Genomic DNA, 144,179 nt, shown 5'->3' on the forward strand with positions numbered 1-144,179 from the left:
CATATTAGTATGTCTGACTGGTCAGCGTTACATGGTTGCTTCATCAAAGATCTTCCTGCTGAAAGAAATGTGCAGTATTCACAAGGGAATATTATTAGGGTAACTACAGGGCAGCTGAACTCTAAACTCCCACTTTGGGGTTTTCTATCAGAAATATAACTTGGCAGAAGTATAGTTTAGTGCATTAAACAGAAGAAGCTTGAACAAATTAGCCATCAGCACACATACTGCTGCACCAAAATGATCTCTCTCTCCCCATTCTCAACATGCCCTCTCACTCACAATGCAGTGTGAATAAAACATCAGTGACCCTTTTGAAGGCCTTAGTATTTGTTTCTGTTCTGAATGGGTTGGGTATCAAAACTGTGACACAATTCACAGTCAGTTTTCTGATGAATATGAAATGGCTGCTCTCCTGGGCTGGGAAAGGATGTTACTTAAAGGGCTCCATTAGTCATCAACACTTTTTTCCCTTTAAACTGCGCAAGTTATTTTTACCTTGGGGGTCAGCAATAGACTGTGCATCTGTTGTTGGTTGGTCTTCCTGAGGACTCACATCTAAATGCGTGGGCTGACATTGCCCTAATCGCATTTCCTTTTTTGAACAATTTACCACGGTCCCATTAAAGAAGGCGCTCACTCAAACTGGAATTGTTTTTTAAGGAACCCAGAGACAAAGCCTGCTCCATTATTTCTGTCTGGGACAGACCTGTTAAGCAGAGCAGTCACAGTGGGATCTTCTGTAGGGTACCTGCTTTAGCAGGGGGTTGGACTTGATGGTCTCTAATGGTCCCTTCCAAACCCTACAATACTGTGATTCTGTGATCTTTATATCCCCATAAAACTAACCAAGGGGATCCATTCAGAGCAAAAGAAATAATAATAATATGCAACCAAATCAGTCATTCCACAACACGGCCTAGTTGACATGTGCTGTGCCACAAGCCTACCACTTCTCTCTTTGTTTCCTCTTGACTATAGGCAAGAACATTTGATAACTTAGCTTATGAACAAGGCTATACAAAAAGGAATGACAAAGATTCCTACCAAAGTCAACAAAACTACAAGAAAGAAAAAGAGAAAATTACTTACTAAATCATTCAGCAGAGTAAAACAACAACAAAAAATTCTCTCTCCTCACTAAAGAGCAATAAATACATCAGAGCAGGAAGCAAGCGGTGTGACGCAGAGTTATTGATGGTAAGTGTTCTTGTTTCCAGCAACTATTTTGACCTTAAATATATGTTTCAGATGGCTTAAATAGTAAAAGAAAAGGGGGGAAAAAAAGATAAAATAAAAAACTGCCAAATACAAACAAGCAATAGTTTTTCCTTGCTTTTCTTCCCATGATACTTGAGTCATTCTTGTTGCGTGTGTGTGTTTTAAAGTAACTATCTTCAAGACTCAATTGCATTCACCCAGGCTGTGAAGCACAAGAAAGGCAAAACAGTGAATGCTCTGTATATTTGCTCTGCCTGTAAGACTTAATGATTTGCAGTGGCTGCAGTGCACAGCTCTGCAAAGTAATGGCATCAGGCTGTGATGGAGAAACTCAGTTTCTGTTTAACCCACCAACTGAGCATTCCATTAGTAGTCAAGACAGTGTCTGAAGTTGGCGATTTTAAAGCCAGTCCCTCTAGGAACAGAAAATCCCCACAGATCACCAAACGGATGGTGGATCCAACATCTGGGCTTACATTTCAAATCGAATCTGAATTTTAAAACTTCCTTTTCATCGGCAAAAAGCAAGCAAGAAAACAAATAAATAAATCCAGCTTTCTTTGATTTCCTGTTGTCATATCCTTAAACCCTGGCAGTGAAATTGCCATGCAGGACCAGCATAATAAACACGTGCTGTTCTTGGGCAAGTCCAAGAGTACTCGGCCTCATACACCAGGTGGCACTGTTAGTCCGTCCTTCATTTGCTAACGAAATCAAAGCCCAGCGGTATTCACTTGTGTGTCTGAAGAGCTCTGTTATGTTTTCAAGTCTTCTCTATGGGATCTTCTGGGTTTTAACTTGGCGTGTGTGAATAAAAACCACAAAACGCAGCATCTATCTTATATTTATAGCGACTTGGATGGTGATAGAACCACATAAAGATCTAGCGAGGCAGGGAGAAGCAACTAATCTGTATCGGAGGATTGACTTCAAAGAATTACACTTTACTCAAGCGTCCTGCATAGAGAATATTGAGAGGGGGTGGGGAAAGGGGAGGGAGAATAGAGAGAAGAGATAAAAATGAGAAAAAAATAAAAATAAAAACAAAGAAAAATGAAAGAGTGAAAAAGGGAAATAAAAAAAATAAAAAGGAAAATGTAATAAAAGGAGGGGGGAGGGGAGGAAGGAGAAAGGAATAAACAGGATAAATGGAGAAAAGGAAACGAGAAAGAAAGAAGGGGGGGGGGGGGGAAGGGTTGAAGAAGAAGAAAAAAATGTAAAAAAAAAAAAGAAAGAAAAAACATCTGAGTCAACAAAAAGTAAATTAAAATTTCATCCACTTCTAAGTGCTCATTTGTGCTGTGGATAATGGGTTGTGCTAATGATACATGATAGTTACTTTATTTCTAGCCATTTAGTTCTTGATTACTAGAACATAAAGCAGTAGATGAAGTAACAGAGGTTTCTTCATCAAGAAAACAATGTGAAAATCAAGGTACCTGAAACTTAAGAGCCAGCTTTATCTGCAAAGCTAATAATGCAGGACTAAAGCACCCAGTGCTTTCTACTAAGAACTATAAACCAGTGCACATGGCAGCTGTGTCAGCCAAAGTTTTTTCACATGAAGGAGTGTAGCAGTCCTAAACGTGTGGTAAAACATCCTGAAACCCAGCTATGTCCTCCTGTGTTGGCTGGGTTGGTACTCAACAATTTGGAAGGCTGATTCGAAAATGGAAGGTGGAAAGAAAAAGCTGCATTTGCTAGATGACAAAGAAAAGCAGCAGCTCGTTTTTAGACTCTGATGCATGCCCGTAATGTTTCTTGGATACTCTTGGTAGATTACTTTTCCTTGAGATCTCCTCAGCTTGTCCCTGGGCCACGGGCATGGTGGGCACAGCCAAGAGACAGCATGGTCTGTCCTCAGCTCCTCAGCATCAGACTGTTGTAAAGGAAAAAGTGAATATGAGCCAAAATAAGAAATGTCGTAGTGCTTCTCACTGCAAACAGACCTGATGGCTGCTCCTGTGAGAGCAGTGCCCATTCCCTGTGGGAGACAGCTGCCCACCCTCAGGCAAGTCTCTAAGATCATTGAATGAGGGCATGTCTGTCAGCTTCCTGCAAGGTGCAGCTGTCCCTGCATCACACCCTTCAGGGAGATGGCAGAGGAGGAGTGGCTGAAGAAGAGGGACCTGGTAGTTAGATGTGAGAAGTCTTGCTTACAAGGTGTATGCACAAAGAGAAGTTCTTAGAAGGTAGTCTGTGACCTTGCCACAAAGAGAGCTACCATCTAGGGCAGCTGTACATCAGTCCTGATGAGTGTAGAGCAGGCCTGACCCATGTCCCATACATAGGGAAGAGCACCTGGAAATGCTTGTGAAGGCCACAGTTCCTGTCTAATTGGAGTGCCGCAGAAAGAAAAGAAGCTCCATTCACACATTTATCTCAGACTTCCCAGAGGACAAACTCCATCCTTGCTCCAACCACGCACCAGGTTTCCAAGTGACCAAGAAGTTTTTGGAGGCATTTATCAATTACTTCTGAAAATCTGGATCTCAGGTGATGAAATAGGAGTTGGGATAAATCTGTCTTTGAGAAGGCATCTGAGTTTTAAATACTTGAGATGAAAAACTCTGTTGACTCATCCCTTATTCCTTCTAGTGGTTTCAAGGAGCATCATTTCTTATTGAGTCAGATATTAAGACTTACAGGAACGGGTGCTTTTAAAAGTATTTATGTGAATAATTTTTTTTCTTCTTCCAGTTTGTCACTTGCATATCAGAAGTTTAGAAAGAGACACAAAGCACCACTGTACTCACAAGCAGCCCTCTGAATAGTCCCTCTGCAGATGTAACTCAGCAGGAAAGCTAAGCTGCTTGGATGTGTTAATTAGTTGGCAGCTTACCTCAAATTTTCAGCAGCAGTGTTTAGTTCTATAGGGCTGTCTCCAGGCGTACACTTTCATTTTGTTTTTTCACCAAGCGAATCCTGTAAGAAGGAGAACAAACCTTAAGTTTAATAGGAGTTAATGCATTACTTCACAGCCTTTTCATGGTTGAGTCTAAAGTCTTCCCTTCAGTGATATAATTGAGACAGCTGCAAAAAGCCAGTAATGACCTCAGCTAAATGAATCAGTCGGTTCAGTAGAGCTCCCAGTAGATAAATAATGACAGATATATCTACCCATCAGCTATTTTACCCAGCTTTGGGAAGGAAATGCTGCATATGAGCCTCATCCTCTTGTGGCTGCGCATGACCAGCTGTACCAGAGTGAGCAAGAGTGAGTTTAACCTCGCAACCAAAACCCTACAGCCACAGAGCAGCTGGGTGCCACTGACATACAGCCATGAGGAAACATGGACAGCATCCGGCATGACACTCAGCTCCATAAATGTGGAAACAGCTCTCTACTATGTTTCATTTTTGTTTTAGTGGCTCATTACATTACCTCAGCCAAATGCACGAATAAATTGTAAGATGGACTTTTAATTGATATTTTCTGCTTGTCGGTTAATATAAATGGAATTGCTATCTGCAACAAACAATTGTCTCAAGTGATTCTAATCATGGTCTCTTTCAAATAGAGATGTTTAAGTACTATTTTATACTGTTGCTGATCTGGTTTAAACACATTTTAGAGTACCATGCTTGATCTCCAGAACACTGACTGTACCAAACAGCACAAATGCAATTTGGAAAGTGGGGAAGGGACTGGACACTGCCACCTGTGCACATGGTGAAGGCACTCATCAAGGAGTGCTCTCCATCTGCAGGGTCCCAGTCAGGCATATTTGAAAACATTCTCTCCAGAATGATTCTACTCTAGTCTATTTACAACAGATCTGTAGCCTCACTTACTCCCACTGATACATATGTGCCTTTAAAAAGAGGTATCTGTGGTAAGAAGGAAACGTGGCAGTGCTTGCTCCACTACAGAAATACTTGACAAGCTGATCACTGACATGATTCAGTTCTGATGGTGATGATTCTGATTTATAAAGTCACCTTGGATTATGCGTGATTCTGTCATTTAGAGCTGGCTGTGGCTGCAACCGTATCAACTGTAAATTTATACCTTTGACATCGAGGCATTATCACAGTGCTTTAAACAGTGTTTGCTGGATACATTTCCAGCCAAGATCAGGAATTAAACAGGAATTCTGAAAACAAAGTGTTACTGGAAATCATCCACATTGCTCAACACTGCATTGGCTAAGAGTTAATATAATGAAATTAAACATGGATCGCTGGGCTTTTTCTACTTCACACTCAAAGCACTACTCCTCTTATTAATATTTTTTTGATTTTAAGAAGCCAAAGAAAGTCTTACCCAGGTCTTTAAGCCAGTTTAAGTTTATCTTTAAATGATTTGTTCTAAATGCTCTTGGCATTGTGGGAGTTTCAAGGGAACACTGAGCTGACACTGATGCTGAGCATCCAAGCACTGCACACAAAGGTCTGCCCATGGCACCCTCCTGGGGTACCAGGCCTCATCACAGCGAGGACATTCAGGCACGCAGTCAGCTAGCACGCACCTCAAAGGCAGACATCAATACTGGCTTCCAATTACTCAGATCTGCTAATGAAATCCCAATTGCAACGTTATCTCGTCCACCCAACTGCAGTTCAGAGCCTGCCCAGGCAGTGGCAATCTTGTCTCACGTTTGTTTCCACCGGAACTCTCGCAGCTGACGCGCAGGCTGTGAACCCGCGGGATGAATAAAGAACCACAAAAACAAGTAGATTTTAAGCTGGCAGCTACAGGCTTGTTATAGGCACAGAATCAAAAGAAAAGAAAAAAGAAACCCTCCTCATTTCTAAAGACAAAGATACTTTAAAGTTCAGCCTTTTGACTGAAAACTATTATTAAAATTGTTCCTGGTTGGTATAATTGTTTTGTAACCGTTACTTTGTAGGACAGAAAAGCTGATAGACCTATTTTCACAGGCTGGGTGTTTTAAGTATGAGTAATGAAAAGTCTTTGTTTCTTTACCAAAGATTGAATTTGCCTACCTCAACAAATGAGTACAAAGCTGCTTTGTATGGGATTTGGTCCATGCATTTTACTTCCTGGAAGATCCTAGGGGTAGTACAATAGCAATAGGTGTCTGAGCACACATGAAGTTGTTTAGATAGGCATTTGTAAACAGAGCACTCCACAAAGCAGAGCAGTCCCAGTTTGCAGTCTCATGATTGAAGACAAAGAACTGTTTCTTGTATCCGGTCTTGTATGCACTGCTCTGAGGAAAAACCTCAGCAAGGTAAATGGGAGGTTTATCATAGCAAAGCCTGTGATCCCTGCTGGACTGGCAGTAACACAATTCCATGATGGTACTCCATTTATTAGCCCTGCCCCACTCCCACAGCCTCCCTGTGTGTCTCAGGACACTTAAACCGTCCTGTCCTTCTGAAGTTTGGGCAGAGACACACCAGGCTCCCAGGCGCATAACTGTGTCACAGAAAAGGCTTGCACTGAGATCTTTCATACCAGTCACAGCTGCAGGCCTGGTTAAAAGTTTATGTCAATCTGCAGACAGATTACACATTTAATTCTTGACATAATTTGGTATTTTGCATCCCAGAAGCCCTCTCCAAACTGAGGACCTCTTGTTAAAAGAAATCCCTTTTGCAATTTGCTTATGAAAATGAAATCAGTCTCTGTAAATGTCTAATTGAGGAGTGATAAATAATTCAAGGTTTTACAGATTTAGACCTTTTACATTAAATCATCTACAAACAGCACCAGAAGTGGGGGTTTCTCAGGGGCACTCAGCAACATGCTCACAACCAGGGCTGCTCAGGGCTGTCCCTCAGAAGCCAGGCCTCAGTGTGTAGCTGCACTTCAGTAACCACAGGGACAGTAAAATGGGCTGTTTTCCCCAAGATCCAGTAGTGCTTTGTGACAGAAGAGTTGTCATCATCACAAGCATTTTTTTCAGAGACCCTCCTGATACTATAAATAGTCATATTCTAAAAGAAATAAGAACGTACTACAGTAAGCTAAAAATATATTTGGTTCTCTAAAGCATCAATTACTCAAGTCAAGCTGTGACTGCTGAATCAGAGAAGTTTGCACTGCCTAGTTGTGGAAATACTGGGTTAAGTGTTTGTGCTGATATCATCATCTGTGTTCTCTATGAGGGGCAGCGGGCATTGGTACAGCACAGTAACTGTAATGGATGGAAAGCAAGAATGAGGCCAAAAAGCCTGTGTGCCAAAGCACAGCCATCATTATGTTGTGCACAGGCATTTAGTTATCTTAATGATAAGAGAGTGAAGGCCCTGAGAAGTGTGGAAGCTTTCGGTCTCCTGCAGACCTGCAGCAGCAGCAATCACCCATCTCCACATAAGTCTAAAATAAATCACTGAGATAAGAGAAGATCTCTCCAAGAGAATGAAAAATACTGGAACACCTGGACAAAAATAAATAAATAAGTAAGTAAATGAAAAATAAAGAAAGTTGAATGTGTGTTTTGGATGCTTTGTAGGAAAAATATCTGCAAGAGGTCTGTCTTGTCTTTAAGCACTGAACGCTGAGACCCAGGACATTTCCTGAGCATTAATAACTACCAAGGAGAGTTAATGGCCCAGAGAAAAGCTGAGGGTCATTAAAACCAGTCAATCATCAGCTTGTCAGGAAATGCCCTCTGCTGAGGTTTGATATGGTTGCTGCTAGAACCCCTCCCTCACAGTAAACGCAATATGTCCTGTATTGCCAGAAAGCTCTGCAGATATAGCTCTGCAAAGGGAAATGTTTGGGTGCACTATCACTGTGCTGTGCTTTCCAAAAAAGCAAACAAAAATTCTTCCCTTGCATTTAGATTACATCACTTAGAAATTTAAAGCAAATAAGGAAACATTTTCTTTAGAATCATTCAACTAACAAGGCACCTGATGAGCTACTGAGGGTCAGTGCCAGTAAGTGCAGTGTGTTGACATGGAACAGAAGCTGTGCTGCTCCTGGCTATTGGAAAAGCACCACAACATGGGCAGTGGGGAAAAAGGAGGTAAAAATGTTCTTCCAGGCTTCTGTGAATCCCCAGGAACAAACACATTCTGATTGACATTACAGAGCAGTTTAAAGCTCAACCACTGAAATGTTTCTAAACCTGAAAATGATTCCTCACTTTTGTACTTCTGCTCAGGGCACTTCCTGCAGTGGACCCAACCCCAGTCTGGCCCTTTGAAAAGTAGCAAGAAAGAAGAGTAAAAGCCTGACAAAGCATGGGGTGGCAGTGTACATTTCTTACAAAGTTTTGTGAAAATATCACTTCTTGGTGATACTCTCGTAAGTCTAGGGCGTGGAGGTGCAGAAGGAGATCAAATACACCAAAGTAAGCAGCCATACGAATATTTACCAAACCGTATTTCATCTATAAAATAAGATGTGTATGATAAGTCATACACACATGTATCAAGACATTTCACAAGCTTATTGTTTGGGAACATGTAGTATATGTGTTTCTGATATAAAAAATAGTATTATTTTATCATATTCCAAAGGTTTTAGATTAGGTAAAGTTGTGTCTGGAAAGCCCTGGACCTCTTTCCAGTAAATGCTAAGTATCCATTAGTTGAAGTATTACTTATTTAAAAGGTCTTTTACATTAAATATTAAGTTATTAATAAGTGCACTTGAGGTTATTAATAGCATTTTTATCAAACAAGAAGAGAACAGGTTTCTGCCTAAAGGGACCTGAACATTACCAATTATCTGAACTCCCTGGTTTTGCAATGAGCACTAGGATATGTTCAGTGATCTGAACATTTCACTTGCCCGACAGTTCACCCATTACAAAGGCAGGTACAAGACAGTCAGCAACCACAGCCACACCTTTCTTACCTCTCTTATACACTGTAGACTGCTTCCAGAACTGGTAGATAAAAGCATTGTCAAGATGGCTCTGGAAAAGCAGCTCTTGCAGTGAAACTCACATGTGAGCGCCTCTAAGTAAGGATGGGCAACCATGAACACTTGAGGTAGCAAAGTTCCTTTTAACATGCAGAAGATTTGGTAATCATAGAATCATTAAGATTGGAGAAGACCAGTAAGATCAAGACCATGCCCACTATCCTATGTCCCAAATTTCTACATCTACATCTACGTGTTTCTTGACCTCCAGGGACAGTGACTCCACCACGTCAGGAGGCAGCCTGTTCCTATCACCACAACATGCCCTGAACATAAACAGTAACCATGTGGGAGAAGAAATGGCACTGTAAGTATTTCAGCCTCGTAGTTAAGGCGGTGGCCATGTATTTAATAGTGCAAATGAGAGAGAAAACTTTTCCCACAGAAAGGGTCCTTTCTCAGTCTCCTACAGCTGTCAACAGAAGGAGACACAGTACTTGCAGTCACAGATCTGCCTGAGAAATGGCCTTGTATCCCTCCTCATCCATGCCTTTGTATGTTCAATCATTACTCCTCGGCACAGCTGTATCAAATGTTCAGTTACCAGCTGGTGACCCACTATAAGTGGTGCCCCCCCAGGGGTCACTGGATAGGCTGAATTGCTGGGCTGAGATTAATGGGATGAGGTTCAACAAGGCCAAGTGCCAGGTCCTGCACTTTGGCCACAATAACCCCATGCAGTGCTATAGGCCTGGGGTTGTGTGGCTGAATGACTATGAAGAGAAAAGGGACCTGGGCGTGTTGGTTGATACGTGGCTGAACATGAGCCAACAATGTGCCCAGGTGGCCAAGAAAGCCAATGGCATCCTGGCCTGTATAAGAATAGTGTGGCCAGCAGGAGCAGAGAGGTGATCATCCTCCTGTACTCAGCACTGGTGAAGCCACACCTTGAGTATTGTGTTCAGGTTTGGGCTCCACAGTACAAGACATCGAAGCCCTGGAACATGTCCAGAGAAGAGCAGCAAAACTGGCAAGGTGTCTGGAGCACAAGTCTTATGAGGAGCAGCTCAGGGAGCTGGGATCATTTAGTCTGGAGGAGGCTCAGGAGAGACTCTACAACTTCCTGAAGAGAGGCTGTGATGAGGAAGGGCTCGGCTTCTTCTCCCAGGCAACAAGCAGGAAATGGCTGAAAGTTGTAGCAGAGGAGGTTTAGACTAGACATAAGAAAGAACTTTTTCTCTCAGGGAGTGGTCAGGCACTGGATTGGATGCCCAGGGAGGTGGTGGAGTCAATGTCCCTGGCAGTGTTCAAGAGACATCTGGATGAGGAGTTACGAGATACAGTTAGGGGCTTCTGGTCACAACAGTAGAGGGAGGACGGTTGGACCAGATGATCTTGTGGGTCCTTTCCAACCTTGTGATTCTGCAGTTCTATGAATGTGTAAAATCAACTCTAGTCTAGATGTCATTGAAGCATAAAAACGCCTTTTTATGAAACAAGAAGAGTAACACTGTGACTCTTAACTGGCTTTTGCAGAGGATCTTTCACAAAGATTGCTTGAACAAACAGTGACTATCAGCTGCTGCCATCAAAAGACCTTAAATGTGGATTGTAAATCAGGCATGCAGTAAGATCCATCCAGGAGAGCACTGACAGTCAAGGCAAGGCAGCAGCCCCAGCACGGCAGACATGGGCTTTCCATCTGCCATCAGGCTAGGCAGTGGGCAACAGCTGCCCAGGGCTGCCCTATCCACTCACTTCAACAGACACCTGGGATAACTTTGCAGCTCTGAGAAGTTCTTCTGTGTTGACCTCCATCACACTGGGGTAGGCAGCAGAACTGCATGTGAGTGATTTAAGAAACACAAGGCAGGAGTTGTTCATGTCAGGCAGGAAAAAAAAAAAAGTCATATAGACACTGCAGTGTCTGTGTAGTAGGAACATTCCGTAACAGAGAGGCAATTCTTTCTCAAGTCTCATTTCATTGATTTATTTGGGTAAATTATTCAGAAGTAAAAGAATAAATGCCTATTTTCTTCTGTACAGAATCCTTCTGCACTTTCAGCCGTGAAACTTCCTTGCTTCTCTTGACTGTAGGAGTTTGGCTCCTCTCAAGAGAAACATTACACTAAATCTCTCTTCCTCCACTTCTTGCACAGGAAGAGGATGCCCTGTTCCTCATGACAAACTGTATTTGGAGTTACCCATCATCAATTTTCAAGATGTGATGGGGGTGAAATACTAAGGACAGCAACTTCTTTTATTGAAGGGAAAAGGCGTATTATTAATTGGTTCTACTTTTCAACTGAATGAGGCTGTTTTATTTTATTTTAATACTTAGTAAAATCAAAGTTCATTGGAGGCATGATCTCTTTCAACAGTGCTAATTAGGCAAGTGCATTTCCCCAGTGTTTAGTTTCCTTCCAATCTGTTGTTTTTCAACCCCCCTGTTTCAGTGTGACAATATCAGCATCCTTTATAAGACAAACAGAAGGGAAATGCAGCTGTCTTCACAGATGAATCCTTCCATGTTAGAGTTCTACCAACATTGACCTGTTGTCACCAATATGCTGTCAAGTGCAATAACTATTTACTGTAACAGCCTGGCAATAACTCTTAGAAGGGATGGGGTTTGTTGGAAGGGTTGAAATGAACACAAAGGTGAGGCAAGGAAGAAGAAAGGCTTCCAGGATCTCCAATATTTGCTCCAGTGTTTTATGCAAACTGTTCACTCTTGAGTTAGCTGAGAATCTTTCAAGATAGAGCCCTATCATGTGAAATTTTTTGACTCAGAATAGGGGAAATTAGAACAAAATATAAGTAAATATGGCAAATAAATAAACTATAAACCTAGGAGTTCTACTGTGGCAAACCTGCAAGACTAGGAAATAGGAAGAGGTGCATATGGAGATTTAGAACTGAGAAGGTTCTGATTTCAGTATCATGGTGTTGTCATATATCAAATACTTCACTAAGCACAAAGCAGATGTCAGCACAAGAGCCTTGCCAGGTGGTAGAGGGATGTGTCACACTGGGGTGCAGGAAAGCAGCACCAGGACACTTACCAGCAGCAGCCACCCTGTACCAACACCCCACACCCTGCTGGAAGAAACATGTGCTGTATATAGAAAAGAAGAACTAAGAGGAGTATGAGGAAGTAGAGCTGGGAGAAATCCTTGAAAACCTCTCCTGCAAATCAAAATGAGCATGTGGTTCTTTTTAATAAAAGAATAATCTGGCAGTGGTGGCCTTGCAGACTTTGTTACACCATCATTTTTCCTGCCACCATTAATGTTTCTACAGGTTTGGGGAACTATAAAATGATGCACTGTGAAAGCAGCTACAGCATGAGAGTAGAAGAATGATAATAGCCTAAGTTAAAAATATGATCTTTGTGACAGCACTCTGAAGAGATAAGATTGCACTTGTCAAAGCCAGCAGAAAAAGCAAGCCACAATAACCTCTATGATGATAGCCTTGATGTGAACTAAGGTTCAAACTTGGAGCAGTAACTGGCTGTGACAGGACTGACTTTTCTAAAAATTCCTCTTTAGACATCATGTGTAAGCAGAGACCAATGACAAATCAGAATCTGAAGACTAAATGTCTGTTTCTCTTCAAATATCAGTCCCGCATACACCGAGTACATGCAGCGTGAGAGGAACATTTTAATACATCCAGCTCTAGCACAGCAGGAGCTTTTACAGGCAGAGGGAATCAAGAAAGAGATAAAGAAGAGCAAGAGTGAACAACTCACTGCATTTAAATAGGACACTGAGTCATTATTATTGCCAACGAGGCAATTGTTTTGGGAATGGCCAAAGGGTTCCTAGAGCTTGCCTTTCCTACAGCCACCATGACCTGGCAGGACTGACAGCTCAGCCACAGCTTCCAGCACAGAATTTGCCTTTCCCACCTACAAGATCCTGCGCCTGACACCATCAGCAACCAACAAAGTGCACTGCCCAGATTTCCTTTTGAATTTAATGTTTTTCAAGGAAAATGTTTTCCCGTGAACTCGTGTGTACAAAAATAAACAAACAAATCAAATCTCCTCAGTTCAGGATCCATTTTCAGAAATGTGTTTTCAATCTGATTTACTACTCAGACAACTGCTAATGTTCAGTCTGTGAATCATCTTATGGGAAGTATGAAAAGGTAAACAAGATAATTTAATACAGGGAATATAATACTGTACAGAATAGTGAACTAGCAATAGTGATGCTGAACAGTGAGCTTGTAGGGATGGAAAGACTCTGAGCTAACAGGTTTCTGCTGTACTCAGAGCTGATCATTTAGATTAGCTTCAGTAGAAGAAATTAACAGCCTATTTGACAATACACACCACCACATACCAAATCTGGCACTTCTAGAAATTCACAGAGCTGACAGAAGAAATGAAACATTTGTTCAGGGAGAACTGAGCTGGGCAATTTTCTTCTTTCTTGACCTGGAACGCCCAAATCCTCTCTGAGGGAGCACTAGAGATAACACTTGCTTCTGTATCTTGCAAATTCATCATCTTCCCGTCTGACTGTTAACTGTGCCAGACAGCCATGCATCTTATTTTTGAAGATAGCTCTTACAGGGAGGAAGGATTAAGCTATCATAGCCTGAAGCCCAAGAAATTAAATTTGCTACTTCTCTGGACGTCACCTAGGGACTGCCTTAAACTTTTCTGGGGCACAGGGGTGGGGAAGTTGGATTTCTCCAAAGCTAGTGCTTTTTGTGTGCCTGCACGCGGGAGGGAAAGAGAATGAAGCACTGGCATGTGACGTGCTCACAGCGTGGCTGCCAGGCACCCTGCCCTGCTGCAAATACCATTAGAAACAGTTTGCTCAAAAAACTAACTGAAATCAACATCAGCATTGTAATTATTGTAAAGCTGCTGAATGGACCACTCTGTTACCAAAAGTCTGTTTTAATCCCTGAACAACATAGTTAGGATGGGAAAGACTTTTTAAAGGAATTTGAAATACGCATACCCCATTTCAGGTCCCAAGAATCAAATTACCAGCCCATAAGGGAGATGAGGCAGCAATAGTACTGAGATCCACCCGTCTCCAGGCCTGGCAATTTGCTCGGCTCGGTCCTCAGCCCTGCTAAGCCCCACTAACAGCAGCTGGAACGTATGCGGCACGGCCCCAGACAGCTGGGAGGAGGAAAGGCCAGCCACAAATTAAATTAGGAGGTGTAATATGCTGTGAGAAGAAAAACAAATTGAGATTGTGAAAACAGGTGCCAACTGACATTTACTCAGTACTCAGTCACACTTTCCTTTCTCTATATGTGATTAGCAGCTAAGCTGAATTAGGATAGATTTCATGCTTCTGTGACCTTCCAGAATCCCCATACAGAAAAAGAAAAACACCTGTAGCTAGAAGGGTTTTTTTTTGCAAGAGGGTAAAAGTGTCCAAATACTACTAAGCTGATAAATTAAGGGTAAAATCTGCCAACTGCCCTTCCCTAAGGAGTCATTACTAAATCTTTGCATAAGGTGAAAAGTCAAAGGCTTGAGATAAAAAAGATAAATGACATATATCAAACTTCAGATGGAATGGGAGGTTGGCAAATATTTAGAAGTAGAATCTAATAGTCCAAGCATAGTGAGGATAAAATCTCTCAGCATTGCCTTCCCACAGGACCTCAGAAATGGCAAAGGACCTGCAGGCAAACCGCCGTTCTCTGCTGACCTGGTTCAGGTGTCACGGATGTCCTCAGCATGGCAAACCCTTCTGGGACAGCAGTGCTATGGAGATGTGCCAGGTCCACCTGCTACAGCTGGGCCAAGCTCCTTGCATACCTCAGCCACAATAATTTCAGAAAAAAACCCTCTGAAACAAAGGGTTTTACAGGTCTGTTAGGTAGGGTTTGTTGCCACAGAGCATTTGCAAAGCAGAAATTTCCCTCCTTCCCCAAACCACTCAAACTGTCAGAAAAAAATGTTGTCATCGCTGCTTTCCATCAGCAACATGAGGATTCACCACCCAGGTATCACTCCTGGCTGTCACCCCCACACAACCCCAAACATGCGGTGATCCCAGTTGCTTCAGGTAAAAATTCTTCAAGCTACTCCTTCCACTCCTTTTGAAGCTTTTACATGATAACATGTAAACATGAAATTTTGGGACTCTGAAATGCAGAAGTGTTCTAATCTCATCTTTGCCCCTACATTCCCCACGGCTGACCAGATGATGGCAAGCACATACCGTAAGACCTCTGGATAAAAATGTCAGGGGCCTTACAAATAGTTCACATTCTCTGGCCTTCAGTTTCATGATCATTATCATAATAAAATGTTTTTTGCTTATTCTCTGCACACCTGCTGCATGTCAGTTTCCCATTACTGCAGCCACAGCACCACATGCGCTGCTCAGACTGACACAATCACCTTCCTCACACAAAGCAGATCCTCAGCACTGCTTGCATCAACAGAAAATAAAGTACATAAAGTACTTTATAAAGAGAGAGGAATGTAGCCCAGGGATGTGTTTCAGGGTTAGATTAAATGAGAACAGAGTTCTGGAACACACTGTCATTGAGTTTTGGATTAAAATTCCTATATATTTGAGGTGTTTGTTTTCATCTCTTACCACCAACTCTTCTTCTGAAGCATCATCAGCAAAACCAAGCCAATAGATGTGCTCTTTGAATTTTGAAGACATAAACCATAACTTTCTGCAGGATATGGAGAGGAGAGATGGGAGATACAGGATTACGGCCAGGCTTCTTTGTTATCCTCTCCCCATCTGACCTGGTCTTGAACACCCCCAGGAATGGGGCATACACTTCTCTGGGAAACTTATTATACTTGCAATATTTCAATCTTAGGTCTTGTGAATTAAGATGACCTAAAAGATGCATCAGACTATTAAAATTAAGCAATGGAATTTATTTTGCATATAGAAGTGCTGGTAGCAAAGGAGATTGTTTTGAATTAAATTATTCCAGGCCCAAAAGATGCAGGCCAAGACTCCTAAATGCAATTTCCTTCTCAGCTTAAAGAGGAACTGCTACCATGCAGGAGCAAAAAGCACACACGGTCAAATTACCTTCAAAGACAGTAAGCCAAATGATTTAGCATTTGCAGTGGCATTTTGTTACTAGCTTCTCTTAGTTCCATTAGCCAACATTTCATTCCATACCTCAGTGTGCAATGAAGTACAACTTTCAGCTTATTTTCATGCTTTCAAACATGTGCACATCCCACAACCAGCTAACATTTTGCTCACACCTTCCCTAGGGACACAAGCTCTCTGTCTTTACAGCCAATCCAATCATGTTGGAAAAATGGATGGATCCATGACAACACTTAATCATAAAGGTGTTTGCATTGTCCATTCTTCAAGGGCAACTTACTGGCATTTTTCTGTGTCTCTGAAAACTCAGCGTCACTAAAAAACATCTCATTTATGTCGTGTGTTTCCCCACTCTCCCTCCACCTTAAGGTTTGCTACTGCTGTGCAAAATGGCACTCAAATGTGGATTTCTCAATAACAATTTCTATGTGTACAAAATACAACTGTGTCTGCTTTCTCTAAGGACTACAATAACAAGCAGAAACTGCTCGCCACTACGTATATTACTTTCATTATTTTTCATACAAAAGCAAAATGATTTTTCATGCTCGTGCATGACTATGAAGATGCACAGTCAGCATTATTTCAAGAGTGGCAGGACCCAGGACAGATCCTGAACATTTACAGCAAGCAGCTCTCAACATAAGAACAGAATTGTTGTATGTTGTTTTTACAGCAAGCAACTTGGATTTTAAGTTTTGGTGGTAAAAGCCAGTGGATCAGTAAAAACACATTAAAAATCATTCCTCTCTTGTACTGTAGGCTGCAATCAAAGAAGGGCATACAATGGTGAAACTACAGTTCTATCCACATGTTGGGTATGTTTGCTGTGATATTTTACCTTTCTTTTCCATTAACAAACAAACAAACAAACAAGCCATTGCAAAAACCCACCCCTATAACTGCAGTTAAAAACCTATGGTTTAACAGGTTCTGTTTGTCTTACAGCGTCCCTTCTCACGCAGTGCTCTCAAATCATTGTTAAGCAGAATGGAGACAAGAACACGGCACATTCCAGGAACTTCTGGTTACAAATTTCCCAGACAGAGCATCACTGAAAGTCATCTTTGCCAACTGCCCATAAGGATTCCTTCAAATCTGTCATCTGATCACATATAACAAAACTACAAGGAGAGCCACTGAGAACAGTTTTATGTAAGAATTCTACCAATTGTAGTGATTTAGATTTTAACTTTTAAAAATGCTTATTCTAATTAGCTAGTGGATCTTGAAACATTCCAACCAGTGCCCAATCAACACTGGCAGCAACAGCACAGGAAATGTTTTTTGATACAAGTTTATGAATTCAAATTCTTGATAGCGACATCTCTTCACATACAAACATTTGGTTGAGTTTTGTTAGTTTTTTTTATGGTGTTATTTTTCTTTCCTTTTGGTGAGTTGCATAAAGATGCCGATTCTGTCCCCAATTATAATCAGAAAGCTTTTGAAAAATGTTTTCCTGTCCAGTATACACCTGCACTCGAGTACATACAAATCAGTTGCTGTTGCTGTAGGTCGCTGTGATCACTATGTGGTAGGTTCTGATCATAGAACACTCTCTCTGTCACAACAGAAACCTTAGCAATGTCAAATGACTGCTCAAGTCATTCTCTATATGTATTCTTACTTCAGTAAATTCCTGAATTTGTTGGAAAGACTATTTAACATTCTATATATCATCAAGCATGAATTTTACTAAACCCTATAGCTATCAGTTGAAAGATTGTCTATACAAAGACTCCTCTATACTGAACATCACTGCTTCTTACAGTTCAAGACAACACCTTCTATAGATGACATTCTTGCAGAGGGATATATCAAAAGGAGAAAAAATTCGCATGTATTCATAGAATCACCAAGGTTGAAAAAGACCTCCAAGATGACCTAGTCCAACTGTCCACCTACCACCAGTATTTCCCCACTAAACCATGTCCCTCAGTACAACATCTAAGAATTTCTTTAACACGTCCAGGGATGTTACTCAACCACCTCCCCTGTCAATCTATTCCAGCACCTGATCACTTGTTCAAATAAATTTTTCCTAATATCCAACCTGAATCTCCCCTGTTGCAACTTGAGGCCATTCCCTTTTGTCCTATTACTACCTATGTGGGAGATGAGGCCAACCCCCACCTCACCACAATCTCCTTTCAGGTAGCTATAGAGAGCTGCAAGATCTCCCCTGAACCTCCTCTTCTCCAGCTCCCTCAGTCACTCCTCATAACACTTGTACTCCGGACACCTCTCCAGCTTTGTTTCTCTTCTCTGGACACACTCCAGGGCCTTGATATCATTCTGGCAGTGAGGGCCCCAAAACTGAACACATTACTGGAGGTGTGGCCTCATCAGAGCTGATCATCTCCCTGCTCCTGCTGCCTGCACTATTTCTGATACAAACCAGGATGCCATTGGACTCCTTGGCTACTTGGGCACACTGCTGGCTCATGTTTAGCTGACCACTGACTAACACCTCCAGGTCAATTTTTTCCACACAGTCTTCCAGTCACTCTGTCCAAAGCCTGTAGTGTTGCCTGGGATTGTTGTGGCAAAAGTGCACGACCTGGCACCTGGTCTTGCTGAACTTCAACCCATCTAGACCAACTAAAAACGGTTAGCACAGATGTTACTGTATAGAACCAGTTTTAATTGCTCAGCTACTTCAGTAAGAATGCATGTGAAATATAGTAGAATCTCTGTCCTTTGCCTGGTGCTAAATGACATTCTAGTTTCACACTACACTGATGATCTCCCAGGACAGCACAATGCTGAATTAAACTCCTTTTTTCCACCAAAATATCACTTCTAGTTTTATATTAGTTTTAAGCATACCTCACTTGTTTGCAAAATAATAGGAACAAAACAATTTAAATCCAGTAATTTAAATCAGCATAGAAAACCAAAATTGTGTGGGTAAGAAATGAAGCTGACCTATTACTTAATTTATTTTGAAGACTTTCGATCAATATGCTGTATGAACTCCTTGAAAACACAACACAAAATATTGTCTTTCATAAAGTTGAACTTAATTTTCAAGCTGAAAAATAAGAAGCCTGTAGTTGGTAACATGAGGTGTCTTGTGCAAAGAGTGTTTTGCACCCACTCAAGTACTAGTTAAAGGAACAATAAGAAAGTTTCTTTCAATTTCTGGCTATTTTGTATATGTAATAACTGGATCACTCACACAATAATATTCTGCCTATTCTCAATGAACAGATGTTCTCAATTCCAACAGTTTTACCAGCAGCTCTTACTTAAGACTCCAGTAGCTGCCATTTGAGAATTCTGCACCTCTTAATTCAGAACAAACACATTTCTAGACTTCAAGCTTAGAAAAACACAGAATAGAAAGGTACAAAAGATTACTTGGAATTTGCTTTTAAACTGCTAAGTCAGTCTATTTTAAATAATCCATATTCCTCACCCCCAATAAATAGCTCTTAATCGCTAATAAATGTAGTCCAGTTCTGTATTTAAAGCTAATCTCAGAATCAACTTAGGTACCAGTTCAATTATGAAGTGTCAACTAAGAATTCCAGTAAGCCCTTTCTAATTAGATATCAAACAATTTAACTGATGCATGCACATTTTCCATATCCCAACCCCAACAACATGCCACAGGAATCTAAAGAACCACAGCATGGGAGAATTATTTGAGATCCAGAGTATGAGTGGCAGGGGAACTGCATAGGCATATATGTTTCAAATTGTTCATGAAAAGAAGACTTCCTTTTGCAATCCTTTAAAAGAATGAACTTATTTCATCCAGAAGATAGAACATGAAATCTGTAGTTAAATAAATCACATGCAGCATGATGCTGATTACAGAACACCAGAAAAACTTCAATAACCCTCACACATACACTAAACATCAAAGTTTAAACCAGGTAACGTGGGTAGACAGTTCAAAACAGGCACATATAAACTTCATTTAAGAAATGACAGATACTTATAAGAATTCATTAAAGAGAAATAATAATGCAGTGAACTTCCTGCCATAAAATTATTTTAGGATAACAGCTTCAACAAACAAGACTTCGGAGTCGGTAATGAAATTCCTGATGTGTCTATATCCTGCAGCAGAAGTGTGCAAGTTGGTGAGAACAGTAAACATTCCCCCTGGGTCAAAGAACTAACATCTCTGGAGCTCAGGACATCGTTTTGATGAATGGGAAACAGCTGGAATAAATATATGAAGGGTAACAATTGTGCTCCCATGGTAGATCCAGCTGCTGTGAAATGAACTCAAGGGAAAAAAAAAGTGAAGTAAAAAAAAACAAAAAAAACCCCAAACCAACAAAATCAAAACAATAAAAAGAGACATACAGTATATAATTACATAGTTTCTACATATATCTTTTTAGAGTATAGAACAATGAAAACACTGATTGAAAATCATTGTAGTGATGGCATTTGTTAAAAGCAAAACTAGTTCACAAAGCACTGAATATCAAGGAGTGACTTTTTCTGTTTTTAAAGTAGCACATAACACCAAGAGTCATCCTCAGCCACAGAAACATTCACGCCCGCTAGTGAGAAAGTTGTTTTAAAAATAAATGTTAGAGACTCATAACAATCCCGTTAATACTTTATTAGTGTAATTTTTTATTTAATTTTTTTTAACCTTTCTATTGGACAGAACATAAATGCAAACTCAAAAAAAAAAAAAAAAAAGAAAAAAAAAAAAAGAAAAAAACCCATTCAGAGTCCTCTGCCATCCAGTAGAAGTGACCCTGGCAGTCTGTTTCACATTCAGTCTTTGTTACGGAAAGGAGAGAATGGGGAAGGGAGGGAAAAAGCATCAACAGAACAATTAGGCACACAGCTGACACTTACTGTACAATGATATGCACAAGTAATTCATAACGGCTATATTCATGAGATGAAATCTTGAGATTTTCCCCTTGTGATGTATGAGCTATGCTCCCAGGAGCAAGGACCATTAAGAACAAGGGAATTAACAGCAGAGTAACAAATAAGACTTTTAAAACAAGTCCTTAAATAAACTAATGCAACAACAGAATGAATTGTTCAGCTGAGAAGACATTTTTAACCTAGACTTTAAAACATTAAAAATCCATTTATTTTACAGTTATTCAAATACACATGCATTAAATGAAAATATTGCACAAAATTAAAATTTAGATTGTGGATTTCATATATTTTTATTTTGGTACACATTCTGGTAGCACTTAAAATTTACTGTTTAGTTCTAGCAAACACCAGCAGCACAAGCTTGAGGATGAACCAAATGAAAAACTCAATTGCTCATTTTCTCTTAAAAATAATTAAGGCTAAAACAAGTGCATTTGTTGACAATGGCACAATCTTCAGTGGCCAGTCACAGCACCCAAAGGCCAGAAGATACACCCAGACACTTAAGTGCTGTATGTTAACATTCAGTTTCGGAGACTTCATAGGATAACAGGCTGCATGGTTGACGGGGCATGTATTTTGAACTGACAAAAGGAAAACCATTTTAAAGATAGGTACAAACTTTTAAACCAAAAGTATTAATTTCTGATCAATCTTGCCAGCCAACAGGCACAACTGAATTAGGAAGCCACATTCTGTAACTAAATACAGAAGACAAAACTTAGTACATATATATATATATGCACACCTGCATATAAGTGTGTGTATAAGTATATATGTATATGTAATAAATTTCATTAAGTAAAATGACTAACAAACGTTGTATTATGTTCAGTTCACATTCCTAGAGATATTATTATTTTATTTTTTACAGAAATGTACCAGATAATTAAGAAAATCCCAATTTGCACACAATCACCATTCTCTTGAATTTTTTCATGGTACCTGCAGATAGACAAGAGGTTCCACAGATCTGACAAAAACAGCATTTAAACTTCCCATTTTCATACTGCATAACAAATTCAATGATTTAAAAAGACATAAATTAGGTTTGATAGTAATAACGATGTAACTACTATGTCACCAAGAATAATTGCTGAACGATCTTTCATCAGCTAGATGTCAGGTATGCTAGAGTGTACACTGACATCAGAGGAAGATACAGGCATGTAAACAACAGCAGCTGGCTATGCTGACTACTCCACACAGGAACTCAAGAATTTTGTTAAATTCAACAGCACTTAATCACACTTCTACAAAATCTGCAGAGAAGAAGAGGGAAGGGTTGTTACATATTTTCCAACTTGTCTTCCTAGTAATTATAAAAGAAAGGGATTTAACTTACAGTATTTAATCCTGCAATAAAGGAAAAAAAAAAACAAAACAAGTGCACTTGAGCCCATGCATACTGTATGAAAACATTAACAGTACAATATGATCATTAAGTATCATTAAGTAATATGATAAAAGGCTACATTGCGTGAATAGAGTCCATAAGAAAAAATGATGTATATAGATGCTTCAGTCAAAATAACTAGGTCCTTTGAGAGCCTTCTATCTTCTCTTAGAACGCTTTAATAAAAGGTCTGTGTTCCTCTCTCACATAGAAGGATTTGTTCCCATTCGAACACAAATTGCTATAAGGATCCTGATCAACAGTTGTATCACATCCCGTTAAGCGTTCTGAAGAAATATGGACTCCACAAAATTACCTTCTATTCACTCAGATAGTAATGCTCATAAACAGTAGGGGACTATGAAAAAGAAAAGACAAGCTGAGGTATGCTGTGGCCTAAAAGAATTATTTGTTATTTTATTCTTAATTGGACATAAATTATTTGATGGAACTAAACAGATGGATGTGGGGCCTCGATGTCAAATTTCTATTAAAATTTTACACTATGCAAAAAATAAAAAAATTATTTAAAAAAATATTGTAATTTTATCTCCTTTTTATTTTCATATATACACTAAGATGCGTTCAGGAATTCCCAAATGTTTGCATATGACTAATGAAATATTTTATCCGTAAGGAACGAACTAATTCTAACATTTTTTTCCCATGAACCTTTCACGCTCAAAGGTAAAGGAATCTTTCAATTAGGTAGGACAGTCCTTTGCACCCCAAAATGTTTCAGATTTTAGTGGGAAACTGTGTGAGAATTGTTTCTTAGTGCAATTTCCTCATCACCTAGTATGATGTCTGTGCTCTTTGAAACATGTACTCCCCCCTTCCTTCTGCAACTATGACCTTGTCGTATGTTCAAATGCGCCAGTTGAACATAAGTACAACACCCCTTCTTCACTGAAGTTACATGCAAAATATATACCAGGTGCTATAAGAGCAGAAGATGGCCCTTAGAGCTACAGAATAATCAGAATAAAGGTTTTATTACTACTGCATCTTTACTAAAACCCCCAACAGATCTAATGTTCGTTTATTTTTCAAAACATAAAAGGTGAAGTTTGTGTGGCATAAAAATCATATTTCCTCAACTTTACTTTAATAAATACACTTTTATGATGGGGGTATAACTATTTCTCCCCTCCTCTATAAATCTGCTGTTCCAGAGATTGCTTTTCATGTTAGCTCAGCCTTTACAGGAATGTTAAATAAGCCCTACAGAGCCTCAACAGACATAATATAGAAAAAATCCACCTGATTCTCACACATTGCACCATCTCCCAGTGCCAAAACATTCTTTTCCTCCACCGCATCACCATAGTTGTTATGCTTCACTCAGTCTGGCACTTTTCATTGCTGGCAAACATCGCCTCAGGAACGGAAGGAATCAGCATTCTTATACAGTGGGCCAGTTTTCTTCTCAATGTTGCATGAAGACGCACCAAATCATTTAAGACACACGAACCCTTCTGGTAGTGGTTGAATTACAAGTGATGATGAGAAGATCCACAGGTCTTACAGATGCATTAATAATCTACTATGTGACACTAAAAGACTGGTGCAGAAATAACAGCATGTGAGTTTGAAGCCCCAGAGAATCTGCCCAAGTAATTAGTCCTGGACAAATGTACACCAGCTTAATAGGTTTACAGTGTCACCTTTTCTGCAAGGAAGGCGCTTGAGTAGAATGTAGTCTCTGTTTATACTTCTGCATCTGCTTTGACCGTGAATGCAGTTTGTTGAAGAGCTCATGGAACTTATTTTGTGGAAATAAGGTTTCTAGAAATCTCTCCAGAAAGACATATACCATTCTCTTATTCAGTTGAGTATGCTGGAACATCTCAAAGACCCGAAGAATACCTTTTCGTGTTGTCTCAGCGCCTATGATGTGCTTCAATTCATCTACAAAAATGAAAAGTATATGGAAGGTTAAACTTAATTCCACATCTCAGTTAATAACACATAGAATATTAAGTCTGTCAAGTAATTTGTCCAGACTTTCTTTCAAAAACTACGTAGCTTGAAATTTGGATGTAACAGTGCCTCTATTATAGATAGTATGATTAAGCTAAACGTTATCTCATAGTAGAAATTCTCTCTGAAAATTACATCCATTCTACACTGTATACAGAATCACAGAGTGGTTCGGGTTGGAAGGGACTTTAAGGACCATCTATTTCCAACCATCTGCCATGGACAGGGTTCCCAGGACTGCATCTAAACTGGCCTTGAATTCCTCCAGGGACGGGGCATCTACAGTGTTTCTGGGCAGCCTGTGCCAGCGCCATGACACCCTCTGAGAAAATGATTCCCTCCCTACGCCTTGTCTAATTCTCCTTTCTCTGAATTTAAAACTGTTCCCCCTTGCCATATCACTATCAGTCCATATACAAAGTTGGTTTCTTGTTTAAAAGTTCTTTTTAAATACTTGAAGGCCACAATTAGGTCCTTCTAGAGCAGCTTCTTCTTCCAGGCTGAACAAGTCCAGCTTCTCACTCCTCTGGACCAACTCCAAAGCTCCACATCTTCCTTGTGTATAGGGGCCCCAGACCTGACTGCAGTACTCCAGGTGGGGCCTCATGCTGTACTGGAATATATGAATTTCATGCACTCAACTAAAATCCTCTAGAGAAACTAAATACAGGATTGGTTCTAAGAACCAAAGGTCATGACATGTCAAAATTTTCAGTACTTTAATAATTAAAACCACTTTTATTCGAATACAGTTCAAAAGTCAGCATTTTTTTCATTTTTTCAACAAATCAACATTAACTCTAGCACCGATTCACAGCAAGGATTATTTAGCTTCAGTCTCAAATCCCCTTACCCGGCATTATCTCCAGTAATTTGGTCTTCCCTGCTACTCTTGTTCTCATTCTAATAGCTTTGTCTCTCCGCGGAACAGTCTCTGCTAAAATGCCATTGGGCCAAAAAGCATCTCTGTAACAAAAGCAAATCTGTCAAAATACATTAAAATTTTAATCAAATGGAAGGTTATATTTAATCTCTCCAAATTTTCTCATAAGATAAATACATGAAAGCAACTTGTACAGAACTTAACACATGCTTTAATTATTAGAGAAGGGAAAAGAAAGGGAAAAACAGCATAATCAGAAGTAACATCTATGATGCACTAAATCTATTCACAGTTACTTCATGCTACTTAGAATGAAATCAGTTGAAAGAAAAATTTAAGAATATATTACACAGCAAAACCATCCAAATATCACATATTGCATCAGTCTTTATTGTCACTGATGGATTTTGATCTGCTAATTGTTTCAATAGATCTTTGATGAAGGTTAAACTATTAATAAGCTAGAGGTGAGATGAAGACACTTCAGTCTATTGTAATGCCCAGTGCAAAACACAAATCTCAGCGTGATATGCTGTTCTTCATCAGTGTATGACACATTCTTTTTCTGAGTAAGACACACATACTCTTAACTCATTTTCTTAACGAATAACAGCTTATCTCTGAAGTACGATCCTTTGGCTAATCAGTTATACTACTTTATATCTTTCCCTCCATTCAAATAAAAAGTCATGAGGGGGTGTTTTGTTCAACAAATACTGCTGAAACCATTGAGCATCTTAGGAAAAAGAATGATGAAAAACAAGGTCTGACAATTTCAAATACAGAATTCAGTTCAATTGTTCGACCTCGTATAGAAGATGTATTAGCACGGAGCTAGGATTTTTAGTAATAGCAACTGTTTGCTTTTTAAGATTGGATGCGCACATGCCTTCATCAAGGTAAACAAGACACTTCATCCAGTAACATGATGAATCCTAAATACCACAGCTCTTCAGGACCAGTTAAAAAAGAACAATTTAAGGAAGACGAAAAAACTCCCAAATATTTTTCTTTATGTGACAGATACTTTCTCTCACTTAAAACAACTAGAATGCTGGGCCTGGTCAAACTGGATTTCTGTACCATAAGAATTTCCTCACACAGAAAGAACAGGAAAGATGCACATATATTAGACATCAATTGACAAGTACTCTGCATTTAACATGTATCTTGAAACATATACCTGAAGCGTTTCACAGCATCTGCTACTTGTTCAGGAGATGTCATCCAGTCAACATGATCAACTATTTTCCTAAAATCAAAGCAAACAAGTCTCTTGTGTTGTTGTTTCAACAAAGGAAAGGAAAAACAAGTAAACCATTTTAAAGATCATTCTAGTGCAAATTGCAACTTCAGTTCTTCTCTTCTGAAAATGGCACACTATGAAAACAAAGACTGATTCTCAAGATTAAAATTTGAAGTTCACTATCACTCTCTGAGCACAGCTGAAGCTAAAGCTAAAGCCTTTTTTCTACTACAGTAAATATATGATGACCAAGCAGGTAGTACAAATGACATTACATCTCCTTCCAACATGATATCAATGTTGTGCTTGCACAGCTCTCCTCTTCATGAAGCACTGTTCAAATTCTGTTTATATAAGCAAAGAACCTACTTAAAACTTACTGTACTTATTTATGAAGTTACCTTGTAAACATGATGTCATTAAACCTTAAGAATCTGCTGTGTCCAAATTCATCTAGTTATACTACAAAATGAAAATAGTAACAGTGTTCACAGAGCTATTCAATAGGCCAACACGTGTTTGGAAGCACAAGTTTCAAGATAATTCTCATCTGGCCATTAGGAATAATTTCAAAAGGACCCGGTGTTATTCCTATTTTACAGCAGTACCATTACTGATACCACAGGAACCACCTATATCTGACCACTGGTGATGAAAACATAAGTATACTCATGAAGGTTAAAAAGTACAGTGAGGAAATTCCCAGAAGAATAATAGTGAGCTACTTCTCATCTGGCAGAAATAAAGTCTCTGATCCAAGCACTATGCCAAATTGACAATTAAGGAACTAATCATAATTACAGTTCACCTAATTTGATAGCATTCATGTATCATTTGTGATGAAACCAGAAATTGGGCAGAAAAAATACTATTAACAGCAAAAAATACAATGTAAAACATAGGTCAAAAAGCATATATAATATCAGTATTAAGTTACATTCATGAAAGCATGAACACTTCTGGCTCAGTGAAAGCAGTTCTCTGTCACATAAACAGTACCAGAATTTGTCTCTCAGCAAAATTCAACATCAAATTTTACAACAAATTCGCACTTGATTTCTTCATTCCCTTTAAAGGGGAAAGCATGTAGCAATTTAGCAATGTCAACATAAATTCATTCACACAATAGCTCTATATAAGAAACGCAGTACCTATTAATTGTGTCGCCATAAGTTGCTCTAATAAGCTGTTGCAGTAGATTCTTTATGTTTCTTCTTAACCATTGATTTCTTTCCTTTAAATCAAAGACTTCATCCATAAGGAGGAGCATTACTCGAAGTGGAATATTGTCATCCACCTGATCAAGTGTGTAAAGATAGGATCAGTAAGCATATTTCAGTTCATGGGCCAAATACTTCTGTATAAACACAATAGAGTCAGAACACTTCAATCTGTTATTTATTATAATAAGAAATCTTCCATAACATTATAATATTACCATCAACAGCATTGAAAGATTGAAAAATAAGGATAAAGTCTTACACCTTTTTTTTTGTTTTGTTTTTTGTTTTTTAACATAAGAAAAAAGGAAATTGTTACTGTACTCAAGTGGAGCAAACTTAATACAAATATGCATGAACTGGAGAGAACTTGTCCCCTTGCTTTTTCTTAGGTAGACAAATTCAGAACCACTGAGAAGTATTAAATTTGAGGAAGAGTTTACTACATTTTATTGAGTATTCATTTTTCATCTTTTTTTACCCTATAGAAATAAGAATAGCTACTCACGGCTTGCTTTTTGGCATATGCCAAAATTTAAGCCTATAAATTCTTAAGCTATTGCATAAAAGATAGTACTTGGAGTTACAGTTGTATTAGACAAGAGAACGCAGTTATTTACCATAAATGCAATAAATGCATTTTTTGACTGAGCTGTTGCCTAGATATTAAATTCATTATTAATACTTCATAAAATAGCAAGCTAAAATTATCTTAGAAGCAACCAAGAATTGTAGCTGCTATTCATTTTACAGAAGAACAATGAAATATTTGCAGAAGCTGCTCATACATTTGAACTATATAATTTAGTTTTGCGTGTGCAAAAATAGTAGCCTCAAGGGTGATAGAAGATACATGTTTGTAATTACAAATTTGCAGATACAGTCTGATAAAATTAAAAACAATGAAGGCAAAGGAAAACCCAGAAGGGCTCAAGTCTGTTATTTGAGTAAAAACATATCTACCAAGCCATCACTGCTATTATGCACAAGAAGACAAATAGGAATGCTTTGATGTGTTCTAAAACCTAAAATGTGAAAGGCAAAACAGGTGCAGACTTATGACCGTGGTAAACTGCATATAATCACTGATAATCTTATGGCATTTCTGTCCTACTTAAACATGAAAGTAGTTTCTTTCATTTGTTGTTGTTGTTTTATTTCCATGTATATGATCAATTAAAACAACATCAAAAAACCATGCATCAACCATCAACTTCAACTTCACTGCCAAGTTTCTTATTATTACTACTTCATTTATTTTTGGTATTCACATACTGATAGTTTATTATTCAGAACTATATGAACTTTTTCTTCTTAGTCTAAAAGAAAAAAATTAAATACCCCAAACACCAAAATACTACCACAAGAACTTGAATGCACTGCCAAGTCTTCTTAGTAATAAGAAAGAAGTTAATTTTAGAAGGAAACATCATTTTTTAAAAAAAGAAATTTAAGCGCCTTAAACACCTGCTTCTAAGTGCCTCGTTTATTTATCAGTGTCAGACTCACACTGTCATCAATTGTTGCTGCAACACGGCAATGGTCAGGATCTGAATAGGTTTTCTGGATCAAAGGAGGCACCTGCAATTCAAGAAAAGGTACTCTTTTTGAAGGACAATACTGTAGAACACCAGTAAATTAGATTCATTTTCATACCCAAGATGACTAGGAAAACAAAAATCAAACACCTGGCCAACAATCAGTTGCATACTACAGCAGATTTTCATATTCCAGCAAATCAGTCATACTATCTAGTATGATCACACACATTTTCTCAAGCGCTCTGTACTTTAGCTGAAAAAACATAAGCCCGTATGGGACTGATACTTCTCATGTTATTTCCCCTTTATCTCAACTTCTGCTTCATCACAGTCTTCCCAGTGAGTATAACTGCATATATTTTGCTAGTCACACACCAGGGAAGCTGCCAGCAAGGAGAAAATTCAGAGTCAGTAATTCTTACCAAAAAATTATATACAGAATAAGAACAAAAGAATATATATAAAAATCACACTCCTTACAATGACCAAAAAAATCCCACAACATAGATTTATTATTCCCTTTTATGTTTAATTCATCTGGGTTACTGTTTCTACAGCTACTATAAACAACTCTTTTGTTAGTATAAAATGGAATAATCTCTGACCAAAGGACTTTACAGTAAGACACAAAAGTAGAAATGCAAGGGAAAGGAAGGTAAGGCAGACACACTAGAAAGATTTCTAGTACGTAGGAATTCCAGATAGCATGCTTTGCCATGACTCCACACCTTTAAGGCGGTGTATTTTAGGAATACATTAGATGAGAAAAGGTAACAGTAGTACATGGCAGGACACAGAGAAAGAAAAATTAATTAAAACCAGAATTCAACAAGGAATAAGCAGAGAAGACATTATTTCCTTAGTAAGTTTCAATACATGCATTGTTTGGCTAACAAATGCAATGATTGCAGCAACCTAGCTTTATGATAATGGAAGGTAAACAGATTACACCTCCACATTGTTCTCAAGTGGCTGCAGTGAACTGAAGATAGATCCCTGCACAGATTCCAACTTCCAGTGTGTTACATAACATCAAAAAGAGCTTCACATCTGCAGTATAATGACTGCTGAACCTTATAAAGAAGGGTATAGGTATAAAAACAGACAGCTCTCCTATCCAAGGACCTAACTCTTCGTAATAATATATAATGTAAGTTCAAATGACTTGACAGTCTCCTATTAATTCACCAGTACATATTAACTACCGAATTTTTTCTTACCTTGAAAAATGATTGCTTTATGTCTTGTCCCAGTCTCTCTGACATTTTACCCATGTTGTCTGACATTTTAGTCATTCCCTCTGCCAGGCTGTCAGGGAGAGACTTGACTGCATTTGACACATTTCTCATAGAGTTACGCAGGGGGTTTACAAATGTGTCCATCTAAAGGGGAAGATGTTGAACCAGAATTGTATGATCTGTGAGGACACTAGTAAATTAATGCACTATGAGAAGTATCACGTTATTCTGGAGAGCAATTATATGAAGGACAACTGTAATTGCTTAAGCTTGTTACATACTGCAGCAAACAGTTTTAATTTCATTTTCATTTATTTCTCAATCTTTACATCCCTGCTGCAAGCCTTCACATCTCTCAATTGAACTTTTTCCTGACTCATTTCCATTTAATATTCTTTCGCTTTTCTTTCCTTGTATCTGTTTCCTTTTCTTGTCCATTCAATGCCATTTCTTTGCTCTGAGACTCCTGCTTCCAGAAACTTCATTCTGCTTTCAACTGACCATCCCTGAAACATGGCTTTCACATATACCTTACATTCAATCCAGAGGTACAAATACAAATGTGATGCTCAAAAGATTATGGAAAATTTCTAAGTTAGAGCAAATCTTACTCAGTCATTACATAAATAATGATAAACTTACAAGAAGTGTTTTACCGTGTTCCGGTGTTAAGTACTTGAGAAATAAACAAGCTTCAACTTAAAATTTTAGATGCTTTTTAAACAAAAAGTTCACTAGAAGCTTAGAAATAGTTATATTTGCAAAGCAGGCACTCACAGACTGGTCAAGAGAACAAAGAATCATTTATCTGAAGAGTTCTGGTGCCTTAATAAAATAAATGCACAGTTGAGAGCTCTGAATTTGATCATTGGCACTGCTTAGAACAACTAAAACACAGCAGCTGCTTATGAAGGGTAATGCATTCCATTTTTGGGCTGAAGAGTGGACAGTATGTAACAACAGCAAATAACAGAGTAAAGAATTGAAAAAAGATATAAGAAATGAGAACAAAAATAATATCGGAGTTGTCTCTGACAAAGTAATTTACAACAAAGCACAACTTTAAGAAAATTCTTCTTAGTGCAGTCTATGGTTCTACATTCTCTCAGATTCTTTGTGTTTTGAAAGCATAGCTTAATATATTAAATATTTTATATATGGAATATTATATCTCACCTTAAAGTGAATATCACATATTCATACATAGTATATATGAAATAGCTGCTTTATGTCAGATCAATATCTTCATTTAATGCAGTCGTCACACTAACAAATGCTCTACTAAAGTTTCACTGATGTTATAAACCACTCTTACCTTCCGTGCAAAATCCCCCTTCCCTTTGCTGTAGGCCTTGTTCTCCAGGAAGTCGTACACATAGTGGGCTAGAGCTGGAGAAGCTTTCATCATTTCAGGATTTAACAGGAGCTGAGTAAAATATTTTTTGAAAGGCACTTTTTAATTAATTTTGAAAAGGGCCAATGCAGTTTAGTAAAGTCAGCATATTTTGCAGTGTATTTTTTCATGCATCCTCTAAATTTAATTCCAGCATAACACTGTTCTAAAGATAGAAGCAATCTGCAGACAGGTAATTTCTATAATTCTGAACTAATACATTAACTGTAGCATCTCATAGAGAAATACATTAAATGCATCTTCATTATTGTTAAAACACACATCAAGACAGTCAACAAACTTCATTGCTAAGTGACAGGGAAGTTCCTGTGAAATAAAACACAGTTCTCATCTGAATGGGGAAGCTGTGCTGTTGTGGTACTCAGCAGAGTGGGTGCCATGCCAACCCTTATGCAACAGCACAAGAGAAAGTAACCACAAAAATGAGTGTAATGGAAGAAAGTTAAATGGTGCAGTGCTCAAAAAAAAAAAAGAACAAAAAACCAAAAAACCAATACAACTGGAATCTCACCAGCTCAAAGAAGCAAGGGCAGAAATGGCAGAGAATAAAACAAAGCAGCGCAGAAAAGGCAAAATAACTTGACAATATAATGTTTAAAATTATGGCATAGTATTTGGATGAATTGTGTTTGCAGTTTGAGTAACATAATCTCAGAAAACAAGCACCTGCACTTCCTATCTTAACATCGGGAAGTACTGATGACAGACCTATGCCACTTCTACTTACATTATTGAAAATTAAACGTGGCACTTAGCTTCAGCTGGGACACTCACAACATGTTGTTTTGTTCTTCTTATAAAACATCAACCAAAGCTGCACCGTGGAAAAAAAAACCTCAAACAAAAGATGTAACAGCTTACCTGCAAATATGCATTTAAATCTTTTTTCCTCTTCTCCAAGAATTCTCTGTCCATATTGTTAAATGTCTTTTTGCCAGGAAGTTTCAGTATATTTGCCAGATTTTCAAACTAGAAGAAAAAGATATTTTTTGCTCTGTGTTCCATGGAGGTTCAAACCACTATGTAACCTCAGAAATGATATTTCTTCTATCATTATCATTATATCGTATATATTCATGTATATATATTATATTATATCATGTATCATTATATTCCCTTCTCATTTACCATATCGTGCCTGATAAACAATTTCTATGTGAAGACCAAAAGTCAGATAATCTGGAGAAGCCAAAAGGTAGGTTGTAAAGATTGAGTGCATGCCAACTCTTAGGAGATAGTCAAGAGCAAAATTTAAATTCAGAACACATTGAGTGACACTGAGTTTTGGAATACAGATTTATATTAGTATACTCTGCAAATACAAATTATTCATGTCCTCATGTCCGCTCAAAAAGCTTAGGTTTGAGATTTATCATTATTATTTCGGCAGAAGTCAGTAGGGTTAGGACTATACATCAAGAGAACTTGCACATCTCTCTAAAACATCTCCCCTTTCTTCTCATACTTCCTTATGAACTTACTAAAGAAGAAATTAAATTTTTAATCACTAGAATATATGGCAGCACCCTGCATACACAGGTTATCTTGATGATGGGCACCAGTTGACTTCTTCTATTGTTCCAGTTTTACATAAGGAACAGCTGTTTCAGTGAAACAGTTTACAAAGATGAGGCTCTAACGTATCAGAATGTTGAAAATTTTGTTACAGTTCACTAGAATGAATTGTAGTGAACTTGAAGTGAACTTGAAGATTCAATATTATTCATAGACAGAATCCAAATGCTTTCTCTAAAGCTTAAATAATTTTTTAAGGGGTAAAGACAGTACATAGTATCTGGTATCTAAAAGATTGTATACTCTCCTCACTAGAGAAGATTATAAAATTATAGATTTAATGAGAGTTTTGTTCCATTTCAGTCCCTGCACGTTGACTTTTTGTGAAGACATAATTAACCTTTGAAGGACACAAAGGTTGTATAACATTTATGGACTAAAGAAATCATTGCATGACACTTCTTACCCATATTAAAATCTCACTCGCAATGTGTCAGGGAAAGAATTGAACAGAATGCAGTCTATTTTTTATTTAGATAACTGCATCAAACAGAAGCACGTAAGCAAAGAATAGCTTCTATTTTATAGATATTTACTTTGAATAACTCTACTAACTAAAGAAACTGGATATGGATCAACACAGCAATTTTCTTTAAAGTCCATACAGATACTATAACATACCAAGTCCTTACCCCTCCTACTGATTTTAAATAAAAGATTCAAACCTTTACCCACAAGATGTCAATAAGAACATCAGACATGAACACAAAAAAGATTTCAGTGTACCAGTGACATTCTCATGCCTGTAAATTCAGTAGGAATGTTGATTTTATTTTCAAAGCAGAACAATATTGTTGAGCATTTGAGAAATCAAACTCTTGACTACCGAGGTTATGCAGTAAAAACTGACTTTTTTACTCTCTTAAGACCACTATTCTTGCAACCACTGACTTCTTGAGGTCAGGAGATTGTACAATTTACTTGAGTGAATTACAGGTGTCTCATTTTTTTTTTCTCTCTTTTTTTTTTTTTTTTTAGGAGGTTTAAGAGGCTGAGCATACAAGTATAGCAATAAAAGTGTGGTCTAGAAGTACATATCTTCTCATTACATGAATTACACAGACATTGTGTACTAAATAGTTGCACCTCTAAGCAGCCCAATACAAATTGTTACATTAATGGTGAAACAGTATCCATTAATGTAAAATGCAGTGCAATTACTCCACATCTTAACCCACTTTGAGAAAGCCAATGTTGTAAATAAAAAATCTGTTTCAAAGAAATCTTCAATGAGATGAATTACCTGCTCGGTGATCCTCATGTGAAAGTCATGGAAGTCACTGTAGCGCCGATATGTCTTCCATGTTTCCTCACTGTTTGCATTTCTCCGATGGACCGTGATAGCATACAGTGCATACGTCTTGCCATGGTCATTACACACTCCTGCCACAGCATATGGGTCATAGTCAGCATATACTAATAGTTTAAAAAGAGAAATAAAAAAAAGGAACAAACAGAAAGAAGGAAGACGAGAGGACACAAACGTGAAGTGAAGAAATGTCTGAAATGACAGACTTGAGAAACTAAAATGGACATGCAAGCAGAAGAGTAAGTCATCCCTTTATCCAAAACACTAGAAGTGTTCGAACTTAAATTTAATTCATAGAGATTAAGTAGCCTTAAAGACAGGCAAGTTTCACTCACATGCAAAACATACAAAAAATAAAATAGGAAAGGCTCCAACTTAAATAGATCTTTTAAAAAATAACTTCAACCTAAGGAACTCAAGATAGAGGTGAAAGACAACTGAACCCAGAAGTTCCAGTTTCCAAAGTACCTTCTAGTTGTATTTTAGAGAGCTTACAAATACAACAGAAAGCATAACATCATAAGCATTCACTTCTTTCTTTAGCATTAGGAGTTACTGGCTACAAGATAAAAAACAGCCCCCACACTATTTCTCAGTCAACAAAAATTATATACACACAGACATACATAAATGCATGTTTTCTGTTTGTGTGTACGCATATACATAATTCTATGTATGTATACACACATTTTCTGGAGAAGCCAATTTATAACTGAGAAGAACACAGATGGCTATCTTGAAAGGAAATTTCTAAATTTTTTCCATCCCTATAAGAAAACTGTTTCAAAAACTCCCATCTAAACTACAGAATATCATAAAACCAGCACTGTATACACTGCACGCATTTATACTGTTAACGTGTTCTAAACTCCAAATACAGCAAACGCTCTTGGCTAGATTAAAATACTTTAAGTTCTATGAGCTTCTTAATGTGTTCATACTCCCTGAAATAAATTTTCCTGCCAAATCATCAGCTCTAACCTCTTGATATCACATAAGAGCAAGGCTGATGTCTAAGCTGCAAAGCGAGCTCAAGGACAGGGGCTAACAAGGTGAGAATTCCCACTAGTAAAACACACTGTGGGAATGGACCATCACCAGTCTTCTCTGGCGTCAACCCTTTAGTAGAATGATGAGTGTTGAATCCAAGAATAAAGAGACAGGAAGCCATTGCCCATGGGTGTGCACAAAATGTATCCTCTAAACACACGCAGACCACTCTGCCACGCAGTCACTGTACCAAAACCCATGGGCTTCTAGGAGGACCACTGCCAGCCAGGAGTAGTCGAAAAAGAAAGAAGGAGCTCCCACCATGCCTTACATCATATCTTATTATAACAAACACTTATTTTGCAACACAAAGGAAGGTGAATCCTTAATGATTATAGAAAAGATCTTGTAACCTCCTCTGAGCACAGTAAAGGGCAACAGACAGAACAGGAAAGAAGCCTGCACACAGATGCACCATGTGCATGCTGCCTGAAGCACCCAGAAGGCAGGGAGACTTCCATGTCTTGCTCAAATACAAGGTAAAGAGAAAGGAGACATCTAGTTTAATCCTTACAGTATGAACCTGTGCCTATTTCATGGTTCATATGTGTCACGGGTTAACCATGACAGTATGAATTACTATGGAATGATGGAGTCAAGCTGATAGTAATCAGGACTTGCTGGCATCAGACTATAAATTTAACATAATTCACAAGAGTTTTATTTTCCTTGGAGATGAGAACAATGAAACTCCTAAATGTAATTCAGAAAGCAAGTAACACCTGCAATTTTTGCACAAGCAAAATTGTGATTCTTAACTTCTAAAATTATTTTTCCCCTTTTCTGAGGGCCAACTACATGACTATTGGATTGTACCATGCTGGGTTGCCATAAATTTGATTAAAACGTCAGCTAGCTGAGTTCTTGCTCACATCTTTCATCTGTGCTATATATAAATACATAGTTAAAATGTTATCATAGTTTAAAAAGTAAACACTGTCAAAGACTCACTGACAAAATCATTTTCCAGTGGAATCTTGTCTAACTACAGTATTTGGAAATAATACCTGAGCTTTATTATTTGCTGTTCTATTATATATATTTTTTTAGCTTATTAATAAACAGAAGTTTGCTAAAATAATCAAGAATTCCATCACTGTAAAAACTGAATTCACTACCTTAAATTGAGCTAAGCCAATCAGGAAGCACAGAAAATGGGGGATCATACTGTAGCAAGGGAAGTGAATGCTTAATAATCCAACTTGTGTGACTAGAATAAAAGCTGGCTTTCAGAAATTGTTCTTTAAATAGCTGTCAAAATAAATACTCAATATTAGACTTAATGAACAACAGTTCATCAGCTTTTTCCTGTCATCCATAGAAAGGAAAAATAATAATGCTATAAGCAGCAAGAATTATATTTCATTTTAGGTACATATATAGTCTGAAGCTATAGCAACAATTCTGCATGGAGTTCCATTACAAGAACTTCACGGGGAGTATGAATTCAATGTTTTATGATACTAAAAAAAAGGAAAGGATTAGGAATTCATGGGTCTGTAATATAAAAAACAAACAAACAAAAAAAAAACCACTCAAAAGTTGGAAAAATAAGTAAACAGCTGTTGCAACAAATTAACTTACCAGTATCTGAGATATATGCATGGAGTTGAACTGTCTCATCAGAAGGGACATTTGAAAGGTCATCTAAGGACTGCAGGGAGATGCAGAGGGCAGAAAGAAGAAATGAGCAACAGAGAATAAAATCAGAGACATGTCTCATTTGTGAGATACTTTTTGATTAATCTTGTTCATTTTCAAACTTCTAGTTCTCTTGTACTGTTAGAATAGCTTAATGCACTGTAACAACAAAATCATGTTTTTGTTACCTGGTTATGAAAGTAATCCCCCCACACCCAAACACACACAGTTTCACATACTTCTGTGACCACTCAAATGTATTTACCACTTTCATATGATATCTCAATTTAATAGAAGTACAGCTACAAACAGTCCTTCATCGAGTATTTGAAAAACAAGAATAGCAGTACAGCTATGGAGATACAGTTGAGGTGTAACTGAGGTTTTACTCACTATTACTTACATCTTTATACCATTTGTTTCTTTCAGCTGACTGCCAGCTAGACAAATGTAATTTTACACTCTATGTAATAAACAGTGAGCAATTTTCTCAGTCACATTCTCCTTTGTAAAATTTAAATGTGCATCATCAGGCTAATGTTCTGTCTCCCTGGTCAGTAATCGATTGGGATCAAAAGAGGCTTAACAGATGTTTTAAAAATGCTTTTTTATTAGTCAAGATTAATAAGAAGGGCCGAAGAACAAGCTACTGAAACAGAAATTATAGGCTTTGGGATCCTAGCTAATTTAGGCAACTCCAATACTTCCCATGCCATGAAATTCTGACATTAAACTACTGTTGTTTTTGTTTTCTTTTTTAAAAAAGCACCATTACTTATTGTTTCTCTGCCTCCCTACATCACCAACCTGACTTCATCCTTTTTCCTTATATCTGCACAAAGTTCAGACTAATATATATTAATGACATCCAGAAGATCAACTCAAGTATTTCTGCTGCTATTCAAGATCTTGGATATGTACTAGCTTTGTAACTTCCTCTATTTTCTCAATGCAAAAGGAATACAGAAAGTTCAGATCATGGAACCATTTAGATGATATCAGCAACAGCCTAAATATTCCACAATTGTTTTATACTGCAAAACGCACCCTACCAGTTTAGTGTAGTAGATGAGGGTGTCAAATTAGAGGCAAGAATTAAGAAGATAACTATTCCTTAAAAGTTTCAAATCATCTTAAAAGAGAGGAATACAAGTTAATTAAAACGCAAAACTATCATGCCTCAACCTCATCTTTCTTAATGCAGTGTGTCCTTAGCTAAAAGTACAGAAATTCCATGACCTTTAAAGTAACCTTACCAAGGTCTATTTTACTTCATGCAACAAAGTAGCACAAGGGAGCAATATTATTTGTACAGAAATGTACTCCTGCCATGGAATTCAGCCAGGAAAAACTAATCTGCCAGTACTCAAACACCTGTAAAAGCAACAAAAGCCCCAAACAGCCCTGGAAGAACAGGGAATACAGAAAGCAAATTTTCTTCTGCCTAAGAGTTTTATTAAATATTTCTGTTTAATTAAACATTCTGTATAAAGAATGTTTTTCATTCTTCATAAAAAGAATAGATGTTGAATTCTGCTAATATACTTTTCAGAACAGGAACAAAAACCAAGATTCAGAACAATCGCATACAAATATCTGTTTTGCAACAATGCCTAATAAAGGCTTTAAGATTTTCTAGCTTAGCTACAAAAAACCACATAGCATTATAGTAGCACATAAACGTCTACCAGATGATCTATAACAAACCCTATCCGTGAAGTGTAATTCTGATATGTCAGGTTATGTTTGCAAGTATACTTGCAATATTTGAAAGTTCTCTTTAAATAATCATCAGTTACAATAATCTCCTAAAACACTTTATCAGCATTGTTTGCAAATTGAAATATATTAAAAACTCCTAAGTTTTACTTCTGTATCTAACAGGCTTTTGCGCAAGTCTCACCTGCTGAAACTTCTCTTCATATTTCAAAATGTAAACAAGAAGAAAACAATAGAAATCACAACATCAACAAAATCAACATGGAAAGTTGTTAATATTTACTGTAAAAGTGTTCTTCTAAAAAGTAAATTCTATTCCTCTGTATGCTGGACGTGGTTTAACGCCCTGGAGCTCTTATAGAGGTATAGAGTTCTCCCAGAAAGAATTTGATGAGGTGTGAGTCACATAAGCCAGGAAGACGCATGCTGATTGCAACCCTTTCTAAAACTAGATATCGCAGAATACTCTTGAAGAACTACCGAGTCCTCTTATCTTGTTCAGTTAGATATAATTTGAAGAAATCAAGTAAGAGGGAGGGGAGGAAATGCATCAAAATTGCTCTGATTTTTACTTTTTGCAACTTTGTGATTCGGCGTTTTTGGTGGGGTATTTTTCTGTTTTTGTTTTTCACCCCATTGCATTAAAATTAAATGCTTTGTTTTACAGCTTATTTGAGACTTTAGTTTCAAAGCATCTGTCTTCACCTATTATTACTCAACTCGGAGTTTACGTCTGTTTTAACATAAGGAACAGGTATAAAGATGCATGTTTTTCATAAATTAACTGCAGTCTACTAATACACTCTTTTTGTGAGAAACCACACCAAGCAACTCATTAGACTCAGGCAAAGTACAAAAAAGAGTTTTATCTTACAGATTAATTGAGCCTTAATGTGTTTTTCAGTATCATTCAAGAGCATAGCAGACTTTTTCAGAAATTAAACTGCAATGAGTTAACCCCTCTGACATGTACATAATTGAAACTAATTTACAAATTAATAATCTACTGCTGGGGAGAGAGGAAAAAAGAGCACTTACCAGATTTATGCTACTAGTAGGAGATCCATTAAAAGATTCTGGTATCAGTGAGGATTGGAAAAAGAAAAAGAAAGTTAGATTTCCTCCAATGTAGGGCTGCATACAAGAAATAAAACTCCTCATAAGTAGTTGTAGTTTTATTTCTATGAAAAATTATTGTTGTGGTATTGTGAAACATTTGTACACAACACATAAATATTTCCAGTTCCAAAAATGACATCTAAATGAAAATGTATGGAAGTTTCCATGGCGATAGAAATACTCCAAAGAATGTGTTTTTATTTTAAGCTCATATCACATGAAATTACTTCACTAAGGAGTCAATTTAATGTTGAATAATTTCCACTAGATTTGAGTTAAAATTAAGGAGAACTATTCAGTTGCAAACTTCCATGGGGTTCCACTGTGTGAGAAATAAGATTTAAATGTTATGAAATATTTAAACACTTAAACACATATGTACATATATATATATATAATTAGAATATATTTATCATATATGTATGTGTTCATTCTGTATTAGAATATAAATACCAGTATGTATTCATATTCATACTGGATATTAAAATGTTCTAATTCAGCAGATTTTTTAAATAAAAAAATTACTGTACTCTTATCTCATTCAACAGAAGTGTAAGCAAAGTGTAAGCCAACCCTTTGACCCAAAAGCATTCGTAAGAAATAGCACTAAGACATGAGAATGCTCAAAGAAATTGAATTTTAAAAAAAGGGCAAGATACTACATCTACCTTAACTCTCACATCATACATAAACAATTTAAATTAACATAAGTTCAGTATATAATTTCCTCAAAAATAATTCATTTTGATGTCCCAACCAATACGTCTACCAAGAAGAGCAGGTATCATACTACTTCAGAAGACACAGCAACATTTCAGAAAATTCTGTAGACTGAGGAGACAATAAAAAACAGCAAACACTCTTCCCCCTCCATGAGAATGTGGATAGAAAGGAAAGCAACAGTAACATTCTCAAAGTGAAATAAAGCTAGTATTTTTATCATTCTCACACAAGCACAACAAACAATAGCTATTCATTGTAGCTCGAGTTTCCAGGGGTGCACTACAGCTTACTAGCAAACAACCAAATGCTGGTAAATAGCAAATGCTAACAGGAAATTACAGGAAATACCACCAGGCATCCTTCAGCATGAAATCTGCTTAATCTCCAAAATACTTAAACAAATAAATGTCCTTGCTCTCTGATGGACTCACTTTCATCCTTATTCAATCTAAGATTAAAATTTCCTCTTATTCAATTTACATAACTTCTAGTGGTAGGACTACATCCAACATGCTGATGGCTTTGTTACATTTAATAATTCAAATATGTTAATTAAGGAAGGATCTAAACTGTATCTGACCTAAAAGAAATATCCTCAGGATTCCCTTGGATTTGTTAAAGAATTTACAAGGCCATAATAAAATAAAATGAGAAAAAATGTTAAGCAAAGAAATTAGATGTTATAAAATGAAAATACGTGAAAATTATTTAGATCAACTTTTGTGAATATAACTAGTAATACAAAGGATAAAGCCACTGAACAAATAACAGGCAAAAAAACAAGTAGATAAGATTATCTTGGGAACACAAAAAAAAGGGCTGTAGAAATGTTATTAGGTAGTCTGTATAGTAATGTAAGATCTGCAGATAGTGGAGGCAGTTCTTAAGTGGGAAGAACAAAGCTGATCTTTTTAAGGTTCTTCAGACATTATCAAAACACATCACTAGAGGGTAGTAAAGAACACAGCTCTCATTCCAGCTTCAATTGCTCTTAATCTAAGTAAGTTCACATAAAATTGTACTTAAGGAGGTAAATGCAACATTTTATTTATAAAGAGAGCTGAGTTAAAATTCTTCTTTGTAGTAATATTGTGAGTAGAGAGTAAAGAAAAAGAGGAAAGTTACTGTAAACTAAAAGTTTGCAGGGAGCTGATTAAAAAATAGGATGAAAAATGTACAAAATGAAAATTGCAGAAATGGAAGCTCTCCTGCTCTGCATAAGAACAAGAGGAAAAAAAAAAACAAAACGGAACTTTCAAGGTCAAGTCATAGCTTTAAAAAAAATAAAAAAAAAAAACTAAAAAAAAACAGGCTTCCCAAATTTTCCAATGATAATATTTTAAGTTCTCAATACTCTTTAAAACCCCATATCTATGTACTTTTGTTTTCTATTACTATGTAAATAACATGGTTCTGTTTTAAACCCTACATGAAGCTAATAAAGTTACTACAGAAATCCTCTCTGCATCTCCAAACAATTTACAGGAAAGCACAAACAGAAAACACTAAATTTGAAATTTTAATTGATTTTAAAGAAGAAAAAGATTATTTCCAGAAAATCTCCCAAACACGTAAAGAGCTCACCCCCTTCGCCGTCATCTGATCCTCGGAAACTGGGATCCTTCAGCATATCTAGCTCAGCTAACATGCGGACATACAACACGTTCTGTTTGAAGGAAGGGTAGAATCTTTCATCTCGCAGCATCAATTCATACACCTTATTGAAATAAAAATACCAACATTAGAAATATTCATGTTAATGACTTTTTTTGTTAGACAAGCTTTCATAAACTCTATTTGACAACACGTATCATCATATTCTACGAGTATCTTTGAGTTGCCTTTAAAACTCTACTGCAAGTCTGAGCATAACAGTATTAACAGAAACTCTCTCACTTACTAATGATGTATGTACTTATAGGAAGAGAAGTAGTAAACTAACTGTAAATGTTTCCTTCCTCTTCTATTAACCATTCTAGCAGCACTCTAAATATATTTAGTCTTCATCGATTTCGTGAGAGGTTATTTCTCCATCTTAAACTCTAAGCATAAACTTGAAAACACTTATGGGAAGAGGTGCAAGACAAAGGAAAGGGAGGAAGACTCCACATACTACTTTTTTGAAGATTTTCAGTTCAGCCACAACAGTACCATCTTACATCACAGAGAATCAATCATACCATCTCAAATTTTTATCCATGCAGCCTGAACAATGACATATCATTTTCCTGTTATACTGACTCAGTGCCAACACATCCAAATCACCATCTACTCACCCCCAGTTATAAAAATTTTATCATAAAGGTAACTAGCAATCTAGAAGATATGGGTTTTAAAAGGAAGAACACACAATGTATGACATTTTAATCCCCTACAAAATTGCCTTAGGAGAGTAAGACTGTTACTCATTGTTTCTTTAAGCAGTACTTATTAGCAATCAATGTGCATATACATATATTTTTACGCAATGTGAAAGAATCTGTACAAGTGCTATCACCTGGTAAGAATGCCCCCCCAAAAGTCGTGCCATTCTGAGGAAGTCAATTTCTTTCCTAATACATGAGAATTTTATGTTGTCTTCAACAAGAACATAAGGCCCTTGTAACTGACTTAGGGTATTGCAGATTTTATAACATGCTTTCATTGGTTTTAAATGCAGTCCTCATGTACAACAGTGATTCTAAATTCTGCAGCTCGTGTCATTAATTTTTAGTACAAATGAGAACACTTGGTGACTGAAAACATAGAAACCTCTCAGACTGGATACGTAATTTACTGACTGAAAAATAAATCATCCATTTTTTTGAAAAAAAAAGAAAAGAAAATAGGCTTGAGTGAATAAGTTTAGTATTCAGGTACTGAAAAGATAGTTTCATCTTTGGTATTTGCTGCTTTCTGTGAAGTCCTACAGGAATAGAGCTGGCCAATTAATTTCCTGAAAGAGGTAAAATTTAATACAGTAACACATTTATACTTTACTCACTTCTGAAAACAGAGAGCTAATGACAGATGAAAATTGCAACATTTACACATTACTTGCATAGGCACATTTTCTGAGTTTGGTGCACAAAGAAATAATAATCATATAATTTTTATCCATGCTTCATAGTTAATTTCACTGAGGTCACCACCTCTTTCTGGCCATTACTTTGAAAATAGTGAGCTACGTATGACTAAGCAGAAGGTAACAATGTATAGTAAGATTTTTATAGAAAAGGAAATTATAGAAAAGGAAAATGGTGAAACAGGTTTTAGATTTTTATACTTGATTTTCTTCCTCTTCTGTCTGCAGTGAAGTTCAGTATCCCATAGTCTTAAAAATGCTAATGAAATACAGCACGAACAAAGTGTACCTTTCTTTGAATGTCATCAAAGATTTCAGGCGTTGGATCCTCATGGTTCAGTGTTTCTGCCAGTTTTGCTACCAAATTGTCATCAATATTAACTCTTGGAGATGCCTGTCACAGAGATCTAAATCAACTTGTGCAGCATAAAAATAAAAAACTTCTATTTTCACAAATAAAATCCAAAACAATTATGCCAAGTATCTAAGGAAAATATATGGCTTTGTGATTAGTGTTTCTAGATCTAAGACTGCCTTGGAAGAAAAAAAGGAAAAATATATATATATATGATGAAATTTAGAATATTAAAACTCAGAAATTTCAGAATACTAGAAAACAAAACACAATTTAAGCACATCAATCACATCAATATGAAGTAATACACCATCCAGACACAAGCATGGTTTTATTTATGAATAAAAAGACTCAGGTTCAGAAATAAAGAACATCTCATTAAAAACATAAAAAAGGGAATGGATAAAATTCTAAAGTGGTAAAGAAAAAACTAACAGCCTGTCAGTTTTACTAATTTCTGCAGGCTACCAGGGAGCTGTAAGCACAGCTTCTTACACAGACAGTATTAGAGCTACCAAAAGAGACAGCCATCAGATTCTCAGTACTTCCTTGTGATGACGTATTTCAAACTGCTGCCAGCTAAACATTCTTTTATATAGGCCCAAGCTCACATAATTTCCCATTTTCAGCAACAGACACAGGAACCAGCACTAAACCAGACCCAACACAGCTGCTCAACTGATCTATTTAGCACAGCTGACAGGCTGAGTTGGTTGGATTTGGAATAGCTCTGGGATTACACAGCTCCTGATTTCAAACTGGTGAGTGTTCAATAAGCAGAGCAAAATCTGGATAGCCTAAAGAAACCCTGCTGATATGGCTGATATGCTTTTGAGGTGAAAAAACAAAGTGAAAGAAATAATGCAGAAAACACTGCAATGGATTTGAGGGATAATTTACTGAGGGAAGCTTTTGAGTAAGTTGAAAAGTGATTTTTATGCATACACAAATTCAGAAACAAAGATGCTTTGTTCAATTCAAGATTGACAGAAGATCAATTTTTGTTTGTTCATTTACTTGCTATTTCTTTTTCAGTCAACATTAATACATGACCTGCAAATTTTCAAATAGAATGCATAGAGTTGCAATCAGAAATTCAACTTAAACATCGGAGCATGTCTCACTACTGGACTTTTATAAGCCCCATCTTAACACAGAGAGAAATACCCTTTGATTCACCATTATGCCTTATTCATGCCCTGGCTTTTTGTCAGCATGCACTTTTTTGAACAACTCTTTTCAAGAGTGAAGCACACAAAGAGTAAGATTTCAAAAATCTCAGAAGAAACCCTTGAGAACTCACTAACTGCAGCTACTTCCATCCATCCAGAGTGATGCACTGGTTTCACAAAAAATAAGGCCAAACAGCCCACTAATTTTGTTTTTTCCTTGTTCTCTTTTTCATGTTTTTATAAAAATAAACAAAAAAATAAGTTTTGCTACCTACATAGACTAACTGTAGTTTATCTTTTATAAGGGTCACTTTAAAAGCAATGCTTTCTATTTTATCACGTCAGCCCAAAAAGTCAGAGGTGGATGTTGGTGGTATGACTGTAGAGGTTGGACTTTCCCACCAATATCCCATTACGTTTTCCTTCTGTATGACAAATGGCAGCAGAGGGGCAGTCTGACAGAATCGTGTCTGACACGGATGTGCATATGAAGCAAAGGTATGCTACTGAATTCCTCCAAGCAGAAACAAAGGCATCCATTGACATTCATTGACACTTTCTGAATGCTTATGGAGACCAAACTGCAGATGTGAGCACAGTGATGCAGTGGGTGGTACATCTCAGCAACTGTGTGGATACAGAAGCTGCAGAATGGTGGGTTACCTCTGCAAGTGCAAATTTTTACAGGCGTGGCATTCAGACTCTTATTCATGGCTGGTGAAAATACACAGCTAATAGTAGTGACTATAACAGAAAAATAACGTTTTGTAGTTGAGAATTTGCAGAATAGTGTTATTGCGCTCTCTGTATGGGCATAGAAATAAATAGGAGGCATTATTATTATTATCATTATTTATTCTATGCCCATCCTATATAGATAGGAGCATCCATATACATAGCCTAAGACAACTCCTCTTCACTCAGAGCAGACCAGGGAAGCTGAAAGGCTGGGGACCCATGTAACAGAGGAAGTAATTTCTTACTATACTTAACATTTTCTCTAGTTTTTCTATATACTACTATAGAGAAAAAGCACCTGAATGTCACATATTTAATGTTTTTGGTGAGATAGCCAAAGAAACTGAAGAAATTTTCTTACTTCTTGACATAAGGAAAGAAGACATGCAGGTAGTACCCTAAATGTTAGCCTGCAAACAACTTGTGCTGTATCAACTTCATATTAAGGTAGTCATAACTACCAGACAACCATCTGTCAAAACAGCAAGTTTCAAACAATTCAGAATTACATTATTCTTACCTTTTCTGATAAATATTGCTCATAAACTCCAACTGCAGCTGCTCTTAATAGACCCTTGGTCTGATTAGTCTGATGTTTTCCATCTCTTTGCCGGCTTTGAAGTACCTCCAGCTGTTGCTGTGCTGTAACCCTGTATCCTTCCACTGTCATCCAGAAAAACAGATGTGCTTGGCCACCAGTCTGCTGCATGTAATCTATAAAAAACAAACAGATGCAAAACATCAAGCAAACGAGCATGGTTATTCTACACATTCAAGTAAGAATTCTCTAAAATGCTAGCTAAAATTTGAACTCCAGAACATGTTAAATATCTGGAACAATCCAGAGTGAAAAAAAATAAAGAAGGCTATTTGTGTATTGGTGATAATCAGTAAACAAAACTGACAGTAAGGAACTAGGCCACTAATCTTAAAATGCACATGTAAAAATTGAATCAATCATTACTATGGAAGCAACAGGGCTGTACTGCACGATAAAAGTAGACAGGAAGTTCAAACTGGAATTCTAATAAATCACATGCATGTACTGCATTAAAAAAAAAATATTAATAACAAAAAAAATTGATACTCTTATTGATGATCATCAGGTGCATTAGTTATTTACAGAACAGCAACAAGCACCAGAGAATAATAAATATGAGTTACTCAAGATTTAATCTATCAAATTCTTGATTACATAGTAAACCTAAAACAGTACATAGATTCCTGTTGTATTTTAAGTTCCCAGAGAACCTTCAGAAGTTCCATAATACTCTAAAGAGCAATCTAACATCTATAGTCATTAGCTCCACTAGCTTCAGTGAGTAGCAAAAGACAACCAAGAATGATTAAAAAGTTCAGAGATATTTCAATTACAAAATTCTAAGCAATTCTTTTCTAAACAGAACAGATTTCTTTGGTGACAAAGAAAGAAAGATCGCATCTTAATGAGAGATCAGAATTAAAGCAAGATTAATACAGGTACTTAGAAGCACTGAGCATGGTGTTCTGAACAGTTAAGTATGCATACATTTGCAAAGAAAGGTTCTGGTCACCTCTGGCAAGGACATATTTACCTCTCAGTAAATACTTACATTTAGGTACAACTATACAATGCTGTGAGTCAGTATACTGCTTCTAAATAGAAATATAAGATAAGCTGATACTTACCCATGAAAAACTGTAGTGCAACATTGTCTACCAGGATATGGTCCAGAGGGACTGTGCAAAGTTTTCCAAAGTTTGCTGCCAGTTTCACAGTATCTATTTCCTATAAGATACAGTTCAGTATTCATGTTTCTTAAATTTTTTAAGAATTTCCCCTTACCATAAAGTAGGCATCATAATAAAAACCAAAAACATATTATACACAATAAAGCAGCTTCTCTATGCATGATTATTTTTACAGTCACTAATAAGGCCAAGATAATAAGGTCATTTTCTGATAAATATTTGGCTTCAGCTATTTACTGCTATATGAGGGGCTGGCTTTTTGCTTTGCCATTCATGTGATGCTATACAAGTCAAGTAAACACTAAATCTCTCTTAACTGCTTAAAATAGCATGAAAATAAAGTAATGAGAATAACTAATTTCAGAATTTTATGGGGTGCAGATCACTACAACTAAAACTTATGTCTGTTCAACTGCATTCTCTTAAAATGACATTAATTGGTAATATTGCTGTGTTTCAGGATCCAGCCACAGAATATTTTAAACAGTTTAACAGTCAGTACGCACAACACTGTTATTACAGAGACACACCGAAGTCCAATTAAGAGAGTCATGAAACAAAGCAAACATACTATCACTGTATAAATATAAATCAAAACAAACAAGTCAACAGAACAACATTAGGTTCTCAAATTTAACATCCAGTCTGCCTCAAGCTTTTTATGAACTAAGGCAGCAAACATGTCTGACAAAATACAATAGAGTCCATAAGGCACCATAAAATAATCAAGTGGTAACTTTATTGATAAGATAAGGAGAATTTTGCTGAAGACTAAACTTAAAGTGCCAGAGGTATGTACTGTAGCACCAAAAATAAACAAAAACCTGACCTGAATCTAGGTGCATAAATACAAGGATGCTTCACGCATTACCTACACATCATTTCAGTTTAACTCCTATACTGAACCCATAGTTTGAGGTGTACTGACCTATCTAAACTACTAATGACCGATTCTAAAACTCTCTAAACATGCAAATTAAAGACTAAGTTGAATTTTATGTATCTCTGTAGTTGTACATTTCAAAATTGTTTCAAAAAGCAAGAATTAAGTTAGACTGAACTATTAAGTCTTTCACAACTTCACTCTCTCAGAATGAAAAATCATTCTAAAATACTTACTTTTCCTGACTGCAACCTCTGAATTCTTGAATCACATACTTTAATAACATATAATAAACTGTTTATTTGATTTTTTATAGTGTTGATATCTGAAAGTAAGAAAAAAAAAAAAAGAGGATTAACTAGTGCAGATGAATAAATAAACTCTTGTCCTGAAATACGAGACATACTTTAAGTACAAGTCAAACAAAGAAGTGAAATATCACATAGGAAACACGTCAGATTTGCAGAGGCTTACAGCTTAAATACTTCACTGATAGAAATCAATGAAAAGAATTTCTCCCTGTTTTCATACTGTTAGCTGACTACTTATTAATATCTAAAGTATTACTGAAATTCACAACTGCCTGCCAATTCTGTGGAAGTACACATATCTAATCAGTTTTCTAAACTAAAAAGAGAAGAAAAACAAACAAACAAAAAACACCCCCCACAAAAAAGAAAACAACAACAAAAACAAGCAAACAAACAAAAAGCACAGGTTCTAGGTAAGACACACACAAAGAAAATACAAGTGGTAAAAGTGAATTGTATTGAAACACACAAGAAGATCCAAGCTTTAACACTTTCGTTGTTGTTGTTAACAAGAAAATATTTTTATACTAAGTTATATCAGTTTCTGATTTTTTGGAATGTTTTTCAGAGATTGTGCTGGTAAATACATTTCATATTTTGTAAAATAACGCAGTACTAACCATCTCCTGCTGTATCTAGAGATCGAAGATATTGCAGTTCTTCGCTTGCTTTATCTTTGACTGCTTCCAACTCTCCTATATTATCACTTAATTTAATAATATTCATAAAGGCCTCGTAGTTACAGTTGGAATCACGAATCTGAAACAAAATTTTACAGCATGAATAATGTAAAACCGATAAAAGCAAGACCATTATGAATCATTATGAATTACTTTGATGCAAAGTGGCACTCTGAAAACATCTTTATACTTCCAGGTCTTCTTTTAATGCTAAAATTTTATACTGTGAGAGAAACACAAAATTTTCAGAAATCCAAATGATAAATGAAACTGGACATCTGTAAGTCATCTATACACCACAGAATCATAGAATGGCCTGGGTTGAAAAGGACCACAAAGATCATTTAGTTTCAACCCCCTTCTATGTGCAGACTAGGCTGCCCAAAGCCACATCCAGTTGGCCTTGAATGCCTTCAGGGATGGGGCATCCACAAACTACTTGGGCAACCTGTTCCAGTGCGTCACCACACTCTGAGTGAAAAACATCCTCCTAATATCTAACCTAAACCTTCATTTTCATAGCTTAAAACCATCCCCCTTGTCCCATCACTATCCACACTTGTAAACAGCCGTTCCCCCCTCCTGTTTATATGCTCCCTTCAAGTATTGGAAAGCCACAGTAAGGTCTCCCTGGAACCTTCTCTTCTCCAAGATGAACAAGCCCAGCTTCCTCTGCCTGTCTTCAAAGGGGAGGTGCTCCAGCCCTCTGATCATCTTGGTGGACCACCTCTGGACCTGCTCCAAGAGCTCCATGTCCTTCCTGTACTTGAGGCCCCAGGCCTGGACACGGTACTCCAGTTGGGGCCTCACACAAGAGCTGAGTAGAGGGGGACAATCACCTCCCTCTCCCTGCTGGCCACCCCTTTTTTAATGCAGCCCAGATCACAGTTGGCCTTCCAGGCTGTGAGCATGCACTGCCGGCTCATGTCCAGATTCTATTTGTACTTTCCATTTCTGTGGGTCAATGGTAACATTCCACCTGACTGCCTTGTCTGTCAAATATATCCAACCTGTCTCTAAGCTAGAACCAGCACTGCCAGATGGTTCCCTCCTGCACTACATACAATGATCTCAAATCTCATCAGTTTTAGCATATAATCTCCTAGACATCTGACTGTTTTTTCTCCAATACAAAACCCAGAGCTTTCCACAATATTATTAAAAAACAGTTTGAAGTTGTCTTTGTTGAACATCTAAGTCCTGCTCAAATCAGCATTCAGTTCATAATCTTCCCACTAAATAACATAAAAACTTGAATGCACTCTGACTCACTTCTTTTCCATGCAGAAACAGTAAAAACAAAATAATAAAAATAAAAGTCAACAATCTCACAGAGATTAGACACCACTATTCTGAACAAATACAGACTTAGAAGAAAGGCAGCTTTCTCTGCAAATAGAAGAACAAAATACTTAGTTTAGAACAACTATTAGTCTCACCCACAAAGCAGAGCAGTTCTATAGTACACCATACATTTAATACAAGCTCTCTCCTAAGCAAAACATGAACACTGACAAAGTTAAAGGTATAGAAGCTTGCACAACATAAACCTGCTCAGGCTTGTTCTCAATGCACTTTCCACACTGATCTCACTTTGCCCCATACCCTTACAACCAGTTGCACTAAGCCTTGAAAAGAGAAGGAATTTTTTCCAGGGATCTTATCTTCTTGTAATGCCCAGATTACACAGCAGAAAAGAAAGTAACCAGGTCAGAGAGACAGCACCAAATGACTGATGAAAGCCAGACCTACAAAGAACCAAGCAAGCACTACTGGTTTAGATTTAGATCTTACCTAAAACGTAGGTGGAAACTCTTGGGAGACCACTGAAAAGATTTAAACTTTGTCAAGGACCTCTACATATTCCCAAACTAATGGTGTCTTAAGGCACAGAATTAAGATAAGAAATAAAGCATTCTATAATGTAACCATGACCTAGTAGAATATGAACTAGGAAATGCCTGAAGTAATATTACCTGTGAAAATCTAATTCTTGATACTCCTATACTATTGAGCTGTTTCAGTATACACTATTACCCCATGGCTTGCTGTTCTAATATTGTCGTAAGATGACCACAGTCTCCTACAAGGGCTTGAAGGAATTTATCCAAGTAGTGGAAGCCTGCTACATTGTTGAGATCATTGGAAACTGTGTTATGAATGCAGCACCATCCCAGGAATGTTGGCAGCTTTACCGCATGTGCACGCAGGTGTAGACAGTTGAATCCTAATGCTGCCTTAATATCCAGGGCAAGGTTGGAGAGAAAACCACATCACTCATGCCTATCATAAACACTCACTATCACACGGAAATGTAGCAGTTGGACTGCACTGCCAAGGCACACTGACATGAGCTGCACAGAAAGGAGAATATGAAGTGTGGATACTTTTGACCAAAGTTGATTTTAAAACCTACATATTAAAAGTTGCTATCAGATGACCTTTCAGGTTCCTTCTAGCCCAAGCCATTCTGTGGTACTACCAGAAATTTTTTCCATACAACAATACAATAAATAGTTGAATTCTAAACACTTTTATTTAAAGTAAATAAATAAAAAAATAATGACAAAGATACAAGCTTTGATTAACTTCTAGTTTTAAAACAAAACAAAGCGTCGGTATAGAAGAATTAGTAACAGTCTATGAAATGCCTAGAAATGCAGCATTAAACTTCTCATTCACAACAGAATCAATTCTTTTTTTGTTTCAATCTGATTTGATTTTATGTCAAAGATTCCCGTAAAGAAAAATCAAAATTTGCTCTATCTTCTTTTAACCTTAATTTCTGCAAGAGTTTTCATTTTGTAAGACATGCATTACATTTTTGAAAGCGTTTACTGTTATATACCAGCCTTATTTTCCCCTAGAATCTTTACTTCTTTATCTCAAAGAAATTATGAAGTTAACAATTGGGACATCATCATAGCAGAAAGCTTTATAAAAGCCTCAGAATTCTATCTTTGGATGCAGCCGGGGGCAGCGCTCAGTAAATAAAGAGGCCAAGTTACTAAAAACAGAAGATGCGTAGGAGGAAAAGGGAAACAAAAATTGAAATACTTAGTATGCAGAAGCAGCACTAATTTTTCATTCTAAAACAAGGTTCCTTTAGAAGAGCATCCTGCAAACTTTTACATAAAATGGAGGTTGAAGGAAACAATATATCATGTACACCTGAAGCAATTTCATAGGTAAAAAAAAATTCAAGGGTGTTCTCAGCATAGTTCTGGAATGTGCACTCCATGATTAAAAATGCACAATTGAAACTAGAGAAAACTGGGAGAAGGAAAAGATAAAAATAAATGTGAGTCATGACCCACAAGGAAAAAACCAATAAACTTAAGTCTTAGCTTGGATTATCAGACAATAACATTAATTAAAATGAAAATGTTCTATGCATGAATTTTGTACATATTATTACTTTATGGAGGGTTTTTTTTTTTTTTTGCAGGTTACCCTTTCACTAGAGAGTAATCAAAGTAAAAGTTTTGTTTCTTCCCATTTGGTTAAATTATTAAGGATCACCACAAATATCCTTAAAACAAATCCTGAGACTGCTTAGCAGAAGCAAATGCACACACACACACAAAACCACCTTACCACTTGTCAATCTTTAGGTCTCTTAAACTTCAGAGTACACAGTGAAAAAGAGTTATGGAAAAAATAACTTTCAAGGTTACCACCATACCTCCTGAACAGCCAGCTAACTTTCGCCAAAGAACCACAACACAGGGTACAGCTAATAAAGACAGCATATACACGCATGCATAAACATAGACACGCATGTCAGCCAGTTATTTCTGACAGTGTTACCACTGGTTAACTTTTCTACTCAATGCCTTTTTGCCATGAAAACAAGGGAACACAAGCAAAGGCTTATAGAAAAACAGAATAATTATAAGTCTTACCATCCATATGACATACTGATTAATATAATCAGGATCACTGAGCTGGTTTATTAATGGAAGAAGAATTCCTCGGGAGAGGATTTCCTATAAAATAAGATACATCATTTTCAAGTAGTTATTCATAAAATTAATGTGATAATTCCAGTAACACTGCATACACGTTAAAGAAAAGATGTAAGAACAGGTATCGTTCCACAGACACCAGCATATTATCTTTCCAATTAACATCAGAAAACAGTGATATATCACAGCAAACAATATTCCTTTTATCACACTTTCCTAATACCGCTAGAGGTTAAAAAAAAAACAAAAACGCCCTTGAAGATTTCATATAAACCAACCTATTCTATTAAATACTTTTAAAGATTGCATTTCATTTAAAATAATTCAGTTCCAAGTTAGATATAAAACAAAATAAAATTAAAAACAAAAACAAAACAGTTCTAAATATTTATGAGGCATTAAACTAAGGAACTAGGATGACTTTCAGAATCTGCATTTACCCTGACAAAGTATCGCATGATCTTGTTCTGGAAGTCTCCAGGAGGTAGCAATATATACAGTAAGACCTCACACAGATCCCTTAGGAATCCTATGGAGAGAGAACAAAATGAAAAGAACCGTCAGCACAATTTTGTATTACTTTGTTTCTCATTTTACCTGATCTCATAAAAAACAATGGATAAATCCTTAAAATAAAATTAAAACAGAGTAATATGTATTCTTACAGTTTTGAGCACCATAGTAACGGCTTTCAGAATGAATATAAGCAGCACTGATATATAATCCAACTGAGTTAACTACAGTTCCAAAGCCAAGTCATAAGAAAGCCAAATTCCAAGAATCAAACAAGTAGCTCCAATTTATTTTCTTTAATATATACAATGTTTTTCCTCCTACATACTTTACCCAAACTGTGATTTCTTTTATTAAATGAAGGTTATTCAGTAGTGGTAAGGATAATAGATCTAATAAAAAACAATTATCATCTGCAAAGCCGCTCCCTCTGTGCCAGAAAACATTTCTAATTATTTTTTTTTCCCAGTGAAAAGAGGAATGGAGACATACATACACCTTCATAATATTAATAAGTACAAAATTAGAGGAAATATACACGTGTTGTAGATAATCATGCTTTGAAAGTCACACACTAAGGTTTCGGTATTTATCAACATTTTACAATCAGTTGGCAGCAATTTAATTTAGTCTGCTAAACTAAAATAGCTTCAGAAGAATATTGAGAGACCTTCTTCATCTTTGGGAGAAGTGCAGACTAGGTCACGACAGACTTCTTTTTCCATTTCAACTTCAACCTCAAAGAATGTATCTACAAGTTCCTCAGCTTGGTCTATACAAAAGAAAATAAAATCAAATATACTTTTCTGTAAAGATCAAAAACTTGAGAGTAAACTTGAATTATAAAGTTAACTATATTTCACACATGTAAAACACTTGCCAATTCAAGACTCAAAACAAAAAATGTTTCAGTCATTACATTACCTTTCATCTGATCACCTTTCTCTGCTATTCTTTGCTGAGCTTTTCTGAAAACTCGAAGATGAGTGCCGAAGTCATCAACAAGTCGTGTAGTGAAGTAAGGCTGCCAGTCTGTTTCCTTTGACCTATCAAAGTGACCCATGAAAATTAATTACTTTATCCTGAATACAAAGAGCAATTATAAATTTCTATTTCTCATTCCTGCCAAGAGTCAGTGATAGCAAGCATGGAGAGTGAAGAAATAAAAATGCCTCCTCGTCTCCTGTTCACCGAAACCAAAGTAAACATTGTAAAATATTGTTCTTATATCTTCATATTAATGTTTATGCTTGAATTACTTTCAAGTGAACAGCAATACCTAGAGTAGTGTTCTGATTCACAATACCTTTAAATATCTGCCAAAAAACTCTAATGCAAACCGTCTACAAGCACCTACAACTTAAAACTAAAATATTGCCCAAGTCTTTTTTTTTTCTTTTTCCTTTCCTCCTTTCTCATATTTCTCACATCCACAAATCTCACATCCCTGAATCTCTTGGTAGGAGATAAGGGAGCCAACTCCCCTGCAAAGTTGGCAGAGCAAGTCCAAGATCATCTCATAAGACTGAACATGTACACATCTATAGGTAGCCAGATGACATACAACCCAGTGTCCTAAGGGAGCTGGCTGATGCGGTTGCCAAGCCACTCTGCATCATACTTGAAAAGTTGTGGCTGCGGGAAGAAGTCCCTGGAAAACAGAAAATATCACTTCCATTTATAAGAATGGAAGGAAGGAAGGAAGACCCAGGAAACTAGAGCGGGTGAGCCTTAAATCTGAGCCTGAGAAGATCGTGGAACAGATCCTCCTGAAAGACATGCTAAGGCACATGAAGTCCTTGATCCATGACAGCCAGCACAAGGTAAGGTTATGTCTGACCAATCTAGTGGCCTTCTATGATGGAGCGATATCATTGGTGGACAAAGGGGATGCAACTAATGTCACCTACCTGGGCTTCTGAAAGGCTTCTGACGTGGTCCCTCACTACATCCTTATCTCTAAATTGGAGAGATATAGACTTAAAGGGTGGACTGTTTGGTGGATAAGGAATGGGTGAGAAGGTCAGAGCCAGAAGGTTGAGGTCAATAGCTCCATGACCAGGCAAAGGCCAGTGACAAGCAGCAGGAAGACCTCACACAGCCTTCCAAAAACTATAAGGAGATTATAAACAGGTGAGAAATCAACTGGTAGGTAATGACAGGACAAGGGGGGATGGTTTTAAACTAAAGGAGGAAAGATTTATATTACAGATGTCAGAGGAGACTTTCCACTGAGAGGGTGGTGGTAAGGTGCTGGAACTGGTTGCCCAGAGAGGTTGTGGATGCCCTGTCCCTGAAGGTGTTCAAGGCCAGGTTGGATGGGGCACTGGGCAGCCTGGTCGAGTATTGATCTAGTACTTGTCAACTTCAGTTGGCAACCCTGCCTGCAGCAGGGAAACCGAAGTGTTAGAAGACAGTCACCCATCAGCTTTGAATAAAACCACTTAAATACTGGTCTAAGAAAGATGCATCTGTACTGCGATGTCCATGCCTTCCTGATACAGCTAAAAAGGAACTTACATATTATAGGTTTAACAAGATGGGTGTCAGCAATGATTTTTAATCTGCACTAAATATTCCATTGTCTAAATTCTTATATAACTACTTTATTACAGCAGTATCCTTCTACTACACTTTCTTCTTTGTGTTTATTTTCTCTTTCCTCCTCAAAAAGAGAAAAAGAGATAAGGGACGCTGTTAGAGAAGAAAGCTCAATACAAAATCTAGACGTGGGATTCAGCAATGGAACTTTCTCAAAGGGCAGTTAATTAAAACCAGAGGTAATACAGATCCACCATCCATACAACCAAGTCATACAAAAACACTAGGTGGCAGCCTCGCAGCACTGTTCTGAAAGAGCAACTCCAAAAGAGATGGAAAAAAAAAGTCTACTGTACTCATTCTCTCCAGAAAATCATAATGTATATGAAATTAGAGATTATGGAACTAATCTAAGGCTGCTATGGCTATAACTGACTGCAGCCATTATAAATACACTAGATCATTTTCTCCTGATAATAATCAATTGCTGCAGCCCTAGGAAAATGATAGGATTTGTACAGGAAGAAGAAAATTGCACAGGAGTAGTGGCTACTTTTGAAGAAATGCAATACTATAGGAGGAAAAATTAAGGTAGTTACAGTTTGACCTGCTTTGACACTGAACCAGTGCTCAATACCGTTCAATAAAGTAACTTCATCCAATAGACAAAATCTTTGAGTTTGAGCAGTGAAATCCACTTCATATGTAAGAAAAGGATGTTTCCCATAAGATATTGTTCACTATTTCCATACTTATTTCCTAGATTTTCCATTATTTCATGATCAACATGATTTTATTATTATGAACCTTTCCTAGTATTAAACCTAGCTCTCCATCTTTGAACTTTCTTGCCAGACAGCACTCTGACCTATGTTTTCAAGGGAGAGAGGACAACAAAGCCTTTGAACTTGCTGAGAAGTTTATTACACTTAGGTGACCCACAAACTCTTCTTAAGGAGAAAACAGATCATTAATGAAGTGAGACAAATGCTTGAAATCATTACTTAATAAAGAAGCACTGAAGTTTACATGGCTATAAATATATGTGGCTTCTTTCAGACTGAAGATAAACAATTTCCTACTCATTCACTCCCTGATTTTCTGCTACTTAATTAAGCAACAACAGAAAAACAAGGGACAATTAACAAACCATCAGTTTGTTATGAACTAAGTAATAAGGAAGTACCTTTAAGACAAAATTACATCTGTATAAAGAAATGATACATTGCATTACTACCCTTTTGAAAATACTCATTGTTTATACATACTGAACAGGAAGACCCTGTTTTAAAAGATATCTGGGCTGATACAAGTATTTTAAATTAAGGTTTTCAGATAGACTCATTTTGGGAACAACCCTGCTTTTTATGTGAACCTGACTTGCATTCAAAAAGATGAGGATTCACACTGCTCAGTGTCTAAGTTGCAGAAAAATAGCTATTCAATAATTTTAGGCATTAATCAAAATGTGGAAAAGACCGTGACATTAAGCATCACTTCCTCTCATTGCCTAAGGGATCGGCAAGGCTGTACTTCTTTTAGATTATGATCTTAAAGCATGTGAATGTTCTTTCTGTATAATACAGTGAACTCTGCCAACAGATAAACTAAAAATAATTTATCTATTACCATATTATCAACAGAGATATTTGTCCAATTGCTTGATAAAATAATCTTACCTGGTAGAAAACTGAACAAGTGCATACTGAAGAGCTTGTCTGATTTCCAGGAGAAACGACTCATCATCACTTAGTGTGTAATACCAGTACTGCACATAGTCTCTCAGGGAAAACTGGATCACCTGAAATCCAAAAGGGAAAAAGAAAGATGAAATAATAAACAAAACAGGACAAAAAATACATGCCTGGTAATGCAATATCAATCTGTTCAAAAGGTTCATAAATTAACTTAGCTACCAATATAATACTGTGAGTGAAAAAGTAAATACTGAAAGCTCTCTTGTTGATTCACATACATTCCCACTGCTATGGTAAAAAAAATAAAAATAAAATCGCAATATACAGAAAACAGACAAAAAATATTGTTCAACATTCTGGCTCATCCTAGATGTTTTGTGGTTTTTTTCATTCATAAGTTTCAACTTCTATTTGCCTCACAACTACTTCAATATTACAGACTCAATACTTGGAAAGATTAAATTAAATAATACTGGTTAGAACTTACCTGTTGCAAAGGCTCATCAATTATATTTGCACCTGTCAGTCTTCTGTCAATCTTAATAGGTCTGGCTTCACGTTTCATTTCTTCTATGCACTTGAAAGAGATCAGGAAACTTAACTTCATACTTTTTAGTAAAGCTGTTTTTTAACAATAGCTATTCATGATATTTGTACATTTTTTCCAGTAGCAACTTTATGTAACTTTTTTTCTTACATTTATATCTAATGTTCTATATATTTAACATCCATACTTTTCACTATATACAACAGTGAGAAACCGATTTACATTATTTCTTGTTTACTGTAAAGAATTAAGTTCACTAAAATAACAGATCAGAAGGAAACAAAACTCAAACAGCAGTAAAAGGGTAAAGGAGAAAAGCAGCACAAGACAGTGTGCGGGTAAGGCTCCGTTTCTATGCTTGTCTATAGCCTCATGCAGGTGATAGTTTAGGTTCCCCTACACACTTCCTTTATCTTTTTCTGATTATTATGTATGCGCTGATAGAGAAATTACTCTTTTGTACCATCACTGCTTGACAGACAACCCTTTAAAACGTAACTGATGAGGTTGGTCAGTTGAGAAAAATGGCATATGTGCATCAGTAGTTCACTCTCACACCAGAAGTACAAAAACAGCAAGGATTACACTCAAAAAAACGTATTCATTTATAAAACAACTAGAATATAGATACATATGGAGACCAAAGAAGGAACATTAAAAAGTTTCATACACCTAGAGTAAGTTTAAAAGACAAAATACTTTTTCTAAGCCTGCTCTCCAAATAAAAAAATAAATGAGACATAGACAAAACTTCATAATCAACATAACATAAGCATTGAGAGCTATATAGCACCAAGAACCTTGGTCTCCTAAAATGAAGTTTCATTAAACAGAACAGAAAGTACAAACGTTAGTTTGCCTACCCCTTTATGAATAGTGGCAATAAAGCCTTAAACTTTTCATTTAGACCTACGAATTTGCACTCAGGTTAGAATATACTTGAGTTTTTTTCGTGTCTGAGATATATCTGGGACATAAGTGAAAAGGTAACTTACCAACTGAACTGTGAATGAGTCACAAAAAAACCCCACTGCAATTAGAATGCATACTGCTGAATTGCAAAGCACATTTCTTTAAATGTGCTATTGATAATAAAGTTGAAACCACCTCACCACAAACACTATAATGACTGACTATCTAATGGCTGAGGGATGTCTCGGGTGAAACATTTAGAAGATTAATCATCATAACATAACTAGCAATCTTTAGGTTTGTGCATTTTCTCTATTCTGAGGAGTTCAAACCAATTAGAGCAAGATATACCTGTCAAGACACAAGTTCATAAACCAGGAATTTATAGTAATTCCACATCTTAGTCAGCTATTAAGAACCTGTTCTAAACAGATGCATATTTATGCAATTAGGAAGCCTGAATTTAAAACTACAAACCAAGATGATTTGCCTGTTAACATTTTAGAAACAAAGTGGGAAAGGGGATCACATTGCTCCTCCACATTCATATATACATTTCCATTATTTTACTTTGGCCTTAAAGATAGTCAATAGATAAGTCACTTAACATTATGAAGCTAGAAACAATACTTGAAAGAAACTTCCCAAAACTGCTTAAAATGTTTTTATTTCTAGAAGGAAAAATTTGCATTGCACTTTCATAAATACTTCTACAGCTGACTGAAAACAAAAGAACACGATCATTTAATCTTGGAAAATGCATAACTTCTAGAACTAACTCAATTCTATCTTAGAACTCATAGTTTCAAAGCTATAAAATCTGATCTACAAGTTAAGGCCATTAAAGTTTCCTTACCTTAGGGATACCAACTGATGTACAAGGAAGAAATGAATGTTCACACTGCTCAAGATACTTTTCTGAGCTGTTTTTCCCAAATAAAAGCGTAACCACAAAACCCCTAAAATTGAAAAAGAAAGACCAAATTAAACAGTCTTTTGACTCTCCCCATTAGAAAACATCACTCAGCAAGTTATGAAATACCAATATATGGTGACTTTCGCTGCTGATTATCATAGGCAAGGCTCTTTCAGTGCATCTTGTTACACAAAATAACTAATACAATGCTAAACAAAAAGTTTCCCAGTCTTACCATAAAAGTACAGAATGGTTTAGGTTGGAAGGGCCCTCAAAGATCGTTTAGTTTCAAACCCCAGCCATGGGCAGGGCTGCCACCCACCTGACCAGGCTGCCCCCACTCCCATGCAACCTGGCCTTGAACTTCTCCAGGGATGGGGCACCTACAGCTTCGCAGAGCAACCTATTCCAGAGCCTTAAAGAACCACAAAATCACCAGCAAGAACACATATATCAAGTGTAGAAAGTATCAGAACTTACATTAAAATGAAAAGAAAAAATAAATAAATAAATAAATAATCAAGTAGTCTCATCAAAGCATGTAGGGACTGAGAGACAAGAAAAAATACTGTTTTGTTTAATTAAGTCAGCATATGAACTCTAAGACAAACATACTCCTGAACCACTTATTTTATTTTTTTAATTTTATATTAGAAATTCATTATCTTTCCACCCTCACAACTCCACAGTGACATTTAAATCACGTAGTAAAAAGTAAGTTAAGCAGGATAACAGCTATTTCTTATTACTTTTTTGTTTGTGATATAATGAACGCACAAGGGAAAATAACTATTACAAGAAATTCAATTTTGCTGGAATAGGAATAATTTATGGCTTATGACACCAGGACACAAAAACACAAAGCCTGTTTTAATAAGAAACACTTGCAAACATAAAGGCTGCGCCAATTATAGCACAACTGAAGTAAGTAGCCTTTGAAAAGTTAAGCAGCCTTTGAAAAGTTAAGCATGAAAAAAAGTGAGAAGTTACTGCTGCTCAGAACTAGCCTTGGGATGGCTAAGCATGCATAACTTTTTAACTATTCAATTTAAAGGCCAACTGAGTAACACTTGTGACCACATGATCGCACAAAGCTGTCCCAGCCTAAAAATATCCTGAAATAATGTTATCTTAGCATAGAATTTTCCTGTTATACAACATTCTTAGTGTATGATTAGATCGTAATTTCTAACCAACGTATCTAAAGCAGACAGAAATATACCATTTAAAGGTTTTAATCTGTAAACAGGGAGCCACTCTTTACAAGCTCTTTAGTGGTTAGTAATTCAGAAATAGGGAGGTGATCATTTGTACTCTAATATATTCAGGACCAAAGAAATAAATACATAAATAAATAGAAAGCTACACAAAATTATTATGGGTAACTTCATAAAGAAGGATATTCTGCTCAATTCTTTGATTCCCTTATGGCCTGCAGCACCTGCTTTATCTGCCAATCACAAACACTTTCTACATATGAATGAAGAATAATAAATAAAAAACAATAAAGAAAAGTTCTAATTGCTTTTCTGCTCTAGATGCTCCCAGGTAGCTTTGAAATCATAACACCGACAGCACTATTATCATCTCAATTCAGTTCAAGGACAAAAACTTGCTTAGAAACTTTCCCAGTACTTGCTTTATTATGCTAAAAATGTTAATCTATTTTTTCTTTTCCTCCACTCATCTGAATGTTTAGGTTTACTTTATTTGTAGTCTACCAATTTCCTACTAGAAATCTTTGCTTTGAAAGAAAAAAGTATTCTCTTTTAGGCTAAGAAATACCTTTAACTTCATACAAGTATCAGCAACTAGGAGGAGAAAGAAGGGGTGAGATAATTCTGTTAATTCAAAAGGACTGAAGCCTTGAAAGTAACAAGCTATAGATGATGAATCCTTTTTTCTCTCAAACATTTTGACACATTTCAAGTGTCAAAAATATTTTTGCACTCATTCAAAAAATATTCATATGCGACCAATACAGTTGAAATGTATGTCCATCATCCTATATGTATTTTCATTTTCAAGCTAAAAATGCTAAGAATTTCTGCCTTTAGAGCAGTAATTAATATATTTTCTTCTTCCGCTTAAAAATCTTGAATACTTTAGAGAAGTAGACATAGCCTGGCTATTTAGTATAACCGTTAGCTAATCAGAAGCTTCCAGCACAAATGCTAATCCAATTAAGCAAAAGGATATTAAATTCAGTAGATGCAAAATCATTTCGGTCTTTTCTAAAAATTATTGGAACAAGATTGTAGTTCCCAGTTTGAAGTTCTTCCAAAGATACTTCCAAAGTTCAGCTTCTCACAAGGACAGATTAACACCAGAACAATGGTGAAAGACAGAAAAAATGAAGGCTACAGATCTATCATTTTCCCATCAAATGTGAAAAGTAACAACCTCAGCTGAATGCTCTGTGGAAGTCAAAATGCAGCTTCACAATCATTCTCAATCTGGCCAGGAATTAAGTGTAGGCAGACAGACACATACATATGCATATAATTAAGTATCAATAATAATGCTTTTTACAACAGAGCAAATTGCTTTAAATGTCAGTGATTGCGGGTCTAAGAAATTTTAGTTCTGACAACATCAGAAGCTTAAGGCTGCTGGCAGAACTGCAAATAACATACTTTTTTATTTTACTACTTCGAGATTCAAAGACAGAAGGGGAGAGTAAGGTAAGGTAGGAAACACAGATGGTACAAAGAGAGGACAGGTAAAAGGCTCAGCACTAACGTTAATGAAATTGCAACAATACTTGAAGCAGAGACAAAAAAAATATGTTGCAAAGCTTAACACCTTGTAATAGTCTTGGCTGTAAAGGTTAAAGAAATAATCTCTCTTCTCCTTTGGTGAAAAGAGCTAAGTGAATTCCCTAAGAGATCAATTTTCAAATCCCGAATTGAAGGAAGTGGTTATTACAAAACACACAAACAACAAAACCTAATGTTTTGGAAATCAGTCCTGATTAAAAAATAATAGAATTAAACAAAGATGACTTTTGGTTTAAATCTTTTATTCATACACAAAATCAAGCAAGGGTTTCGCAAGAAGCTGGGAAAAAGGGGGTTATCCGAGTCACGGCAACATTCGTAACACACTTACTACAAGCTAGCTGTGCTTGCAGGAAGAACCGTACTTTTAAAAATAGATAAAAAACAGCTAAATAGCACAAAACCAAAGTAAAATGGTAGAAACAGATTATATTGATAGAGCTACAGCATCAGTGTTTTTCTTCACAACTCACTGGCATACACTACAAACATTCAGGTTGGTATTCAGGATGCAGTCAACTACAATTCAACATTTCCTTTCATTTGAACTGCAAAATGGGACAGAAGCGGACTTCCAGGTAGTCGAAATCCCAAACCATTGATACAAACCACCATTTACAAACAAGCGCAAGAAGCTAAAAAACTGGATGCCAAATTGGTTGACAATTTAGAATTTTAGCATAAAAAAAACCAAAACAAACAAACAAACAAAAAAACCCACCAGATCCAGATATGTTACTTTGCTCCAAAGTAATTATTAAAGGAGCTCTTACCAAGACCTTTCCATACATACAGAAAAACACCAGCTCACTTTCCTCATGAATGAAGTGTCTTATGCAGGAAAATGAGCTAGTGAGAAGGAAGGAGGACATAATTTCTTAGTAAGTACCTGGGATAAGAGCCAGTACAATATTAGGAAGTAATGAACTGAAGATAACATTGGTGTTCAATGAATATTCTTCCTCTATTTGCTATTAAAAATACTTAGATCTGTTTACTAAAAACCAGTAAGAACCAGTCATCTTTCCTTCTTGGCAAAGATAGTATAAGCACCATTTAACCAAAACACAAAACAAAAAACAAACAAACAAACAAAAACCAACAAAAAATGAAATATATCTTAACTTTAATAAATTTGAGATCTTAAGAAAAAATACTTAGGTTATAAGAAATTGCTTAAACACACACATAATTACACAGAAGTCACCTCGGAATTTCAGAGCAATTTGCTAACAGACATGTAAAAATTTTACCTCAACTATATACAAGTAGTAAGTAGCATACTTACCCACCCACAAAGCAGAGGATATAAAACGCAAAGTAAAATATAGCGAAGGGTCCAAAAGTTATTAGAAAAAGCACAACACCAAGACTTCCCCATCCCCATATGGAAAGACTGGTCTGCAAACAAGAACACATGGAAAAAGAGTCATTAATACATGTACAGCTTGGAAACCTCCAAAGCAGTATTTGTAGTTACTCAAAAGCTTGATACATTTTAACTTGTCATGAAATAGATGTTTCCTTGATGAAATAGAAACTTCATGAAATAAAAAATGCGTTTTGCTATCAATTTACACAGTGCGATAGCAGTTCACCTCTTTTAATTGTTGTTTCTCATTTCAGATGCAACTATCACCCATAAAAAGGACACTACTTTCTTCTTTTTTGTACACTTTTACTTCCTAAAACACATTCTCTCTACGAAGTTCTAAACTAAACAACAGAACAGGTAAAATAACATCTAAATACAACTCTGTTTTGAAATCCTGAAATTTAACATGAAAAAGATGTCAGAAATCCCATTCTCTCCATGACAGGGAGGAAGACAGACACTGTTATGAAAGTACTTCATGTAGCTGAAGTCAACTGCAAGAGCAGCCATGGGTTTGGTGGATTTGAGGGCTAATATGTCACATAACTCAGCCAATAATAAAGTCTGGAGGGAGATGCAGGTTACTGCGCTGCTACACATTGCAGTGCAAGTACCTTAACATAGACATATGTGTACACATATACGTGTGTGTGTATGCATGCATGTACATGTAACAAAAAAGCAACATAGTGACAACCTGACTGCACTGAGCTATTGCAGTTTTGGACCTTCACAATGCTGCAATGCAGCCAACAAAGATTATATAATGTTAATTCATTCTATTCTATAGTTCAATAAGGAAAGTGTGTTTCAGCCAAATCCCAAAAGTGTGAAACTGAAGCTGACAGGAATTTATAGGCCACGAAAACTGTTCCAGCTCCAAGGTTCTCAACTTTTCTATTTTTTTTGGTCTAATTTACGTCTTTCTTACCAGTGATCAAATGACACCCTGATGGAAACACAGACAACTGCAATGTCAACAAGTAACACTAAGAAAGCATTTAAATAAACTTGTCTTGCAGTTTGACATTTAGCAAACAAGCAAAGATCCAGCACCATACTTGCAGAAAGCTCTTTTTTAGTTTTTAATGTGAGGGATGGGGGGCACCTGCCTACATTTCTTATCCCTCTGAAGGGACTGTTTAAATTTCAGCTCTTCCTCTTAGACACAGAACTCGGAAAAAAAAAAACCTACAAAATGGCATAAAAAGTTTTAAGAATCCTATGAACAATGAAAAGTAATCTATTTCAGCTATACACAATAAGGAAGTGGCAGGAGCTCTCATTGTGTGTGTGCATCCTAATACATAAGATGAGCCCTCAAATTCAAGCCCTCAGAAATGAAACCTCTACAAAGTACTACACGCAACAACAAGATGTGCACACAGATCATTACGTTTAATCACTATCTTCTCATATCAAAATATCAGTACATTTAATAGCATGATTCAAAAAAAAAGCTGAAGTTCTAAATATGGGATAAGGACTCTAAATGACTTAACAAAACTTAATTAAACTAGATAGAGGGATGCATATTCAGAGATGGGTGAATGCATAATTAACAAAGAAAGTTCCATAACAGATAGATCAATGACCCTTTGTCCTACACTCTAGTTTTGCAATTTAGCATATGGCTACAGAGATTCAAATCTCATTTGGTATTTTAATAGGATTTCTTAAAACTCATACAACTCAGCACACTGCAGTAACTACAACAGATACTGGCCCAATTCTTATATACTCCTGGTTTATAATCTTAGGATTTTGAGAGAGACACTCAAAAGGATGGAATGATGGAGTGATCAGAACAGTTCAGTTCAGGCTGGCTGTAAATAAGACTTCCTGTAATTTCGTGCTTCTTAAAGGGCTTCATGCTTCTTAAAGTTTCCAGCAGTACAACTCCTGGACAAAGCTGAAAACTAAGTTTCCTCTGTCATATCAGAAAAAAAAGCAAAGAAAGTCCAACTACTACTTAAATATGACTGTGCAGCTAGTGCTAATTAGTACTTACTAGGAAGGAATGTGGAACTATCAAATCAAACCCCAGCACTTTAAACTTTTTGACAAATAGGCTGTATTTTTAAAACTAACAAATTTCAGTCTTTACTGAAATGAATTGTAGGGTAAATATTTCTCACACCTAGCAAAGTGCAAGCCAGTTATTCCATAGAGATGGCATAACAGCATTTAAGTAGCAGCTGCCCAAACCTTTTAAAAGACAAACTTCCAAACCGAACTGTCAAAGTATTGGTTACTGAATTTCAAGCAACTATGGTCAGTGACTCAGGACCAAAGAGGCCTCAATGCTGTAGGATGCACACATGTATATAATGTATACACACACTCACAGATGAAGGCTCTGCACTCCAGACAAGCAGTGGTTCCACCTCATTAGTTTTACCATCACTTCAGATGTCATATGTTCACCTTGCTGTTACTACAACCCATTTTTTCATGCCTCACGTCCTACAAATACACTGCATAAATTTTCCTTGGTAAGGCCATACACATGAAGAGCTAAGGCAGCACCACGTAAGATTCAGTAGCCTTCTTCCCATATTATGGAACTGCTTTAGCAAAGTATTAAATGCAGAATGGGGCTGTCAGTAAATTGAAACAGCACAGTGAAAAGCCTCATCAGCTACTAGCGGTGAACATTTACAGGCTTGACGCTGGTGACAGAATTAACAAGATATTACCTTGTGATAACACCCATTACTTTTTTTAGTAGGCTTTTTTGCGTTTCCCACTGCAGGTTGTTTTTCCTCTTCACAATACACAGACTCTAAAAGAAACACATTAAAAATCTGCTTTCTTACATTCCTCTGCCTTCCCTTTCTTTGGCTTTTGCCATCTAATTAACACCACATTCTGATGGTTCCTGTTGCACATTGCTGTTGGCTGATGCAGCAAAGCTGACTGATTCATCACCACTCACACAGGATCCTATGTAAATCCACAGAATTTACTACCTTGAAACTGTGTGCAGTTTATAAGCCAGACAGATGTCGTATTATAGCTTACTACTCATGAATTAGCAAGATTATTTTGCAGGCAAGTCAGCAGTAGCATAGCAAGGATTTAACGTAGCAGCCACAACAGCAATGAGGTACTCCAATAACTAACTACGCCTTACGGAAGTAGCTTCAGTAGGCTTCTCCTTCACATAATCCAGCAGACAAGCTGTCAGAGCTTTGCCTCTAACCCATCTTTAAGCAAAATCCTCAGCCCTGATACTGCTTTCACTGCAAACGTACACTGAGGAAAGTACAGCTGCGCTCTGCTTGGACTCAAACTGGTGCTGCCAATTCTTGTTTGCAGCATCAACTGACAGATACAGAAGAGTTTCTCCTTTCATGCAAAAACAGCCCCAGGTGTCCCCTCAGACAGCTGCTCCTCTTCTCCAGCACTTCCCTCACCCCCATGCAGCCACACTCCTATCCCCATAGGTGCACCCCTGCCCTCTAGCTCCTGCTGAACCCAAGCACCTGACTCCTTACACTTGGCCTCACAGACCCAGAATAAACTGTAAGCATGCTGCCAAGTCTGGGGACAGGGAAGGGAGAAAGAACAGAACAGCAAGATAGAAAGTGTGGGCTCAGGAATCATCTACTTTTGCATCTTAAGTTCCAGCAGAGAACTCTGAAATTTTACAGCTGCAGCACCCAAAGGGCCACTTCGGATGCCATATCACTGCTGCTGAGCACCCTTTGTGACTGCTTTCACACTGAAGTTCTACAACATAATACTGTGGATGCTGAAGAAAATCACACTTCCTCACCCATGGTTCTTTTACTGTGTAAATCCAAATGTATTTGTCTGGTAGCAATGTTTAAATGGCAGCAGCTGTTACGTCCCTAGTTAGACACTGATAAGCAAATCAGTCTTTGGGGCACTTTTAACATCTCTTTTTTTTTTTTTTTTCCTCAATATGATGCTTTGCTAAATGTATTCAATGTCATCTGTGGGCTCACATTAAAAAATTGTCAAGAGTAGATGTCAGGTTTAATTTTCTGTTAATTCTACACATCTGCGCTTTCACTTCAATTTTAAGTGTAAATGGAATGTGTTCACGTACAGACCTTTCTATAATTAAGGCAAGTGTCATTTTTGTCAAGTGATTAAAAACATTATTTTAGGATTCAAATTAACGTGCCCTCACTAGCATGACAAGTAGGATGGGAAAGCAGCATCAACTGGAGTACCAACCTCATATTTAACAAGTGCAAAATAAACCACTGATATCAAGGCAGTTACAGTCTTACCATATGCTTAAACTACAGCAGTCCAAGTGAAAGACATGGAGTCTTACATGGGAGTTTTGAAAAGACTTCTGCATATCACTAAACTTAACTTCTTCCACCCTATCTTTTTGCCCTTTGCCCACCTCAGCCCAACTGGATACATAAAGCAATACTCAACAATCCATCCTCTCTCAGATTATGTAAAAAAGAAATAATCATTGTGACATCTTTCTCTCTGCTGTAGTACTTACATGAAAACTCTTGGGAAAGGTTTTAAGAGAAGGATTTTCATGCAGTCTGTTTTGCTTTTATTGTTCTAAATTTAGTGAGCTTGTTTTTCTTTCCCAAAACAAGCCTAAAATATTAGAGGACATAAACATGAACAAATCACCTTGTAAATACAGAGCATTTTGCAACATTAAGTTTTCAAAAGTTAGGCCCATTAAGTTTCTCCTGGGTAACTGCAGAATTCTTGCTGATTCTTCCTGGTTAAGCAGCTGGAAATTCCTCTTTTCTACTAACCATGATCCTATTTGTCCCCTCTCCACCTCAGCTCAAGACATGCTTTGTATGTCAAATGGTTTAATTGGTTAACAGTTGGATGAATGCAAAAGCAATCATGCCTAACTCCATTTAGCTGAGATTTCCCTGCTGCTTCTCGCTCCACTCAAGACAGAAGAATTTTGGGTAACACTTTCCCCTGCTGTGCTCCATTACACACGCTGGTTTAACCAACTGCCTCAGAATGGGTGATAACTTTTGGGTTATACTCTGAATGCACAATTACTGCGCTGCCTATTCACTTGATTTATGAAGTTCACTTTTCCAAGTGCAAACCTTTAAATGTACATACATCCTGACGCTTTCTTAAAGTACACACTACAGTCAAATTTAATTACAGACTGTAATTAAAAAGTTTAAAACCTTTTATTAACATTGGAATTAACTGCAAGGGACAGAAAGTCACATTTCACAACCAGATTTTGAAAGTGGAATAGATACTTAACTAAGTAGGAAAAATGAGAGGCCAACTTCACAGACACATTTTCTGATCACGTGCTCGTATTGAAACCCCAGCTCTAAATCGTATTCTAATTAAAAGATCTGGGAATCATGCTCATGTTTAATGGAAGCACTTCAGCATGCTGGATACCGATGGGAAACAGAAGATCCTAGCCCATTTCCAGCTACCTCCTTATATCTAATAAGAAGTGACATCCTCAAACTCATTTTTAGCTTCCTTTAAAAAATAAAAAAAGTCACGTATGATAGAAAATGAAGTCACAGACAGAAAACAAGCAAGAAAGGACAAAGACGGACAGTCAAACAGACCTGTTATTGATTGACAGGTTCATTTTAGGTGATCCAAAGTAAGAAAATAAAGTAATCCATCTAACGCAAGCTTGATTTCAAGCCAATGAGATAATCTAGACTGTTCTATGTTCAGCTTCTGGATTAACAGATTACCTCTATTCCACGTGTTGCTAGTGCAAAACTCTGTGGAAGGAAGAGATAGAGAGTCTGAGGCCTTCTACAAGTAAAGATAAGCATTGTCCCACGTGGCTAAAGCAAGGAAGCGACACATCAAGCAACTATCTTACTGTATATTTCAGTTTTGATTACTGCTTAAGCAGCATTTACTTCTACTTTTTGCTTTCTTGTCTAAAATTGGAGCAAGGAGTTATTAGAATGTTCCCTTCTGTTTGCTGAAGAATTCTGATCCTACTAAATAAATTCAAAGAATCATCGACATTGCTTCAAGTACAATTTCTACCACTTATGATTCCCAATGTATATCTCGACAGAAAATATATCTCTTGACAGGCTGTCTCCTGATGTTTAAACTATTGTATTTATAATCATATATGTAAATACTGAATTTGTCTATATAGGGGAATATACACAATCCAGTTCTTTCTGTTTACTGTAGAACAATAGAGTTATTAGTACCCTGGGTATAGAATTAATCACCGGAGTTTTTTGTTTATCTGGTAATACTGTTCTGTACCTGCTATTAGCAACACAATTGTCAGAGTCTACCAAAATAGATTCATTTACAACACTTATTTTGAGATGAAGCTGTTTTGGACACAGTGTAGTACCGTACTATTGTATTTGATGTTTTGGGTTTTTTTTAATTATTATTTTTATTTTAAAATTATATGATGCAATCTAGTGCTCCAAAATAAGCAACTCTCCTTATCAAAATGAGAAAAGTTACTTTAAAACATTAAATTAGCAACATAACTTTACAGTATTATATCTGAGGCTGGGCTAAATATAATGAGATACTCTAATGGCCTTATTAGGTCAGGTTAAGGATGTGAAGGAACACAAGCAAAAGAAGATAATTCACATTATCTACTGTAATTGCCAGAAGGATTTTTCCAGAAATAGATACACACAATGAGACCAAGAATTAATTTCTATATTGTCACTGGTGTGCACGGCTGCTACCTCTACCATCATTCACATCTCATCTTTGTGGAACTTGTTTGCTTAAAGGAAACCATGTGATTAAAAGATCCACCACAACTCATAAATAAATAAATAAAATTTAAGAAGATATGAACCATAAACAGTAATGAATGGCTCGGATAGGGAAAACTTTGAGTTAGAGCTGTAATGCCAAATTGCACCTTGACTGCAGGAAATGTTGGAGTCAGAAATGCCAAAGCCCAACTGAAAGCCAGTACAGATGATTTCTCAAATTATACTGGCAGCAAACAGGCACCTTCAAGAAGAACAGTCAGGGCCAGGAAGGAAGATACAGGCCTTCAGCCTCATCTCAGTCTCTGGCTAGCCTGCAAGTAACCAGCACAGATTTAGCAAGGACAGATTGTGCCTGACCAGCCCCACTGCTTTCTATGGTGAGATTAGTGATGCAGAGGACAAGGGAATGCCTCACATGCTGTGTATCTTCCCTTATGGTGAAGCCTTTAACAGAATAGCCACACAGTCGTGTGCCCCCAGTGGCGCAGTGGTTTAAGCTGCTGCTTGCGGCACTGGAGGGCCCGGGTTCGAATCCCCCCTGTGGCGCAGGGGTAGAAGTGCCGCTTCACTACACAGGGGGCTCGAAACCCGGGAGTTGGACTCGATGATCTCTAAGGTCCCTTCCAACTCGCACGATACTATGATACTATGATACAGTCTTCTTATCACCAAACCAATCAGCTGCAGGCTGGTAAGTGGATGACACACTTGGTAAAAAACTGACTAGATTTTGGGACACAAAGATGTCATCAGTGGTGCAAAGTCCAGCACCAGTAAATAGGCAGGCAATCCAAACTAGGAGTGGACTTTCAGAGTTCAATATTAGGAGAGTGCTGTTTAATGTCGGTGTTTATGAGGAGCTATGAGATATGGTTTAGTGGCTTCTGGTAGCTATGGTACTGGGAGGACAGCTGGACTAGGTGATCTTGTAGGTCCTTTCCAACCTTGTGATTCCATGATTTACAACCTGGGTTGCAAGTTCTCCTCCAATGCCAAATGGAGGTAAGTGCACAAGACAGTTGAAGGCAGTGCTGTTGTTCAGAGGGACAGGCTACAGAAAACAGTGGTGGATGAAACCTCTGAACATTAAACATAAACTGTTTCTCAAAGATGAACTAATTTCCCCAACTTTTTTTGTTATGCTTTCACACTAGGATGATATTAGCTTAAACTGCAACATTGAACAGATGTACAAAGAGGAACTTCAAATAAACAGTGTCCAGACACAAATAACAAACAGCTGCAAATACAGTGCATTTTTAAACAGCAGCTTAAATCCACTGACTGGGCAATAGAACCTTCCCCTAAACATTTATTGTTACACCACTATTCCTTTCTTAAGTCTAAACTTACTGTAGTTCTTCAAATGCCCTACTTCTCTTCCCCAGTTACAAAAAAGAAACAGATACAAGCAGTATAATTTACCAATAGTCTCTGAGATTACATCTGGTCTCTTACAAGACCAAATTTCATATGAAGGACACTTATGGGATGAAGACAAAATAGCTGTGAAAAGCGATGCTTTATAGAACATATTACAAAGCCAGAGCAATTGTCCAAAATCTCAATTCCTTACAACTGTTTTTCTGGACAGGATATAATTCAGCTGCATAAAGAGAAAAAAAATCAGATTCGTGTGGCCAAATCACTCAGCATTCTTCAACATCAAAAGAAGACTGCAATTTCTTTAAGCAGCAATTGATGTCTGATTCTTTGCAGAACGGAAAGTGCCTGACCAAAGTGTGTGTGGGGGAGAAAGCAGCATTTCTAAGGTAAGGCAAAAATGTCCCTATTTCAGAGGGGAGAATAAAATAAAGTCTTTGAATATTATTGACTTTTTTTCTGTGGGATTAATGTAATGGAATTGCCGATTTGAAATATTCCCAATCTTTCTTCCCAACGTGTTCAACATCCTCTTTTCCAGTCCCTCCTTCAGTCCTTATGGTTTGTCGGCTTTACCTTCTTAATTCCAAGCAGCATTTGATTCACCAGCCCTTTTGGTAAACCATGGTCACTCTGATCATCTCTTTCCTGATATTCTGAGCACTTTTCACTTTTTCCTGAATGTCATAATTGGCAAAAACATTTTGCCTGCTGCATTCAAAATGTTCAAGCCTCACAAGGTTTATCCAAATGATGTGCTATGATTTGCTAGGTTAGCAGTCTGCAGTATATAGCTCATAAACAAATCTACATGCAAGCAGAGAAATGCCTCCAACAATTTCTTCCAATTTCTTTTGCCCCATACCCTCTGTCCACTTGGTCTTTGTATATGCAAACAGCTTGTTGTGCACCCTGATGAATATTTTAGCCTCAATCTCACCCTCCTTTCTCACACACAATGTAGGTCCAGAGTCACTGTGCCAGCTACATCCCGGATGGCTCCCTGGTGCACATACGGCAGTACTGTAGAGGACAGCAAATAACAATCTGCAGATAACAGAGGGATAATTCTGTGAACTTGCTGGAACATTTCATTCTCAAATAAGCATCAGGGCATGGAATATTTCCAGCACATGAAAAGGAGTTATTGGAGTATACAGATCTCAGTGCAAGTTTACGGAACACAGCTACAAACCTTAGCCACTGTCACTTGCTCAACAAGAACAAGAAAACATTAAGCAAAGTGGAACTAGCTAGTAACTACTTTAGATATACAGAACTTAAGGAACAGGGATGATCTCCATTTACAAAAAGACAGGAATTCTTTAGGGATTTAGTTCTATTTTAAATCTAAATAGAAGTAAATGCAGGCAGGCCCTGGGCAATTCCCTCCCTCTGGATCATGAAGTCACTAACAGAGGAACCTCTGTGTTCCCTCCTCTTCTCTCTCTAGAAGACCCCACTCCTCATGGGGATGCTTCTCAGCTGCCATACTCCATACAAGGAGCAGTGTCACACCATCAGAACTGGGGGAGTGGAACAGTCCCTTGAGCAGCAGCCTAGACCAGATCTAGTCAGTTCTAATGGGAAATGACACTCAGTATCTTACATTTCTATAAGCACGCAGCACATCTAGAGAAAAATATATGGAATACTCAGTGACACCTGCGAGAACACAAAGATAAATATATTAGGAAGAAAAATGAAGAAGAAACACATCAGTAACAAGTAATAAACAAATAAAGTGCCATGCAGCAAGATGGAAGCCTTTGGGGCATTGGACACAATGATCTATGGAGGTCCCTTCCAACCCCTACGATTCTGTGATTCATATGAAATAAAGACCAACTCATATTGCTCCATACAAGAGCAGTGTGGTTACTTTGGTCCCTGGAAAATACAGTTAGGGGTGAACCTTGAAAAGCCAAGAGAAAAATTAAGAAGAGTGCAAGCCAATGTTAACATGTTGAGATTATTAAAGCAAAACAATTTCAAATAGAAAAGAGAGTATCAGTAAAATAAAGCAAAATTAAAAGAAACAGCGACCAGCCAGAGCAAACCAACATTAATTGGACAATTCAATAAAGGAAAATACCCAGTAAAGTAAAAGAAGCACTTAGGGACATTTATTTAAACTAAGTTGGTCTTTGGTCTCTATTTCTAACTCCTAATCTTCTCAAGAATTCTTTAAGAAGTTGTAGTAGGCCAAGTGCCAACTGAAGACACAAGAGCAATGCTACCCAAACCCCAAACTTAAAAAATAGTGTAAAGGAACATATAAAGCTTTTGAAATAAATTTTATTCACACAAGCATGAAACACAGAAGAGGTAACGCAGTGTATATTGTCATAAAGCGGGGCACCACTACTCAATACTTGTACACTCACAGTGAGTACCTATTTAACACAACGACTGAATTCAGTTTAGAAAAATGAATCTTGATTGTAAAAGTGAAATAATTGACAGGAATAAAAATTTAAAATAGAGGCTTATTCTTCCAGCAGTGTGGCACTGTAAAGAAATACCTTCTTATTAAAACAATGAAAATCACACATGCATCCCAAAATGTTTATTTTCCCCAAGAAACTTAAAATCATAGATAAGCAATAAGTGAACCATAATAGATACATAACTCCATTTTGGTTGTTCTGCATGTACCATCAGATTAGATTTGTAATCGAGGTGTTGAATCACAAGACAGAACGTTACCATATTAAAAGTCAACATTTTACAGAAGATGAGGATGTTTCATTGTAAGTGATCAGAAATACGAACTGGAATACACAAAACATTACCCAGAGCATATTTCTTCAAATGATGCGAAATGAGGTTAGCCACCACAAGCAGATTTCAATACTGGGAGCTAAGCTATGCACCAGTGGCAAACATATGAACATACACTGGAAAAATTGTTCAGCATGGTATTCAGGGGAAAAAAATGCACGCAAAAATACAGGTGCAATTGCAGGTGGATAAGGAATGCACACCTGCTTGAAGAACTATTTCAGCATTATTGAACGTAATGTTTTCAAGACATCACAAAAATCATTATATAACATCTTCTCCTGAAGCATATGTAATATTATACTACAGCATGAAGCAAAACCCTGAAAATAAACAAGGTGAGAGGTTATTTTAATAGAATAGAAAGGTTTAAATGAAGAGGTGTCAGTCTCTCCAAGAAGAATGGATCCAGCACTAACCGCAGACACTGCTCCTCAGCCTGCAGCTGCAGTTCTTAGAATAGCAACGAGCAAGGTTTCATCACACCCTGAAGTCAAACAGTTCCAAGATCATTCTTACGATCAGCAAAGCTTTAAAGCAATCATTCTTTCTACAGCTCTACAAGACAGATACTTATTTCCTCAGGCCCATATGCCACCAGATTTTTAACTCATCCTCATGATCTAGAATGTCTGTTTCTAACTATAGGATGACCAGGAATATCAGGCACGTTCTTTCCAAGCTTTCAGCACTGATTAAGAGCTACGATAGACAGTATCCCAAATCCAAAGCACTACTTCATTATCAGTTAGCTGCAAGAAGGAATACTCTAGAAGTTGACTGTGTATTTTCTACTTTACTCCTGTCTGACAGTGTCAACAGGAAAAGTGGAAGTGCAGAACATCCTACAAGATATGTAGCAATGCAAACTTCCTGCTTGAGTCCAGTTGCTTGTATTGCTGAAGACAGCCTAAAACATACAGCCTTATAAAGCACCAGCACAAATGCTGAGTAGAGTTAATTCTTAGGATTGCAAACATTTATGGAAGAATAGAAATAAGTGATTTTAAAATGGCAGTGTTTATGGAATAATAGCGCTGTGACACAAACAGACTCAGACGAAACAGAATTCAGATCACCCTGTTCCTCCCAGAAACATGGGATTAAAGCAAGAAAGACATAGGAACAGGCATCAAAATAAATCACACTGCAAAAAGAATAGAACTGCATTCAAGCAGCTCATTCTCTGCTAAGTCAGAGATTCCAAATTCATGAACACTCTTAGAGAAAATGCATATAGTTCATCTTCTGACCCAAAGCTCTATCAGCAATAATGAACTAAATACTTTTGACACTAACGATACCAAAATCAGGTACCTGCCAAATTTTACTAGGCTGCACTGCCTCTCACTTGAATAAGTATTTCTCCCATCTGTGAAACAAAAATCAGGTTTTGATACTCCATAGTTCCATACACCAAAAATTCTTCCACTTGCATCAAGATGCAGCATGTGTACGATCCATGCTTCTTGATGTATGATGAGGCTTCAATAGGAAGTGAACAAGCAGAGGAGGCTTTCTCTTCTGCTGGCACCTGGTCTCCTGACTACCTGGTGAGGCTCAAATCGGTCTTAACAAATCTCATGCACACTGTGTGAGAAAATTCACAGAACTGCAAGACTTGGAATCAGTGCCCCTTAAGCTAACATATTATTAACCATTATGGTTAAATTCCATATTCTGCTGTAGGAAGTCCCCACATTTTCAGAAAATCCCCCTTGAATAAAACTAGTAAAAAAAAATAATTCATTAGGCTTTTAAAATGTTTATAGTATGTCAATTGATTAAATTCACAGATGAAGTAGGTTCATAGTGTTTGTTGAAGGGGATATTTTGCAGAGGAAACCAATCAACGCCAAAGTCATCAGAAATCTACCTCCTGTCTCCAAGGTTTTTATGGCTATTTCTGCTTTCGAATAAGAATAAAGGGCTTGACAGATATTTCCAGACTCCAAGAGGATATGACATATATCCAAAATAAATGACAGCAATAAAGGAATGCCCCAGCTGAGCATAACCACCACCTACACTTACTCACACTAGAAGTAAATGCATATAAATGCTCATAAATAAAATCATAATTACACAGTCATCATTTTAAGGTGAAACTACAGAACTTATGTAAACAAGGTTAGAGTGTTCCTGTCAAAACACTCTAATGTGTTTACATAATGAAATAATGCCTCATTTCTCCAATTCAGAAATCAAAAAGACTATTTATGGAACAATAATTTTAAAGGGAGAACAAGCAATTAAGTCCAAGATCATGATGTCTTGCACTTCCTGAAGTTTCTCTCTCATGTAACTGGAAGTGCCAATTACAATTGATTTTTCTATTATTTCAGCCTTGATGCTTTTAGCCAAGTGACAGTAAAAAGTGTTAATGGGACTTCGAAATATTAATTCGCAAGTGTTACCAATAACTTACACACTACAGCACCAGTTTCTCATTTCTAATAATAGCTATTCTCCTGATGTTAGTACAAATGAAAACATGCTTTGTCATCTTTGTAAGGGTGGAGATAAAGGAGCAAACGCATTTAAACCAGAGTTAATTCCCTGAGAGCACTACCAACGTTTAAGCTCTTCCAGCTATCTAACCAGACAAGCTGTTACTATTTTTACTGAACTAAGGAAATTTACACTTCTCCTTTATCACAGTGCTTTGGGGAATTGGACAGACTGACATTTTAGAACTGTTGCACAACTCTGCATTCAACCTAAGCAGTTTATGGACACCTAATATTTAAATTCTCGGGACTGTTATTCTTTATCTTCTACTAATAGTTAACAAAACATTTAAAAACAAATATTAGGAACACATACCACCCACTCTTTTTATAATGTTACCTCTCTCAGCTTTACCATTCCTGAACTAAATTTAACTGCGGCTCCACAGAACTCAGTTATCAAAACAGCTTTCATAACAACAATTAGGGACCCAAAGCAGAGCAGTGACAGGGAAGATTTCATTTACAGAATAAAAAGAAGGAGGAAGACAGGATTTTTACCTCCCAAAGGCTTGCAACTATCTGGAGGGTCAGATCTTGTGTCACAAACCACAGGCACTCCAACACAAAAGTTTCACAGAAGGACAGAAAACTAATTTAACTCTGTGTCCTGGTTAATTGCTTGCACGCTGCAAATTGTCCCTACTGGCAAATCACAGTTCAGCTACACAGAGCATCAGAGCAGCCTTCCACAGCTACTTATCAAAGAAGAACAACAAAATAACAATGTTATAGTATGGTTCACTGTGTCCTACTTCTTTCAGGGCCAAAGGAGCATATACATTACAATGTGCTACTGTTTCAATCAGTCTAATTCATTATTATTCTAAAGCAAGTTAAAACAAGCTGCTGGGTCAATCTTTACTGTTACAAGTCAGGCCACTTTGCTGCCTCCCTTGAAAACATCTCTCAGGGCTTAGTAGCTATCAAAGTTTAACACAAGTTCCCTATGCAACATCTACTTATAAAATACAGTTTAACAGGACGGAAACATACTACTTGTTGCTAGTGAGTTATCTGCAGCAACAAGAAATACCACCATCTCGGAGTTCATTTTGAATGGCTCATTTTCAGTTTCAGACAAGAAAAAAACACTAAGTTTTCCTACTCGGTCAAATTTCTGAAGCACCTCAACTGTCAATAGACAGTGACCACAACACACACCTCACTTGCTAAGAATTAAATGCTGACAAACTCAGAAGGATGCAATTGCCAGTTTAATAAGTAGTTGGAGAAGGAACACACTCCTCATTTTTTTTTCTAAACCTTGTGCGTCCAGAGGCAATACTGACAGCCGCTTGGTTGCAAGTTGCCACTTCTAATTTTAATATACCTTGTAAACTAAATATCACTGAAAGCCAATTTATTGTTTTCCCTGTTTGAATTTAAGGTAACATTAACTAGCGTTGTTGAACACCAGCTGCCACGCTGTGGTGATGGCAGTAAGGCTGTCACTGCACAGAAGTCAAGTTTGGTGAAGACAGCTGTGAAGACACAAGAGTTGGATGAGGGCAACTTGTCCATCACAGCTTCATCAGAGAAGAAAACCAGTACTGAAGTTGGAAATCACATGGAAACAAGATACAGCAGGTCTTGAAAAGCAAAGAAGACATCTGATGAACAAGCAAAAGGAAGCAAGTGAAAAGTCACAAGGTTCAACACTCCAGCCAACTGGAGAAGCAGCCACTGCAGAAGCACTCTGAATGCCACAGAAAACATATTCAATATGACTGCAGAATTGAGTTCCAGTAGCCAAGATGAAAAACTGAGAAGTGGTCTTCGGGTATGTAAACAAATACATTCGTCTAGCACCCAGCAGCGGGATCTCTGATGCAACTAAAATAGGATGTACATAAGGGGAAAAAAAAATGCAAACAAAAAATAAAACCCTGTACTTTTTCTGGACAGGAACTGCGATCTTCCCCTGAAATTACTGATTATATCCTAATTGTATCAGAACTGGACTGAACCTGCTGGAGTCTGCATATGTGGAAACAGTCCAAGGATGTAGGAAACTGATTCTGAGAAACTACGTTACATAAAAGTACACGTAGAACCAGATTCTGACTTTTCTTCAGGCTCAGCAATGCAGGCAATATTTTTCCTAAATATTTACTTTATGAAACTAGCAGTAACTGCAGGATTTTTTTTTTCCAAGTTTCTAGTGACTCAAAACAAGAAACGATCCTGGTCATTTTAGGCAGCAAATTATGCAAGTCCACAAACATCCAACAAATGAGGTTTTCTGATATTCTACTGTGCATTGCTTTTAAATAACTAGATACTTTGAGAGAGAAAATAATAAAAATTAAAAAGACTTAACGGTTGTCCATGTTCCTCCTCCCTAAAATTAGTCACATAGTCTCTAGATTTTAGGAGGCATTACATTCAGATATTCAGATTTATCCGGCCTCAACTCACACAATCCACACAGTTGTGCTACCTGTCAGCCTACCATCTACTCCACCTAATTTTTCCACTGATAAACTGATTAAGAAAGAGAGAGAGAAATTTAAGAATTTACAGAATACCGTACATGCATCAGTAGGCTTGAAACAATCTGCACCTCCTTGCAAAGTGTGAAACAGTTTGCAGGCATGTACACAGTTTTCACAAGATGATTTTGCTTCCAAGTCACAATTGGAACAGCCAAAAAAAGCACGATGAGAAGGACTCCCTCCAGTTCATATGTCAGAAGGTTTTTCTTGTTCATTTTTAAATTGCCAACATTACTGTTGCCATTGCACAGCTGTCTGGTTGTTTAAAGAACTCTTCCCCACAACTGTGGTTCTGGCCAATCAAAGCCAATCTGGCCTGCAATCTGGCTTGGCAGGTACCAAACCTGGAATGGTTCATCTCAAAGCATCATGTTTACAGTGAGTTTATATACAGAAGCAAGAAGGACACCAGAATCCAGTTCTCCAGATAGATACCAAGGCTATTTACCACTGGTTATTACATGCATAAGCTCAAGGTTTTATCTCCAAAAGCCAATGGATGAAATATCACCCATGCTGCTATACCAGTGCCATTTGACAAGGTGTACACAGCCATCACCAAACAGAATGAACAGTTGAATGAGGCAATGACCCAGAACATTCTATGCTACCCTTAAAATAATCTAAATTAGCACTGCTAATGGATGACTCCTATCAACACTTCAAGCAGATCATTAATGCTGACCACTCAATAAACATCCTGTGTGCAAAAATAAGTCCTGTATTTTTCACACGTTTAACTCACTTGGCAAATTTTATCCTGAAACTGAGAGCTCAGCACAATGCAGAATAACCAGTCTAATGCTCTGAAACTTTGATGCAAATTAAAGGTGTCAGTATACCTTTTTAGCTGTCATCAAGGAAAGCAAAGCTGAATTTCTCAGGTGTCAGAATGCAAGTCTTCATCCCTTAAGACTCTTAGGGCTTAAGAGAATTCAACTTTGGACAAATAACCTTCACTGCTGGATAAAATGATAAACTGAAAACACGTAATGCAGGTAACGTAATCACCATGTCTGAGAAGTGTCTGTATGCCAGACACCTTATTGACACATTAAAAATAGAAAATCAATCAGCCTGTGTAGACAAAACTAAGTACAAGGGAAAGTCCCATCTACCGCAGCTGACACCACATAAGCTTTCCCCAGACCATTTTCTGACAGTCAGCCTCTCTCAATCCACACAGACCCTCAGACACACAATTTGACTCATTCTCTCAGGTCTGTCCCACTGCTTTAGGACTGACAACCTTCAGGGAGACACAACTCACATCTATAAATGCCTACACCCAGCAGAGGCAAAACTGCTTTGCTTCAGCCCTTTAAGAGGAAAGAAAACACTAAGCAAAGCCACTGACGAGGGGGAGGTCAGAAGGGCTTTACAGCGCTTTGGCCCATGCTCTCTCGGCCGGGGGCTGAAGCAGGAGCCGGCAGCGGGGCACACCCTCCACTGCGAGGCCTAGGCAGGCCTCCTGCCCAGGTATCTCGCAGAACCGCCGCCCGCCGAGAAGGAGCGGCCCCGCGGCCTCTTACCGGGCCACCGCGCGGAGCGAGCACGGAGGGCCGGGTGCACTTCAAGAGCGCTCCCCCTCCCGCCCTGCCGGCTCCGGCTGAGGAAAGGCTCAGGCTGGGGAGGAGCAGGGCGATAACAGGAGCCCGGCGCTGCCCCTCGCACGGCTGCGAGGCGGGCTGCCTGCTACCGAAGCAGCTCGGAGGCCCCGGTTGAGGGCAGACCCTCCTCCCGTGGGGTCTCGGCCCAAGTCCGCTCGCATGGCCAAGCGGAGCGCCGCTCCCACCCCTCCGCAGCTCTCCGGCCTCAGCAGGGCTCTTACCTCTGCTAACATTATTACCCCGCTGCGGCGTCTCCGCGGCTCTAGCCCCGCAGCATGGTGAAGCCCGGCGGCCGCGCGGAAAGCTCCCCCTACTCGGCAGAGAGGGGAGGGGAGGCGAAGCGAGCTCCGCCGGCCCCCGGCCGCCTCCTTTAGCGGCCGCCCGCCGCCCCCAGCACCGCAGCCGCCCTGGCAGCTCGGTCCGGAGAGGCCGCCATCTTGGGAGAGCTACGTGCGCCGCCGCCGCTCCCCGCCCGCCCATTGGGGCCGCGGGCCCAGGGGCCGCCTCTACCGGGGCCGGATCCGTCCTCTCCCCGCCCCAGCTCGGCCCGGCCCTTCGCTACGCCTGGTGCTGTGCTGCCTACCTGGGCCGGGGCGGTCATGACCGCCTTCAGACTTTTGCCAAGGTCCGGCCCTGATGAACCCGGGTCGGGAGAGCTCGGGTACCAGAGCAAGGCCTTGGTTACAGCGGCCTGCACTACTGCGCATCCCGAAGGGAGAAGTTGAGGGCCACAGAACTTGGGGCGTTGTTTTTCAAAGCAGCTTTTGGCTTCGTCTCTGCCGAGACTTGGAGCTTTTTTTTCTTGCTTTCTCTCTCTCTATCTCTCTTTTCTTTTCCTCCTCTGAGCTCTGTACAACAGTTTTGTAAATGCTCATTTAAATGCTTTCTTACATTTCTGACTAAGCATCATGTCTGATGCACCAGTAAGGTGTACGGCATTGTACAACTTTTCCCACTCGAGCTGTTTAGAAAGAGACATCTGTATGTTTGCTACCTATGTCCTTTTTAAGACACAAATTGTGGAATACACCTCAGAAGCTGAGCCTGTGTGGTACTGGTCCATCCCCCTCTTGAGCCAGCACTCTCCAGAAGCTCAGTGCTAGAATGAATTTGCAGACTCCTGTCTGAAGTTTCTTCTCCTTTAAACATTGTTCTTTTGGTCTTCTTGTTTGCTTAACTGGGTTTCAGATTTACTAAGTTAAACTTAGGCACCTGACTTTGATAGGACTAGAACCAAGATACATTTTTTTTTTTGCCTGCATTACCAATACCAGAAAACGTACAAAAAAGGAAAAAAAAAAATATTGGTTAACATTGAAGATGAAATAAATGCAACAATACTACAATGATGTGGAAAAAAAAAAGCCAACAACTTTATATTCTCACCAAGCTGCTCTTTTGTTTCTTGTAAAGCTGCAAGGGGGGCAGGCGGAGGTTGACTGCTTTTGTGGCTGCTGGGCTTTGTAGACGTTCTCTCATTTCCCCAGGGATTTTTAAATACTTGGCAGTTCAAGGTTGCCCACTTCTTACTTTTATTCATGAGAATTACCAAGTTTCAGTTTTACTCATGCGACTGTTTTTCCCCCGTCGGAGACCCAGCTGTTAGTCATGTGAACTGCACTTTCCAAATAAAAAGTAGACTCTTGATATTCAATGTAGTTTATTTGCCTTTTCTAAAAGAATGAAAATATCAGGTGTTTTCTTTTTAATTATCTTGTGAGCTCAGTATTTTTGAACTACTTTTGCACATTTGAATGCTTTCTCTTAGCATTACAATTTTCTCCAAGTGTATTGCCAAGAGAAATTCCGAATTTCACAGCAAACACATTTTCAACAATAAGTTTAACAATAACAGAACCACGCCGTAACCTTCCATGTATTATTTCACCATCTTGGTAAATTCAAAGTTGTTTGGAAACGCTGATCAATGAGAACTGTGAAATACCTACTGTAATGCTTTGGGCCCCTAACATTTATTTACATACAAAAATAAAGCCTGCTGTGGATGCTTGTTTGGAAAGCACATGCATTTGCAACTATGGTTCTCTATGCGTGGCTTTCATCACACTGTAGTTCAGCCAAAAGGCACTGTGTACTCAGGTCTGTGGTAGAGGAAACCCTGAAGGAATCCATAATATAGCTCAGTAAACCATCAGTCGTGTAATTATGCAAAAGCACATACCTAGGCATGAGTAGAATCAAAATATAAAACATCTACCATTTGCCACGTCACTTAGTCTTAAATGCATTCTCTGGGCAAGGAAGAGCAGTAACATAAATTACCCAGCTTACAATATGAAAGAAGTAAGCAGGATGTGGAAGTCTCATGATTTTCATGAATATAAATTAATGTATCTTCTGTAGTTGAACTGAGATGATGGTACAGCTAAAGAAAATGTCACTAAGCATAGAATTTCTTTACTTTCAAGCACATCAGGTGAGGTATTCAAAAGGAACATAATCCCCTTTTAAAACTTACTTCAGAACTGGGTGTATCCCAAATATAATAGATGCAAGAAGAAGAGAATATTTGACGAACCACACAAAAATTTTGCTCTTACAGGAAAGTAGTTAAGGAAGCACATCTTATGTTTCTGGAATAAACTTACTAATGGTGGCACTGAAAACTGTTGCCTGATTTCACAGTTGTTGATATAATCTCAGTGTTGCTGCAAAATAGTTATAAATGATGTAATCTGTTATTTTAATTTGAGGTGAGAACCATTTATCTTGAAAAGTGAAAGGTGGTGTAACTGTAACAGCAGGAATAAAGTTGTGACATAAAGGACAGAGCCATGCACATTAGACTTGAGGCAGAAGAGAAGGCAGCGTTGTAAAGGAGAATTGACACGTGATGGCAGGTTGAAAAGAGGTTAAGGTGGACTTCTTGATGTGAAAGTCTGCTGCACAAATGAGCAAGGGAAAAGAAATTCTCTATTGCTGAGGAATTAAACAGTTACATTGTCTGTTCCCATTCTTGGAATAAACTGGTAAATGGTAGGTAGTAATTCTTTTCCTTCTGTTGGGGAGGATATTTCTGAATTAGTGTGAGCAGGTCTGGAAACAAGACTTCAGTGGTGATTGACAGGATTACCAATAGTACTTGGTAGGCCAGGGACATTTGAACATTGACTGTTTTCTTGAGCCTATCTTTAAGTGACAATAGTGCTATTAAAGCTGATGAGTCATCTATATGGAGCCATATTCCCTGTGTTTTATTCTTCTGCATTCTTTACAGATACATCATGGGAATGATCCTGTAATGAACCTGCATACCTACCGGAAGCTTTGTAGCCCCATTAGCACCGTGCTTATTCAGGCAGAGCATTATGCTCGTTATTTTTATTGTCACTTCCACAAACTTGCACACACACTGCAAAAAACTGTGTTACAGCAAATATCTCTAATCAAATACAAACCTGGCAGGAAGCTTTTGCAACCAGTCATTCCTTAAAGTACTTGGAGATTTATTTTTCTCATAGAGCTATAAGTGTTTAACTCAAGGAAGGAGTCATAGCACCTTAAGGCCAATGACTACAAGTAAGACAGCTCCTACCTGTTACCAAAATTCTTGGTGTTCTTTACAATGATTACACTGGCAGCCTCACCAGCTATAAGTTTGTTAAGTGCAACAGTGAGTACGCTAAGTTGAGAGGCAGGTTCAGAGACAACAATATAATGGTGAGGGGGTGGATGCAACACACAGAAGAAGCGGCACAGACAAGATTTAGCAGAAAAAGAGCAATTCTGCTGACTAGCAGAGAAACTCAAAAGAACACTGATTATTTTCTATTACTGAAAGGAGGGCAGTCCCAAACCTAAATAACTATTAGCTCAGCGGCTAATGAAAAGTGAAATCAATGACCTAATTGGCACTAAGATAACCTAAGATAACTAAGGCAACCTCCATTTGGAGGGAAAAGGAATATGTCCTCTTGGCTTGTACCAGGAGGCAAGTGAAGTCTAAGGAAGAAAGAAGCAACAGCCAGCAGTGGGGGAGGAACAGACTGAATGAACAGACCAATTTTGCTTTCCAATCAGGTTCTTTAGAATGGTTACGAGACTGTTTCCAAGTTCATCAGCAAGTCTAATGTTTCACATCTTTTGCTAGAGCCTGTAATATATCTTTATACCTTAGTTTCTGTATACTGTAAATTAGCTTTCATTGTCCACAGTCAACTGATGTAAACCAAATTTTAGCTTCTGTTCTCTTGTTTTAGCTGCTCATAGTTTAGCCTGGCAGTATGGTTGGAGTTTGCTTAGGGATTTTTTTTTGTTTGGAATTGTTTCTTGAGGGGTAAGAAAGTGGAATGGAAGAGATCTGAGGAAATATGTAGTCATTAAATGTTTCAGGTGTTCAGCTGCATTGTTTAAAAGCAATTCTGTGTCTTTGTAGTTGAATTCTATTGCATTTCAAGTAGTCTCAAATGACCCCAAAAGTCTGTGTGACAACATAATTGAAAGGGGAACTCGGTGGCTTTAATGCCTAACATTTGAATGTTCTGTTATTTTAGGACATTGCCTTTTCTATACTCTTTGATGTGAGCTGCCAGAAGGTTTGGTTCTGGTCAGAATCACAGTTCAGCAACATTCATTTAAAGGTCTCATTCACTTCCTAATTTCTCAGCTTAGTGTAGCACAGACAGAAAATGCAAAGGTATATGCAAAAGGGCCAATCTAAACAATATTATGTGAATAGTGGTCATTAGACAGACAATTACCAGAAAAGCATCACATCCAATTCCTGCTTTGTCCCTTGTGGTACCAATGCAATATCTACCTGTTGTTCAGGTTCTCAGAGTTATTTATGGGACCCTGAAATTTCTTTTAAAGCTTTTGCTAGCCTACATTTCTTCACTGTAGGGAACTTTCTGCTATTCAAAAAGCTGTCTTCAGCTGGATTAGGTGCTATTTGCCTTAGCATTTTAATTCTAATTGTCTAAGTAGTTGTTTGAATAAAGTATAGTTCTTAATACAGAAGAAACAGCCTCAAAATCATACTGGTGTCTCTTTCAGAAGTCTATAATGAGATGACTAGCGTCACTTCAGAATTGTAATATAGAAGTTAGTCATCAGCTTCTTAGCTTCTGGCCACTGATGTTCTGTGGAAATAGTGCACACAAATAGATGGCTTCCTATGCTGTTTACACACTGCCTCTATGGAGGGAAGCAAGAAACAGCACTTTTATAAAAGCCACCTTAATTCATAAAATTCTTTTGGAAGCAACCAATCCAAACTTCTGTCTGAATTATACACTAATTCAAGGATAAAACTGGTAACTGAATACTAATCATGCAATATGGTAAACAATCCCATTTCTTCCTTTCAGTTGGGTCAGAAGTCATGAGAACATATATCCATCCATGTGTTGAAGGTATTTCTGTTGCTCCTTGAAGGATTTGCTATTACTCCTGTTTGACCTGTGTCAGCATTTGCTATTATGAAAGGGTTTATTAAATGGTTTCTTTTTTGATGGTTGAACTCCTGAATGCATCTGACAAGTAAATCAGTTTAGATGAAGGGCCCTCAGCTCTGAAAAGTAGCTACTCTTGTTATCTTCTTAAGCTTACAATATAGACATTTTCAGAATATAATGCAAACAGAATTTGTATCCGTGAATTTTACCTTTTTTTCCCAGTGCTGAAGACCTGGTGGACTCAGTTTACACTTCTGTTAAGAGTAATTTGTTTTTATTATTGTATTATGCTTGTCTTTCCAGGCATTTATGTTCTTGCCACAATCAGTTGGAGTTTAGGCCTGAATGTTCAGGTAATGTACTGCTTTAAACATGATTAAAGTGGTACTGACTCTGTGATGTTGAACTTAGCCAGCCGTTCAAGGCCCAAATGAAGATACCCAGTGAAGATCACAAAATGAGCTGTGTCCATCATTTAGATGGATACTACCCACTTAATAAGATTGGCAACTACTGAATGAAAACCAAATAAGAAGCAAAACAATTCACCCTGCAGTACAAAAGTTAGCTCTGTATACTGTATTTTGTGTGTGTGTGTGTGCTGCAAAATTGGGGTTGACAGGTCTTCATCACATAAAACTAGATGAAGATCATCCTGATAAGTCTGAGAAATCTGACTATGTGCAGCTCATAGATGATGTGAGAAGTTCTTTAATTAGGAAATGTATTTAAAAATCAAAAGCTGGATGGAGGATAAATATTGTTGTAGTTCAATGCAGTATCTTAGGGATAGTGAATGGAATTAGAAGTGACCTTAAAACATTTTCCTTTTTTAAGTGCAAGTGATGTTTTACATTAATTCCTAAATGCCAAATCCATAATCAACTACTTTTCTAAAACAGATAATCTGCTTATGGGGGCATAGGGAGAAAATGAGAAGAATGAGCTGGCTATGAGTGAAATAAATATTCTGACTGTTGTACTCCAATCCTTAGATGTTCAGAGCCATTAGCCAGGCTGTAAGAATCTTGAAATTGGAAATGAAAATTGTTTACATTTTTTGTATTTCCTGAACACTTAAGAAGCAGGCAAACTCATACTTTTTGGCTTTTCTTTGCAATCATAAAGACTACAAACTCTTCTTAAAAGGTATTTCTACGTATGTTTTATAACATGGCTCCACAAACTTGGACTAGACAAAAACTGTGAGGAATCTCATGAGCTTGTCATACTTTCTATTGTGCATCACTTCTCTTTGCATCTTCTGTACATGTGGAGAAGTTTACTAGTGCTATGCATGCTTGCATAGCTGAACTCTCACTGCTCACACACTGGAGGCTGCTTTGCACACTGGCTTCATTCTTCAGGTCATTTGTTTTGCTGTCTATTGATAACATTTATAACAAAGACTGATGCAAAAAATATGTATGTATATATATATAATGTAGACACTTAATCAGGAAATCCAAACTCCTGAAATGAAACACTGCTGGTAATACATTAGAAAGAGGATAATACTAAGGAGTACAACAGACATAACATTTGAATGACAGCATTTCTCTCTGTTTTGTTAAGTTCATACTCAGAGTATTCTCTTCTACATAATTTGCACAAGTTGGTTGCTGCTCCCCTGGAGAAGGGTTGGTTCTATATCAATTCCAAACTGTTTTTCATGTAGCACAATAATTACCAGGTCCTTCCTACACCAGAAAAACCTGTTCTGTGGGCACTTGTGTTCCTCATAGTTATGTGCAGAGTCAGAGAGGCCATTATGAGGAATCTTTTGCTGGCTGTAGTTTGTATATAAAATGTGTCCTTGATGAAAGATTGGATGCCTTGAAATAGTTCTAGGATTTGTTTGGTCTAGCAAACACATTATTATTATTATTATTATTATTATTATTATTATTATTATTATTATTTTAAATCATTATTTCTGGAAAAAATAAAAATAAAAAAACCCTTCTGATTATACTCCCTCTATAAGTTGGAAGAGTTTGCAAGATCACTGCAAGCTTTTAAGGATTAAATCAAGGCTCATTACACGGTTATCTTCCACTCTTACTCAAATGTTGCAAATACTTCCATTTAATGCAAGAGCATCTTATCTATCGAACTGAGCCACTTAGACAGGGAGGTGTGAGGTGAAGCCCAGGTCTCCATGTGGGTTCTTCTTTCACTTTACTATGAGGAATAATTGCCACCTGTCCATCCTCATAATTTAGATCCAGTTTCCTGAGAGACAAGTATCCACTCTCTATTATGAAAGAATCGGAACAGCTTATCCCACTGCCACTGACGTGATTACTTCAGCAATACACCTAAGGTCATGGAGTTAAGGGCATAATCTGAGCTTTTGCAGTGGCTTACGCACGTGAGTATTAATCCTTGCAGAAAAGGCATATCCCAAAGTAGGACAGTGAAATTCTTCGTATAAAATCTCATAATTTTGTGATAATTTCCACTCTCTCTTGAAATAGATCCTCTTTAAATGTTTACTTGAAAAAGGATTTATAAGCCTAAAATGCTTGTTTCCTCTTTCTCTTCCTCCTTGACGTCAGTTGGTTGTGCAAAGGATATCGCATCTTTTTCAGGCTATGCATACAGTACTATCTGTGCCTCATATTACAAACAGTACAGATGCTACTGTCAGATTATATTGTTGCATTAAACCTACCATAGGATCACATAGGTTTTATTTGGAAACACTGAATATAAACATCACTTGATCCAGACTACTCTGGAGTCAAAGTTGAGATTGCAAAGTTACAGACAGCTAAATTAATGCAAGCAGCTGTGCACAGGAGTCTGCAATGCAGTTTTGAGTAGAGTTTCAGAACTGCCAAGTCATCATACCGGTAAGAGATTTTGGATTGATGCAAATTGATTAACAGCATTCTACAGACCACTTTCTGCTAGATTCCCATGAGGATCACAATTTCATTAGCTGAGAGATGAAATAGCTCTTAGAAAAAGCCTGTTTTACCCCAGACTCGCTAGTGCTTTGGAGGTGAAAAAGGAGAAGAAAAGCACAGAAGAAAACATATTCTGCCCTACTCTTACATGTGACTGCTGGCTTTACACTGTCCTTTCCTTTTTCCTTCCCTCCTCTCCCGTCCCCTCCCTTTCCCTTTCTTCCCTTTCCTTTTCTCACCTCAGGAATTGAGCAAGCTGTCCACCTTACAGATCTCCTTCAAGCCAAAGAGCTTCTCTCTACTAGAGAAAAGTCTCTCTAGGATAAGGCTGACTCTAATTGCACAAAGCACTTCTGGAACTAATATACTTTGCTAATGGGGGAAGGAAATGTCATCTCTGCATCTTTAACCTGTATAGCTCTTTTGATAGTTGTAAAATAGCTTTAATTAGACATACCAAATAAATGTTATACTTCACTGTTACATCAGATCCTCCGATTAGTTTTCTTTTCATACCTAAAGTCACCAGCCGTGGAGTCATGTGTTTAAGCCATGTGATGATAAAAGATTCTGCATTAGGCCAGCAAGTTTTCTTCCTTCCTCTTGACACAGAATTGCTTACGCATGTGAATCCTAAAGCCTTAGAAAACCAGGGAAGGACAGAAGACATATTTTTGTTCTGTGATACAGAAACCCCATAATTTAAATCCTCTCTTTGCTACTCCTCAAAAGTTTTTTATCAGTAAAACTTGTTGCTGGAATAACTTGTACAATTGCTTTACACATAGAACTAGAGAAAATGTGTTTAAGTGCCTGTAGGGTTTTGACAAAAACATGTTCATTTGTCTTCTGACACTTCCCTGTCAACTGGGGTTGTACAGCTCCAGTTCCAGCAGTGCTCTATAAGCAGATTGTGATTTGTAAGGACAAATCATCAGTAGTCTTCTTGGAAGTCTGGAGATCTTCAGAATACAGAAGTCTTCTTTATCACACTCTGTGCCAAAGCAAACTATAAAGAGACGGAGTTTTGTTCTCAAAGAACATTTATTTCTGTGATAATAAAGAAATTTTTCTTCTTTGTTTTTCTTCTCTTACCTTAGGTAAGAGACATGAGCAGAATTGCATTAATTCACAGGGATGCACATAGCTAGTACTGGGTTTGTTACATGGAACATGTCATATTTTGTAAACTCCTTCAATCTTTACATTAGTTGCAGAAATAATGTTCGGTGAATGAATTACAATTAATTGAAATGAGTCCGGAATGAGCTGAATTGCTTCACTGGAGCTAGAGAAAGCAAATTTACATTTGTTTCCACTGAACATTTCCTTTTCTTTTTTCCTTTTGTACTTATTATTCTCCTCATGTATGTAAAGCACACAGGTGTTGATTAAAAGCTTGAAAGAGAGACATGGAAAACATCCTTCTAAACATACAGAATGAAACAGTTTGAGTGGCAACTTGTGATTTGTTTTCCAATTACGAATGACATTAAATTTTCAGAGTTGAACTGTTTTCAAGATAACATTTTTGTTGGTGTATTTGCCTACTACTGTGACTACCAACTATAATTTTCAGGATTTAAGGTGCAGAGTTGACTACCTGCTCAGAACTTTAAAGTATAAGGCTGTACTTACTGTGATGAGTAACACAACCCCAAAATTAGTCATGGTTTCAGTCTTTATATACTCATAGGTTATTGAGGAAGCTGTAAGTTTTAGTTTTTTCTCAGAATTCACTAGTATTTTAGGTAGGCCAAATTTTTTAAACTACTCCAGCTGTGTGAAATATCTCACAGAAATAAGTAAAACTACATCCGTATTATTAACATCTTGCAAATAAGAGGCCTGCAGCAATGGCTACACACTTAAGTTAACCTGGTACAAATTGACTCTACCTTCCCATTTGTGCAATTGCTCACTCCCACCATCTTCCTCATGCTGGTAAGAGCACTAAGGCTTCCAGGAGGTTGCAGTCAGGAGAGTCTGGGATTGCAGGCCACCCTCCTGGCAGCAGCAAGCATTTTGTCACATACAGCTGGCAGTATAATCATGACCTGATTCTGCAGAACTGTCAGTTCAAGTTTTGCATTTTAAAAGGCTGCACATTTTAATCATGTTATGGGATGCTAAGTATGAAACAGGAGGCATATGAAAAAATGTGTCTATTTTCACTTAAATATGGTACAGCTGACAGTAGTACTGAAGGTGATCTGTGATGGGGGAAATAGTATATTGTGTATGTGCTTTCTATACAAAATCAAAAATAGGTGTGCCACAAAGTTAAGGGTAAAGGACAGAGAAGAAGATGATTTCTTATTTTGTTTTTAGAAAGATACTGAATTTGACATACTAGAATGCCTTTTCAATGCTTTGGGTAAGCTTATGATTTCATGAGATATTCTCTGTCTTTTAGGGCTGGGGCTTTGAACTTTGGCATGTTGTGTCGTATTAGTGCTTATTACAGACCACCATGATGTTATCCGGCAAATAAATAAATTGGAATTGTGTACAATCAAAGTTTATTACTTGGACTGCAAAAATACTCTTTTTTTTTTTTTTCCCTGTAGAAGCTTAATGCTATAGTTAAACTTTGTTTTTCAGAAGCCATAGGAAAATTTTCCAAATGAAATAAATAGTCAGCTGATCTTTTCATACTTGCTGCTGGATGACAAGCATATTACTAGTGAAGGGTTTGTTTTAAACTGTATTTTTAACTTGATTTTGATGTGATATAGAAGTTGTGTGTAGGGGTGCATGTATATGTGTGTGAGTATGCATGCATGTTTATCTTTCTGTTTTCCATTAATATCTTTGAGCCCTTAGGCTAATTCCAACCAAATTAACTTAGAAGCAGAGTTCTAAAAATAAATATGTTCCTACGAGGCTTGGAAAATAGACAAGTAAAAGAAGGAAATCTAGTCAGTGTCCTGATTATAGGAAAGGTTGCATTGTAAGTGCATACACTGACACTGGAGAGTCTGTCTACAGGGCAGCCCACATAAATGTCTCAGATGTGGGAAAAAAGGTAGTTTCTTGGTCAATACCTAAACTGCATGGTGCATGCTGTGATACACTCAACATTCACAGCCATCTGGTTTTATGCCTTCTTTCTTTGCCATTCCCAGGAGTATTTCCAAATCCTCCATTCAGATGCGACTCTTCATGTTAAAGACAAATGGTCTTAGAATACTCAGCTTCATGAAATTACTTTTTGAAGAGTGTTAAAGAATACTTAGTGCCTGCAGCCAGCCTGTGTAGCTGCTTATCACCTGCAAACAGTAGGGCCAGAAGGAAAAGCCTGCTGTGGAAACGTTTATCTTGCCCTGCTGCCCTGTCTTCCACCCTTTGTGGACCCTCCAGGTTTGCTCTGTAATCAGACAGCTAACCAAAATATCTCAAGAAAATTTTGCAAAAGCTTTGCTCTTCATTTTCAAAGGCGAAGTCACAAATCAATCTACCTGGGCAAGCTAGTGCTGCACTGGAGTGCATGGCTTACATGAACTTGAAGTGCATGAAACTATAGGATATGTTCCACTTGATATTTTACAACTTTTTTTTCCCCATTAATTTGATACTCCCATCCAAAGTATTATGTGGCATTATAAAACTTTATCATGTCTCATGAGTCTCACTGGTCTCATGTACTTTTGTCAAAGTTCTTAAATTTACTTACTCTTCCTTGACCTTGATTGATTAATTTTGTGATTGACGATAAAACCTTGAAAACGTGATCTAGTAACCAAGAAGCAAAATGAAATAAAAATGGAAAACACAACAGTAATCTCAAACTGTAGACCGCTCTCATGGTTTTAACTCATGATTTTAAAGTCCTTGTACTGTCCCTGCACAGTAATAGTGTATCTTAACTTGACAAAGGAGCCAAAAGGGGTCATTCTGAATACCCACAGGAATGACAACACTACAGTCTACTTTCCTTTTTTGTTTGTTTTCTTTTGCCTACGAAAGATACTCTCCTTTTGGCATAGGCTATATACCTCCATGATAAAAATGTATCTTAAGTTGTAATGTGGTCTTTTCTAGCTATTATGTATGTAAATATATTCAGAATGTGTGATGAAGAACTAACATTCTTCTCTATGGAGCTATTTAGAACAGAAACTGGGATATTGGCTTATTGTTTTTCTTATTCTAATTGACAGGCATTTGATTTGCAGAAGATTTTCCAGGTCCTGGAAGGCTAAGAAAACATCAGATATTTACATATTTATGCCTTTTAAATTAATTATAGAGGATGTTTTTGTAAATAATCACCATTCCTGTATTAAAATGTCACTTTAAAGGTAAATAGCTGTAAGAAATAAGTGATTTATTTTGCCTTTTTATTGTCATCTGCCTGTATAAGAATTGTAATTAATTTCTGTGTATATTTTGTAGGATAATGATTTTTCTAAACTAGTGTACTGCCAAAACTCATACAAAAGACAACTGAAGATATATATGTCAGGGTTCAATTCAAAACTTTAAGGTTCCTTGAATATGTTCCATAGTGTGATCATGAAAACCTAAAAACTTCTGTGTCATAACTGGTGTGCCCCCGGTGGCGCACGGTGGAAGAACTGCCGCTTGCAACACCGGAGGGCCGGGGTTCGAATCCCCCCTGTGTCGCAAGTGGTAGAAGTGCCACACTGCTACACAGAGGGCTCGAATCCCGGGGGTTGGACTCGATGATCTCTAAGGTCCCTTCCAACTCGCACGATAATATGATACTATGAATATGCATCTACTTAAATCCAAAGGCTGAAATTTACTATGGCAAAAAGAGGCCTTATTGAAGATACAGCTTCTTGCTACTTCATTAAATGTATGAAATTTCAAAATAAAATGTTATAGGGCCTGTCCATAAAACATAGAGTTACAAAATGTCAAGTTTTGTAATTAATATTCTTCACGTCTTCTGTTTTGTTTTGTTTTTGTCTTTGGAAGTACCATTAGTAGCATACCTCTTCTCTGGGTGTCATTTTTTTCTTTTAAAATTGGGGGCATACACTGACTGTGAAACCTCAGCACCTTTTCTGTAGTTGCTGTTACTGGATTGCAAGCTACTGGAAGGGGAACAGAACAATTTCGCAACTCTCATTTTTAGAGGAAAGGACACACGCAATGAAGAGCCAAATTCAAGCTTAAAATATTCAGATTACCCTTTGATTCTCTTCTGCATTTTTCTCATGCGACTTTGTAGAGAAAACACAAGCAATTATATGCAAGTAATTCTGAGCATCTTTTATTTTAAAGCCCTTGCATTTCAGCATAGTGTGTTGGCTCAAAAAGTGATCCTGGATCATGATTCTGAATTAGTACAAAAGTGGAAGACCAACAAATGCAGAAGAAGCTTCTGAATCAATATTTCCAATATGAAGTCAGATCATATCCTCCAGATTAGTATTCAGGGATGACCTCTTATGTATAGCGGCAAGACTGTAATACAATAGGCTCTCCATTTCCACAGTAATGCTGTCCTTGGATTTTGAGTGCAGGGCGTCAGCAGTGAGCATTTCAATTGTGAAGTTTATTCTACACTGCCTCTGTCAATCCAATTATAATTATGTTTATTCATGAAAATCTGTAGCAGTTTCTACAGCTCTCCCAACCTTCTAACATTAGTGCAGAAGTACCTTAAGATTCGTTATTTTGCCAACTTTATAACAATCCATCTGAATTTCCTTTCTTAATCACATTATCTTCTTTCACTTCCCCATAGAAGCCTTGTAGACCTAACTGGTACTTTATATCTTCCACAAGGATGGCTCTACCTCCAAGCTTAGCTTAAAAATTGACTCAAAATTCAAGATAGAATTCTGAGGAAGCTACTAATAGATGCATACATTCACAATGTTATTTAAAATTCTGAAAGTATAGCTATTACAATTGCTATCCAACTGACAACAATAACAAAATAGCACAATCATTATAAACTTAGGGACAAAATGTTTTCAAGAGAATTGTTTGCTACAAGCTCTCCTAAAGGCTAAACTCTGCTGCAAAGCAGATAATACCTAGCAGGGAAGAAGTGACAAAATATTTGCCCAGCTAGTCTCACTGTTTACAAATAAATATCTACATTCAATCATCTTTTTAGGATAGTTTTCTTCCTGAGAGGATATCACAGGACTTTTGGTTCTTTAATTCTATCAGTTAAGCCTTTCAAGGCAACATTTTTGAGTTAATTTTTTTAGCAAGATAACTGTAATTCTTTAACCAGGGCAGTTCTCCTGGCGAATGCAGACATACTCCATATCCAGGCCTTGAGTGCAATAAGAGGCTGCAATTGCCAGGAGAGGTCTCACCTGGGATCTTTACCTACATAGCTTCTGCTGGTCCAGGCCCTCCATTTAAGCTCTAGCTCAGGCCATTAAATATCTTTGCCTGAGTTATGTTGCAAGTGCAGTTCTATTTGTTGAGGTGTTTTATTTTTTTCCTCCTCTTTTTGCTCTGCCTGCCTTGCAGTGAATTGTTTGGACCATGCCTTGTGGGTGAAATACTGCCTGTGCTGTGCTCACACTCAGCTCCCTGGCTCACGGCATAGCCCTGTTATCACTGCTTCTTACCTTCTTATTGCTCAGTCTGCTGACTGTAACTTCCTGGCTTGCATTTTTTCCTTTCTTAGAGTACAAAGTCCATCTATAAAAGGAAAAGGTGTTAAACCTTCCTCTTAGGTTTCATTATACCACTTAAAAATAGGAAGAGGGGGCATACTTCTAATTTGGGAAGAGTATTGTGAATTTTCTGCTTACCTAAGAAGTTGTTGATACACATAGAAATCTTAGTAGGCTTAGCCAGTAACTTTTATTTCTTTACTTAGTAATGATTACTCACCTATTTATTTCAGTATCATTTTAATGTACCGAGTGTTTCTTTTCTCAAGCCTATTACTATATATTGAACAAACTGAAAAGTATTTTCCAGCAGAGTGATTTCATAATGTACAACTTCTATATGCCAGAAACAACAAGTGTTCATTTTGGCCTGCTGACTTCATTAAGTGCGTACAACACTGAAAGAAAAACTTGGCATAATGTTGTCCCATCTCTTACTTGAAACTAAACTCCTTTACCATTAACTGTACTAGATGCACAGTTATGCCAAAATCATCAGTTCTCTCTGCATGCTACCAACCCATTTCTCCTGAAGTTCTCTTTCTTGACACTAAATGTGTCTTGACTAAAGCTAATAAAACAATTTCTCTCTGTAGAAGTGTGTGACAAATTTATTGCAAGACCTAAATTACCACAGCAGCTGTGGGGAGAAGGAAGCAATGTGAGTAGAGCAAGAAAGACCACAGCTTGATGGAAAAATCAGGAGTACTGGATGATTCCTTGTATTTTCAAAGTGTCTTGGGTACTTTGTTACTCATTGACAGATGATGCTGGTTTTATACTGAGGCTATGATTTGTAGTCCTGATGTATTTATGTTCTGCAAGAAGTGCTAGAGAACACAGTGTAAGCTTTTATTGTGGAATATTCTAGAACATAAGATGGATTTACCACTTTGGGAAAGCAAATGAAATTGCTGAGCCTAGTTTACTCAGAGGGTGGCGGGGAGCTGGTGCAGGCTGCCCAGATAAGCTATAGATCTAAAAGAGTTCAAGGCCAGGTTGGATGGGGCCCTTGGCTGTCTGATCTGGAGGGTGGCAACCCTGCCCATGGCAGAGGAATTGGAACTAGATGGCCTTTAAGGTCCATTCCAGCCTAAGACAATCTGTGATTCCATGAATCATTGATGCAACTGAAGGTGGAGCTCTACTTCCTGCAGAAGGGCTCTGTAGATGCCAAAGATAATCCCTGTCACAAATGGATCACTCTAGTGTGAAACTTAAAGATTAAAAGACCCGGAAAAGGACTTTTAAGACCTGAAAGGAAAGTCTTGATTGGGAGCAGCTGAGAACTGCAGCTGAATGTCCACAAATTATAATTTAAAAGGTGTTTTACACATCCCTTCTCCAGGGAATGGTGTAACTCCTTATAATGGTCTTTTAATTGTTTGCTTTGTGTGCAGCAGTTCTGAACCTGTGAAATGCCAGGCAAGGGCTGGGAAACATGATTGCTCTGTTTCTAAGAAATCTAGCTTAATAATTGCTAAACACTGTTCTCAATGGCTTGGTTCCATTCTTCAGCCCAGACAGGGCCATGGCCTTTGCTAGCACCACTGGGTGCTGTGCATCAGCAGGACTGCAGCCATGGATCGGGTTGCCCAGCCTTTCCTCTGTCTCTTGGTCCTCTGCCTCCTGGGCCTCTGCACTCCAGGCCTCTCCTCCTCCAGGTCAGGGTAGCTCAGGCATGTTTTATTGGCCTGGTAAAGTCAGGAACACTTTACTCATTGGTGGCTGGAGAAACAGAGCTTGACTTTGCTTATTAAGTAACATATAAGAACTTCTGTCCTTAAGCAAGGATTCTGTCCAACCTAATCCTGCATTTCCATCTGTCTTTGAAACATGCACTGAAAGTGTTTGAATTTCTGAAGGTTTCAAAGGGATGTGTGGCTGTATGTATTCAGATATTCACTGTAGTTTTTATCTCTTACCCATTCAGTGACACCTGGAATAAGAATAGGTTATTAACTGATGCTTATAGCTTAGTTCTGCAATTAGACTTCCAAACTGCAATACAGAGGATTTCTGCAGAGACATAGCAAAGAAGAAATTCTGTTCAGTGCAGTGTTGTCTCAAATGTCACTCAAATGATATCATCCTTCCTAGATGAAGCTGGCAAAGTGTATATGCCTTGTGAATCAACTCACAGCTTACAACTTTGACAGCAGTTAATGTAATGGTAGTTTTGTTGGTATTCTTCATTATATTTCCCTTTTATTACTTAGATATGACTTGCGAGAAATGTTTAATGGTATTTTGTCCATATCTGATAGCTAAATAAACAGCAAAGCATGGATTGTATTTGACAAGAAAAAGCAGGGGTATTTCACCATTCCTTTTCCCAAATAAGACTCAGTTCAAAATTTCACAGACTGAGGGGGTCGTAAGTTTTGTTTCCCTTAATTTAGAATTGAGGCATTATGATTTTCAAGATACTTTACATCTTGAAAGTGCTCAGGTTGCTTATTGACCAAAGTCTGCCTGGGCTACTGGTAGAGCTGAAACCCAGCTTTCTCTGGTTTTGTATTGTTTTGTTTTAAAGGAAGATTACCAGGGAGAAAATGATATTTAGTAGGGATTCAGTTGTCTGAAGGAAAATAAATATGCTTTTCCACCATGCTTTTAAATACTTTGATAGCTGTCTGTCATTGGGGTTAAGTATAGAAGCATACATATACTTGAAGAAACATGTATGCAAATACTGCAGATGAAAGTAATTCTGCAGTTGAGATCTTGATGCTGACCATCTTTGAGGGAATCAGGTATTTATGGATAGTCCAGGTATTCAACCTTGATGTCTCAGGGATCTGAGGCCTGACTGCTGTGGTGTAACCGAATAAGGTATGAGCTTGACCCCCAAGTAGACCATCTACAAAGATAACTGTATTTCTAACACAAATTATGTATTCATATGCTTTCAGAAAATATTACATACAGTGTTACTCTCATACAATATTGATTTATGATAGAATTCTGAATATATACAGGGTATACTCAGAAGGAAAAATAGGATCCTTTAATCACTGGAGACAAGAAATATTCCTTCTAATAATACCTAAAAACACTACTGAATCTAAAAAATATACTAATGATACTGAAAACGATATTGATAATGAAACCCAGCAAACACAGTGTGTGAAAAAGGTTTTCTGCTGGCATGTACTTTCACCTGTTCAGTGTTACCAGATTAATACAAAACTAAAAAGACTAAAAGGAAAGGAAGGTATATGAAGAAGGCAGCAAAGCTTAAAAGCAGACTAGGCTTAAGGTAGGGAAGCCATTTACTTTTTCTTCATAACTGCAGCTTGATAAACAATAATTACTTGATGTGAGTTGAACTGCATAGTTTTCCTGTACCGTGGGAGTTCAGTACTTCAAGTGTGAAAGCAGATAGAACTTTTTGAACATCTAATGACTTGTAGTAACTGCTTTGTTATTGATGATGTCAGTTCTTCACAAACCATAATCATGGATGTAGCAACAGAAAGACCATGTTTTCTGCAAGTGCTTACGCAGTGTTGGTGACAGACATAACGCTGCATAACAGCTTTATAAGGGGAACTAACATGATTATAACAAGTCAAGTACTATGTTGCTGTGTGCAATCATAGTTCAAAACCCCCCTTGCCCAGGTTCTAGCGAAACCCCCGCTAGGGCCAAAAAGACCACCGTGACTCATCAAGAAAGGTGGCAAAATGGCGTTTATTAGGAGTAATCAACACCTTATATACCTTAATTACTTCGTCTACGCCCCCTAGGGTGCACGTTTGAAATGCGCGCCCAAGGTACATCACAAGGTAGGGGATGGAAGAGGGGGGGCTATTATCACCGTCACATCCCGAAAAGCCCCGCTACCGCCTACATGCCTACCACATCTCCCCCCCTCCGAATACTACAAGGTTCAGCCTTGTTAGCATCTACAACAGTACTATATGAAATGGATTTTATAGGTGGCATTAACTGTTACTGAGCTATTACAGAAGAGAGAGACACTGCTTCCAACATATAGTGGTTGTACAGTGGATATGAACAAATGAGCCTACTTTGAAGTAGTTAATACCTATCCAACTTTAAAAACAAACTCCCTGTGGTTTAATTTTCAGTGTTGGAAGGGAGGATTCACAATTCTGGTCAGGATTATAGATATTAAGGAAAGTGGTACAAACAGCCAAAAGAGCTTGGCACTCTTCAAAAGAAGCTGAAGAAAAGAAAATCTGATGTATTTGAGAAAGGGATAATATTATCCAGTCTGTGTGCTTATACCTACTGGCAATTTAGAGCTTGCTGAATGTTTATGGAGACCGAACAGCGGAAGTGAGCACAGTGAGCTGGTGGGTAGTGTGTTCCAGCAGTGGTGACAGTGACATGGAAGTAAAGCCAATTGTATATTGGTGGGATGGTTCAACCTCTACCATCATACCACCAATATTCACTTCTGGAATCATAGGTCAGCACAGTAAAATAGGAGGCATTAATTCTGGAGTCTAACAAAGAATAACGTAATAAACCTGTCCTACATTAAAGGAGACAGGTGGTAATGTAAAGGAAGTTTTACTTAGTTCCATCTTTCTTTCCATCTCAGACTCGTTGCATCTCCATCAAGGAGTTAATCTGTTCATATGAATTACTTGTGAAGTGCTATAGAAAGTCATGTTTAGAGAATGTAGGGACCTGTGAGACTCAGCAGTCTGTGTTGTTTGGACAGTGACTGTGTGCAAGACTAACTGCTGCCCTCAGCTGTCACAACTGCTCTATGTAGAGATCAGTCTTGTACAGGATAATTTAGTTTTACAGTACTTAAGTTATTTAATACAATAGTTCAGTTCATATATGTCAAAATTCAGCTCAGTATGTAGGGGGCAGTAGGTATTATAAAATATCTACTAGATAACATGATGAAATTGTAGAAGCTTATTATATGTGCATTTCCAGTCCTGATGGACTGGAATTCTGTCAAGAAACAAAAAATAGTTCCTTATTTTCGATTATACTTGCTCATTCTATTAATCTCCATTAATATTCAGAATATTCCCGTCAAATGGAGTGAGAATAACATGCTAATAATGATCTCCAGTTCCTTACTGATTTTAAACGGATTGATATCTGTCAAGAAATCATGCACATCATCACATCCCTCTTGTAATCTGTGACAAATCTGTACCTATTTTGTCAGCGTTCGAACACTATACTGACAGGTGCTGTTTAGGTCCTGAATATTGAAATACTAAAGCTTTCTATAAATATAACCAACATTAACATCAAAATTTTAACTCTAGGTGGCAGTTTATTCCATCTTTTATTTTTTTTTAAACGTAGGCTTAGCAGCAGCATATTGACTAGCAAGCTTTTCTAAATGCATCATTACAAATATTGAAGGAAAAAGCGAGTCAAGCTATGATAACAGCTATCCTGATTTTTACGTATTCTTTCCTAGAACCAGATAATTGTGTGAATGAGTTTTAGAGGGTATGACTCAGAAATTTTACCTTCCAACTGATTGCGATTATCACTGAATCAGAGATGATTGGAAATGGCCCGATCCTGATCCTAAAAACTCTCTGAGGCTTCTTTTACTGACTGTGGTGTCAAACCGGTTGGTATCTACTTAATAATTTGTCTCCAATATTCTTATTGTTGCCGTGTTAAGTGCTTGATGTTGTTTGCTGCTTATGAGCAGACCACAGCTGTTTTTGCTGCCCCACGCTGAGACTTTTGTGGTTGCAGTACAACCCTTCTGCCTTCTGCAAGCCTTTTGCACCAACACTGTGCATTCACAGCAAGCTACCTTTTTCTATTTGCACTTGCTGAACTCTGTGTAAAACTACTTCCTCTTTAAGTATATGACCTTCTGATCTTTCTTCAAAATAAATCAGACACAACATGGAGTATTCATAAAGAATTAAACAGGGGTGAAAGAAGAATCAACAAGCAGTGGTTTAGTAATGCTGTGTTGGTCCAATGTGCAGTTAAACCAGTGCAGGTCTCCAGGAGCTCTAATCAGATCTGTTTTATTGAATCTTGACACCCATATTGTGTGAAAAAGTAGATAACTGTTAGAGCACGTAGCTGTGATTCAATAAATAAGCATTCTGAAAAGTTATTGGCAAATTCCTCAGTCACTAGAATTGCAAAAGATAATAGGTTTTCAGCACAATTTTGGATATTTCAATTTTGCTCTTTGCCTTTTGACTGTGAGAGGCAATTGTGAGCATTTATCATTTAAAGTCTTCAAAGCCCATTGATGATATTCTTGGATAAGCAATGCTAATACACTGATGTAGTAGATGAAAGCTATACTCAGGTTTTCTCTGGAGCTTGAGTTCATTGCAGACATTACTGCTTGAAGTTAGATTTTTAAGGAGTTAATCAGTCTGGGTTGCACAATTGAATTAAGTCATTGAACGTATGTGCAAAGCCAAGAATATTCTATGCTAAGCTCCACAGTCTTTCACTTAGCTTGGTATGCTTAATTCAGTCTCAGAGGTTTGCCACCAATCTGGTTTTATAGAAGCACTGGTGGGCTGATGATTTTAGAGAGGACATTTTCATGTTAGAAGAGAATCATAACACCATAATGTTCAGGTTGGAAGGGAAGAGCTCTGGGGGGGTTCTAGTCCCAGCTGGCTCTGCTTTGAGCAGGAGGTAGGAGTCGGACTGGGTTATTCAAATCTCTGCCAAGAGGTTCTTTTTGCAGGATGGTGAGTGTTGTATTACGGATGCAAAGAAAGCCAAGGGAGAGGAAGGCACATCCTTCACATTGGCAAGAAGTTATTTCTGAGACTGACATAATACCTTGTAATTGCTAGAGTCAGTGGGCACTATTGGGTGTTACTTACAAGGAAAAAATGTTACCCTTATTAACAGGCATATAAACCTTAACAGAATTCTGGTGTCTCATGTGATGTCTTCAGGCATAGACATTTGACAGGCAGCAAGAACAAGGACCATTGTTTGGAGCTTTTCTTTGTTGTTGGTGGTTGGTTTTGTGTTGTTTTGTTTTGTTTTGTTTTTGTTTTGTTTTTTGTTTTTTTGTTTTTTGTTTTCCTTTAATTGGAAAATCTAAAATGTAGTAAAGCTGAGAATTTCACTACAGACCTCCTTTGTGAAACCATGATATTGGAAAAGTTCAATAGGAAATATATAGATGGGTAAGAAGCAGGAAAGGCATAACCTGTCAGAAACAAGTCTACAGCAGTTGCTGTGGATGGACTGGGCTATGACCTCTCTTCTAAGCAAGATATTGAATGAAGACATGAACTAACATAAAATGTAAGCAAAGTGGACACAAAGTATTTTTTGGCACAGCTAGGATCATCCCAGATCCCTGATGTTCTCTTCTGGACTCCAAATAAATAAATGAAGAAACAAATAAAATAAAATAAAGTCAATGAGCTTCAGACCTTGTTTGCTTACTGAGGGATGGAACTGAATGCAGTGTGGTGTGTTTTCAAACACTAAACATTTCGTAAGAGGAAAATATATAGATCTACTTGGACATTTTTTTTTTTTTTTTCTTTTTGTGCATGGTTATAGATTATTAACCATTACTTTCACAGAAACTACATGCAAATAGTCAAAATCTTGTTACGGTTCACCAAAGGGAATAATCTAAACAGATGATATCTGAGGGAAAAAGAAGAAATAAATAGTACAGAGCTTAGAAAGGTGAGAAGTAGAGCTAAAAGAAAATGTTCAGTGTCAGGTTGAGGAGTATACTTTAAAAGCAGAGACTGGAGAAGGAATTAAATATACAAAGAAGGAAACCATATGCGCTTCTTTGTGTTGCCTTTTATTGATTCACTAACAAGAAAACCCATCCTGCTGCTATCAGTGACAGTGAAAAAAGTTCAGTGGCACCAGCTGTGTCCGGATCAGGCTCACTAACTGCAGCACCTGTAAATGAGGTGGGAACAGATGTGTGTGCTCTGTCTAATCCTTGTGCAGGGTGTACCATATGCTAGCTGTTTGCCTTAGATTTAATTGGAAAAAGTCCCCAGGTTAGACTTAAATGTCACTGTCGTGCTAGCCATTCTTTTTGTGCAATGTTTTACACCTGCTGGAGTGTTTTTACTGTTGATACTAAAGATCCAATTGATGTTTCCTATGAGCCTAGATGTGTGTGGATAATTTTAGGTGCTTGATTACTGGGATGATATATCACATCTGAGTACTCAGACTATTATATGAAGACAAGCAGAGTTCTGTTGGGTGACTGACAAAACATCAGCACTGCTTTACTTGTAGGCAGGCTAGCAAAAAGTTTTTAAATCTGGCCATATCTAATTTAAAGAAAAAGTATTTGCATAAAATGTGGAATGTTGATATTTTCAGGCAGCCTTCCTAAACACCAGGATATACATGATAGTCCCTAAGATGGAAAGAACTTCTGTATTCTGTATTTATAGAACCTCAATTAAAGACTGGCACTGGAAGCAAGAGTATCTCTCTAGAGTTCCCTGCCTATCTGAGGCCTTCCAAGGGTATGTGCTTTTCTCACTTCATGTGAGAAACTCTGTAGATAACCACTGTAATCCTTTTATCTCAGGCACGTAATCCATGTGCTTTAAATGAGGGCATTCTCTATTTAATGACATTGTACAGTAATATATACTCTCACTTTAATGAATACTGATTTTGAATAAGACCTAGTAGAACTGTACTCAGCCTTAATGAACTTGTGGAACACTCACACCAAGCTGACACACTAAGAACCTAAAATCTTACCCAATCTTTTTTTCTCTAACTATCAGCTATATTTCTGCCTTTACTGAATTCTGTACAATGAGGGTATGATGCCTAAATTCTTATAGATCTGTGGAACATGCTTTATTCTCCCCAAAATTTCCTAAGAAATTCACACAATTGTTTGACAGAATATTCTTATTTATTAGCTAATTGCTCTGAAAGTTCTTTCCCCCACAGCAGGTGGGTATATGTCTCAGTACCCAGAGTAAAACTGTAGATCATAATGTGATAAGCTTTGCTGATAAAAAAGCAACTTAGACCTGTGTGGTATGTTGCCCTGTGGGTTTGTTTAGCAGGAGATAAGGCTGTGTAGACACCTGAAGAATCAGTGTCAGTCATTTGCTGAAGAAACTGTGTCACTGCTGAAGCTCTTAAGAGTGCAAGTAAATGAAATGTTTCTCAAAAAAGACAGTTAAAGACATCCTCTAGGTGATGAAGTCCTTCCAAAAACTCATCCTAACAAGCTCTGCTTTCCTGCCTTTTTCCTCGCTTAATACAATTCAAATCAAGGCAGGCTGTACAGTCTGCTTTAGTCATTAATGCTTCATGTGCTACCTATTTTTCTCTTCCAAATCCTATTTTTAATTATAACCAACTAAACTATCTGACAGTAAGAATGTTAAGTACAATCGCAGAGGCTTTAGCATTGGTGTCATTAGAAAATGTGAGGAATCTCAGGGTTGTCAAGTTCAGCTCCAATGCTGTTTGAAGACCTTCATATGGCATATAGCACTTCTGAGTTCACTGACCTCTCCATTTTTGTTCTTTTATTTTTGCCACAAAAATACCTGAATCCTGAACTCACAGGCTTCTGGCTCAAAAAGGATTCATTACTAAGGCTTCTTCAATCTCTTATTCTCAATTCAATTAGCTCCCTTAGAAGAATGCCCTCTCACAAAGGTATATGCATTGTCATCTCACGTTTTTCCTCCAAAGGACATGCTTTAGGAAAGACTATGAGCCAATTCAGACTACTGACTACAAGTTTGAAGTGGTGTCTTTTCAGTTTTGGCAGGTATGCATCTATATAATAACATCCTTTAAACTTTCTGCCCACATAAGAAAGCATGAATGTAAAGTGATTTATCATAGGCCAGATTTCTCTGCAATATGAATACAGTAGGGGGCCCAAAATTATTTTAGTTTAATGCAGTCTCACTTTAAAGTACTCTAGTTGCAGGTCATAAGCATTCTAAGCATTAATATTAATAACAATAATTTTTTTTCTATCACTACCATGTGTCACATCACAGCAGTGATGGTTCGACAACTTAAGATGCAGTACATTTGCTACCACATGAAGAGCAGAGTGAATTTTGTTTTCATAGTAGGCATGAATCTCCATAGAAAAGTTATTATTATTATTACTTTAAATAACTACTTTGTTACTTGAAATACTGTTTTTCCTCTATCATGCATTTTCCTCTATATGTCACTCTGCTAACATGGGATGTCCTTAACGTCACACTGCTATATAAGCACGCGTTAAGAATATGCCATTGATACGCAGAAATATATGGAATGTAAACTTAGCTCAGGTCTTCCTTTTTCTTACTCTGTACTTACCTTTTCCTGTACTGCAGAATTCCTCCCAAGGTTCACATCCTCAAATAGATTTCCAGATGTGCTAATAAAAAACTTCATTTTTTGAGCAGATTCATTCTCCATGGCTCTGATGGAAATTGGGAAAAATAAATAATTAAAATAGTATTTCTTCTGAAACATGCACTGAAGTTGATAACCTGACATTTTTTCCAAGACTTCAGTATGGAAGGACTACTGTTGAAGATCAGGTTGGATGGGGCTCTGGTCAGCCTGGTCTTGTAACAGATCTGGAGGTTGCTGGCCTTACCTGTGGCAGGGGGGATGGAACTCGATGATCCTTGGGGTCCCTTCCAATCTAAGCTATTCTGTGATTCTGTGACTATGCAATGAAACAGCTATGTTCTGCATAGATCACTGCTGTTAGCATAGGATGTCCACTGCATGGACTATCCTGCTCTCTATTATGGTGATAAGGAACTGTAATAGAACTAATCTGCCTGTTCTCACTAAACCATGTCTCTCAACACTAAGTCCAAATGTTCTTTGAACACCTCCAGGGTCAGTGACTCCACCACCTCCCTGAGCAGCCCATTCCACTGCCTGACCGCTCTTACAGAGATGTAGTACTTCCTAACATCAAGCCTGAACCTCCATCTAGTCCTAGTAGCACTAATTAAGAAAAACAAACAAACAAAACCCTGCAGTAAAGCAAATATTAGTTATTGAAATATTTTGATTCTGTTTCAAAAGTAACTCTCTTCTTCTGGAAACTTATTGGTAACCATCAGCATCTGAACATTTTTGTGCTCAGTAGTAGCTGGTAATTTTTAGGCCTTTCTGACAATTTCAGCCTTAAATCACAATTGCAAAGATTTACAGGGAAATTACTCTGATGAAATGAGCAAACATTATAACAGAGCACCTGGTAGTATTATGAAGAGGAATAGATGCATCCTGGGGAAGTAATATAATCAATCTATCTGAGCAGAGTAGGAATGTTGTGCCAGTTCTCCCACAGCCTCTGTTGTTGCTAATAGATTTCAGTGTGATATTTGGCTTTTTCACAGCAGTGTGAAACTGCTAACTCATCCTTTTCAAAGTACGTATCTCTTAGCTCTTGTTTCAAAGTAGTGTTACAAAAACTTTGTGTATATTTTGTCTCTCACCCAAGCTTCATATTTTCACTTTCACCATTATATTCTCCCTCCCTCTGCCCATCACCTTCCCCCCCCCCCCCTCCAAGACTTGCTCAGTAATTTGTCAAACTGTATGAGTTATGACCTTCCACTTTAGACTGCTCCTTCTGTCTTTTCTTTAGGTGAAATAGCTCTCAATATACCTTTATTCAAACATCAAAGCTGCACAAAACACTGACTAGAATAAAAGACAGGAACTTTCAAAGTTATATCCCTTTTGCCAGGGAAAAACACATCTTTAGGTATAGTGCCCAATTTGCACAAGTTTATAGCGGTTTCACCATGGCCATGTTTCCCATTGCCATATAAAATTATGCTAAGCAATATGATTACTTTGTTACTTCAAGATTTAGGAAGCTGGTTTCCTTTCCTATTAAAGCACTTATGCCTGTTATAAAGGAAAACAGGTTGGTTTGGTGAAAGTTGTTTATAAAAGCTTCAGTTATAGATAATTTTGTGGGGTTTTTCTGTTCTGGATTTTTATGTGGTTTTAAAAGTACAGTTCTGGAAATAAAGTTTATTTTCCTGCTTTATATCATTATTATTCTGAGCAGTGAGCTTAAATTAAGTTCTAGAGTTTATCAGCCTTTCCAATTTTATTTTTTAGATATAGATATTATGCATTCTTTTCCCAGTCTCCCAGGAAGTACTCCATTTTTCATGCATTTCTAAATACTTGTGTTAAATTCTGCAGTTACGTTGATCAGATCTTTAAGCATTTGATGATGAAGTTCATCAGATTGAGCTAATCTGATTTTTTTTTTTACAATAAAGTACCTATTCTTTCTTTGAAACAGAAAACTTACTGCTCTGCTTGTGGTATCAGTGTCCTAGGCCTTTATCAGTTGGTTGTCTTAGTAAAAACATTTAATTAAAAAAGACTTAAAGCATTTTGAACTTCTCATAATAATATTACAGTGCTTGCTCATCACTTTATTAGTTCTTGTAACCTTTGCTTTCTCTTTTTATTTATTTGCCTCTATTTTATGTTCCTAGCTTCTGCCCTGTGTATCCGTGCACTTTAGTATTGATAATTACAAAGTAACCCAGTTTCCACTTTCTCCCTTTCTTACACAGTATGCTCCCTTCACTTTTTTATGTTCAAGGAATTCATTATTTTGACTAGTATGTTTTCTTCCCTTTCTGTATTTCCTCTGCTTTGGGGTAATGCGTGTGTGGTTATATTTGGGTTTAATATAATTTATCTGAGGAAGCACTTGTTCTGCTTTTTTTTTTTCTTCTCTCTCTTTTTTTTTTTTTTTTTTTTTTTTTTTTTCCTTAGATGCTTATTTATACTTAATCTTTAGGCTGATCTGTCTTTACATTTCCTTAGGTCACTATAATTTGATCAGCCACATCTCTGCGTACAATGGGATGTATGCATTGTTGTTAGCTTCCATTCTTTACTTCTAGGGATTATGAACTCTTCAATTTCATCTTTTGCATCCAATTTAACGAGGAGAGAAACCTTAATATTCTTTTAAGTCTGAATTACATGTGGAAGAATCTCCCTTCAGCTGTCTACTCCATTTCCTGTATTAAAAAATCATTGAAACACATTCCCATACCTTGCTAGGAAATGTATCTTTTGCAGTATCCCTCCCCCAGTACAGTTTGTAAATATGACACTACCAAAAATTAGCCTCTCAAATGCACAGTCCTTTACCTGAAAATATGAATAACATCTTACCTGTATTACAGCTATGGTTATAATTCTGAGAAGATACTTGCACATTAGATTGTTCCATAAATGTTGTTATACAAAAATGTCTGAAAATCTGTCCATAGGTTCAAGTTTGCTTCACTCCAGCACGAAATTTGGCTTACTCCTCTACAAAAGGCTTGCAGTAATAATTTTTAAAAGGCAATGTTACATTTGTGTAGAAAAAGCATCCCCAAGCAAACTTATCTTACTTCTTAGACAAAAAGCTTAAGCCACAAGAGCTGAAATGCTAGCTTATTTCTCACTGCATCACTTATTCATGTGCGTGAAACACAACCTGTAGATAGATCCAATGGCTTGTGGAAAATGAGCATGGAATTACTGAGCACTGGTGTTACACCAGTGTAGTGTTTGTTTCAGAACATGCTTTACTTTAGGTAAACTTGCACATCCTGAGCTATCTTGTTCACAGAGCTGAACATAACAGAACAAGTCTTATGAGAAAACAACAATGAATGGCATCATTTAGGCAAATGGTTAATTTTGTCTTTGTTTTACCAAGTCACAATTCATTGTCCTTCTTGATGGTGCAAAACTAATTGGCTCTTATCAGAGTTAGATCACTTCCAAAGGCAGATAAAATTAATGCAAAGTAAACATCACCATGATCAGAGACCGATTAAAGGGGAAAAAGACTTGCAGAACATTGATGCAGAAACACACAACCACTCTCAGAATTATAAATTGGAAAGTTCCACAGATTATCAGATACTGCTCTGCTTCGTTATTTTGCATTCTTTGTTTCAACCTCAGGTCATCCTTAATATATCTTCTCTGCAGTGATTAATATTACTGATGAAGATAAAATATGGAAGAGCTGTGCTGTATTGCATGACTAATTAGTCCATCAGAATACGTGTTTGCAGCATTTAAAAAATGTTTCTCTTCACAGAAATAATTCAAAGCATGCTAAGCTCCATGTCGCATGAGAAACACTATTGTATCTGACTGGAACTTCCAAAGGCAGGTGCTTTTCTCTTTCAAATAGTTTAAAAACTGAACCACAACACCTCCACCACATTACTTTCTTCCATTCAATCTCTTTAACATTTGCACCGTTTGCAGGAAGCTCCAGTTTGAGTCTGGGAATTATACTATTTCTTTACTCCAAGAGTTCACACCCAAACAGGTCATTGTACAAGACTCCTAAGAAATCTCAAATGTCTTTGGCAAGAGGCAATCCCTGTGGAGTCTGAATGAATCAAGGAGAACAGGGCATGCTCGCTGAGTGGTCAGGGCTGTCATTTGCCCTTATAATTTTGAAAAGAAAATGCCAGTAGCTTTAATCCCAGTCTTCAGAAGAGTGCAGAAATGATCTTGGGAAAGAACAAATGTCAAACTCAAATAAGACTGTAATATTTAATCAAAAGGTGCAGTTTTATATGAAGCAGGTAAATATGTAGAGAAAGATGGAGAGGGATTTCTGTTTACAGGGAACTTTGTTTAGAGACTAGACAGTCTCTCTGTTCAAGACACTTGATTTTAGTGAATATAATTCTTAACTAATCAAGTATCAAGGCCTGTTGTGTGGAAAAATGTCTAGAATTATTAAAACCTGCAAAGAATAGAGAAGTTCAGAAATCACTGGATGCTGAACTCTATGAAGATGTAGAAGACTCACATAAAGGAAAGAGATGCATTGTTCTCTGTGTCTGCTGGTGATTGAACAAGAATTCTGGGGCTCAGAATGTAGGGGAGATACCTCTCAGAAATATGTGCCTACCTGAAAGATGGGGAGGAGGACCTTCTCTTCACAAATGTGTCTGGACAAAGTCTATCTGGTAACTTCTATTACAGGGCATCTAGATATGATGTGTTTGTTCTTTTGCAAAAGATGCTCCGATGATGGCAGGCTTAATTAGTTGTATCTAGAATTAATATTCTTTATAATATTTAGCATGCGGTATATTAAGTGCCTGAAATAATTTTAAGATTTTACTTGATTGAATCCAAAACATTATGGAAAATGGGAACTGGGATCTTTTTATATATTTTCTGTATATTTCTGTATTTTCTATGGAAATATGCAGAAGTCAAAAGTACAACTAGAAGATGGCATTTTTATATCTATGGTCAGCTCTGTTCTCTGTTTAATTTACATGCTTTTAAATTTTATTTTTATTTATTTATTTATTTTCATTTCTTCAAAGCACAGTTTGAGTTTCAGTTTTTCAGCTTAGAATGGTGTGCAATTATTTACGTGGGTTTACCATCACCACTTTCTCTCCTTATGTAACACAGTGGGTGGATTGTGTTACAACTGGAAAACCAATTGTGATCTGTCTTCATGGAGACAGAGAATTAGTATGTAAATGGAGTGGTGGCAGTATAGAAGGAGTTAAGCTATAGAGGTTATGCTTCATAAACTGAGAAAGCACAGAATCTGCTGAAAGTTTCCAGGGTCTCACCATGGAGGCTGTGCGGTCAGATGGTGGCTTTGCAATGTTTCTGCTCGGCGTAAGGCAATGGCCTCTTCTAGGCTACAGTCAGACATCTTACTGCACAGGCCCTTCTGCAAAGCATTAGAGCAATGCTTCCATTAGACAAGTCCACACTAGGTGGATGGTTTAGTAAGCTGTGAAGTAGAAGGGAGGCTGTGTAAACATATTCAGAGGTTTCTGAGAGCAACAGCAATGCAAGACTTCTCCCAGCAGTGACAAGACATAGATGATCTAACTTAAGAACATGGTGTAGATAACACTGAGGTTTTCGAAACCCTGTTCTCATGATCATTTATTTGACTTCCTAAAATCCAGCACCCATAGCATTTTATGGAAAAGAAAATGTATTCTATCTAATGTTGCTGACACATGGTGTGAAAATATTCACTTTCAAATTTATTAATTTTCATGTAAAGTCATGAACATGTGATAAAGACAAACTACTCTTGTGTCCATGACACTGTTTCAACGACGTGCACTTCCACCTCAGAGATCAATTACAGACCAGAATTAAACACAAATCTGTTGCCACATATTTGTACAACTGACTTTTAGACATTGTTGTATACAGGAATGATTAACAGAAGCTGTGTTCCCTACAGCAGAATTGGTAAACAGAAGGTAAAAATTCTGAAAATACCAGTTAGGTCATTCTGTAGGAAGGGAATGAATCTGGTGCAAACATACTTAAGGAATGTAGAGAGTTCAGATAGGCTTTTTCTTGTTTAAATGTAATTTCTTATTAATATTTATTAATGACCTAGATGAGGGGATTGAGTGCACCCTCAGTAAGTTTGCAGATGACACCAAGTTGGGAGGGAGTGTTGATCTGCCTGAGGGTGGAAGGGCACTACAGAGAAACCTGGATAGACTGGATTGATGTGCCAAGGCAAACTGTATGAGTTTCATTAAATCCAAGAGTAGGGTCCTTCATTTTGGTCACAACAACCCCAGGCAACCCTACAGGCTTGAGGAGGAATGGATGGAAAGCTGCCTGATGGAAAGGGACCTTGGTGTACGGATGGACAGTCAGCTGAATATGAGCCAGCAGTGTGCCCAAGTGGCCAGGAATGCCAATGGCATCCTGGCTTGTATCAGGAATGGTGTGGTGAGCAGAACTAGGGAAGTCATCCTGCCCCTGTACTCAGCACTGGTGAGGCCTCACCTTGAGTACTGTGTCCAGTTTGGGGCACCTCAGTACAGAAAGTATGTTGAGGTGCTCAAGCAGGTCCAAAGAAGGACAACAAAGCTTGGAGAATATGGCCTATGAGGATATGCTGAAGGAACTGGGGCTGTTTAGTCTGGGGAAAAGAAGGCTGAGGCGAGACCTTATTGCTCTCTTCCAATATCTGACAGGTGCTTACACTGAGAGTGGGGTTGGTCTCTTCTCACTGATAGCAGGTGACAGGACGAGGGGAAATGGCCTCAGGTTGTGCCAGGGTAAGTTTAGGTTGGATATCAGGAAACACTTCTTTAAAGGAAGGGTTGTTAAGCACTGGAATAGGCTCCCCAGGGAGGTGGTTGAATCACCATCCTTGGATGTGTTTAAAACTCATTTGGGTGTTGTGCACAGGGACATGATTTAGCAGAGGGCTATTAGTTTGGATAGTATGGTTAGGTTGTGGTTGGACTCAATGACCTTTAAGGTCTTTCCAACCTGAGTGATTCTATTCTATGATTCTATAACTCTTCTTTGTTACTTTATTATTGGCTCATTCTAGTGCATATATGTTTGAATCTGAAAATCTTATTGATGTCTCTTTTATGTATTTCCTAATTCTTTTGCTTGTCTGCAACATCTTTGTGGGTGTTAGAGAGCAAGTCTTTCCCTTACCATCAAGACCAACTTTTATCTTGCATGAAGAAAATTTCTTGCAGGGCCACTTAGCTGAGGCCTCTGACAATTGTCAGAATACTTTCCCATGGACCTCCTAGCAGACAGCTGTGTCAGGGCCTGGGTGCTGCTCTGAAGGCCATTAGCCTCCTGGTCCCATTTTGCTTAAAGTTACTGCCTTTCTACCATAGCAACATACAAGAATGCTAAGCACTTTTAATACAGTGGTGTTTTGCTACAAAGACAATTGGAGAATTTCGGACTCTCACACTTAAAAGATCTTTATGAGCAAATGTTGTTTCACAAAGCAGGTTTCCTATATCAGGTACATAAATATGTTCTAATGTTAAACCAATTTCCAAATAAGCAAAATGACGTCTTTCTGCCTTTGAGTACGTGACTCTGTCACCTGTTCTTCAATCACACAAGGAGAAACAAGTTCTGCAAGATTGCAGTGATGGAGGCAGGTCAGCAGGTTATTTTTAGCTCCAGCTAGCACATTTAGCAAACTTTCACAAGAGGGAACTTTCTTTACCTGCACCTGATTAGCATTCAGAGCCACACAACTCCATCCATTTAAACATCAAAACAGCTATTTTAGTCTTATTCTTTAAACCAAATGCTTGCTGTTCGGTGTGAGGAAAAAGGTGCACTCCAAAGAAATGGCATAATGCATTTCTGATCCAGAAAGCTAAATGCAAATAGTGATTACTAAAGTCTCTTACAGTGGAATAAAAAGAACATAAACATTACATTGGAACACAGTTACCTTGTCACTGTGAAGGCTGTAGCCATTAAATCTTCCCTGGAGTAGGGAGTGGAATTTTCCATTTCTATTTATTTATTTATTTATTTTTGTAAGGCTTCTTTTGATGGAAGTTCCCATTACAAGTTCTAAAGCTTTCAGAACATTATTTTAGGACAGGCAGAATTTCTTTCAGCAGTGTCCCTTGGCCTGGCTTCAGAGTTTCACACATCGAAGACTTTCTCTGTACTCAGCTAACCAGAAACAGGTATCCCAGGAAAAATGCCAAAGTACCTGGAAGGGCTGGAAGTATGATATAGGATATTAATGGCATGCTCTAACAGAGCCATGTGAGAGATGCTCTCAGAAAGGACCTAACAAGAAATCCTCCTGCAGACTGTCATCTGGATTTTTTTCCCATTACAGGGGAGCTTAACATCATTTTAAAGCTGTTGTTTACCAGTAAAGAGCAGAAATATTCTTTCCTTCTCTTCTAAAAAAGCCTGTTTAGAATACAGAAAGTATTTTTTATCACTTCTCCTTATACATACTCATTGACCGTACTTACGACCGTAAAATCTGAATTATTGAATTCTAAAATGGAAAGTGTTCCATTGTTCCCTTGCTAACTGCAGTAGGTGCTGAGCATTCACCAGGGACACTTTGCACCCACTTTGCACCCACTTTGCACCAAGTGCGCCATTTTCTACTCCCATCCTTTCTAAAGATTTCCTGAACTCTTCTGCCGCCTCCTGTTCACTGCCCCGCTGAAAGCACCCTACCCTTATTCCCAGAATCTCAGTGTTTGATTTTTTATTTCTTTTTTCTTTTATTTTTCCCCTCTGACAAAGTTCCTGTATATGTTCTAGGCCCTTGTTCTCACTCTCATCCAAAGCTCTTTCATTCCTCCTTTTAGGCTAGTTTCGCTTTACTAGTTTCCCTCTACCTTGGTAAGTTTTTTAGTTCATTCAGGATGCTTGAAAACTGCGTATCACAGCTCAGTAGCCAGATAATGAACCCATTGTTCCTCTTGAAGGTGTTACTAGTTGGCAAATAACTGAAGCATTCATCTGTCTCCAGTTACAGACACCTGAAGCTGCTGGATATCTGAGCACATTGTCATCATGTTCACCGGTGTAATGTATTGCTGGAGTTTCTCTTCCAGTCTCCACTGAGCACAGCAGCCACCTAAGGGAAGCATTCAGTTCTACTGCTTTGTCTGTGACAGAGGAACAACAGCATACTGATAAGAGACTAAGCATGCAACACCACTGGAACACAAGAATGTTGAGAACATTTTAATAAATAAGGAATATACAAGGGCTGCTCAGGAAATAATGCCTCATAATATTGGCCCATGATATTAGAGGCAGATGTTGGTAGTATAACAATAGAAATTAAACCTTCCCACCAATATTCCTTTACATATTGTTGCCATGTGACAGATGGCAGCAGAGGGGCAGTCTGACAGAATGGCATCTAACATGGGAGTGCATATGAAGCAAAGGTGTGTCATTGAATTCCTCCAGGCAGAAAAAAAAATGGCACCCACTGACATTCATTAACATTTGCTGAATGTTTATGGAGACCAAACTGTGGCTAAGTGCTTACTAATGCAGTGCATAGAGGTGTACTTTCACAGTGGAGGCAGTAACAGTTGGTCACCTCTGCTGGTGCAGATTTTTATGAGTGCAGCATTCAGGCTCTTGTTCAAGGCTGATGAAAATGCATAATTAAAGGTAGTGACTACAGTGAAAAATGACTTTTCATAGCTGAGAATTTGCACTATTAAGTAGAGTTATTGTTCTTTTTCTATCTGTTGTAGTTCCTGTGGAAATAATTAGGAGGCATTAATTTCAGAGCAACCTACATATAATCAGAGAAAGGTGCAAAACAAGAACAAAACAGCAAACCTTTTTCTTTTGGTTTCCTAACACACTCCCAAGTCAAGCCCACCAGGGAGGAGGGAAGGTTCCCCGCATTTGCTGACCCCTCCAGCCGGCAGAGACAGAGCTTGCCCTGAGCATCCCTACAGCCTTACCTCAGCACAGCACAGACAAGACTCAGGCACACATTTCTCAGCCCTTGTACACATGGCAAAGGGAGACCAGGCACACAAGTTCAGATCTATGGTCTGGGTATATCCCTTTGTGTGCTTTCCTGCTATATTGTCACCGTGACACCAACTGCATGTGGAAAAAGTGCCAATTCTGGCACAAAAGCTCTCAAAAGCACAGCTTGTTGTTTACTTCTTGTAAGCATTCCTGTGAATCAAATTTGATTGCTGGATTGTTTGTGGTAAATAAACACAGAAGTACCACGAATGCTGCCAGAGAGATGAAAACAATGCTTCTGGGGAGCTTTGATGTAGTAGCAGTGACTTTTAATGTTCAGTACTTCAAGAAAGCAATTAAGGTGAGCTCTTTGGCCTGGGGAGGTTTTGGATGCTCATGAACCACACAGGGAATGAGAAGTTCTGCTTAAACTGCAGTCCAAACTGTGGACGCTGTTGAAGCCCAGAAGCATCTCATTTCCTTCATCCAAATATTCCCTTGCTCTTAGGCCAACAGCTTCCATCTCCATCCTTCACCAGTGTTTGTGTATGCATCAGAAGGCCTACAGGCAGAGGATGAAATTGACATAACACTTGTTGAGAGTAACAGAATTGGCAAATACTGGGATATTTGCTCCTCTTCTTCACCTCGGTTCCTGCGGTGATATTCAGAAGAACGTCTATCAAAATCAGCTTGACGTTCAGGACTTTTCAATGGTGGCAATATCTTTGTAGATGTGCTTACAGCATTTCTGTTCGATTGCCATTGGTTTCCACAAGTTAATCATTATTCTTTCAATCTGAAAAGTTTCAACTTCTGTCACTGGAAAATTACTGACAAGTAAAAAGGAGTAACAAAACACACGTGCACACACACACACACACACACAAAAACCCTTTAAATCTGACTTGCAACCTCTAATGAGAAAAGAAAAACAAATCTGTCATCTCATTCAGAAAGAAAAAGATGCTGTTTTTTTCCTTTTTTTTTAAGTGAAATAAATGCTTTCCCTAAACATGATCGCAGTTGACAAAATGCTGGATGTTTAGGTAGCAATTATAGCTCTTTCAGAGACTGTCAAATCTTGTCACAACACATGTTATAAACGAGGACAGATTTAGACATCCTTTATGACAGTTACGTGTAGGATGTGGATGGTTGGCAGTTAAATTTCAAATGCAAGGAAATTTTCCTTCCAATAGATCTTTGCTTGTTTATTAAGAGGGAGTTACTGTGCGCTGAATCTTATATCTGCCATGTGCAGCTTTTCATCCTTACAGCTTTTGACATTTCACTTTAACTTTCCCCGTGACAGCCATCTGAACATTGTTTTAGGTAAAAAGTAACCTTCAGTGCTCTGGAGATGCATGAAATTTTTAAAGCTCTTCATGTTTTTGTATTGAGATTGCAGATGGAAATGTGTCATATTGTACACGGATGGATAGATAGTAAGAAAGCAAATAACGTAGATGGTAACAATACTGACTGAAGGGAGCAGCTTCATGATGTGCACAGGAAAAGGGATAATGCAGTAGTCCACATTCATCATGATTCGCATAAAATGTTGATGAAGTATTAAGAATAATAACGTGCATCACGAAGTACAATTCATGTGATGACAGACTGCACAGATGCCATTAAAGCCAAGCCTGACATGGATATTAAAGTGCTTCTGATGTTAACAGCACAAATTGCATAAGGAGAAGAGATGGAAATGAAATCATGCTGCCGTGGAGGAGTCCTGACACGGTCAGACAGAACTTTTTTTGGAGAGTGTGCTGCAGCAACCTAAATGTCACATTTCTGAGTGCAGCATAAGCCTTTCTGACTGCACCAGCCTCACCCTGCTAACCAGCACAGTGACAAGCTTTGCAGTCACCCTTTCTGCAGAGCTCAATAGAGGTGGGAAAGGGCTTGGCAGCATCTCCCAGATGGGCAATGTACAGCGTATGCTACTCTGTATGCAGCTAGTGGAGAGAGGGAAGCTATATCTGCTGTAACTCTCACTCCAAATTCTAATAAGCTTTTCAAGTTCCTGGAAGAAACTAGTAAGAAGAAAAAATCTGTTTGCCCATTTTGTAGTCCTCCCACACTTGAATACGGCAGGCTATAGACTAATTTTTATGAATGGCGGTGTATGCAAACCCAGTGAGTTAAGTAATTCTAGCATTTCAACGAGACAGTAAAGATGTCATCTATGATATCAGGACCTTGTGGCTCCTCTATTTAGCTATAGTAGCAGTTTAGCACAGCAGAGTTATTCATGTGCATGCTGCTAGGCAGATACTTGAGCTTGCTGGACTGGGACCAAAGTTCTTGCTGTGTTGGAGGACTGAGCCCATAAACTGGAACACTGTGGGCAGCTCTACCTTTTGCAGAGCTGAAGTTTTTGTACTTTCTATTTTAGTAAGAGTGACAGTGTTATGTAACTAGCAGATAGATGAACTTGTGATGATAAAATACTCAGAAATATTTGTCAAAGTCTGTCTTGAGTAAAACAGCCTAAGCCCTTGAATTCTGAATGGGGTAACTCTCCAATTTCTGTCTGGCTACAGACCATTCACTTAGCCCTAATGACATGCATCCAAATAAAACTTGCTATTTCACAAATGTGAAAATAAATGTATTGTTTCTATCAGCATTTATTGGCTCATTTGGGAAACCAGTGGACTTACTTGGTTCATCTATACTCTATCCAAACAGTGTTTCAAGACAGGGACCAGCATCTTGCATCTCAGAGCTCTTTGTGAACAGCACTATATCTCCCCTTCTACTCACTTGTACGAAAAATAGGGGACAAAAGATTGTAGGATGTCTTAAGTATGCAGTCTTAGTTTACCTGCAAGCTGATTAAATGCAACATAGCCACAATTGTTTTCACTTGCTCAGTTCCTAACAGGCAAATTCTTATGTCTGTTCTTGATTTCAGAGATCTACTTAACTGCGTGTGAATAAATTCTGCCTGACAGTCTTTCGCCTCAATCACTTGACCAATGAAACCATTCTGGTAATAAAATATTACAAAAAGTTTACCTGTTTGAGAAGTATTTTGCAGTGCTTTGAACTTTAAGGAAGAGTCACATGAAGAGTTGGTAACTTTAGAAGATAGTATTCAAATAATCGGTTTGTGATTGGAACACACCATCTAATTTTACAGTTTAATGCAGTAATTCTGGTTGTGAGAAGTACACGGAAAATTAGAAGTACCCATAATTTCAGCCCTTTGTAGTGTCAGAAAATGAATCTTTAGGACCGTCACTTCTAATTAAAGGAAAAAGGATATTCTTCATAAAGAAAAAATAAATAAAATATTCTTCAATAATATTCATAATGGAGCTACTGAGTGAGTGCAATGACAGAACGTTCATGTTTAAATAGGGGAACTTTAAGTCTTCTTTCAATAAATGGCTGTCCTTCAGGTCAAATAGACCTTTTTAATGACACAGTAATAGGTATCCCTATACTGTACCTGCTCAAAATCTTGACCTCCAAATTCTCACATCAAAAAAAGTGCCAGGTCATAGATAGTGATGCTGTCTTTGATGCCAGGGAGGGGAAAGGCCGTAATGACACTATATCACTATTTCTGCTGTTAGTGTCAAGATGGGGACAAAGCCCTCTTAGACTGTAAAGCAATTTTTCAAAGAGAAGCAGAAGTTTAACTCCCCCACTTCATTCCCTGATGTCATTGCTAAGGTAAGTGAAGGCATGGATGTATGGAAGCCCTCTTACATTGCCAGGACACTGTCAGGATTTACTGCCCCTTCTTCCCAGGACTCAATTCCCACCTTGCTGATCTGAAAATTACCATCCTTTGGGTAAAGGAATCTGAAGGGTGAAGCATCATTGAAATGAGAGACCATATCTCAAGCAATCACATCTACTTCCAGCAAAATCCACATGGGTTGCATTGTGAAACCAAGAGCAAAAGAGATCTGATTTAAACTTGCTGTATTTCAATGAGATCAAGAGGAAAAATGTGTTGGTGTAGATTTGGATACTTAATTCTGTGTACCAGCATTTTAATGGATTTGTTGTAAACAAGAGCAGTACCCAATACTGAAGAAACAGCTGTGTAATTCTTCACCCTTTAGCTGCCCACAGCTGAGATTTGGGGGATGCTTTTATTTCAGCTTTTCAGCCTGCCATTAAAAGCTACCTGTAATTGCTGGTAAATGGAATCTTCTACATCACTGCCCACAGAATGGGCCCAAAAATACATAGGGTGGTTGTAGATACTCATGCCTGTTATGCAATCAGATCTTAAAGAATAGCTTGCTAGTTTTCTTCAGGCTCTGGGTGAAAGCATAACAGCCATTCCTTGTCTTTGCAGTGTTCTGGGATAGAGGTACATCTTAAACTTGTCAAGATGCTAGGTCACCTTGGTGTAAGAAAGAGCAACAGCAAAAACACAGGAGAATGTATTTGGGAAGTTTGGTTTTAGACAGAACAGGGAAAAACAAAAAACAGAGAAACAAAACAACCACAAAAAAAGCACAACTTAAGTGGAACTTACGGTGGTCAAAGTGATCGCTGTGTTTTTTTTTTCAGCCAGCAGTCACAAGCAGATCTGGTATATTCTGCTTAGTTTTTACGGGGATTATTATTGATAATCTTCTCACAAATAATCAGAGGTAGCCAGCAGGCTGTAATATGAGAAAGTACAAAGATGCTAAACCTGATGTTAAACTTCAGTTACTGCTAAAAAGTGTACTCCTGTTTTCAGAGTCTCAGTCTCTTTGCTGAGGGGTTGGATCTAGGGCCCTCTGAGCTCCAACCATTCTTATGCTGGGTCTGCCTGTGTCTGTACTCTAGAACTGTAATGCTTATCATACTATCAGAATACAAAAAATAAAACAACCATAAAACATATTCGCAAATACTTGTGTTTGGCTTTGGCAATTGGCCAAAATGTGACTTGTTGCAGAATGGAACTTTCCATCCTGGTGTCCCATAGAAAGACTGTATGAATCCAAACCTATTTGGGAAGCAGCTGAAGGGAATACTAAAAACTGAAGAGATTCCATTCTCTTTTATACATACGCCACAAACAAAGCAAAATAATCATTGTTATATTTAGCAGTAGTGTTGATAATTTATGTAATATATAAGCTATATAAGCTGAACACTCATGTGGACAAGTAATTGTGTTTGTTTTTGTTTTTTTTTACAAATAAGAGTAATTGAATAGAAACTTTCCAATCAAGAAATCCCCACTTAATACAAAACTTTTCAGATGAGTTTAAGATTTTCTGAAGTTTTAGATGGAACGACTGCTTAAATTGCACAGTTGTATTCCCTAAAACATTTTTTTCCCATTTAAACAAGCTTACACAAATAGTTGTGTGTGTAAAATGAGTTATTAACAAACAACAGTAATGTTACTTTTTAATCTTATTTCCAAAAAGACCTGATTATTCTCCAGTAGCTACACTGAATGAAGAGAAGATTTATAGCAGAGACGATAGTTCCTCTGCCTTACATGTAAAGGACAGAACTTTTGAAAGAACAGATTCTCTTTATTTCTTCCGCTTCTGTAATTCTTCTATTGTATCTCAGTGGAAAAGGAGGAGTTTGAGAGGTTATGTATGGGTGAATTTTATTATACTCTTAAATTCCTTTTTTTCCAGGAAAAAGATCACAGTGAGCTGAGATAAAATTTCGCATTTAATATAGACATGTATGTACTCCAGCTCTCAACTATAACTTTCAATGTGTATATGCATAATGTATAAATATACTGCATCCAGATGTATATTCAATATAACTGTTATGTGTATATGTGATGTAATAGATCTGCAGACATACAACACACACTGTAGACCTTATAAGGTCTACATTGTGCAATTCATAAATATTCCCTTTAATAATCATTAGCAAAAAAGGAATAACAAAACCTCCAAAACTGACTATTTCACCCCTACAGAATGGGTGGTATTCAGTAAGCGAGTACACGTTTCTCTTCAGGGTACAACACGGTGTAGAATTCTTCAAAACCAAGCACTCACACAGAAAAAGTCTGACCTCTACAAAGGTACTCATCTATGCAAAATAATGGTGCAAAAGAAATGGTAGGTTGATAAAAGTTAAATGTAGACCTCCTGTTAGCAGCATGTCCTGAATTCCTTTAGCTGAGAAATTGTAACTGGGGAAAACAAAACAAAAAAAAATAATAGAGTGATATAGAATGGAGGACACAAAATTAGACTGGAATATTTAAAGTAATCACTAACAGGATTCTTTTGTTGCATGTAGAAGACACCCCTATTCATTGAAGTAATTTTGGCCATTCTTGGGTTTGTCTGGAGATCACACTCAGGTGCTAAAATTGTAAAATGCTGGAATTCTAGAAAATGCAGCCATTTGATAGTCTTGTACAAAACACTGAATCTTGTACAAACCTGCATGGCATGTGCATTTTTAATTGGATATTTATTTCAACAATCCAGATTGCACAGTAGAGTAGAAATGTCTCTCCTTTACAGTCCCCTTTACTTCTGTAGGTGAGAAGATCTGTTTTTTCACCACTAGACAGACAAACGTTCCCCTACCAGACTTCAAATAATAAAAAGAAACCTCATAAGGAACAAACGAAAAACAGCAAATGCCTTGGGTGGGATACATTCTGTCTCATTGTAGGCACCTAATGAAGAGTATTTCTCTTTATTGCCTGAAGAGGGAACCTAGGGTAATGCAGTCTGCTAAGTTGTGGAAAATGAGTTCCACTCCTTTTGTGAAAGAAAGCAGGCTGCTGATACAGATTGCTGTTTGTAGGATGTGTCTGTTGGTGGATGCTGATACAGCGTGGTAGAGCAAGAAACATTTTTTTGTTGTTTGTTGGTTAGTCTTGATGCTGTAGGCACTGATGCTCTGTGCCTCCTGTTGGGTTTCACATAAACTGATGGTTCTTCACACCTGATGTGGCTGCATGGTCAACATGTTGCCTTCCTTGAGCACGCCAAGTGCCTGCTGCGAGGTGCTGAGCAACCTCAAATTTCACTGAAGTCATTGGATACAGCCCTCAGCTATCTCATGAGATGAAGTTGCACTATTTATACGATGAGAACATATGCATGCTGTACTATTAGTGCTAATATTTTTGTCAGAACACTTTTTTGAAGTAAAATGTGAGAACATTTGTGGGCAGTAATCACAAAACAGGGTTGACAGCTCCTTCCTTCTCATACTCAGTCACAAACGTTTTTCCTTTCAACACATTATGAAATGTAAATGGAACTGGTCATTTTCAGAAACCAGTGTTATTTGGTTGATAATATGTGAATACCAAAAATGAGCTGACAAGGTTATCACTATATAGTAACTGATAACAGCAGGCTGCCTGCAGCTCTACCTTAAATTGAAAGGGTATCTACACAGCTTGACATCAATACCTATGAGAGGAAGCTACATACTGCACTTGCAAAAGTTCATAACAGATGAAGAGCGCTAAGCCTCTCTCTTTCATCATCACCTGCCCAGCAGTGACAAGGCATTTTTATTTAATTAATAGCCTTCCATTCCATAGTTATGGAAGTCAAGTGATAATATAAAATACATATTTTAATCTTAATATCAAGTGCTATTACAAAACTGTCCTATCTTCTGTCTCTGTGATTAGAGGTTCAGGTTGCATATGAGGAAAATTTTCTTCTCAGACAGATTGGTGATGTATTTGAACAGGTTGCTGAGGAAGGTGGTAAGTCACCATCCCTGGAGATGCTCAAGGACTGTGGAGATGTGGCACTGAGAGACATGGTTAGTGGGCATAGTGGAGATGGGTTGACAGTTGGACTAGATGATCTTAGAGGTCATTTTAACCTTAATGATTCTGTGATCTAAGAGAGAATGTTTAACACTGAAGTCCTTCAAGGTGACTGTAACTATCAGCAAAGTCTATTGCACATTTCACCTTCTCCGGCTAGAAGAGCCAAGACCACATCAACAGTAATCTCTCCCCATTGCTGATAATTGTGCAGGAAAAGCTCTTTTTCTGTGAACATCCTGGTTCACGTTGCCTTCGTCCCGAGCAATGGGAACTCTGGGAATATAAACAGTATTGATGTTTCAGAACAAAAGGCATGAAATCATAGGAAGGAATAATAATATCATCACATTCTTTTGTTATCCTCATCCAAAATGGCAAAAGACTTGCTCAAATATTCACATACAGCTGTTTGATGTGCTTGATCATCAGTGAATCACCGTTGTGCCCAGGCAGTCTGAACAAAGCTTGACACAGGCTCATGGTAGTAACTCCTGCCTGTTCCTCATCACAACTCTGTGTCATCACTATAGAGCGTGGGATAATATAAAAATAATGATTAAGCAAAGAGCTGAAACAAATCCTACCTAATGAATCATTATTGTAAGAAAGATCTGTATAATTTCAGGCTCACTCCTTCAGTATCATCTATTAAACTGCTAATGCAGTTAATTGTAGTAAGCTCATGACAAGAACAGATGCAATTGTCCACTGAAAGAAGCATGATCTGGTCATGTTTAAAGTCAATTTGTTCCTCAGAGAGTTTCTCTTAGCTTAAACGCAGCTTGTGTTTTGAAAGAGCAGTTCAGTTAAGAACTAAAGAAATTCATGTACAACAGCATTTGTCTTCAAACAATGCTTATGAAGTATCAAATGAGACATACTGAGTGCAAAGACCAGATCAATTGTTTATATATTTATTTTAAGTATTAGGTACTTTTACAAAGACTGATGCATACTGGAATTTTGTAAGCGAGATATATTTATGAACTGTGGGCAGTTCTTTATATAGTTATGATGTGTCCTTGTTTGGATAAAATCCATTTTCTATTTAGGGTAAAGGACTAATTTAATGTCTCCTAGCTTAGTAATGGAAGAAAGAATAGAAACCACCTTCCAAAGCGTGGATCAACATTGCAAGATGAAATCGGTGCTCAGACCTTGAAACTCAGTTTTGTAGAATGAAGTGTGAAACCAGCTGTACTCCTCTGGTGGAACCGCACATTGCACACCAGGAGGAAGTGAGGACATCAGAAAATCAAGAAGGAAAGAGCACTGGGATTATGCAGAGAGGAAACAGAATGATAGAAATTGCTGCTGGGTAGGAATAAGGCTGAAGATAAAGACAATGGCTGAATTCTGTCATCAAAGAACTTCAGAGAAGACCATTTTGGAATGAGAAAGAGGTGTGGTCAGGATTAGAACACCCTAGAAGTCACCTGCATCAAAATAATGAGACATACCAATATTTTCAACACAAAGTTTAGAAAATACAGTATCTCAGCAGCAGGAGGAATGGAATAAAAGGATCTGGACAAAAAGCACCCAAAATTGTTAGAGTCAGAAAGTGCTTAGGATCAGAACAGAAGAGGACTCAGGATCAAAAACGAAGAACAGCATTGAAAAGCAAGGAAAGGGTTCAGCACTGGTCAGACTAAAGCTACCAGGAAATCTCTGAACAGACACCCAAGACTTTGACATGGATCTTCTTTTTATACAAAAAGAGCTCTGCAGTTCACCACATATTTAGGGGATGCTTAAAGACCTTTATTTAATGTGAGTGAAAGAAGTGCTTTGGGGGCACAGCACTGCTCTGTGTAGGTGATGTAAGAGTTTGGCATTCTGAACAAATGGCTGCATCCTGTCATTCATGTCATACTTACTGTGTTCAAGGAGACAAGATTTGTTTACATTCTCTGCATGCAAATAAGTCTGGATCAAAAAATACTTGACTCTGTCATGTTTCTGAGAAACAACCCACACGCTTCCAAATACTGGCTAACCACTGGCCCTAAAAAAAGGGGTAATAACATGTTTCATTTTAACCACCTTAATAAAGCTATCAAATGTAGGCATGTGTATACATTCCTGAAGGTTCCTGCACTGAAAGAACTAATCACACATACAACTATCTCTATTGTGCAAGAGATACATTTTCATGAGACATTTAAGTATGTATAAAACTATTCTTTTCAACGTCAATACAAAAATCTCTGTTATATTTAAAATGCTGGCACTGGGGCTGGTTTCTTCACACTGCCCACTTCTGCAGCAGTTGAGTGGTTATTTACAAATCAGGTAAAACTCCCTGATCAGCCAAACCACTGTTCTTTTTCTGTAAACAGAACTGACAATTACATCCAGTCTGCAACGCATCCGATTTTCATCTTTCTGAGCCACTAAACAAGATACTTGTTAAGAGGCAAGCAGTCTCACTCAGAAGACCTTTTTAACTAGCTCTGTCAGACTAACAGACATCACCGATAATTTAGACCCTCAGAAAATTTCCAGTCTATTTGATTTATTTTTTTATTTTTTTATTTTTTGTAAAATACAAACAATTACAACAGCAGATACTTTTGTAAGCATGACTATAGCGGCAAAGAATATATCCAGAACTGCACAGTGATGGTTAGAAGTGACTACAGTTTTTACGTACGTGGTGCATGAGTGTTCTTTACGAAATGTGAGGCACCTGTTGATTTTTGCTTTTTAGAAATCTAAATCCCTTAAAACGCAAAGAAAAACCCCACAAAGAAGTGACTGAAAAGATATAGCTCAAAAAAGGGCCAGGTGAGAGGCAGCAGGTATTGATTTCTACAGAGGAGTGCAACGTGACTTGAACTTCTCAGGACTTTGAAGATAAAAAGCAGAGCAATGAGTTCAATTTAAAACTGGACTTGAACTTAAAGAATAGACATCAGCTAAGATTTGGTATGCTAATTCATCTTGTTCGCTGAGTAAGTGGCTGCCTCTTTGATCTTCACGCTGAATTTAAGAGCCATCTCTTTAAGGTACATCCTGTTAGTCTGCTCTGAATGTGACTAGAAGCACAGGTGTATTGCAAGATTGCACAAGGGATGAATAACCAAAATGTCTTGACTGCTGAAGAAAAGGTTCTACTGTCTTACAGTCAAGGAATAGAAATATATGAAGAAAGACTAACCATTTCAAGAAAGAACTGGCATACAACAGCAAAGAATGCATCAATCTTAGCTTTGGTTCTTTCCTCAACACATATTTGCATGGACAAGCATTACTGCTTATTTAGATCCACATCAGCAAGCACTCATACAATGGGAGAGCAGTTTGGTCTTGTTAAAATGTTACAGATCATTGTCTGTTCATTTATTAAAATCAGGGTTTTGCTTTCTGTGAAGTGATGAATTATGAACTGGATTGGAATAGCTGAGTATTGTCTTAATTTTAGTGGTTGCAGAGTACAGAATATCCCACACATTTCCTTGTGGTATTATGGAAAGGAAATTTTGTGGACAGAGCCTGTGATTTGTTCAGTCTGTCACTGCTGTTGTCAGCTCTCACCTTGTTTTAAGCACTCCTCCTCAGTGGCTTTTTAATACCTAAGGTGGTTCCCAGTGATGTAAAGGAATTTCAGACAAATACTTTCCATGCTCCCGATACTAAAATGTGCCATTGTCAGAAATAATTTACTGAAAGGTACAAAATTTTGTATGCGTTGGCTTTGCCACTATTTACAATATTTTTTTTTCCAGTGCTTCAAATTGAATAAAAGCTTGTTCTTTTCCACTTGCGGGTCCTTCAGCCTTTTCTGGTGAGGAAACAGTTGGAGAGAACATAAGATTGAATGTAAGAGGAAGCATGAATTTTCATTATGGCCTTTCTCTCACTGTCCCTTATAAAAGTATTCTGATCTCATGAGGACCACAAGGAAGACGTTTTTTTCCTGTTTCTTTGGGGCCCTTTCAAAAACGACCTTACTCATCTTCTGTATGATAAATATACAAGTTTTATTCCATCCAAAACCCCAGTTACTGTAAATTGGAGTGTATATGATGGGCATCAGAGCTCTAATGGTTGGCAGACACCAGTTCACAACGTGCAGGGATGGCTGCTGCAAAGGATGTTGCAAGTTTCCTTTTAGGGATGAAAATCTTTTAAGGGATTCAGCTGCTCACCTTGGGCTTTATAAATTAAACTTATAAATTATAATGCAGGCCTGCTGCATTCTTTTCTCACCCCCATGACTTTCAGTAAATGTTTGCAATAACTCAGAAAGACAGTGACAAAATGGGGAACACTAAGTTTGGAAGAACAGCTACACATATCCACTCCAGCAAATCAGCTAGGCATATAAATCATTTTTGGTCAGTAAGATTAGGAGTTGATAATGTAGGAGTGGAATAGGAATGCTGAATCTAACAAAACAAGATGAAGGCTGCCTGAAGATTACCATGCAACACTTTGTTTTATTTCTTAGCTCAGAATGGAAACAAATAGGGCAAACATAACAGTAACCAAAACTTGAAGGTGCCTTCAAGACACCTCTCATTTTCCAGAGTAAGTTCATGAGTTTCCAAGGAAGCATTAGAAAATCTACTACTCTTATAGAATATAATTACAGTGTTCATGCTTCCTTTGAGTAGACAGAGGACAAGTGAATGTAATGAGAAAAAAGGATGTATCAGGTTGAAGATCATCGATTTGTTACAGCATGGTGTGAATTCATTGGCCAGTCTGGACTCAGACCTGTCACCTGGTACTAACCTAATGTTTGAAAGCAATATAGTGCAAAGTATAAGGACAGTCAAGACCTAAAAAATAGAAAGCACTGAGTAAAAACATTGTGAGATCTGGGCAACAGCAAGTGGAAAATATGCAAATACCAATTCTGAAGACTTTAGGTAGAAGATAGCTAACAATTCTTTTGATTGCTTAGATTTCCAAGAACAAAGCTATGCTAGGGCTAACCTCTTCCTAGAAGGAGAAAAATAAAAGGAGACACTGCCTTCTCTCCCAGTAAATGAATCCATTCAAATTTAGATTGGAAACAGAATGATAAAATCACTGAGGTTAGAAAAAGCCACTAAGATCATGGATCCATCCACATCATGCCCTCAGTGCCACATCTACTCTCTTCTTGAACACCTCCAGGGATGGTGCCTCCACCACCTCCCAAGGCAGCCTGCTTCAATATCTCCCAATTCTTTCTGAGAAGAATTTTTTCTTAATATCTACAACCGTTAAAACATTCCGTAGACTTAAGTGCTTCAAGGGCCCTCTAAAATAGAAAAGTAAATTAGGAAAAGGGAATTCTGGAGACTATCAAGCGTTCTCAGAGGAGAGATCTCATGTGGGTTCAGAAAGATGAGCATCTTCTTGTTGAAGACCTCAAGAATGTTAAAACTAATGAAAAGACGTGAATATGGAACACAGCTAAAAAGTGCTGCAGAAACGTGCAGTAATCTTGGGCTATGATGGCCCAAAGGAACAAAACCTATACGAGACCTGCGGACTGGTTTATCCCAGTGGGAAACGCCAGAGGCGCGGTGGACACAGAGGGTGACATCACCTCAGGGTACTCCAGCACACCTTTCCCTTGTTTTATCGGCGAGGCAACTCGCAGGTGCACCTTCTCCCTAGAGATGCTGTGAGATGTCGCAATTGACAAGTGCCACCGTGTGACACTCCCGCACCCAGCCCGGCAGCAATCCCCCCCGAGGCAGGCCACGAAAGCCCTCCGGGGCCAGGCTCAGCCCGACCACGGCAGCCCGCGGGCACTGTCCTCTCATGCCGAGCGTCCCCCCCGCGCCGAGCCTGTCCCGGGGCTGAGCGTGAAGCGGGGCCCAGGCGAGGCCCGGCCGCTTCTACAGCCACAGCGCTGCCGACCCCGCCCGCTCGTGCCGCTCAGCCCTGGCAGCTCCTGGTCGGCCGCGGTGCCCCCACTCGCCTCGCGGGCGCCGCCCGGCCTGGGCGCTGCCCGCCCGCTGCGGCCCGGCCCGCTGGCCCCCCCAGCGGCGGCGGCGGGGAGCGCGTTGCAGCCCGGCGGCCTCCCCCCCGCCTCCTCCCGTTGCCGGGCGGCTATTTTTAGTAAATCCTCCTCGTGTCGCCACGGGCTGCGAGCGTAGCGCACAGCCCCTCGTCAGCTGCCGCCGCCCCGGCGCGGCGCCCCGCCCGCCCGGCCGCACTCAGCACGGCGCTGCTCGGACTCGGGCTCGCCCCGCCGGCTGCTCGCCGCGTCCTGCCCTGCCTTGCCCTGCCCTCCCCGCCGCCCGGATGGCCCCCTGACCCCACCGCCGCCGCCGCCAACTTTTCCTCGCCGCCTACTCCCCGTCCGCTCCCGCGGAAGATGGCAGCAGGGGGAAGGACTGGAAGTTACAGCCCGAGAGCGAAGAGATAAGGAGGCGGCGCGGGAAGGTGAGTGGCATCGGGCTGCTGCCCCGCTCCGCTCCCGGCCGTGCCCGGCTCTCGGCCGTGCCGCGTCCCGCTGCTCGGGGCAGGTCGGGGAAGTTGCGCTGTGCCGGCATCCCGTGCAGCTGCCGGCTGCGGAGGTGGGAGCCCGCGGGCAGCCCTCTCCGGCAAGTTTCCTTTAGCTGCAGCGTGCCTGAAGCGGGAGTTTTCTGCGCTGCGCCTTGGGGCCGCGGGCAGGTGGGAGCGGGGCGGCCGCCCGTGGCTGCGCGGCAGTGTCAGCCGTGGTTTTCCGAACGGCGATTTCAGAGGGTGGCGGAGCGGCGTGTTGACTTTCTGCAGGGGGACTTCCAGGGTAGCAGCGTGGGGTGGTTCGGGGTGAAGGACCTGATCGCTTGTGCTTATCGTTATAACGTGAAAAAAAAGAGAGATGCTCCTTACGACACACAAAATGTGTACTCATCTTAGAAAGACTGCCGCTGTTTGTGTTTTTAAGTGCTCTGAGGAGGTCTCAGAGCAACGACAAACTGCATGAAAATTAAGTAGGGAAGGAGTGTTTGAAACAAGCCTAGCGTTGATGCTGAAGTACGGAAGCAAATTGTGGAGCCCTTCTGACACGTGAAAACGTGAGTGTTCTTTTCTAGTGCAAAAGCTGCTGAGAATGTTTGTCGTAAACAGCGCAGGACAAGCATGAGCAGGGAAGGCAGGGAATTCTAAACATATCTGTCTTCCAACGTTGTCAGCTTTAGTTTCGTGACATTTTGTTTTCTGTGACAGAAGCATAGTTTTGTGACAGTTATTCAAGATGCATCCTGCAAAGGCCTACGAGCTTTGGTCAGAACTCGGTGAGCAAGAACAGAAGCTATTTATTTCAGCACTCAGGTTTTTCAGATGCCCTCTTCTATCTTCCCCTCCCATCTCTCCTCTCCCTCTTCCTCCTCACTGCTCCCCAATAGTTTCCCCAGGTCTGGATGCTTTATCTTTTTATTTATTGCTTCTAGATTTTCTCTCATGTCCAATGCATTTCTGTGGCAGTGGCCCCAGCCCACATACGTTTTGTACCCAGAACGCCTACTTTGTTCAGGGAGAAACACAGGCTTGTTCTCTGCCATAATACCGGAGCATTCTTGGAAGGCAGTTCCATCCCCACATACTACTTGTGTTGTGTCATTATACATACGAAATACATGGGTCTCAACTATATATAACTTTCCACAGCCAATGATACAATAATGCGCTATTTTGACACATTTTATTTTATTTTATTTTATTTTATTTTATTTTATTTTATTTTATTTTATTTTATTTTATTTTAGTTGGCAGACGTCTGATCCAAAATGTAGGGAAAAAACATGTAATGGCCCAAGAGGAACGCTACAGTCATATTTACCTAGTGATTGTGCCAGCTTCCTCCTATAAATACTGAGATAGCTCTGTTTGATATGAAAATGGCATTGTCAGTTGAGAATTCCTAAAAGAAAAAACCATGCCGTTGTACGTGGCGACCAAGTTCATGCCACTGCAGCACCACAATTAGTTAAGCCTACCCAAACACTGCACTCAGTGTCAGATTGCTTTTCATTTTGCTATCAAAATCTGTGTTTAATACGCACAAGTATTTTCAACGTGACATTAAATCACCAGTTTTTGAACCAGTAGTGTTTGGTTTTCTGTGAACGTTTTTTTCCACGAATGAAGAACAGTCTACGTGCTGAAACAGGAGTAGTTGTCCGTAAGCTGTTGGGTGTCTTCTGTGCTGAGAGCATTTTGAAAAGAAAAGTGAGGTATGTCCCATTATGTGTTTAATTTGGTGCAGTCGTTCCTATTAGATCTTACTTTCTTCTTCTTTTTTTTATTATTGTTTTTCAAATGAATGAGATAATACTATGATGAAATGGTATATCTTCTAATATGGAAAGGTGTAACACTGCAAGTAGTTTCACTTATAAAACCAACCTATTTTCTACAAATATTTAAGGTGGAAAACAGTTTTCAGTTGTCTTGTAGATACTCCTTTGGAAGCTGCTATTAAAAATACAATTTGCATACGGAAAATATTGACCAAATTCAAGTTTTCCCATTCCAAAATGATAGGAATCCTGGTACGAATTATCAAGAATGTTGAGTGTGGCCTAAATATTGCTGAAATAACTTCATTTTATTCACATATTACTCATTAGGAGAAATGTAGTTTTGAAAATAATCAAATCCTGTTGTATGGGAACTATTAGAACTAATGAAAAATGACCAAAAGGAAGTTGGAATGTGGCAGTGTGATATCCAAAATGACTAATGAAGTTAAGCACATGTTGAACAGACATCCTGCACTGTCACTGTTTTCTATTCATCAGGATTCAAACCAGCTAATGTAAAGCTGTCTTGGGTACATGTACGCAAGCTGCAGAGCAAAGTAACTCTGATTTATAGCCTGGTCATAGCTGAATCACAGGGCTGAGCAAGCTGCTTGCCTCCCAGGAATGAGGGGTTTTTCCCTTTTAGAGAAGAGGTTTGGGTCCGATTTCCTGAGAATTATATGATATTCCTTATATACTATATAAATGAATTTCAGTAGACATTCAGATTAGGAGAATTAGTATTTGTCAGAGCTTTCCAGTCTCTTCGGGTCTGTGTAAGAAAATGTTTTCTATTTCCGTGTTTAAATAGGAAGATGCATATTACATTCAAAGAGTTAAATTTAAAAAAATAAAAATAAAAAAAAAAATAGAAAGAGATAGAACACATTTAAGGACAAAACATTGGACTATTCCATGTTAAAAGATGTTTGTCATGCTTTGACCTTTTAGTAATGATTTTCAAAGGAGTAAACATTTTCTCAGAGAATGTTGGGTTGCCGAATCAAATAAGGTTAGACTGTTTACTGGAATTGATGCGTAAGTTGTTTTTAGAGCTAACATATTGATGAAATCACCTTTCATTTATTCCGTTTGGTTTTGAGTATTTGGATTAGAGTAATCATACGTGACCAAAGAGTTTACCTCTTATTAGATGTACCTTCTGTGGAATTAATGCATTACATTGTGTTCTTTGAACTATGTCAGCTAGTGTTGATTTTATTATAGTAACATGTATAATACTAAATACACGTTACACTACATTGTCAATTTCAAGCAACTCTAAATGGAAATGAAATCATGCTTAATTTCTGTACAAAAATATTTCAATACCTCGAATCCATCTTTCTACTCTATGGTCTGATCTAACCCTGATGAGACATATCCAAACTTTCTGATGTTTCTCCCATTTTCATGCAATATATAGTTTTGTAACTTCTTGTCAGAGAAATCTGTCAATGTAAAAAGTTAATCTGAGTTCAAAAACTAGAAAAATTCATAGATAAAAAAATATGTCAAGGTCTAGAAAGCACGATGGTATCAGTTCTAGGTCAGAATGTCCCCAGCCTGTTTTTATCCTGAAGACTTCAGGGTATCCCAAGGAGGCACTGCCACTTGGTTGTCCTGCGCTTCCTTACTCATCTGCTGCTGGGTATCTGGGAACCACAAACTGGGCTGAACAGATCTTCACTTGCTTAGGTTATACGGTTCATACATTCTCACGTGGTCAAGATTGGCAAACTGAAGTTTTGCAATTCAGAAATTTCTGTAGGAGGAAAAGGAACTGTAATGTTTTGTTATACAATCTTCAAGCTCAGATGTTCACTAATCTTTAGCATTAATTCAGTGTATTATGAATTGGGCAGATAGCAGGATGCAAATATTTATCCTTATTTTCCAGTAACTCTTGGTAGCATTCTTAAATATTAGTGTTTAATCCCCACAAATCATGATACATTGTTGAAGTTTCCTTATCATACATAATGACTATAAGGATAGTTTGGATTTACATCTGTTGCATAACTGAACTGTTTCCTATTTGAGGAAATGAGAGAGTCTTCAGCAAAGGTAGCTCAGAAGCTAACTCAGAAGATGACTGCTTAAAGCACGTTCTTTGTTCTCAGTTCTTCAGTCTTGGAGCTGAGGAGGCTGGGTTCCATACCTCACCGTTTGATTTCCACTCTAAAGCATTCCGTTTTTGAAGTTAACTTCTGTTCAGGGTGCAGAGTGTGTGCTTTCTCTGGAATGGGTGGCTCTTGGGCCATTGAGTCCCACATCTAGCTGAGGCTCAGCAAGTGTGAGCAAGTCCACTTTGTTGTGCTGAACAAACCAAGCTTTTGTTTCCATGCTGTTTCAACCTAGAAAGCCTTAATCAGAGTGTCTTGAAAAGGTGATGCCTGGTCCACCAGAGACACCGTCAATCCTGAAAAATAAATAAGCTTTATGAGCAACCAAAATAGGAAGGGACTTGAGCTGTAACTTACCTGTGAAGGAGGCAGTGTGCTGCATGATGTTAGATGTGTCTTAACTGTTTGCTGAGAGTATTCCACGGGCAGTTCTGCATTCTGCCTATCGCTTGGGGCCCTGTAAGTTTTCAAGGAAGCTGCTATGGCACTGACACTGCTGTCAGTGTCATCTTCATGCTGTTCTCATGGCCTTGTACCTGCAAAACTACCATTGTCATCTTTCCTCTGGAAGTGATTTCCACTGGTGCAAGAGCCACCAGCTTTTGCTTTTCCATCTGCATTTGCTGTCTTGTCTTCTCTCTCTCTCTCTCTCTCTCTTGTTTTTTATTCCCCCCTGAATAAACTTCTGTTATTGGAATTGTTATATGATGTCAGCTGTAAACTGTGCAAATACATCAAGAAGGGGTGTGAAAATGCTTAAATACTTGTAGTGAGAAATCTAGGTATGTGGGCTTAGTAGATTGATACAAGATCAATTTTTACCTGCTTAAATACAAATTATCAAGTAGATTTCCTTGTTTTACTTTTTTGTTCAAATAGAAATTACACATCTTTGCTTTCATTTGGACAACCTGAGTGTCTGTTACTTAAAGATATTTGAGTTCTTCTTTGTATCCTTTTCACTTGAATTTATATTGCCTCATTGAATGAGATCAGAATGGTAGTCTGTGGCCATGTGAACTCTCATTAACACCTTGTCCAACAATGTTAATATTCTCTTTTTGAAAAAGCTCAATTGATATATCTTTGGATCTATACAGGTCAAAACGGAAGGTTCATTTTCTGTTACTTTTTGAAGCTCTTTGAAACACGGAATTGGGGAAACATTCAATTAGAAGTGACCTTGGGAGCTCTGTTGTTGAACATCTTGCTGGAACGTGAACCTGTGTGGAATTCAGGAGGGAGATTCCACAGCTTCTCTAGGCAGTCTGACCCAATGCTTAATTAACCTCATAGTGAATTTTTTGTTTATACTGAGTTAGAACATCCCATTTTCTACTTATAACCATTGTCTCTTGTCCTTCTGTCATGCACATCTGTGAAAAGCCCAGCTGCATCTTCTTGGTTAACTTCTCCTGATGGACACTGCCAGGCAGTTTTTTGGTCCTCCCAAAGGTCTCATCTGCAGGCTGAAACATTTCCCTCAACATCTCCTTATGTGCTCCAGTCTTGGTTGTCCTGGTGGCTTCTGCAGGACTCAAGAGGAAGCATCTTTCACTGAGTGTACCAAATCAGGTGCAGTATTCCAGATGAGGTTTATTGCTTGAGAAAAAGGTGATTCTAAAACATTGTGTTGAAGCACCAAATACTAAGTAGCACAGGAAAAATGCATAGATAAGGTGTTGAGCAGAACTCTATTATCTTGAGATCATAAAATAAAGAAGATCTATTACATGTTTTGAAGAATGTTGTCTTCTATTTTGCATGGTTGAAACACAGTTTAATTTACAGTTGTTATCAGAAAAGTCCTTGAATAGCATTATTCTGTTGTAGTAATGTGACTTTGGAATTTTGTTTTAACATGACTTCCGTGTATTAAAGTGTTCCCTTTGTAGAAGCATACAAAGCAAATGACATAAACAGCCTGTGTCTAGGGCTTTAATTATGCAAAATTCTAATTATTTGAGTTTTTGACAGTTATCACTGGGTCTCCAGGGTGCCTAACTATTGAACTGAAACCTTGCTTTGACAAGAGGTGAGTGAACTGCAGGCATGAATGTAAGATTTCCAAGGGAAAACATTGAAACACTAAATTCCAAATGGAAAATAAACAGCATGCACATAGTAACTGTATTTTGTGTTTAGAATAGATAATTTATTGACGTGTTGCATGATTTATAGACAGTCATTCATACGGAGCTTAGAAATAGAGGGATATATTGACAATTTAAAATAAGCACAATTATTACTTTAATCTTTCATGTTTCTGCTTTTGGTAGACAATATAGCCAGCACTGATTAATAAACTGTACTTTTAATTAAGTGGAATTTGATATTTAAGGTTGAAGTATAAGTATATACTTTCTGCCTTCCCTGAGAATACGCTATAAATGGGAAGATCAGTGAATTGAAACAAAATAATATTCAATGGCTAAAATTGAATGTGCGTTTAAGATTTGTATTTTTAACATATTTCTATTGTTACAAACAACTGAAGGCAAGTTAAGAGAGCTGCCACAATCGTGATCAGCATATGAAAAGGGTGCGGAAACTGCAATATATATTTTTTTTTCCTTGCTTTTCAGTATTCCAATGCATAGAATCCATTGTTTTGGTCTCTTAAGGAGTAGAAGCTGACATTAGAATGCCGCGTTTTGTTATATTCAGCAGAAGTTAATAGAGCGAGCAGGAGAGAATTTCTTAATTTTCAGACTACAGCTGGTGTAATCTTCCCAAGTCCCCTCTAAAATTTTTTCAGAGAGAACATACCATCTGGGAGTGATACGGGTGTCACTGCAAACTCTGAACAGCAAAAACATGAGCACTGAATAATTAAGCAACCCATTCTAGATATTGAAATACATACTTTCTCTGTACTGTAAATATCAGAATATCAATAGTCAGTTTGGTCTTTACAATATCTAGGATCTGGCTGGATGTTGCCCTAAGGGCCTCTTTTTTGGCTCAGTTTTCTTTGCTATACAAATTGGTGTAGGTAGGGAACAGAGAGGAGCTGTTGTTCAATCTCATCATCAGTGAGAAGTCACAACAATTTGTAGTCCTGAAACTCTTGGCCATGGAGCTGACAGTCAATAATTGGCAAGGAATTGAAGCTAGGACCAAACCAGAGAAAGGTATTTTCATTTATAAGTGGTATATCTAGCGTTACTTTTCAGATACGGTCATTTGTAGATGCCTGGCAATCAGTGCCTCTTACACATGCTCATTCCTTGCTGGAAGGTGATTTACACTTGACACAGAGCACCGCTGTACATAATGTGATGAAGAAAAACTGAGCAAAACCACTTAGAGGTATAAATTCTCCTACTGGAAACATATTGACCTCTTAAAAAGATCAATGAATGACGTATACATCAAAGAGAGCATTCAGTTGCTCTCAATGAATCAAAGTTTCTTACACATAGTTGCTTAAAAGAGTGTAAAGGATTTATGTCTATGTCATCACATACACCCTGTCTCCTACTCTATCTGACCATAAGTTTTTCTACAAAAGAAAGAAGTAAGAGTCCTGATATGAAAATGCTATTTGTTACAATTTAATTATTTGAAATGAGAGTTCAGAGGCTCTCTTTGGTTGGAAATGAAGTTAGTATTGCTTTTGTGTTGGGAAGCTTTCATCAGAATCTACTTAAAAAAGTGAAGGATGAATTTGATGAACTGGTGTGTAACCCTAGGTTTTCACTGCACTCCAGTGATGTGCCTGTGACTTCTGTATAGCCAGCCTGTTGCTGTGATGAGATGTTGCTGTGATGAGATGTCTTCTAGCATGTCTAAGAGCTCATAAATGTCTTTATTTCCCTTTTGTTTATGCATATCATTGATATCTAGGCAAATTCACATAAAAAAAAAATAAAAAAAAATAATAAAAAAAGGTGTGTGTCTTCTAAATGATTTAAGATCACTGCTATCAACAGGGTTAGGAATTTGATTGCAAAGGCAAAGATTTTATCTACAGATGAGATGTTCTGCCACTGACTATAATGAGATTGGGATGTCGCCTTCGTACATGAAATTTTCCCGTCTCTGGTGTTGTTGTATTGGGCAGAAAAGGTGAGACAACATAGAGCTTGCTGAAAGTTCTCTTCAAGGTACAGACTGACTTAAGACTTTCCAGTGCTTCCACTGTGAAAGGCTGTAGTATCATCATTTCTTACCCATCAGCAGAAACAGCAGGGAGCATGAAAGTTGGGCTTGCAGCTAGCATCAGTTCAGCGATGCTTAGTGCTGATTTAACCTGATTAGCTAAATGATTTAATTTAGACAGTCCACCAGTGAAAGATCCACAAAAATGTATTAAAATAATTCTTAATGATTCATCTTTGCTATCTTTTTGTCAATTACTTTGAAATGATTGTACTGGATTTCAGCATGCATGCTAAGCTCATTTTCCCTTCATCAAAATATATGCATGCTTCTGTCTCTTCCATTACTACTTTTTCTTTCTGTCTAAGGACAAGTTTGTAGCTTCTTCATTGTATTCTTATTATGTGTAAGTGGAGTGTACTGGTATACATGGAAGGTTGCTGTGGGCATCTGACAAGTGAAGCCCTTTTCCTCCAGGTTGCAAAGTAGCAAAAGAACTGCTTCCAGAATTTCACTGCCATTTTATGCAGTCTGTGCACTGAGCATGTGAGAAATGCTGAATGACTTTGTAGTTCATAAATGAGTATCATTTCTGACCCTGCTCTCCATTTACTCATCCTCAGAATGGCCATCTATACTTCTGGAGTGAGTTGCTGGGATTATTTTTTCCTTGTGGAGTTTGTACATGTCATTTCTCTTCACTGCTTTTGTTTTTGTGTGCTGTTTGTGTCCCTGTGTGCGCTTGGAGGGAGGACAGGAGTTGCAGCTGAGCCTCTACATATTTCAGGTGACTTTTGGATCATACCTTTGATCTTTCTGACATTTCTCTGCATAAAACCTAAATACATTTCTGTATAGCTAATGAAGCAATATAGTCAATTCATTATTAAGAAAAAAAAAAAAAAAAGAATTTATCCTTAACAGTGTTTCCAGTCTACTTTGGGAGAGAGAATGATAAAGCATATTTTTTTGTATTTTAAGGCCACTGAAATATAATCAAAAGAAAAGTAAGCTAGATAAAAATACTTTAAATTCTCCTTGCTTACTCTGATGGAGGGAGATTTTCTTGCATGAAATTGGTTAGCTATGTGATTTGTAAGCAAAGTATTTCTAAAGTATTTCACTTCAGTTTTCTGTTGCTATGTTGTGTATACTGTGATTTCGTATTGCGCTTTGTGAAGGAGAACGTTATGTGGCTTCCTGCTCCAGATGTGTTAAAATCAAGATGAACTTATGTCATTTTTGGTATGTGGTCGTATTCTGAAGTGAATGGAGGCTCCATATAAAGATTGTCAAGACCAGAAATTAAGTCTAATGTATTAACTTATTTTGTATATATTAGCTTTGTTTAAGTTATACTTCACCAAGTGATACAGAGTATGTACTTAGACTCATGCAAATTAAAGCAAAGACATTGGCTTTTTGTCCTTAAAACAGTTACTGATCAGTGCAGTGATCCATCAGATTTTCATACACAGGCAATTATTCTCCCTTCCACTAATATAACTGCTTCAGTAGAGCAAAGGAATAATTAACTATACTGATATTAGCAGAGCTGTTATTGCTGATGTGTAGCGAGGTAAGCTGTAGAAAAAAAATATTTCTTACAAAATAAGAGTAGTAATGCCAGAAGAAATAAGAAGTTTAAGAGAATGAAAAATATATATTTTTAATCCTCTGAAATAAATAAGGAAAGTCTTTGGTTTAGTAACTGCAAATTTGCTTAGTGCTGTGGTTACTGTTTCCTAATAGTATTAAATTGGAATGCTGTCACTTTGCCTTATGTTGATTGATTTTTCTTTTGCAATGGATCTGCAAATTAAATCTTCTGCCTATTTTATTGCAGTTTGTAGTACAAGGAGAAGAGATAACTTTCACTCTGAGAATTGTATTTAGGAATTAAAGCAGTAAAATCTCAGCTATTTAAATGGAAGTGAGTGTTTCTTGGGAGAAAATAGACTTTGGAATTGGATATAACAGGCAACTGGATTAGCCTAGATTGTTTTAGTTGGTGACAACTAGAAAATACACAGAGCCAACCAACTTTGCTGCCAGAGAAGTATCATTTGGAAGCAATAGGAAGTGAAGTAATTAAAGAACTCTTCACCTCCATCCTTCCTCCAACCTTGCTCCAGGATCTGCAAGAAGAGGTCACTATGGGGCTGTTCTCTTCTGCATCATATGTTGTCTCTGTTCCAGAGTTGTGAGGCTTTTTTTTTCTGTCTCTCTTGGTTAAGGGTTGTAGCAAGAGTTTTACCATCAAATTAAAAACCGTGAGTGGAAGAAAAGCCAGTCAAATAGCTGTAGTTATACAGAAAGTCAGATAAACATTGGAAGAGTGAATGAATAGGTCTCAAAGGAAAAAAGAAGTTATTACATTTCTGTTAATGGTAGAGTATGCATATCATATGTTGCAAAATATAGGATGTACAGTGTTGAGTATCTCATGCCTGGATAGGCAATAGCATCAAATAATTGCAAAGCCTAATTGTTCCTAGATTTTTTTGAAGGCATACTCTGTTTTGGTCCTGAGTTTGTGATTGGAAGGAATCATTTCTCATGTCCCAGTGTAAATAAACTCAATTCAGTAATATAATAGAATTTATTCACTGTCTGATGCATAATTATTGAAACAAAAAGGGGTACTGATGGAACAGCCTTTCATTCTGTGTAAGACTGTAAAATCTACCATTTTGTTACAGAATGGGTTGTATTTCCCTTTTTGTCATATTACTAACACGCAGGAGGTAATTACATTTCTGAGTACATAAGTGCTGGATACTGAATTGGAGTCAACTGAATAACTCAAGTAAAGGAGCTGAAGGACACTTTCAATACCTGATTTTGTTTGAACAATGAGTTATGAAGAAACTGATGTCTCACTTACATGAAAGAGAACTAAACTTTACATTCCTCTCTACAATAAATGCAGTTAGTATGAATCTGCTGGTGCAGTAATGAAAGAGGATGTTTTCTGTGTGATTCATGCTGAAAGAATGTTTGTTTCTTTATAGTTTTATTCAAATGTCAATAACCCTCTAATTATTCTGTGCAGTTGGCATAAATACTATTTAGATAAAGCAGAATGCTGTGTTTGTGTCTAAGCATGCAGAATTTCATCTGTGATTGTTTATGAAGGCTGGGATTCATTTCCCTGCCTGGAGAAAAGTTTGATGCCACTTCAAAACTATGAATCTGAATTTAGTTGTAAAGAAATTGTTCTTGATTAAAGGACTAATTTCCCTGGATATACAACTTTATGCAGTCTAGATGCTCAGGCCTGCATTTTAAACTGTTGTGTGCAACTCTCTGTAGACTCTTCTAGATATCTTAGCATTCTCAGGCATGCAAGGTGCTGAAACATAAAGCAGTTTTCCATTTTTTCCAATGGGATATGCACTTTTTAATTTTTTTTTTATTTTTATTTTTTTAGAAATGCCATTATTCCATTTTACAGAAAGACTTTGAAAAAATGTATTTTTCTGCCTCTGAACATTCTGTCTAACAATTGGGGCATTCAGTGTGGACAAGAAAGAGTAGGATGTGTCCTGAAACTCCTGAAGTTGCGGATTCAGACTTCATTCCCATGGAGTGCCCTAACTTCACTCCATTTGCCATTGTCGTTCCTGACCTTCAGAAGGAAATAGGACAATCCAGAACATTTTTGAGCTCTTTGTTGGGTTCTGGCTCGGTCAGGAATGCCTCAGAGAAGGGCTTTTCTTCATGCAGTATAGGATGTAAGAAGAGAAGAGTTAGCAAACGTAGCAGTCAGTTCCTGCAGTACTTAGAACAGAAAACTTGAAGGCATCTGCTCTCATTTATCCATGCTCTATTATTACAGTCCATGAAGAAGTGTCAAGAATACAGCGGCATTATAAAGTGTCTGTGTGCACTGCCTCTTTGCATTACCCTCATAGTGGGTAATCACAGTAGTGTTACCTATGCACGCTTAAAGGCATGCATGGAGATAATACTGACTTTTTCTTTCTTTTTAC

The 144,179-nt window shown here is 37.9% G+C and overlaps 1 protein-coding gene across 2 annotated transcripts; it reads right to left on the reverse strand.

The window, feature by feature from the left end:
* Positions 1-20,710: 20,710 nt before the first annotated feature.
* Positions 20,711-83,183, reverse strand: SNX13 (sorting nexin 13). Of its 2 annotated transcripts, none has more exons than XM_072329564.1 (26): positions 82,948-83,183; positions 65,118-65,230; positions 60,990-61,092; positions 59,162-59,251; positions 58,657-58,778; positions 55,361-55,482; positions 55,107-55,208; positions 54,364-54,452; positions 53,861-53,944; positions 49,896-50,034; positions 49,201-49,289; positions 48,019-48,118; positions 46,871-47,064; positions 44,375-44,479; positions 42,606-42,738; positions 40,218-40,255; positions 37,404-37,473; positions 34,704-34,843; positions 32,747-32,854; positions 31,787-31,897; positions 30,454-30,615; positions 29,202-29,273; positions 27,624-27,769; positions 26,410-26,478; positions 25,197-25,309; positions 20,711-24,271 (listed from the first exon to the last, which is right to left on the reverse strand). In XM_072329564.1, exons 1-26 carry the CDS (start codon positions 82,957-82,959, stop codon positions 24,024-24,026), a joined length of 2,874 nt encoding a protein of 957 aa, XP_072185665.1. In that variant the 5' UTR covers positions 82,960-83,183; the 3' UTR covers positions 20,711-24,023. The 2 variants fall into 2 exon arrangements, with proteins under 2 accessions (XP_072185665.1, XP_072185664.1); XM_072329563.1 differs by having other exon boundaries at positions 21,232-24,271; positions 34,704-34,876.
* Between the last annotated feature and the right edge of the window lie 60,996 nt (positions 83,184-144,179).

Source organism: Excalfactoria chinensis, chromosome 2 (assembly GCF_039878825.1).
Source record: "Excalfactoria chinensis isolate bCotChi1 chromosome 2, bCotChi1.hap2, whole genome shotgun sequence".
In the NCBI taxonomy this organism is placed as follows: Eukaryota; Metazoa; Chordata; class Aves; order Galliformes; family Phasianidae; genus Excalfactoria; species Excalfactoria chinensis.

Bases quoted from the DNA above. Each gene is read 5' to 3' on its own strand.
- SNX13 (XM_072329563.1), bottom strand. The intron at 34,877-37,403 runs GTAAGTTAATTT...TTAAACTATTAG, and splicing joins TGCATATATCTCAGATACTG to TATATGCTGACTATGACCCA. The intron at 30,616-31,786 runs GTAAGAGTGGTT...CTTCCCCTTTAG, and splicing joins AGGGGGATTTTGCACGGAAG to ATGGACACATTTGTAAACCC.